General features: G+C 51.0%; 2 protein-coding genes across 12 annotated transcripts; one reads left to right on the top strand and one right to left on the bottom strand.

Annotated features, from left to right (window-relative positions):
* The first annotated feature begins 58,800 nt into the window (after window positions 1-58,800).
* Window positions 58,801-110,810, top strand: JADE2 (jade family PHD finger 2). Of its 7 annotated transcripts, none has more exons than XM_046665820.1 (12): window positions 58,801-58,923; window positions 69,321-69,378; window positions 71,471-71,559; window positions 81,993-82,150; window positions 86,502-86,662; window positions 87,356-87,567; window positions 88,761-88,928; window positions 90,475-90,591; window positions 91,872-92,336; window positions 101,584-101,701; window positions 104,347-104,475; window positions 106,085-110,810. In XM_046665820.1, the coding sequence occupies exons 2-12, from the start codon at window positions 69,321-69,323 to the stop codon at window positions 106,891-106,893; spliced, it is 2,484 nt and encodes an 827-aa protein (XP_046521776.1). In that variant the 5' UTR covers window positions 58,801-58,923; the 3' UTR covers window positions 106,894-110,810. The 7 variants fall into 7 exon arrangements, with proteins under 7 accessions (XP_046521776.1, XP_046521777.1, XP_046521779.1 ...); XM_046665821.1 differs by lacking the exon at window positions 58,801-58,923 and adding an exon at window positions 58,973-59,605; XM_046665817.1 differs by lacking the exon at window positions 58,801-58,923 and adding an exon at window positions 60,033-60,495.
* Window positions 60,774-62,567, bottom strand: LOC124241756 (uncharacterized). Of its 5 annotated transcripts, none has more exons than XR_006889315.1 (3): window positions 62,023-62,266; window positions 61,433-61,569; window positions 60,774-61,195 (listed from the first exon to the last, which is right to left on the bottom strand). XR_006889315.1 is itself a non-coding variant. In XM_046665826.1 (3 exons), exons 1-3 carry the CDS (start codon window positions 62,501-62,503, stop codon window positions 60,795-60,797), a joined length of 687 nt encoding a protein of 228 aa, XP_046521782.1. In that variant the 5' UTR covers window positions 62,504-62,567; the 3' UTR covers window positions 60,774-60,794. The 5 variants fall into 5 exon arrangements, 3 of the variants coding, with proteins under 3 accessions (XP_046521782.1, XP_046521781.1, XP_046521783.1); XR_006889316.1 differs by having other exon boundaries at window positions 61,433-61,512; window positions 62,023-62,139; XM_046665826.1 differs by lacking the exon at window positions 62,023-62,266 and adding an exon at window positions 62,298-62,567 and having other exon boundaries at window positions 61,433-61,512.
* Window positions 110,811-117,900: the final 7,090 nt, after the last annotated feature.

Here is a 117,900-nt window from a genome sequence, read left to right as displayed (position 1 = left end):
TGGGATGACTTCATGCATTTGGACTCTGTGAGAGTCCTCCTTTATGCTCATGTCACCTTGGCTGGGTGTCTGTCCCAATAATTCCCTACCTAAGAGAATAGCTGATATGCAAGATGTATTATGACCTAAAAGGCTGGGGTAGAGTCTCAGCCCTCTGATCTGAGGCAGTTTCCCACAGAGCCCAGGGTCTGTGTTGGCACCATAAGGCGTGTGTCAGCCCCGGAGAGCAGAGGGCAGAGTGATCTGTGACACAGTGGAGAAGAACAAATGCCTGACTTGCTCTACACCCTTTGACAATCACCACATCTCCTATGAACAGGTTTTCTTATCTTAAAAATGGGGGACAATGCTCCTTTCTGAGGCTCCTACGGTCACTGTGGGGGTCCAGTGAGAGGCATGGGCATGAGTTTACTGCCAAGCCCAGTCAGTCATGTGGTGGGAACTGAGCCCACAGCTCTGGCAGGGCAGGAGAGCCTCGGCCCCTCTGTGCAAAGTGCTTTGGGAGGAGAGGTTTTGTGCAAACGGCCAGTCATGATTAATTGATAGGGAGGTTCTCAGGCAAAGGATCAGATTTCACAGATAAACATATACATATACTTCAGCTCTCCTGAGAAGGAAATATTCATTCAGTGAAAGGCAAGTGTATCTAAATCAAGATTTTCCATACCTTCAACAGATACCTACTCACTGTCTTCATTCATTCACTGAGCATGTCTTGAGCACGTAGTGTGTGATAAGCACTGTCCCAGACACTGAGATACTGAGATAAAGAGAGTTATCTCCTACCCTTGTGGTGTTGGGAGGCAGACATACAAAAAGAGCTTTACCAAGGAGTATGATAAGCACAGACAGAGGGAAACAAAGAGTATGCTAGCAGCACCAAGGAGGGGCACCCACCCATGACCCCAGTGTGGCATCAAGGATCCTCAGGGCATGTACAGAGGAAAGTCTGGTGTTGCTGGAGTGTCAGAGAAGGTGAGGGGCTGGCTGAAGGGGGCAGTGGAGCCAGACACGTGGGGTCTTGAGGACCTCAGAGGGAAGTCCATACTTCACCTAAGATAGTGAGTGCTGTGGTCAAATTTGTACTGTAAAACAGTCACACCAGCTGCCCTTGGAGAACAGGTTGGAGGGGAACAGACTAGAGGCATAAAGACCCATTAGGAAGTGGCTACAGGCATCCAAGCAAGAAGTGATGACCTGAACTGAGGACAGGAGTGGAGGCAACTGATTCAAGAAATGTTTTGGCCAGGATTTAACCTGAGAAACGAGAGAGCAGTGACCCTCAGATTTTCAGTGAGGTTTTCAGTGTGGTTAGGATGTCGCCATCATAGGAGAAAGAAACCACAGGAGGAGATGCAGGTTTGGGGGAGGGGGCTGGTTTGGACAGTGATGAGGTCAGTTTCCGACCTGGTGAGTATGAAAGACCTATGCACATTCAGGTGGCAGCATGGGGTGGGGAGGTAGGTGGATACACAAGTCTGAAACCTAGGGAGCGGTTTGGGCTGTGAAGCCAGAGTGAATGTGGACACGGACAAGTTTGTATGAATATGGCTGGGGAGAAGAGAGCAGGGGAAGAAGTGGAGGGGCATCAGGCCCTTTGGCCCTAAAATTCTCATTTGCTGAGAATGAGGGGGAGTGGAGGGGCTAAGGGCAAGGAAAGGATGTTTGGAACCCTTGTTATGGGAAATAGGAGAGAATCTGATCCAGGCCTAGCAATACAGGGGCCCTGCTGGCTTTAGGGGCCATTAATCTGCATTGGCACTGATCTGTCCCCTCGAGGTCTTCTCCAGGACATAGAAGCCAGGAAGGCAGGTTGGCCTATAGTGCCTGGTCTTGCTAGGAGGTTGTGGCAGAAGGAAGTGAAGGGTATGTAGCAGAGAGAGCTAACTGTTCACACAAAAAAAATTGTCATCCCCTGCCCTTCCATAGAATAGAGCTGAGGCTAGGAAGGGGCTTCCCAGCAGAGACTACATTTCCCAGGACACACTGCTCCCCTCACATCTGTTACGTGTGAGAGGTGTCAGTGACTATTCATGGCAATGGAATGTTGATCAGGGATGACGTGTCATTTCCAGCCCAAGATAGTTAAGAAGCAGATGTCCCTTCTCCACCCATCCTTTCTCCTTCTTCCAGTCCAAGGCCCCCTTGGAAACCACATGCTGGAGATGGTGGAGCCACAAGGTGGAAGGATCCTGCACCCTGAATCGTCACTTGGAGGAGAGACACCACTGATCAGGAGCACCCATTTGGGCTTTTTGTGAGCAAATCAACTACATTGTCTGAGCCAATATACATTTTGGGATTTGTTTATTATGGCATCTAGCATTACCCTAATATAGGGTTTAAGAAAATTGTTTGTTGTTCAGATGATTCTGATGGGGCCAGGCTGGGGAAACAGTTGAGGCCTCTAGGGACAGAAGGTCTTTGTTAAAGTCCAAGAGCTGGATTGGAGAGAGGCCTGGAAAAATCTAGAAAGCAGGAGGTCAAGGCTTCTGGTAGAATTCAGGAGAGTAAGATTTCAGAGACAAGCTATCCCGCAGTCTGACAGGAGCCAAGTGGGAACATTAAGCAGGTTCAGGAATTGTGATGCTGGGGGTCAGGAGTTGTGTTGGCTGGTTAGTCCACTCAGATGTTGTGGTCTGTGATGAAGCAGGACATGGGGTGGAGAGGAAGCCTCAGAGGGCTGGCCATTGTTTGGCAGCCAGGGCACCGGGAGGAGAGCTTTAGTAAAAAGAATAGACTAATAACAGGACTGCCATCATTCAGTCCTGTCAGCTGCCTTGGTGGAGTGGATCTGCAGGGCATCTCATTACTGCTAAGGATTTGCTCAGTCGGCCACATGAGATGCACACCAGAAAGTCCATGAAAGGAATACCTGTAAATGCCAAGGTAGGCTAACTCCATCCAGAAACAGCCAGACCCACAGCAAGGGTGCTATCTTCAGTTGGTAGAGCAACTTGGCACGCTCCAAAGCGCTTATTTACAGATCTGCTTGAGTCTCATGGACGTCCCAAGGGGACCCACCTGAAGATGGTGTCTCTCTGTGCCAGGTAAGGTCACCAAAGTGTTAAGTGAGATCCCTCAGGAGGGGGTGGAGCCAGGGTCTCCTGATCCTTGGCCTGTGGTTCTCATTATAAAATTCCTTTTACAGACATTCTTAGACATTAACTGCCCATCATCTTGGGAAGATTTAGGCCATAAGATGCTGTTGGCAGCAGGAATGACTGAGATGGCCTCCGAGGGGACTTCGAGCTAGTGATTCTTAGAAGAGTTTCTGAATGAATGGTGCCAAAACAGAAATAGGTCTAGGTGTGACAGAAAACTCAAAATAATAGTTGTGAAAATAAGAGAAGTTTATTTCTCTTTAAAAAAATAATCTGAGGTAGATGTCAAAGGTTGCTTCACAATTTCAGAGGGCCAAGGCTCCTTCTATTTTATCGCTCTCCTCAATTGTATAAGAAATTACTTCAAAACTTAGTGGCTTAGGGGCCAGCCCCGTGGCGGAGTGGTTACGTTCGCGTGCTCCGCTTCAGTGGCCCAGGGTTTCGCTGGTTCGGATCCTGGGCGCGGACATGGCACCCCTGGGGGGACTTGGGGAGAAAAAGCAGAAAAAAATAGGTTGGTAACAGTTGTTAGCTCAGGTGCCAATCTTTAAAAAAAAAATTACTTCAAAACTTAGTGGCTTAAAACAACAATAATCATTTATTAGCTCACACTTTCTGTGTGTCAGGAATTTGGGAGTAACTTAGCTGGGTGGTTCTGGCTTGAGCTCTCTCATAAGCTTGCAGTCAGGATGTCACACAGAGCTATGGCCACTTGAAGGCTTGACTGGAACTGCAACGCCGCTGGCAAGTTGGTTCTGGCTGTCGGCAGGAAGCCTCAGTTCCTCACCACCTAGAATCCTCCGTCGAGTTGCTCAATTGTGCTTATAACATGGCAGCTGGCTTCCACCAGCCTAGAGCAAGCGATCCAAAAGAGAGTAAGGCAGAAGCTGCAATGTCTCTGGTGATGTAGCCTCAGAAGTCACACTATCATTTCTGCAATATCCCATCGATTACACAGGTCAGCCCTATTTGATATGGCAGAGAACTAAACAAGGACATGAATCCCACAAGTTGAGAATCACTGGAGGCCATCTCAGAAGTTGGCTGCCACATCTGCCATCCTTAAAGTGTGGCTTCATCCTCATGTTCCAAGATGACTGCTCTAACTCCAGCTATTACATCACAGGTGCTTTCTAGCTAGCATGAAGAAGCAAGAAAGGAAGACGGGCATGCCTTTTCCCTTTAAGGATACTTTCCAGAAATTGGATACATCATCCTACTTACATCTCATTGATCAAAATTTAGTCACGTAGCTGGAAAGGATGCTGGGAAATTTAGTATTTATGGCCAAAGGATGGCCATGCACACACCTAGACCAGATGTTGGGAGGCAGTTGACAGTCTTTGCCACATCAGCAATGTTCCCATGTATATTTCAAAGAATGAGGGTGGGGGAGGGGACCATAGAGAATATCATTACCTTGGGTTACTGACTTGGCTACGGACTTATTACCCATCTCATGTGGGAAATAATTGTGTGTGTGTATGTGTGTGTGTTGCAGGGACGGAGGAGGAGTGCAGATTAGTGCTTCACCCTGTAATTAGTGAATCTCAGTGTAAAGAGAAAATAGTCCTTAGAAGAGCTCAGGACACAAATGAGCATTAAAAACAGACCTAGTCCTAGAAGCCCTGCCAAGCGTGGTCCCAAGAATTAAGATGATTAAGAAAGTGAGAAAATCATCACAGGAGATATCGTGAGGGCAGCCTCATTCTGTACCCAGACCTGCAGGTTTAAATAAATTCTAGGCAGCCTGATTTACTGATCCAAATGCAGAAGCACAGATGGGCAACTCTACCAGCTGTGTTTTTAAAAGATCATATGATTCCTGATCAATGAACCGAAGAGACCAAATGCAGAAGTGTTTAGAGCTGAGCTGCAGATTTGCCCAAAGACCTTTTAGAGACCAGAGCCAGGGCTTGAGCAGCCAGCTGGGTGCTGACTCAAGCTGGCGGTGAGGGGTAGTGAGGGTAGTGTCTGGCATTGAAGCCTGGCTGAGCAGAAGATGAGCCATCAGCCAGCTAGTGAATTCTAAGATTTGAGAAGTCCACAGAAAACCTGCCCTGGCAAAAAGAGGGCAAAGCTCTGGCTTGGCCCACTGGCCAGTGACAGGGTTACCACTGTCAAGTGGCACTGTCATCCTAGAGGAATGCAAAGTCTGGAGCAAGCTCCTGGGGCTAGGGCACCCAAGGGGACAGCTGGTACTGCCAAGGCCCTTGTGGCAAGGGCTGGCTTTCTCCTCACTGCCGCAGCCTGCCTGCACGGCAGATCTTTATCTTGAGGGTGGAAGAGGTGGACTAAGGACTCAGGGGTACTTGCTTCATGGGCGTGCTGGGGATCTCCTACCTGTCTGGCTAGTCTCACATGCCCTGCCCCTGGCTCAAGCTGGATGATGTCCTGGGTCCTGAGTTCCCACCTGGCCATCTCAAGATGGGGTTGTCAGGACACCCTAGACTGGCAGCATGTTCACTCACTTGGGCCACAGCCCGTGCTCCTTATTGCATGTGAGTTGTCAATTGTCACCACGTTGCTGCTGCACAAGGGTCAATTTCCAGAGCAGTGCGGGGATCGCCAAAGCTCCCAGCCTTCTCCACTCTGCCTTGGCCTGTCTCAATTTCACCAAAAACTTGGGGGACCTCTACAGATTCCTAGTTTGCAGACCTTTTCAAGAGACACACCTCCATGTGTGGCTGAAATTGGGCTTCAACCTTGGGCAGAGGGGGAGGTCCCTGGAGGCTAAGGGTGGGCTGGTAAGGAGCAGTTAAGGGGGTGGTGAGGAGCAGTTAAGCATCCCAAAGTGGCCTGGAATCTGGGACTGTACTTCATGTCTCTGTTGCACCAATGCTTAGTGAGCACATGTCAATGGGACAGACACTAGGCTACCCCCTGGGGACACAGAGCAGAGGAAGGCTCATATGACATCACCCCAGACACAGAAATAAAGTAAACCAGCAGAGAGTGTAATATGCAGTGATGGGTTAAGTACGAGATACAGAAACAGTGGAGGAGGGGAGTATGCTAGTAGAGCTGTAAAGGAAAACGTCACAGAAGAGGTGATACCTGCAAGAAAGGAGAGGACTTCCTCAGCTGGCAGTGGGGCCAGGTGAGGAAGGGCATCCAGGCAGTGGGAACAGCAGGCCCCAGGGCTCTGAGCTGTGAGGCTGCCTGCAGTGGAGGAAGAGAATTTCCTTCTTGATGTGTTTACTATACTCTGAAGTTTCTGAGCCCTTTCAGGGCACAGTGTGGGCTTGTCTTTTTCCACTAAGCAACTCAGAGGAGTCAGAGAGGGGAGAAAATGTTTTCTCTCTGCAGGGTTCGTTGGGTTTTCTTTCATCTTTGAGTCCTCGGTACCTGGTCATGATAATTAGGAAGGGAAGAGGGGTTCTCTGATCTCGGAAAACCTGCCCAAGGCCCACTCCTTTTCTATGTAGGTCCTCAAGTGACCTTGGATGGCTCCTTAGGCATGACTGCCTCTGATGGAGCAGGAGGCAGGGCTGGGAGGTGCACTTGTTGGGGCACACTAGCCTGCCCTCCTTGCTGTCAGACCCAGTCCCTTGAGGTGTCTGGGTCTCTCTGAAACCTTGGGAACACCCAGCATTGCCAAAGCACCCATCCTGCCTCTTGCAGGTGGCCCTACAATCTGGATCATGCTTGCACATCCTAGTCACTTTTTTTATGGTATACAAGCTTGCTTTTCCTCCAGGACCCAGGAAAATGTGATATGCAAATGAACCACCAGGTGACCCCAAACCAAACAACTGCTCTGAAGTTGTTCTATGAAAGCAGAAGGAACTGGAGGCCTCAAAATGCCAGTGGGCACCCTCTCCTGTCTGAGTCAAGGTGGGCAAGTGAGAATGAACCAGAGCCATGCAGGGATATCACCCTGTCTCCAGCTACAGGTGGACCAGGAGCCTCAGGCATAGAGCTGCCAGTGCCCAGCGAGGCCATGGGAGGATTTGCAATGTAGGAGGAGGGTGGGCCCTGCCTTGGTGTTGAGGTGCTGACCAGCCCAGTTCATTCACCCAGGAGCCCCTTTCCCTTGATTGTTCCTCTTCTCACTGGGATGTGCAAATAGCACATCCTGGAAGTCCTGGCCTCTCTCATCTTTGCCAGCTCCAACTGCAAGGCCTAGCTCAGGTCACATCCCTCTGGCTCAGAAACCTCTTAATTACAAACTCCTCAGTCTGGCATTTGAGGCCCTACCCGCTACAGTACTAACTCACCTCTCACCACAGGTAAGACAGGTGGTCTTCCGTACACTCCTCCTCCAGCCAAGTGTGTGCTCATCCTTTTTATCCTCTGCCTGTAAAGCTCTCCCATCTTTGGGCCCTAGATCTTGCCTTTACCTGGTCCAAATGCCCCCATATCACTGCTGCCCTCCTGACTAGGCCCAGGTCCAGTGCTGTCTCACCTATCAAGTCTTCCTTGTCACCCCCTGCCCACTGAACCTATGGCCAAAGGAATGGAGCTTTTTACTAGATTTGCATCTTTAATTAGAGGAGTGATAGATGCTTGTAAAAACCTTCCCACATTACAGAAGCACACACAGTAAAATGAGTATGTCATCCCCACTCTCCTTTCCCTAGAACTCACCCAGTTAACAGTCAGGCAGGCACATTGGTACCCATTTTACTCAGCAGGAGAGAGGCCCTTGGGGACCTGCCATAATCACTTGACAGGGTGGTGGCAAGGTGGGCATGGGGACCAGCAGAGTTGGTGGAAGATGTCAGAGAATGGTTGACTTTGAAAGAAAATCTTCAAGGTCAGTCTGTGGGACTCCTTGATTTCTTTCAAAGGGAGGCATTTCTAGCTCGTTTAGGAATATTCATTCTATTCACCTACGAGCCAGAAACTCAAGTTCAAAAGGCAGCCAGGCATCTGGAGAGTCTTTTTGGCCTAGCACAACCGCCACTACAGCCCAGGCTGAGTCTTGGAACTGGAAGTCTTGCAGTCTTAATGGCGTGGTCACTCAGTCAGATGGAGAAACGCAGAGTTTGAAGCCTGGCCTTCTCCAGTTTGGGCCATTGGCTGGCCCCTGTGGGCTCAATGTCCTGGCTGGTCAGCCTGGAACCCCTCTACCCACCGTGTACCCTGCCAGCAAAGCAGTGACTCTCCTTACAGCATGGCTCAAGAGCAGAACCCACCCTAAGGACTAAATGGGCCCATCCTCCTGGAATAGGAGCTCGGGGAAGAGCTAGGGCTGTACTGGCTTTTCCTTCTCCAGGGCTTCCAGCCCATGTTTCCAGGAAGTTTGAAGGGCAGGGGTAGATGTCTTTCCCAAATCATCTGAGGGACCACATCTCACCAACACACACCAATTCAAATACATATTTAAGCAGGGAGAAGGGACTGGGGGACACCGACTTGGGACTATCTAATCCCAATTTAGGGATGACAGGGAAGGCTCCAAGGTATTGGCATCTAAACTGACACTTGAAAAGTAAGCAGGAGGTGGCCAGTGAAGGTGAGAACAACATTCCTTGCCGAGGGAACCCATGGGCAAAGGCCTGAAAGTGAGAGGGAGGATGACTTTGGAGAAACTGAAAATTCTCTGTGCCTGAGCCCAGTGTGTGAAGGGGGTGTGCAGGGGTGTGGTCGGAGAGGTCGACTGCCTGGGGGTGCAAACCCCTGGGCTTTGTCCCAGTGGCCAAGAGGAGTCAAGGAAGGATTTTAAGAAGAGGAGTAACATTTCAGACAGATGACTCTGGTGGCCACATAGACCATGACCCGGAAGTGATAAGTTTGGAGGAAGTGAATGTCTTTGGGTGAGCAATAATGGTGGCCTGGACTAGGGCAGACACAGTGGAACATGAGAATAGGTAGACTTCAACAGACCATGCAGGGGTCAGAGACAGGAAGGGGATCCTGGCTTAGGTGTTGAGGATATAGATTCCAGATCGATAGGTGAATTTAGAAAACAATTGTTAACTGGTTTGGACTCAGAGTGTGGGGACCCCCAGCTCCTCCAGCTCTCTAGAGCCTTTCATACATAAAGAATTGAAGGCCAGTGGCAAGTGATAAGCCCAAATCTGACCATCTAGCCTGCTGACATCAGTACAGACCTGATTGGGCTCTCAAATCTTGCTTCAGGCATGTCATAGACACACACAGGCTGCTGGATACCATAATCCTGAAGCAGACACCCCAGGTACACAGCTGACCACCTCCAGCCAACCCGGCGCTCACCTGACCCACAAGCCTGATACCCTCCGTCAATCAGCAACACTCTGAAACTTTGCTTTTTGAATACAGAATAGAGATAGTGCCTGACCACCCCCATTTTTCCCCCTTTCCCCACCCTGAGCCTAGACTCTCTGCTGGAAGAATGTCTCTGTTTGGCAGTAAATCTTTTCTGCTCAGCACTCAATCTTTGGTCTCTAGTCTTAACTCAAGCCAGAGGCTCCCACCAGCCACAGAAGTCTGAAAGGGCTTCAACAAAGTGGGACACACCCTATATGTTTGCACAATTCTGATATTTTGCACTCTCTGGTTTGTCTTTGAGCTCTCCTGAGCACCTGGGGGTGCAGTGAATGGCCCAACAGGAGCTGGACATGTTGTCTGAGGCCATGAGCTTGGGGACATTGGGCTGTGGGGTATGGTGGAAGAATATAGGTAGGAATCCCGAAGCCTCGGTCTGGTCTCCAGCTCCCTGGCGACCTTTCCTCTCTGGGCCTGTCCCTCTTCCAGCCCCCAGGTCTTTGCACATGCTGTTCCATCTGACTGGAATACTCTTCCCCTTCTTCTTTGTCTGTTTGGCTCATCCTTCAGGTCTCTGCTTTCTCAGGGAAGAACTAACTGACCTCTTGGTCCAGGTCAGATTCCTTAGTTAAATATTCCCATGGACCATGTTCCATTACTTCTTTCCCTTCATTAGGGGTTTTTGTGGTTTGCTGCCATCTGCCTCCCCCAGCAGACTGTGCCTTCCATGAGAGGGAGGTTCTGTCTGTCTTACTCACTGCTGCATCCTCAGCCCCTGGCAGGACCTGTCTAGGAGTAGACACTGAGTGAATGAATGAATGAACGAATGAATGAATGAACAGATGGACAGATGGATAGATTTCACTTGGTAAAACAAAAGGCTCAATTGGATGAGATCCTTTCTAGCATTGATATAATCTTCTAGGCCTCTATCTTTTCATCTCTGAAATAAGAAGAATGTTCCCTGCTTGCTGCTTTATTTCTGTATCTAAAATGACTCCCGTCAGCCTGATAAAGTTTGGGAGGCTTTAAAAACAACTTGGATAAAGACTCTGATTTGGCTGAAGGACTTTATTTTCTGACACCTGGTCACATATATGTGAACCTCAAGATAGAAATCCAGGCCCCTCTGTCAGAGCTGGAGTTACACGACAACTTCTGGGCAGGATGAATTTCCAGAAGCCCCAGCCGTGCCTCCTAGAGATAGGGCAATAAACGTTATTCTGTGCCCCCACGGCCAGGGAGGGGATGTAAGTGTCACAGCTCAGAACTGGAATCATGCCCCATGAGGGTCCCAGAGCACTCTGCTCATCTGCCCATCGTCTGTCTTCAGCAATGGACTGAGTGCAGGAGTTTTTCTGAGGCAGAGCTAGAGGTCTGGCTTAGGGCCCAATGAGTCATCTCCCAAGTCTGGGCTCCACAAGAAGGCTGCCTGTGCCCACCTTTGCTTTTGCTGCTGCAGGTAGTGTTTTAAGATGATGCTTAACGGTGGTGCTTTAAGATGCACCAGGATGAGGAGACCATCTCTATAATCTTCACCAAGGGATTCTGCCCAGCCACCTTCTCCCTGATGACCCAGAACTGTTGGTTCCCACTCGCCCCAGTCTTGGGAAGCACGTTTCTTGTGGAAGGGATAGCTGGCTGCAGTGAGACAGAGCCCCAGCCACGTCAAAAATAGTGCTAATGCTCCTAAGAGCCAGGATCGGGAGTACCAGGTCCTAATAAATCCACAAGGGACATGGAAGAGCTGAAAAACCTAAATGAGGGAAAGGAGAAGCCATTTTATTCTGGAGGAGCCTTTTCAGTGGCTTCGGAATGCAATGCCCATTATACAGATGGGTAAACTCCTGCCCATGGGGACCTGCCTCTGACGGAGGCCTGGGAAGAGCCAAAGCTTTCAGTATTCTAAAGAAGGTTAGCCCCTTGCCCCCACTCTGATGCGTGAAGTCTGTGCCTTCCCCTTCTGCTCAGACCACCATTCATCCTTACTGTACTGCTTGTTCCTGATCACCTTGGGGTACCCTAGCTGGCCCAGGCCCTCCTTAAAGTCATAGGATCAATACAATCACTGCCAAAATCCCAACAATGTTTTTTTTTCAGATATACAAAAAATCCATCCTAAAATTCATATGGAATCTCAAGGGATCCCAAAGAGCCAAAACAATCTTGAAAGAGAATAAAGTTGAAGGTCTCTTGACTCCTGATTTCAAAACTTACTTCAAAGCTATAGTAATCAAAACAGTGTGGTACTGGCATAAAGACAGACATATAGACAAATGAAATAGAACAAAGAGCCCAGAAATAAGTCCTCACATATATGGTCAAATGCTTTTTGACAAGGATCCCAAGACAATTCAATGAGGAAAGGACAGTCTTTTCAACAAATAGTACTGGGGAAACTGAATATCTACATGCAAAAGAATGAAGTTGGATCCTTACCTTATGCCACATACGAATGTTAACTCAACATGGATCAAAAATCTAAATGTAACAGCTAATCTATAAAACTCTTAGAAGAAAACATAAGTAAAAAGCTTCATGACATTGAATTTGGCAATGATTTATTGGATATGACAGCAAAAGCACAGGCAACAAAAGAAAAAATACATAAATTGGGCTTTATCAAAATTAAAAATTTTTGTGCATCAAAGGGCAATACCAACAGTGTGAAAAGGAAACCCATGGAATGGGAGAAATATTTGCAAATCATATATCTGATAAAGGGTTAATATCCGGAATATATAAAGAACTCCTACAATTCAACAACAAAAAAACAAACAGCCGGAATTAAAAATGGGCAAAGGACTTGAACAGATATTTCTCTAAAGAAGGTATACAGATGACCAATAAACACAGGAAAAAGTGCTCAATATCACAAATTATTAGGAAAATCAAAATCACTATGAGATACTGCTTCACATCCATTTAGATGACTATTATTGAAAAAAAACCCAAAACTAAACAGGAAACAACATGTATTGGCAAGGATGTGGAAAAACTGGAACCCTTGCACATTTCCAGTGAGAATTTAAAATGGTGCAGCTGCTGTAGATAACAGTATAGCAGTTCCTCAAAAAATTAAACATAGAATTACCCTATGATCCAGCAATTCCATTTCCAGGTATACACCTAAAAGAGTTGAAAGCACAGACTTAAACAGATGTTGGTACACTCATGTTCAGTGTTATTCACAGTAGCCAAAAGGTGGTAACAACTTAAATGTCGATCAGTGGATGAATGGATAAGCAAATGAGCTATATGCATATAATGGAATATTATTCAGCCCTTAAAAAGGAAGGACTCAACTAGAAGGACCTGCGACTAGAATATACAACTATGTACTAGGGCACTTTGGGGAGAAGAAGAAAAAGAAAAAGAAAAAGATTGGCAACAGATGTTAGCTCAGGTGCCAATCTTTAAAAAAAAAAAGGAAGGAAATTCTGACACATGCTACAACATGGATGAACCTTGAAGACATTATGCTAGATGAAATAAGCCAGACATAAAAGGACAAATACTGTATGATTCCACTTGCATGAGGCACCTAGAATAGTCAAATTCATAGAGACAAAGTAGAATGGTGATTGTGGGCTGAGGGGAGAGGGTAAGGGGAGTTATTGTTTAATGGGTACAGAGTCTCAGTTTGGGATGGTGAAAAAGTTCTGGAGATGAATGGTGATGATGGTTTAACAACAATTTGTATGTACTTAATGCCACTAAACTGTACAATTAAAAATAGTTAAAGTGGTAAATTTTATGTTATGTATATTTTACCACAATAAAAAAAGAAAAAGTTGCATGGGAGTGAGGCGCTTAAATCTATAAGTGTCTTCCTCTAGGAACTTACTCAGGGCCCTGGGAGAGAGTGGGAGGGGTGGGAGGCAGAGGAGAGGGGCTGACCACCAACCTCCCCTTATGTCTACCTCTCTAACTCCTGCCCATCCTACAAAGCCCAGCTCTGGTCCTCTCCTACTTTCTCTGGTCTGGGACCTCCAGGCCTCACTGCTCCCCCTCAGAGCACGTACTGAGTGTCCACACCCTCCTCCTCCAATAGTCCTGCTCTCCTTGTCCTAGGCTGTTCCCTCAGGGGCTGGAGCCTCTCTAGGGCTGGGTCTGCTTCTCCCCCCTGTCAGGCTGGGGGAGGCCCACAGTAGTTGCTCAGTGTCCTTGTCTGCAAAACAGGGCTCCCGATATCTACCTTTCAAGGTTGTTGTGAGCATCCAACAAGATAATACATATAAAGCTCTTAAGCACAGTGAAGGGTACATGGTAAGTGCTCAAAATATTTTTATTATTACTGTTTTGATTATTCTTCATACTGGCCTCGAACACTTCCCCTGGGCCCATCTACCAGTTGTTCCTCATCCCTTGAGCCCCAGCTCTACTCTTACTTCCACCACAAAGCCTTTTTGTCCACTTCAAGCTCAGTGACACCCTATGGGGCATCTTGGAATTTAATAAAAATCTGACCTCACAGGATTGTCATGAAGACTAAATGACTTAATCCATGTAAAATGCTTAGAATGGTGCCAGGCACATAAAATGTGCTCAGTAGGAGTTAGCAGTGATGACAATGATGACAGTGATGATGGGTTGCGATCATTTCACATGTCTGTTCTCTGTGTGTTGTCTTGATGGTGACTGTCACTTTTAAGTAGGTAGACTTAAGAATAAAGAAATGTGGGGCCAGCCCAGGGGCGCAGCAGTTAAGTTCCCACGTTCCACTTCAGCAGTCTGGGGTTCACCGGTTCAGATCCTGGGTGCAGACCTAGGCACTGCTAGTCAAGCCATGCTGTGGCAGGCGTCCCACACATAAAGTAGAGGAACATGGGCATGGATGTTAGCTCAGTGCCAGTCTTCCTCAGCAAAACAAAAAGAGGATGATTGGCAGCAGATGTTAGCTCAGGGCTAATCGTCAAAAAAAAAAAAAGAATAAAGAAATGTGACAGTAAGAGATAATAGATGTTGGGGAGATGGATTCAGGTTCACTGGGGATTCTCAGAACTTCAGAGGGGGTTGGCAAATTGGTAAGTCTTGCTAGTCTTACAAGATGACTAAGTGAGAGATGAGAGGCCCAGGAGATGGGAGGAGAGTCATAGTGAAGCTAGGGGCACACAGAATGAGATCGCTGTGGCTGAGTGCTGTGGTCAAGGGAGCAAGAGATGGGGCTGGAGCCAGATTGGGCAGGACCTTCACCCAAGGGGATCATAGCCCCCAGAAGGGTTTGCAGCAGGAGAGAGACTCTTTTGACTTACATTTTGAGCAGCTCACTCTGGCTGTTGGGTGGAGAATGGACAGCAGGGGGCATGGGTAGGAGCAGGCAGACAGTAAGAAGCTGCTGCAAGCATCCAGAGAGATGTGGTGGTGGCTTGGCTTGGGTGGCGGCAGTGGAGGTAGAGGGCTATGGACAGATTCTGGAGGTGTTTTGGAGGAAGAGATGCCAAGGCCTGTGGCTGAATTGGCCATGGGGCTGAGGGGCTCACTGCCCAGGGGGCTTGGGTGGATAGGTAGATGGTAATACCATTTCCTGAGATCTGACCAGTGGGAGAACAGGTTGAAGGGACAATGCTGGTTCTTGATTGTTGAGAGTTGAGGGATCAGTTCACCTTCTCCTACCTTTGCTGGTTACATATCCCAGCTCTTATACTGAGAGAGTTCCTTGAGTCTAACACTGACCTTCCAGCTGCAGTTTGAGCTCCAGCCATCCCACACTGCCCTTGGTGTGAGTCTGCTCAGTGTTGAGAGGCAGTGGGACTGAGGTATGGGCTGGGGGCCAAGGGCTTGGATGGCAGGCATGCCTCTTGCATGATCACTATCAAGCGTGCCAACCTCTGCTGCCCGTCAGACTCAGACCCAGTGAGCCTGTGCCAGGCTGCGTGGGCTGGAGGACCTAGTACAGGAGCCTCCTGCTCCAAGTGCTTCAGGTCCACACATGCCCCTTATCCTGCCTCTGGAACCCTCTCTCAGATCAGAAGCATCCCCCAGGGCCCTCGAGAATGGCTCTTCTTCATGATTCCTTCAGAGGTAGGAGGTGGAGAGCAAAACCTCTGATCTTGATGCCAGACACAAACTCCCAGAAATTACTCAGCAGGGGGCAAAGCTTCAGAAACCCCTTGCCCTGTGGTCTGATCAGAAAGGCTGGTCAGCATGGGCTGTGGCATTGGGGAGCTTTCAAGAGTGGGGCCAGGGACCTGCCCAGACAGCTCCTTCCAGTGCTGGGCTGCCCTACACCTCATCTTACCAAACTGCAGGTGGGGACTGGGGAACCATGGGCTGAGCCCACCTTGGGCCTGCCCCTCTAGCTGACCAGTTGGGACCCTCAAAGCCCCCAGACCCACCCAAGACTGACTTGTCATGTATTTGGGGTCCCATCAGCGGCTTCCTCATCCCTGATCCCCATCTTGCCCTCTGGAAAGTGTTAATCAATGTCATAGTGGCCCCCATACTGGACACCTGCTCCCTGACACCCACAGGAAAGTGTCCTAATCTTGGCCTCTCATGAGCTTCCCATCCCCAGGAGCTGGGATCAGATGACCAGGCAGCTCAGGTTTCCTTCTCCTGTCCCCCCACCCGCCGCTCAGCTCTCCTGGGCCTGCTCACAGCCATGTGTGGTGCAGTCACAGGCCTGCCAGAGGGTAAACGGACGAGCACTGGGAAGGGAGTCAGGTGACTAGTTCCAGCTGGCTGGGGAAGAGCCAGGGAGTTGTCCCAGCAGAGGTGGCATTTTTGGAGGGGCTGGGTGGATTCACCAGAGTGGTAGCTCCCCCTCTTTCCTGAGCAGAAACTTGTCTGGTGTGGCCTGGAGAGGCGGGCCTCTAGGGGAACGGCTTCAGTGCCTCCTGTCCTGTGCTTTTGCAGCTTGAGCGGTCAGGACACCTTCCTTATCAGAGCCGAGTCTCCAGGACCTTCAGCCCAAGGCCTGGTTCTGCCCTGAAGTAACACAGCAACACCTGCTCCTGATTCCCCTCCCCACAACCCTGTGAGCTCTCCCAAACCACCCCTCCTGGCTGGACTCCTGGATTTGCTCCAGAGGGCTAGATGGGGTGGGAGGGGCCTCACGGTGTCCAGGGTTCACTTCAGGCAGGGACTGGGCCTGGCCATGTGCAGAAAGCTGAGGCTTGTCAAGGCAGGTTGTGGGGGTAAGGCTTCCCAGGGACTAGCGAGTGTGCTGAGAGAGGGGGTTATGGCTACCAGGTTAGGCCATCTGGGGGAGATTCAGCCACAGTGTGCTCCCCCAACAGCCACCTCCCTTCTAGCCACAGGGAGTTCTCCAAGGGCTCCCTCGAATCCCACAGTCACCTTCATCTCTGTTCTCAGCCATTGCCAAGAGCAGTAGACTCTCAAGGGTGAGCCAGCAGGTGAGATAGCAAAGTCAGGACTGCCCCTTCCCTTCCTGTCATCCTTCTGCCCCATGTTCTGGGCATGGGGCAGAGGCGCACATCCCTGCTTGCCATCCTACTCTGTGTGGTAAACAATGCAGCCCACATTGCCAGGCCCCTCCTGCCCAGGAGATCGTGTCCTGTGGCTCTCCTGGGGGTGTAGTGCTCCCCCACTTCCATGTCCAGACAGGGACTCTGGCCAGGGTGAGCCCTCCACCCCCAGGGAGTCCCTCAGGGCTTCCCAGGGACCAGCCACTTCTCTCTCTGTCCCCGGTACTGCCGTGTGATAGGAAACCCAAATTCTCTGAGGATGGAGGGTCAGGCAGCCAGGGAGAGATGGGGAAGGACACATTACAGAGAGAAGGAGTGAGTAGAAGGGCACAGATCCTTCCCCCATGCCCCTTGTTTACCACCCGTGTTGGGCCAGGTGATCCTCCCACTTGGCACCACAGCAGGGATCTCTGGGGAGAAAGAGGCTGAAATCTCCAGGGGCTCTGGATATTTGGGCAGATGGAGTCAGGGAAGGCAGGATTGCTATAAGAAGCCCCCAGAGAACAGCTGTGACCTAGGAAGGAGACCCCATGGGCCTGTCAGCCTGCCCTAAAACTGGACGGTGGGCAGCTCCCTTTGGGGCCTGAGGGACCCCCACCCTCCAAAAGAAGCCTGATCTTTGCTGGGTCCTGCAGAGTTGGGCTAGCAAGGGCCTGGTACAGCCTCCCACACTGCTGTTAGAAGAACCTTCAGGGAGTCAAACATCTGGGTCTCAGTGTCACTTTGGGCACTTGCCAAAGCTTCATGAGCTTCTGTCCCTCTCTGAGCCTCAGTTTCTGCATCTGTAAAATGGGTGTCATCATTCCAAGGGCTCAAAAGAAGTCTATTTTATTCCCAAATATCCCCCTTCTCTGCCTGTCATTCATTACAAAAGCCCACTCTCCTTAGCAAGTTCTGGTAAAGCATCGCCATAGTCAGATACTCTTGAAAGGTGGCTGGGGGCACAATGAGCCTCCCAGCTTTCGGGGGGAATGCATTATTCTGACAGCATTATGCCCTCCAGCCCCTTTCCCCAGAGCTGGCCACACGCCCAAAATTGAGACCGATAGGCAGCATTCTTGCCTGCTGCTCCCTGTGCAATGCCCAGATGATTCCAATCTGATGGACTGGAACCTGGGCAAAGAGGTCACCACAACATTCCTTTGGTAATGGGAGCCTAAGCTGTCATGGCCCAAGCAGGACTGACGCTCAGCCACGCTACCCTCTATTTCAACCAACACCTGTTGGCTGAGCCTTCTTTTGTGCCAGGCACCTTGATAGGCTTGGAGGCAGGGAGTGGGCAGAGAGGAAGGTCAGCCATGCCACTGTCCCCATTGGTCCCCACAGACTAAGTGGCATCCTCACAGATGTAGCATTGAGGTTCCACTCTAGCAACATCCTCAAGGAGGGGACTTGCCCCTGGGAGCCAGGTGAGAAGGGCAGGGAGGGTTCAGCCAGGGCTCCAGGCCTCCTCACACCCTTAATGAGATGGCAGTGCCATCAGATGTTTGGTCCAGCAGGCTGACCAGAGAGCGCAGCCCTCTCATGCTTAAGGGAAAATAGGATGTTGGGTTTGCTATCAGGCTCAAAAGCAGGGAGCTGGCAATAAATCAAGAACTGAAAAGCGATGTCAGAGCTTCAAACTAAATTTCCAAGCCCGGGAAACAATTGTGCATTAAAATCCATCGGAGGAAAAAGATCTATTAAAACTTCAGGAGAAATGCTTTGCTATAAATTAGATTTTTCTGCCAACCAGGATAATTCAATAATTTCCCCTTGACATTCTCGAGATTGCTCTTTGGGGGGAATTATGATGCTCTGAAGTTGGGAGCAATTTGTTTCCAAGGCAAGATGAAGAGTCAACTGGGAGTGGAGGTGAGAGGGCAAGGAGGGAGCTCTTCTAGCTAAAGGCGGGGGCGGGGGGGGGGGCGGAAGTGCCACTGGACAGAGGTTCTCCACGATGGCCAGGAGGACTGCAGTGCAGGGCTTTGACCAGGGGATGCCCGAGGCCGGACCACAATTCTGACAGGAGAATGGGGGAGCACTGGGAAAGGCTTTGGGGTCCTCCAGTATCCCCCCATAATTAGGGCTGCCTCAGTCTCACAGCTTCCCTGAAGACCTGTCTAGAACCTTCCTCAACCCTCATGGAACCAGAGCAGTTCTCCGTAACAAAATGCCTACGGTCACTTCTTAGTTCCAGGTGCAAGGGGGGCGGGGGAGAGGGGGAGCTGCCTTCGTCCCAGTCTTCCTTTCTTTCTTTGCTGTGCAAGATTCAGCACCAGCCGAGACCCCTCCTCCACAGCCTATCTAGCTTGTATAATTTGGGGTTTTGATCCTAGCCCCTGTCAACCCCAGTCTCTCTGCACAAGGTCCAACACAGCCATGATGCTAGACTGTCTCTGGTTGGCCAAAGCTGCTCTGGCTGGACAGGGCAGCTGGCAGAGGGAGGGTGCCAGACAAGGGTGAGGATCTGGAGGACTGTGCACAGTCTGCCTGGCCACTGGGTACCAGCCTCCAAGACAACTTTGGGGGCAGGAGCAAGGGACCTGAGTCAGGGTTTGGACAGGACAGGGCTCCAGAGTCAGCCTGCCTGGCTGTGAATCCTGGCTCCGCCACTGGCAAGTCATATAACCTCTCTAAGCCCTGATTTTGCTATCTGTAAAATGGGGGCAATAATGCTACCTGCCTTATAGATAGAACTAAAAGTGACACTGTGTGTGAAGCACTAGCACCAGCCCTGGTACACAGAGAGGGTACTTAGTAGTATCTTTAGGACACAGGCCCTCTGACCCCAGACCATAACCCTTCCCACTGCAGGAAACCCATCCCGTGCAGCCCCTACTTGGGCCCGTTTCTCTTTCCCTCTTCTCCCACCCTAACTTGCCTGTGCTTCAGGACTCACCTCCTCAGACAGAACCAGGAAGAATGATGTCTGCCTGTAGAGCTGGGTTGCCCACTGGGCACCGTCACACGATTGTGTTTAGAAAGACTTTACCCATAGTAGTCACCAACCCTCACAGGAAGGGCGGTTGACATTAGAGTTCTCTCATTTTGCAGAGGCCCCTGGGAGGTAAAGGGACATTGCTCAAGGTCGCATATCTGGAGGAAGATGTTGGAGCTGGGACTGGGGCCCAGGTCAAACCAACTCTACTACAGACGCAGTCTCCCGTCTCAAGATTTCTCCCTCCCTTCCTCCTTCCTTCTTTCCTTCCCATGAATCAGAGCCTCCCAGAGCCCACACAATAGCTCCTGAGACAGAATGGCAAGCTGAGGCGGGGACATGTGGCAGTGATCTTCCCAATATTCTCTGAGTCTCCAGGAGGGAGATCACCGGGCCCAGCAGAAAGAGGTCAGAGGGGAAGGAAGTGGGAGAGTCTGGGAAAGTTTCCATTTAAGCAGCTGTCAGAAACAGCCATTCACTTGGACACTGCCTGACTCATAGAATAGAGGAATTTGGGCTTTTAAAGGTCATCTCATCCCACCCTCTTTTTGAATCATTCCTTCCACAGGTGTTGCCCACCCCAGATAACAGGAAGTTCACTACCTCCCAGGGCAGCCCCAGGGTGCAGGTTGCTCTGTGCTCCTCCACCTCTTCTGAGCCTCAGACTTAGCTTTCTGTGGCAGTGTCCTGGCTCTGACCCGACATGGGCAGGGGCCAGCCAGCAGCAGTGGGGTGGTGCATGCCCGCTGCTTCTCACCTGGCAAGTCCCAGGTGTTGGGGGCTCATCTGTGAGCAGGGGCTTTCTGGAGACTGCATCCCTCCAGAGGGCAGGGCTGTGTGTGGCGGGGCAGTGTTCCCTGGGGGCCCAGCACTTTGCCCAGGAGTTTCCCTGAGTAGAGCTCAAAGGGAAGGAAACTCAGGGCTGGGGAATTTGCCACCACCTGAAACCAGGCTGGGAGTTCAGCAGACACGTAATCAATACCACTAGATTTGCCTCAAAATGATAAATATTTGTATCGAGTTAGCCCCCAGGCCAGGGGATGTCCAGGTTCCTGGTTTTGCCTAGGAAGGTACCACCAGGGAACCCACTAACACCTGGAAGGGCAAGACATGGGAACTGGGAAGGGGCAAAAGGAGTCTAGGGGTTTGGAAACTGTGGCCCCTACCACTCAGTAGCTGTGTGACCTTGAGCGAGTGGCTTGGCCTCTCTGAGCTTCAGTTTCCTTGTCTCTGAATGGAAGTAATAGTGGCACCTGCTTCAGAGCCTTGTTGGAGGTTACAAAAGACACGATGCCTGAGAAGTGCCTAGCACAGAGTGAGCGCTCCGAAAGCGCCAGCCTTTGTTACTATTTGTAGCAGATGGGGAAACCCGTGGGAAATCCGGGCGCCTCTGGGAAGCTGGGGGTGGTGGGCTGGCCTTCCCGGAGCCAAGGGGCGGGGCGGGGCTGGGCGCCCCACGTCGGGCCCCGCCTCCCGGCCCTGGTCCTGGGGGGCCCGCGGAGCTTTCCTGCCCGGGAGGCCGCTGAGTCACTGCGGCTCGGCCAGCCGTTGGCCTTATCTCAAGAAGTCGCCACCCCGTAAAGCCCCCGGCCTGGCCGCAGGGCTACATCTAATTTGCGCCAAATCCCTTCTGCAGTTCTGGAAAAATTCCCAGGGGCCCATGGATTTGGGGTCCCGAGGAAGGAGGGAGCCTCCTTCCGGGCTGTCTGGAGGTATTCAGTAAGCCCCTTGCCTAGAAAAATCTCCCAGCGCCTCCTGGCACGGCGCCTATCTTTCCACCATTAACTAAACTTTCCCTGGGAGTATGCATTGTCTTCTGCAGATTTCTCTTTTAAAATGCGCATTCCCACCCAACCTTTGAAGGGGAAACCAGAAGACTGGAGAATGGGGCGGAGGGACTCCAGGAGCCGAGAAGGGGAGGGGGTCTGAGGGGCCGGCCTGGGATTTGGCTGCCTCCTCGCTCCCTCAGGCCCCGCCTGCCCCTCTCCCAGCCCCCCGGACTCTAGGGGAAGTGGTGGGTGGGGGAGGGGGGAACCGAGCTGACAGATTCTGTAAACAGAGCTGGTTTGGGCTTCAGCCAAGGACTGGGTGTCCTGGCCCAGCCTGGGTGTGAGGCCCATCCGTGGCTCTCCAGGACACCCCGCCCTGCCCGGCTGCCCCGGGGGTGCCCGGCCCACAGCCAGCTCCAGCCAGGATGTGTCTTGAGTTTTGGGAAGTAGCCAATTCCCTCCTGGGGAATGTGTCCAGGACTAGGGGGAGTGGGGGTGGGGGCTTCTAAGAACCGTCACTGATCGTTCATTCACCAAGTGCCAGGCTCAGGCATGGGGACAGCCTCTGGTCCCTGCCCATGGCAGAAGCTGGTACTGGGCTATCCCCACAACTCCATCTCCACCCCGGATCGATCCCACTCCCTGCTCTTCTGATGCCTGAGGCAGATCCCGGTTGGGTAGGGAAGCCAAGAGTCAGGGCTCAGGGTCTGAGAACCTTCAAAGCCCAGTCCTGCCCCCTTGGCGTGTTGCCAAGTGTGGTATTCCATGCCCATGACCTCACAAGGGCAACTCAGAGAGCAGCATGGAATGACCTGGAAAGGAGGATGGGAGATAACAGGGATACTAAAGGATACTCCTTGTCGGAAGCAGTAGCAAGCTATGGCTCTGAGGTGGGGAAAGGGGTCTATGGATGTTTAAAGGAACAGATGGCTCAGAGATACTGCCACCCTAGCAGGTGGAGACAGCTGTGGGCTATGCCTTGGAGGAGGAGAACATGTAAAATATGGAGAGGAGTCCTAGTGGCAGGAGAGGAGAGAGGTTGGCCAATGAGACTTAGAGGCTGGACCCCAAGTGCCAGTCACCAGTACTGGATTTTATTGTTGGGGCAGTGTGCTCCTGGAAGATAGTGGGTGGGGTGGACAAAAAAAGAGTCCCACAGACAAATATGTCTGGGAAACATATGCAAAAAAGCTAAGCATCATTTACTGCAGACTTTGTCAAAGCCTTTATTTCATATGCTAATTAATGAACATCTTTGTTCTCCAAGAGGGGGACAGCATATGCAGAAGGCCCGCTTTCACCTTAAGCCCAGCCTCATGAGAACTGTGCTCATCTGAAAACATCGGAGCCCAAAGATTAATAAGTATGTCTTACTTGCTGGCTCTGGCCCAGATGGAATGGGTGGGCACATGTAGGCACCAAGAAAAACATGGCGTTCCTAGAAACCCAGATTCAACAACCATCTCCTTAGAGGCCAGCCTGTAAAAGTCCAGGCAGGGGGCCACGGTCATAAGAGAATGCTTTATGAATGAACTTGGCAGACTCAAGGTTCTGGGTCCCAAGGTCCAGGCAATCTCCTACTCTCCAAACCAGGTCCCCAGCTCAGCATCAGTGCATCTGGGATACCTGGTCACGGTTAAGGAATCCCGTGGTCTATGGAGAGAACATACTGATTGGAGGTTATAGACTGTGGCAGGGGTCGCAGCTTGTGGCTGCGTTCAGTGAGGTTTCTCCACTAGGACATCTCCTGAGCTGAGCCTCATATGGCCTCATGTCTGACTCCAGAGAAAGTACAGTAGCAAAACTGGTCCTTAAAACATGGGCTTTCTCACTGCTTTGGTAATGCAGGGGCATCCAAGCTGTGCAGCTCAGGGACCCCTCTGACAGAGTGTAACCAACACCAGCAAGATCTGCATCCTCGCTGGGAGGCAGAAGGTGACCAGAAGAGGAAAAAGATTTCAGACCCTGCATGAGACCTTTCTGGACTGTTCCAGAGCTTTCCCTGGGGCTCCCAGAAATCCTTGGGGCACCAAGCAGGAGGCTGCAGAGGCCCTGCTCGAGCAGGTGGGAGTTAGAGTCAGGGATATATAGGCTGGAAGCATGCCTGCGTCCCTTGGTCCTCACGGGCTGGAGAAGCAGTGTGTGTGCCTGTATCCTCCCCAAACCTGGAGGCTGCTCCTGTAACCTGTAAGATACAATGTGGTGATGACATCTGGCATGTAGTGTGAAAGCAGGTGGAGAAGGGAGAGGTCACTAGGAGCTGGCACCTCCAGGGAAGGGCTCCAAGATGAGGCAGGGTGTGGTAAGCCTTTCCAGGTGGCTAAGTTTTAGTGGTATAGAGAAGAGAGGACTGGCCTGGCCGGTCTGGCCAGCATCAGGAGAGAAGGCTGGAGAGGCCCACAGAGTCGGCTTCACCAGCTTCTTTCAGGAGCTGGATCTCAGGCTGAGGAATGTAATGTGTCTGATGGAGGCCTGCAGAGTACATACCCCCAAGCCCTCCCTTCTATCAAGCCTCACGCCTGCTTCATGGCCAGATGAGCCCCAGCATGTCCCTGAAATGGCTTTGGCTGGGGGTCACCAGAGTCCTCCTGTCAGATCCATTGAATTGTTTTAAAAATAAACAGCTTGATTGAGATGTAATTCACATACCATACAATTCACTCACTTAAAGTATACCATTGAATGGTTTTCAGCATATTCACAGAGTTGTGCAACAATCACCACAATCACATTTAGAACATTTCATCACCCTCCTCCTCAAAAAACCATATCCATTAAGTCATTCCACTTTTTTCTCCATGCTCCACCTCTAGTCCTAGATAACCACTAATCTACTTTCTATCTTTATGGATTTACTTATTCTGGATATTTCATTTTAATGGAATCACACAATATGTGGTCTTTTGTTTCTAGCTTTTTTCACTTACGTAATGTTTGCAATGTTATCCCATGTTGTAGCATGTATTCAAATTTCATCCCTTTTTATAGCTGGATAATATTCCTTGTGTGGATATACTTCATTTGATTTATCCATTCATCAGTTCATGGACATTTGGATTGTTTTTACTTTTGGGTTATGATGCATAAATGCTGCTATGGACATTCATATACAAGTTTTTGTATAGACATATCTTTTTACTTCCCTTGGGTATGTCCCTAGGAGTAGAATTGCTGGGTCGTATGGTAACTCTATGTTTAACCTTTTGGGGAAACTGTCAAGATTGTTTTCCAAAGTAGCTGCACTATTTTACATTTCAACCAGCAGTGTATTAGGGTTCCAATTCTCCACATCCTTGCCAACATGTGTTATTAGTTGTCCTTTTGATTATAGCCGTCCTAGTAGCAGTATCTCATTATGGTTTGATTTGTTTTTCCCTGATGGCTAATGATGTTGAGTATTTTTTCACGTGCTTATTGGCCATTTGTATATGTTCTTTGGAGAAATCCACATTCAGATTCTTTGCCCATTTTTTTAACTGAGTATTTGTCTTTCTATTGTTGAGTTGAAAGAGTCCTTTATATATTCTAGATACAAGTCCCTTGTCAGAAATATGATTTGTAAAAATTTTCTACCATCCTCTGTTTCGTCTTTATACTTTTTTGATGATGCTCTCTGCAGCACAAAATTTTTAATCTTGTTGAGGTCCAATTTATCTATTTCTTCTTTGGTTGCTTATGCTTTCAATTTCATAGCTAAGAAACCATTGCCTGATCCAAGTAACAAATATTTACACCTTTGTTTTCTTCTAAGAGTTTTAGAGTTTTACCTCTAACATTTAGATCTTTGATTTAAGTTTTGCATATGATGTCAGGTAGGGGGGTCCAACTTAATTCTTCCTCGTGAATATTCAGTTGTCCCAGCACCACTTGTTGAAGACTATTCCTTCCCCCATTAAATTTTCTTGATACCTTCGTCAAAAATCAGTTGACTTTAAATGTAAGGGTTTATTTCTGAATTTTCAGTTCTATTCTATTGATCTATATGTCTAAGCCTTATGCCAGTATCACACAGCCTTGATTACTGTAGCAAGTTTTTATAGTACGTAAGGAGTTAGTTTTGAAAACGAGATGTGAGTCCTTCAGCTTTTTTTTTCCAGATTGTTTTGGTTGTTCTGGGTCCTTTGCATTTCCACATGAATTTTAGGATTAGCTGGTTAGTTTCTGCAAAGAAGCCCAGTGGAATTTGATAGGGATTGCGTTGAATCTGTAGATTACCATCTCAACCACATTAAGTCTTCTGATCCATGAATGTGAGATGTCTTTCCATTTATGTAGATTTTCTTTAATTTCTTTCAAAAATGCTTTGTAGTTTTCAGTGTATCAGCCTTGCACTACCTTGGCTAAATTTATTCCTAAGTATTTTATTCTTCGTCAATTTCTTCCATAATCTGTTTTTGGATTACATTGTTAGTATATAGGAATACGATTGATTTTTGTATATTGATCTTGTATTCTGCAAACTTGCTGAACTTATTTATTAATTCTAATAGTTGTTAGAATTCCTTAGGATTTTCTATATACAAGATCACGTCATCACAAATTAAGATAGTTTTACTTCTTCCTCTCTGGTCTGGATGCCTTTTATTTCTTTTTCTTGCCTAACTGCCCTGACTAAAATTTCCATTACAGTGTTAACTAGAAGTTATGAGAGTGGACATTCTTGTCTTGTTCCTGATCTTAGGGGGAAAGCATTCAGTCCCTCATCGTTAAATAGGATGTTGGGGAGTTTTGTAGATGTCCTTTATCAGGCTGAGTAAGTTCCTTTCTATTCCTGGTTTGTTGAATGTTTTTATCAAGAAGACTTGAATTTTGTCAAAGGCTATTGAGATGATCATGTGGTTTTTGTCCTTTATTCTACTGATATGGTGCATTATGTTAATTGATTTTCAGATGGTAAACCAACCTGTGTTCCTGGAATAAATCACACTTGATCATGGTGTCTAAACCTTTTTATATGTCTTTGGATTTTGTTTTCTAGTATTTTGTTGAGGATTTTTATATCTATATTCATATGATATACTGGTCTGTAATTTTCTTTTCCTGTGAGGTCTTTGTCTGGTTTTGATACCAGGGTAATACCGATCTCATAGAATTAGTTGGGAATGTTCCTTCCTGTTCATTTTTTTAAATGACTTATTTTTCATATTTAAAAATTAAAAAAATATAGAAAAGTATAACAAAAATAAAATTACTCTTAATCCCACTATGTAGAGGTAACCACTGTTAATATTTAGGTGTATAGCCTTCCTATTTTTCCTATGCTTACACATGTTAAAATACAAAATTGGCATCATGCTCTATATGGAGTTTGGTATACTGTTTTGCTTTTTTTATGTTAAAATTTCATTTGTCAGCTACAATGGACTATTCTTCAGCCATAAAAAGGAATGAAGTATTGATACATTCTACAACATGGATGAACCTGAAAAACATCATGGTAAGTGAAAAAGCCAAACATAAAAGGTTATATACTGTATGATTCCTTTTATACAAAATATCCACAATATGTAAATCCATGGAGACAGAATGCAGATTGGCAGTTGCCGGGGGCTGGATAGCGTGTGTGTTTAGGGGGTGGGAGGAGTATGGAATGGAGAGTATAGAATGCTTAAGGGGTACAGGATTTCTTTTTTGGGGTGATGATAATGTTTGGAACTAGAGAGAGACGGTAGTTTTATAACATCGTGAATATACTAAATGCTGCTGAATTGTTCATCTTAAAATGGTTATCTTTATGTTATGTGAATTTCACCTCAATTTAAAAAAATTACATTTGTGAGCATTACTATATGCCATATAAAGTTCTTAGAATGTGTGATTTAAAAATATTTTACTAGATTTAAAAAATTACAATATGGACATATTTGCTTGTGATGAAGTGAAATAATAATTAAGGTTTATGTGTAAATCTCAGAGTCCCATAATAATTTCTCATTAGCTACAAAATATTTCATTAGAGATATGCCTTATTTTTATTGTAGATCTAACTCATCTAAAAATTTTTATTATTATATATTATGCCATAATGAATATCCTTAGGATTGTTTCTTAGAAGTAAGTTATTATTTCCCGAGAATCATTTCCTTAGGATTGATTCCTAAAAGTGAGTGAGTGGGTCAAAAGGGAGGGATCAACATTTGCAAGATTCTTCAAGTGCACTGCCAACTTTTTTCCACAGCTTCAGCAACATTATGAATTACTATATTTTAAATAAATCTTTGCAGGAAAAGGCAAAAATATAAAGCTTTATAAGACACTATAGAGACAAAATAGAGGAAGATTGGCACAGATGTTAGCTCAGGGCCAATCTTCCTCACCAAAAACAAAAAACAGAACAGAACCACATGTATATAGACACTTGCTTTATGACAAAGAGGTACAACAGAAGAGTGAGGAAAGGATAAAGCTTTCAATAAATGGTGCTGGGTCAGTTGTATATCCAATAGGAAAAAGTAAAACTTGACTCTGACCATACACTAAAATAAATTTTATGTGCATTGCAGATCTATATGAGAAAAACAAAACAATAAAACTTAATAAATAAATAAGACACTATACAGGCATGTCTTCATCATTTCAGCATAGAGAAAAGTGTATTAAGCTAGACATACTCAAAAAACCATAAAATGAGTGCATAAATTGAACTATACTCAAATTAAAATTTTCTCTTCATCGAAATATCATTACAAGAGTGAAATGGCAAGATACAGAGTAAGAGAAAATATTTATAAAACGTATAATTAGTAAATGGTTTGCATGCAGGATATATAAAGAACTCCTATAAATTTACAAGAAAAAGAACTGAATAATAGTGAAAATATTATATATAAAATTTGTGAGTGTAACTAAGGTAATATTTAGAGGAAAATCTATACTATTAAATGTATACACTTAAAAAGAAGAATTGTTGAAAATATGAGGCAAAGATGCATTTTATGAGGTTATAGTCAAAGAAAGTAGAAGACTGAAATAATAAATGGAAGAGAAGAAATAATGAAATAAGAATCAAACATACAGTGCAGAGAATTTTTTTAATACTAAATTTTGTTCTTCAAAAGGAAGAATGAAACTGATAAAACTCTGGTGAGACTAAAAAAGAAAAAAGAGAAAATGAACAAATAATAGTAAGAATGAAGAAGGGACACGTTATTAGAGATCCACATACATCTAAAAGATACTAAAAAGATATTATGAACAACTTAATGCCAATAAATGTAAAAAGTTTAGATGAAATGGAAAAATTCTTAGAAATAATAATTTACCAAAAGTGACTCATGAAGAAATGGAAATCTGAATAGTCCCATGACTATTAAAGAGATTGAGTCAGTAATTCAAAATCTGCCCACAAAGAAAATTCCAAATCCAGATAGCTTTACCTGTGAATTACATTGAACATTCAAGGAAAATAAAATTCCATTTATATACAAACTCTTTTAGAAGTTTAGAAGTTTCTTCTCCAAAAGAACCAAAGTTATACTCCTCAGCTCATTTCATGGAACTAATATGACCCTGACTCCCAAATCTGACAGGGTCAATATAGGAAAATTAAAGGTCAATCTCACTTATGAACATAGATACGTAAAAACTCTAAACAAAGTATTATTATACAAAATTTAGCATCATATAAAAAGGATAGTGCATATGACCAAGTTATAATTAATCCCAGGAATGCCAGGTTTGTTTAACATTCAAAAACCAGTTAATGTAATTTATCTCATTAACAGATTAAAGGAGAAAAATCTTATGGTTATCTCCATGATTGCAGAAAAAGCATTTGATAAAATTCAACATTGAATTAAACGGATGAATTATTTTTAAAAAAAACTTTTGCCAAAGTGGAACTGGAAAGAAATTCCTTGATTTTATAAAGGCTGTCTTTTAAAAAATAACTAACGCAAGCCTCATACTTAGTGGTGAAACATTGAAAGTTTTCCCTCTGAAAACTGAAACAAAACAAAGATATCCATTTCTACCACTTTTATTCGACATTATACTGGAGGTCCTGGCCAGCATAGTGAAGAAAAATAGGAATAAGGATTGGAAAAGGAAGAAAGAAAACTGCCAGTATTTATAGATGATATGATAGTGAACAGAGGAAATTTAAAAATGATCTACAGGTAATTAGAATTATTAAGAGAGTTCAGTAAGTTTCCTGGACTTAAAAAAAAATCAGTATGCAAATATCAGTGTATTTAACAATGACAAAGAGAAAACTGTATTTTAAAAGAATAGCATTTATAGTATCATTTAAAAATACCAAATAAATAATAACAAATCTAGTAAACTCAGAATTAGAATACTTTAATCAGAATAAATCTAATAAAAGTTGAGTAAGTCTCCAAAGCAGAAAAATCGAAAGCATTGTTGACAGAAATTAAAGATCTTAATAAATGAAGACACAGTGTTCATGGGTTGAAAGACTCAATATTACAAAGATTGTGAGTTCTTCCCAAAGTGATCTATAGATTCAATTGTATTTCTAATAAAAACTCATCAGGATTTTTTGTGGACCTTGACAAGATGATTCTTCAATTTGTGTGGACATGAAAAAGGCCAAGAATAGCTCACTCGCTCTGGAGGAAGAACGAGTTTAGAGGGATTGCCGAATCAGATTACTGCAAAGCCATAGTAATTAGGAGAGTGTGCCATTGATTTGGAGATAGTCCAATGGAATAGAGAGAAGATTATGGAAATAGACCTGCACAAATCTAGAAGCTTGATTTGGGACAGAGATGGCACGGCATAGCAATGGCAAAAAGACAGACTCTCAATAAACTTGGCCGGAATAATTGAGTATCCATATGGGAAAAGAATGAAATTGGACCTCTACCGCACACCATACACCAAAATCAATTGCGGGGGCATATGGATCTAAATATAAAAGACAAAATTGTAAAATTTTAAAATAATGTAGAAGAATATCTTCATAATCTTGGGTAAGGAAAATTTTCTTAAACAAAGCACAAAAAGCAATACCACAAAGGAAAGAAGGATAAAATAAAGAATTTCTTATTCATCAAAAGACAACATCAGGGGCTGGCCCCGTGGCGGAGTGGTTAAGTTCTTGCGCTCCGCTGGGGCTGCCCAGGGTTTGGATCCTGGGCGCGGACATGGCACCGCTCGTCAGGCTACGTTGAGGCGGCGTCCCACATCCCACAACTAGCAGGACCTGCAACTAAGATATACAACTGTGTACAGGAGTAGTTTGGGGAGATAAAGCAGAAAAAAAAAAAAAAAAGACAACATCAGGGGCTGGCCCCGTGGCCGAGTGGTTAAGTTCGCACGCTCTGCTGCAGGCGGCCCAGTGTTTCGTTGGTTCGAATCCTCAACGTGGACATGGCACTGCTCATCAAACCACGCTGAGGCAGCGTCCCACATGCCACAACTAGAAGGACCCACAACAAAGAATATACAACTATGTACCGGGGGGCTTTGGGGAAAAAAAGGAAAAAAAAATAAAATCTTTAAAATAAAAATAGAGACAACATCAAGCCAGTGAAAATGCAAGCTACAGAGTAGCAGAAGATAATTGTAATAGATAAAAGTAACTAAAGACTCTTTATCCAGAATATGTACAAAACTCGTAAGAAGTAATAATAAAAGACAACCCAATAGAAAAATGGGCAATCCAAACTCATCAAGTTGTATATACATTAAATATGTACAGTTTCGTTTTGTGTGTGTGAGGAAGATTGGCCCTGAGCTGACATCTGTTGCCAATCTTCCTCTTTTTGCTTGAGGAAGATTGTTGCTGAGCTAACATCTATGTACAGCTTTTTGTATGTTAATCATACCTCAATAAAGTGGTTTTCAAATAAATAAATAATACAAAAAATAAAATAACCTGGCGAAAAGAAAAAGAAAAGTGGGCAAAAGCTAGGCACCTCAAAAAAGAAGAAAGCCATAGGCCAAAAGTATCAAACAGTGCTCAACTTTTTTGGAATTAAGGAAATGTAAATTAAAATCACAATGAGATACCACGGGACACTTACCAAATTGACTAAAATTTAAAAATCACAATACCAAGTATTAGCAAAAATATTCATCCATATAAATTTACACGAACTCGTATAACCATTTTGGAAAACAGGTCGGCATTTTTCAATTAAACTGAAAATAACATATTCTATGACACAGCAATTCCATTCCTAGGCAAACATCCTACAGAAAAGAGTGCTTATAGGACAGGAAACATGGACAAGAATGGTCATAGAAGCTTTGCTTTTTTTTTTGGCATCTTTTTTTTTTTCTTTTATTGAGTTCATATTAGTTTGCATGGATGTGAGATTTCAGTTGTACATTATTTCTTGTCTGTCACCACATAAGTTCTCCCCTTCACCCCCTGTGCCCACTCCCACCCCCCTCTTCCCCTGGTAACCACTGAACTGTTTTCATTGTCCATGTGTTTGTTTATATTCCACATATGAGCAAAATCATCTGGTGTTTGTCTTTCTCAGTCTGGCTTATTTCGCTTAGCATAATTCCCTCCAGGTCCTTCCATGTTATTGCAAATGAGAATGAATTTGTCTTTTTTTATGGCTGGGTAGTATTCCATTGTGTATATATATACCACATCTTCTTCATCCAATCATCAGTCGATGGGCACTTGGATAGCTTCCATGTCTTGGCTATTGTGAATAATACTGCAATGAACGTAGGGGTACATATGTTGCTTTGGATTGTTGATTTCAAGTTGTTTGGATAGATACCCAGTAGTGGGAGAGCTGGGTCATATGGTAGTTCTATTTTTAGTTTTTGAGGAATCTCCATACTGTTTTCCAGAGTGGCTGTACCAGTTTGCATTCCTACTAGCAGTGTATAAAGGTTCCCTTCTATCCACACTCTCTCCAACATTTGTTATTTTTAGTCTTAGTGATTATAGCCATTTTAACAGGTGTAAGGTGGTATCTTCGTGTAGTTTTGATTTGCATTTCCCCGATGATTAGTGATGTTGAACATCTTTTCGTGTTTTTATTGGCCATCTGTATATCTTCTTTGGAAAAATATCTGTTCATATCCTCTGCCCATTTTTTGATCAGGTTGTTTGTTTGTTTTTTTATTGTTCAGTTGTGTGAGTTCCTTATATATCATGGAGATTAACCCCTTGTCAGATATAGGATTTGCAAGTATTTTCTACCAATTGGTGGGTTGTCTCTTTGTTTTGATTCTAGTTTCTTTTGCCTTGCAGAAGCTCTTTAGTCTGATGAAGTTCCACTTGTTTATTTTTTCTTTTGTTTCCCTGGTCTGAGAAGACATGGTATTCGAAAAGATCCTTTTGAGTTCGACAGGTAGTGTACCACCTATATTATCTTCCAGGAGTTTTGAAGTTTCAGGACTTATTAGAAGCTTTGCTTTGAATAGCCCTGTCATATGCCAGGTTCCCAGAAAACAGATGCTGACATGGAGTTTGGGGTGCAAGACATTTATTAGAGATCAATATCTATGGAAAGAAGGGAGAGGAAGCAGGATTGAGCAGAAGTGAAACTGTGATGCAGGCAATGAAGTCTAGGCCAAAATTGGCAGGGAGCTCTGGAGCAAATATTGTGCATCTGAATTGTCCTGTATCGTATGAAAATGGTCCAGCCTCTATATCCTTGCTTTGTTTAGTCACCGGATGCATGCTGCTCTGGGAAGCAGCAAGGCAGCTCTCTGCAGCTTGGCGGACCCTGAAGAAGCCATCAGCTGCAGGTGTCTGCTGATCACACTCCCTGAGACTGGACAGAAAATCTTTCCTCGAGGAGGGATCTGGGTGTCACATGTTTAGCTTTGCATCTGCCACAGGCCCAAACTGGCAATAACCCAAATGTCTATCAGTCAAAGAAAGGTTAAACTGCTTGTTCACACAACATACCTGTAATTCCCCAACGTTTCCTCATGCACCTTTGTGATCCATCCATCCCAGGGCAACCACTGATCCCATCCTTGCCAATACTTGATTTGGTCAGTCTTTTTAAATTCTAGTCCTTCCAGTGTGTGTGTAGTTTTAATTTGTATTTCCCTAATGACAAATGATGCTGAGCATCTCCTCATGTGCTTGTTACCTGAATATCTTTTTTGGTGAAGTCGTCGTCTTCAATTCTTTTGCCCATTTTTAAATTGGGTTATATATCATTTTTGTATAATATTTGTACTTCTAATTTTGTATAAGGGTCATACATATAGGCCTATAATCCATATCAAGTTAATTTTTGTATATGGTATACGGTGTGAGTAAGGGTCAAGCTTCATTATGTTGCATATGGCTATCGAATAGTTCCAGCACCGTTTGTTGGAAAGATTATTTGTTCCCCATTGAATTGCCTTGGTACTGTTGTTGAAAATCAATTGACCAGGGCTGGCCCCATGGCCAAGTGGTTAAGTTTGTGCGCTCCACTTCAGCAGCCCAGGGTTTCATCAGTTCAGATCCTAGGCATGGACATGGGACTGCTCATTAGTCCATGCTGAGGCGGCGTCCCACATAGCACAACCAGAGGGATCTACAACTAGAATATACAACTGTGTACTGGGGGGATTTGGGGAGAAAAATCAGGGGAAAAAAAAAGAAAAAATCAATTAATCATGTATCTATGAGTCTATTTCTATCTTTACACTATCATGTTTTTTACATTGGCCTTTTTTTTTTTTTAAAGATTTTATTTTTCTTTTTTCTCCCCAAAGCCCCCGGGTACATAGTTGTGTATTTTTAGTTATGGGTCCTTATAGTTGTGGCATGAGGGATGCCACCTCAGCATGGCTTGATGAGCAGTGCCGCGTCCGCGCTCAGGAGCTGAACCAGCAAAACCCTGGGCCGCCCGAGCGGAGCACGCGCACTTAACCACTGAGCCACGGGGCCAGCCCCAACATTAGCTTTTTTATTCACGTGACTTCATTCAGTATTAGATCTAAGGGAAAGATCTAGATTTACTTTTTTTTCAAATAGTTAACCAATTTTCCCTGAAAAAAAAACATCATGCTTTCTATCTCTATTATTTGAGGGCCACGTTTTTTCTATATAGATTTCTTATGCCATATATAAGGGTTTCTTTCTGGGAAATTCTCTCTCATTGACATGTCTGTGGTTTTAGTATCAGTTCTATGCAGTGTGTTTTGATCACTATGCCTACCTGGGAGCAAAGAGGGAGCACCGGGGCTCCACCTGCTCCGGGAAGACTGCCCCTCCTCAGCCCTCCAGACCACCATCAGCAGGAGTGAAGAGGGCTTCTGACAAGTACCCTCTCCTGTCACCTCCCAACAAACCCAGCCTGGCCACGTTGGGCCCCTCAGGGCTGCTCCCCTAAGTCCCTTTATCCCTTTCATATCAGTCTTCTGAGAGGCCCAGAATTCTCCTGGCATCCCTCACCCCAGGACGCTAAGCCCCATGTGGCTCTTTAATTTCCTTTTCTGACCTCGCTGCCTACTCTACCCCATGTCCAGAAACCTTTTCACTAGGCTCCTTGAAACTCATTGGCATCAGTAAACTCCCTCATATCCTCGACTTCATTTCAGAATCTCCCCTTTGCTTTCTTGCTCTAAAGGAAAACTGCCTTTCCTGTAAGAACTCGGCTTCCCCTGCAGCCCCTCAAGTGGTGGCTGTTTTCCCTCTGGTGGTCCCTGTGTCCCTGGGTCTAGGGGTGGAGGTGCCCATTTTGCTCCTCAGTGCCAGTCCTAGATAGTTTGCCCTCCTCCTTCAAGACACCCGCGTGTGAATGCCATGCCATCAGACAAGACCACCCATTTTTTCCCCCGTTTTTGCAGTCATTTACAGACTTCCCCGTCGCTCTCCCTCACTGCTTGAAGATTTTAGCTCCTGGCCCACGGTCACCCTCTCCAAGGCCATTCCTGCCTTAGTTTCTTATTTCGGCATTCATGTAGATGAACCAGCCTCTCAGCCCCGTGGCCTCCTCTTCACAATCTTGGCTTCTGCCATACCTCAGCCTCTCGCTCTCATAGCCAGACTTCGAACTGGTCGTTATCCGGGAATGCAGTCCCTTCATCATTGCAATGTCATGCGTCTCACTCTCGGATAAACACTGCCTCTCTCTACAGCTCACTCTCAATAGTGCCCCCACTCCAAGAATTCTTCCTGGAACCTACTGATCCAAGCAAAGGTCACTGTCCCTTGCCCCCTCGTGCCCACTGCCCTCCTTTCCCAGCTCCGAGTCTATAAGCCAGTATTATACTCTCTCCCTTCCTCTCCCTGCAGTATAGTCACCTGGCAAAACCACAACCCTGGTTAAACTCAACCCTCTACCCATTCTACACCTGCATCCGCAGGCTGTCCAGGACTGAAGAAAACCCGTGATGGGCTGACCAGTCTGACGTTAGGTTAATGATCACAACCCTCCCTAAGCAAGAACTAAAAGCTGCCCAGCAATCATACTATATCCCCAAGTCTACTGTAGCCCTCTCCCCCAGGCAACTGCTTCACACCCCCCCCTCCTCCCCCCTCCTTCCCCTCCTCCCCTCTTCCTCCTCTCAGCTACAACCTCTTCCTAGTTTGCTAAGAAAATAGAAGTCTTCAGAAGAGAAGTCCAGTGGCTCCACCACTTTTTCCCCCTCCCACCTGCATCTGTGCTCCCTAACCCTGCCCTCCATTTCGCTGATCTGGGGGAAACGTCCATGCTCCTATTTGAGGACAGCTCACTTTTTGTGCACCAGATGCCATACCCACCTATCTACTCAAGTGCTTCATGCCAACGTTTATCCCCTTTCTCACCTACATCATCAAAATTCCCCCTTCTTCAGGATTATTCCCATCAGCACACAAAAATACTATGTTTCCATCTTAACAAAAACTGCCTCTTAGCCTTACATCCCCCTCAAACTCTCACCCAATTTCCCTGCTCCTCTTTATGGCACAACTCCTGGAAAGAATTGACTCTTCTTACCACCTTCCAGTCCTCTCCTCCCTTCTTTTCTTCCATCCACTCCCATCTGGCTTTACCCCCGACCACTACAGCACAACTGCTTTTGTCAGGGACTCTTCGTGGTGTTAAATCTCAGGCCTCACCCCCCTCAGTGCCAGATCATGGCCTCCTCTCCTGGTTTTCCTCTGGCCTCTCTGGTTGCTCCTTCTCTCTCCTTTGCTGGTACCTCCTCATCTCCAAGGCTCAGTCCTTGGACTCCGTTTTGTCTCTTATCTATACTCATTCCCTTGATCTCCTCCACTGTCCTGGATTTTAATACCATTCAGTTGCTGATGACTTTTCCAAATTTATATCCCTGGCCCCAGCCTTTTTCTGAATTCCAACTCATATTGTCTCTAGGCAGTCTCCTGAAGCTGAATCATGGCTGCGCCCTCCAACCAGGCCCAAGCTTACCAATTCTCTCCAGTTCCCAGCTGGCTCACTTCCCTGTAGACATTTGAGGTTTTTGTTTGTTTGTTTGTTTGTTGCCTGAGGAAGAATGGCCCTGAGCTAACATCTGTGCCAGTCTTCCTTCGCTTTATATGTAGGTCGCTGCTGCAGCATGGCTGACGAGTGGTTTAGGTCCCAGGATCTAAACCCATGAACCTGGGCTGCCAAAGCAGAGCGCACCAAACTTAACCACTACACCACAGGACTGGTCTCTAGATCTTTGAGTTTTGAACCCCAACCTAGAGGATGAAAATTAAGACTTTCCCTCTGCACAGGCTGTGGAGTGAGGGCAGTTCATTTGGGGGCCAGTGGCTCCTCGAACATTGCAGGCTGGTCGATTCACTCTGCATTTTGGGCTGGCTGAACAGCTCTGTGTGAAGTGCTCCTGGTGGGGTCGGGGTGGCCACTGTGGCTGCATCTCACAGGCATACAGGTGGCTGCCCCTCAAAACCTGTACACTCTGTCTGCTCTGTGTCTCTCTCCTGCCTTCCTCCCTAGGCGTAGGGCCCAGGAACCTTTCAAGAGGACACTACTAAAGTCTCGGTCCTAAGGACACTGCCCATCCATCTTGTGGCCTCCATGCCAAGCTGGGATTGTCTCTGGACTTGATAGCTCTCCGGGACCGCATGGGGATCAGGCCAGTGGGGAGGTCTATAAGGCCCCCCAGCTCCTCTCCCACCTTCTCTGGGGTCACTCCTTTGGAACCATACCTGATCTGGGCAACCATATAGGCTTTCAAGGTGGGTTACGTCCCCCCAGCCCAGCCCCCACAAATGGGAGGCCAAGAATGCTGTTTGCTACAGCAGGAGGTGTCTGTCCTCCAAGAAGCCTCCTGAGTGGGCTTCTCAGCAGCAGATGGGACATAGGGCCGTCTTCCCCTCCCCACAGCATTCAAGTCTGCAATTTTGCAAACCAAGAATTAAAGGCTAGAATACTCAACGCCCTGCGGTCTCCCGAAGGGGGAGGATCCTAGAGGAGAATCAGCTTCCCTTGGAAGCCAGGCCCACTGGCAGGAGGTTCCCGGGTACACAAGCAATCTTGGGGCAGTGCTAACCTGCTTTTTCTTCTTCTTCAGAGTGTCTGGCTGAGTCTAAATTGAATTATTAATCTAGTCTTGTGTGCCCGTGTCACTTTTCCAGACAACCAGTTTATTCATGACTCGCCCACTATCAATTTCAACATGCAATTTGCAATGAAATTTGACTGATCAGCAATACCATAATTAGTTGCAAATGTCTGTGCTTGTATTTGTTTGGTGTAGGGGCTTTTTCATTAAAGTGATGCAGGCCAATAAATGTCATGACTTTGCTCTGGGACACAGGGCTGGCAGCGGTCAGGTCTCAGCCAGGGACAGGCTGGCTGGAAAAGAGATTGTGGGGTCTTGAAGTTGCAGCACCAGGAGTCGTGTTTTCACCTTTACACTTTTGTGTTCACATACAGTAGTTTGAGTTGAGCAGATGACAACATGTATAATCCATGAGGATGAAGGGAACTGGAGTTACCTTGCTTGGCCTCCCCCTTAAATCTCCCCAGATCTGCTTGCACACCTCCAGGAACAGGGGGCTTCCTATCTGGTGAGGCAGCTCTACTTGGGAGAAAGTTCTTGCTCACCTGCTCTTCCACCTGCCAGTCGTAGGTCTGACCCATCTAGGCCAGGGTTCTGGTCTCAACTCAGAAACTGTCACATTGGATGAGCTTGAGCCAGTCTCTAAGCCTCAATTTATCCATCTGAAAAAAGAGGATTATTCAGTTGTCCTGACTCGAGGATTATAACAGAGTTTCTAGCTGCAAGCAACAGAAATTGACTCTTAACTTAGCAGACTGACTTAATTGACTGAAGCTAAATTGATTTAAGCAGAAAAATAATGAGATGGAACAGCTCAGAGAATCTCTGGGCAGAGCAGAGAAGCAGCCCCAGAGGCTACACAGCCACAGGCGAGGCCCCAGATCATACCGTGGAACTGGCTCAGTCAGGACCTGGCTGCCGCCACTGTCACTGCCACCACCATACACTAAGTTCTGCAGGCTGGGCTGTAGCATCCTGCTCATGCCCTCAGGTGCCACCGTCTCCACCACCCTAGAAACGCTGGCCTGCTGCACCCACGATAACCACTGAGGAGAACTCTCTGTGGTCCTTGCTGCTTTGGGCCACGAGCTCTGGGGTCACAGTCTGAAGCCCACGTGTCTGATTGTCAGAGCCTAGGTCACGGTCCCTTGCTCAGCCAAAGGGAGGCTAGTAAAACGTGCACGTGTCACTTTCGGCCTCTATGGTGGGAAGTGGGCTCTGCCTCAGAATGAGGGGAATTCCCCATCACAGGAAGAGGGTTCAGATCCTGGGTAGCCAAAAAGAAGAACAAAGAATCAAATAAGATAATAGATGTTAAAGAGGTTTGAAGAGGTTTGAAGAGGTATCAGGCTCTACACACCTGCCAAAGATTATTATTCATTCCATAACTATTTCTGCAGAAATAGATACAGAGGGGAGGAAGTTGTGGTCCCTGCCCTTAAAACAGCACAGTACAGTCAGGGAATAAGGAGGCGTGGGACAGATGACCCCTGTTCCAGGGAAGGGCTGGTGACCCTTGCGGATTTCAGGATGCCCAGATTATATGTTGATTGAGCATGAAGTACCAAGTCCCAGAGGGGTGGGCAGTAACTGGGGGCTTTCCCCTCAGAGTTTTCTTGGAGGTAGGTGGTATCTTGCATTCTCCCTTCATCCTGGGACTGTGCATCAGTCCACTGATGTCTTATCTAGACCCAGGCCTGAGGAATTCTGCACATACACGCCTCTTCCCTCTGGAGAACTGTTGTAGTTTCCCTAGTTAGTATCCATCTCTCCTCCTCTGGTAATAGCACCCCAATTTTCATCTGAGGAACTACTCCCCTTGTCATTTTCAGCTCATATACTTCAAGTGGAGCTAATTCTCTTGCTTGAGAGTCACATGTGAATCAGAGTTGCATAGTGCATTATGCACAGTGGTTGCTTTCGGAATGGGCGTGAGATTCAAGCCAAGTCATGAGGTCCAATCAGAGCCAATACTTGGTATCTGAGTGGCCCAGAAGAAAATGTCCTTTCACCTGGACTTGGAGATCTGATGATGTCAGCCTAGAGTTGCTGGCAGCTGTCTTGCCACCACAGAGTCTAAGAACAGGACCAATCCTGAAGAAAGCAGAAATGAAGAATGGCCTGGTCCTAGTGACATTTTTGTACCCCTGGATCAAGCTGTGCCTGAAGCCCCTGAACTTTTCCATGATATAAACCAAACAAACAGATAAATAGATCCCTTTTGTTTAAGCTATGTTTGGGTGAGTTTTATATTATATTTACAGCTAAAAGAGTTCTAATTGATTTTCTCATAAACCCCTTGCCAAAGCACCAGCCTGGAGTCAACTCCTTGGGAATGTCAAGGAGTTCAGACAAAATCAACAGAGGACCTTCTCTCTGGTATAGTAGTTCTTCAGAGCCCCATGATAAGGCAAGTCTCCCCAAATCATCCCATTTTACAGATGGGAATACAGAGGGACAACTGACCAACAGCCTGGACTATTCTGCATCAACCTAGAGGCCAGGTCTCTGGATGAGGGGACTCTGAAACCATCCTCCAACCTCCCCAAATCTCAGCAATAAGATCACAGAAGCCAATCTGGGGATGTATGACCTGGAAACAACCTGATTATGTGGCTGAGGCAATGGTTGGTGGGATATTCCATACACTGTCTATGTAGAGTTCAAGAAACGAACGTAGGTCTATCATAAAATTCTTCCTGGCATCAAGGTAATAATCAAACTGAGGACCACTCTCTCACAATGATGGTCCAGAACCCAGTGATGATCCGTGAGTACTAGTTGACTGTCATTGCTTCCAGCAGTGAGCAGTAAACTAACCCTGGTGTTTGCTCTTAATGACCAGCCCTTCACAGTGACAGAAAGGACAAGTCAAACCTTAAGGAAGCCTCCCTCTTTCCCAAAGAAGACAGCAAGGCAGTTTCTTTCAGAGATGCAGTCATCTCTGTCCATTCTAGGGATTTAAGACCTGCGCCAGGGAGCGTGACATGAGGGCAGGACCCTGCGTGAAGGCATTGACAGTGGCGAGGAAATCAGGGTCCCATGAATTAGAAGCTGCTCAAAAAGGGACCAGGTAAGGACCTTCTCCACCAGGCTCTGGGAACAGCCCACCAGCTGCCCCAGGAGTCCTGAGCTGCTAAGTCAATTTCACAGGTGAAATGGCCCTGGCACAAGTGGAGAGACCTTTCAGGCACACGGGGCCCCTGTTGTATTTATGGCACCATGTGACAGTGCTGGGATACCTGATGCTACACGGAGCTCACTGTTCTTATCCACTGTCAGAAAAATGGTCCCAGCCTCAAATATGCTGTCCAGTTGTCAGAGCCCATGTTCGGATTTGGAGTTCTGAAATTGTAGGCCCCAGTGATGCCTGAACAGGCCTCTGTTGCCTCTAGGGCAACAGACATAGGATACACACGTGTGCTAAAAGACATGCAGTGTTTGTAATGGCCAAGGCTGAGAACAACCCAGATCTCCACTAACAATGGACTCAACCAATCAGTGGTGGTATATTCATAAAAAGGAGTATAGCAATGAGGCTGAGCAAAGCATTTTATACTCAGTAACATGGATGAAGCCCACTGAGCAAGAGAAGCCAGACATGAAAATAGTACGTCCTATATGATTCCATTCATGTAAAGTTCAAAAATAGGCAAAACTAATCTAGAGTGATAGAGGCCACCATAGTGGTTACCCGTGGGGGCAGTGACTTGCAGAGGGCACAAGGGGGCTTTGGGGGCTGGTGATGCTCTGTTTCAGGTGCCACAGGTGATAGTTACACAGGTGTCTTCACAGGAGCTGTACACTAACGATTTGTGCATTTTCTTCTTTGTATATTACACTTCAATAAAAAAAAAATCAACTTATAAAAGATAAATAACCCCTCTGACCCAAACTACCCCAAGTAGGAATTCCAGAGAGAGCCTGGAAATTGAGCATCTCCTTCTGTGGTATCTTCCGCTGATCCTTAGTTATTTGGGTTCTCAGAAGTCCTAAAACATGAGGTCAGCAAGCAAAGCTGTGGGGACACAGGAGAAGAGGGAGGCAGCCTTGTGGGGCGACTGTGCCCAGGAAGGAGCTGAGAGTGTCGGAGGGCTCACAGGAGGCCCCCAAAGGGCTCGCACTAGCCTGTGTGAGCAGACAAGACAGACCGCTGCAGGTGCTGAGCTGGGGCTCAGGAAGGTCCACACTGAGGCCAGCGCCCCACAAGCCTTCCAAGAACCTTGTGCTGCTCAGATAAACCCTTCCCAGACCTCTGGAAGAAAAGGGGGAGAGCATCTTGTTGTGGGGCTAGGGCAGGGGAGGGGTAGAGGGCTGAGTTGGGGCCCATTTTCGAACTGGTGCTGAGTCTCAATTTCACTAGAGTCTTTCTGCATTGCTTAAACTCCTCCAGATTGTCAGCTGCCTGCTGCCGGCAAAGCTCAACAACACTTCGGACATGGCCTGGCACCTCAGAGGTTTCTGTGACGTTCACCTAAGGAGTAGGGGCCATGGAGCTAATGCCTCCACTGCACCTTCTCTAAGAGGAGAGCTCCCCACCTCAAGTGCCTGGATGAAAGGGAAAGAGGGGCTCATTGGACCATTCCAACATTAAGAGTCCCTAAGAGTGCCATGCACACAGTAGGTGCTTCCTGACCCTTGCTAAAAGGCTGGATAGAATGGAGTTTCCAGTCCTGGGAGCAGGATCTGGGTCTGCCTTAAAGCCAGATAAGAGTGGCTTTAAGATAAAGCCACAGAGTGGGCTGGAGAAGCCTCAGAGTTGGGCCCAGAGGGAGCAGGACCCGCCTTAAGCCACACGAAAGTCCCTGGAGTGGCTGAGTTATTGGAGAGGACAGTGTCGGCATGGAAGACTAGGAACTAAAGTCAGAGAGAAGCAGAGCCTGCCTACCTTCACTCCACTGTACAGATGGGAAAACTGAGTCTTAGAGAAGATCGAGGCCTTGTCCCCACCTCACAGCTAATCTGCTAAAGCCGGGATTAGTGCTGTGGTGTCACGCCCACTCCTATAACCTCTCTCCTTCTCCAGCTTCGAGTTCCCTCACAAAGCCATCGCTGTCGACCCACCCACACCCACACCCAGCCCGGGTCAGGAGCCCTCACCTTTTCCTGCCTCTAGAACAGGGGTCGGCAAACTCTGTGCAAAAGTTCAGACAGTATTTTAGGCTTTGTTGTCCACAGCAGTCTCTGTTGCAGCTACTCAGCTCTGCCTTGTAATGTGAAAACAGCCAGAAACGATATGTAAACGATGGGCATGGCTGTGTTCCTTTGCTTATGAACACTGAAATTTGAATTTCATGTAATTTCCACGTGTCATGAAATATTATTATTCTGTAATTTTGTTTTCAACCACTCAAAAATATAAAAGCTATTCTTAGCTCATGGGCTGTACCAAAATAGGCAGAGGACCAGATCAGGCCCTCAGGCCCATAGTTTGCCAATTCTCTCTTCTAGAATGTGCTGTCCTGGGACCTGGACTCCTAGAGCCACTGAGGCAGTAAGTCATGTCTGACTGAAATATGGGTGGTAATAGAGCGACCAACTGTTCCGGTTTGCCCAGGACTGAGGGGTTTCCCAGAATGTGGGATTTTTGGTGCTGAAACCACAACATCCCAGGCAAACCAGGACAATTGGTCACCCTGTGGTAACCATTAACCAAAGAGGAGACAGGCTTCAGGAGGCAGCCGCTCAGGGTTCGAGTGTGGCCCCAGGGCCTGCCCCATGCACCGCCTTGTCCTAGCGGTTTGTGGTGGGCCCTTGTCCCGCTCTGCCCAGCCCTCAGCAAGGAGATGCCCCCTCCTCCAAGCGAGAAAACCTCTGTGGTCTGGGCGCTCTCAAAAGGCAGGAAGTTGAATCATCAACTCCGGTAATGTCTCCGTCAGCCTGTGGGTCTGCCTGGGGAGCTCAGGGCTCCAGGCCCAGGGAGCTGGCTCTGCACGTTGTTTGCTGCTTTCTCTGAACAAAAGAGCTCCAGAGGGAGGCTTCTAGTCAGGCTTCTGAAGAAATGAGAGCTGTTCAGTCAAGTGGGGAGAAGAGCTGGATGGCAGGTCCCCCTGGGGCTCTCTCCCAGCTCTGGCCTCAGCTCACTGTGTGGTATTCAATGACTCCCTCACCCTCTCTGTCTCTTGGTTTTGGCTACTACTACAGAAATACTGATTGTTGAAATCCCCTTGAATTAAGAGTGTGGATGGTGACCAAAGTGAGAGCCTCCTGGGGCCCTGGAAGACTCATTCTAGCTTTGCAACCAGGGATGCAGAATGCCCAGACACACATCTCTGTCTCCCACTCACCTGGGAGCAGGACCTGACCAGCCACCTCGGTTCAGACTGCAGAGGCTTTAGGAAGATGACAAGTCTGGATTTAGGGGGCTGGAGGAGACGGGCAGAAGAGGAGAAGCGGATTACAGAGGGAGACTCATAGTTAATAATGATAATCACACCACTGCTGCTGATTAAGTGCTCACTATGTCCCAGCCCCTGGATGACCTCATCCAGTCCTCACAGTGACCTTAAGATAAGGACTATCATTATTTCCATTTTATGAGTGAGGCCAATGAAGCCCAGAGAGGTTAAGTACCCTGATCATGGTCAAACAGCTACCAAGTGGTGGAGTAAGCATTAACCGCTGTGCTAGGCTGTAGCTTTGAGGTTCGGGGGCTGTAGGTTATGGCTCAGGAAGCCCACAGGGAGCAGGGGGAGCGAGGAGCTTCCCAGGGGAGTCAAGGGTAGGGCGGGGGAGAAAGGGTTCTTCCTCCCTGGTGCTGCACAAGGGCTTCCAGAGAACACTTGGAGGGTGAGTTTGCTGGGCTTGGTGATCCCGCTCCTGGATGAAGCAGATCACGCCTCACAGATTCTCCAGATGGTCTCCGAGGGCCTGGGAGGAAACGACACAAGGCAGGATTTTCCTGCAGCATGGGAGCTGAGCATTTACTTTCTGAGCAAAGGTAGCTGGCCCTGATCCAAAGACGTCCCCTGGGTGTCTCTGTATGTCCCTCCCTGCCCCAGCATGAGTGCCATCCTCAGGGTTCAGACCATGGGCCACAAGGCCCATCCTTCTTGGTCTCCCTGATCCTCTATGTGGCAGGGGCCAACGAGAGCTCAGCAGGCCTAACCACGCTTAGCAAAGGACCAAGCCCAAGAGGGACCAGTAGGGCCCTGCTAGGGCGTGCTTCCCTGGGTTGCAGCAGCCTCCCACTTAGTTGTCCTCAATAACCCAGCAGGTAGACAATCCTGGGGAAAGAGGCCAACTCAGCTGCCCCGGCCACTGACTGGACCCCCAACATAGGTGCAGGCCAGGCCTGGACATGCCTTCTCTGCTATGGGCAGCAGGTTCAAAGCCAGGCTTAGCCAAAGCCCTGACCATTCCTCCCCTCTCTGGGGCTCCATGAAATTCTCCACGAAGCCCTTTATCTAAAAAGGTTGTGTTCACGTCTGCTATGTGGGCACTGATTCGATTGGTAAGAGTGGGGATTTTAGAGGCTTCATTAGCCAGGGGACCTACTGGGGCCAGGCCTGGACTGATACCTTGGGGTGGAGGTAGGGGGCCTGGAATCTGGGTGCAGCAGCTGAGGGTACCTTCGTGACCGCGACGTGGACCTGCGCTGGACCCCTCAGGCCTCAGGAGCCAAGTTTTCCTTGCAGACAGACATTTGACTGTTGTTACCTGGCTATTTTAGGCAGCACCACCGAGTTACATTTGATTACCGCAAAACTGAAATAGTTCCTTAGTAGACATGGCAGACTCAGCCTTCCAAATGAGCCTTTTTGGGACCCTTGGGGTTCTGCAGTAAGCACAGCCCCATCTTACCCTCCAGTCCCTCTGGCAGGAAAGAAGGAACAGCCCAGGCAGCCCAGCCTCATCCAGGGCTGGTGCACGGAAGATGAGCTCCATGGGCACACATGGGGCTGAGGGCCAGCAGCAGCACAATGCCTCCGGCCAGGCCTGGGCTCTGCCTTCTTCCCTGTCCCCAGCTCTTCCCCACAGGAGAAAGGGCAGAACAGGACTGGCCAGTTGAGGACACTGTGGGACTGTGCCCAGGGAGTGACAGTTCTGGGCCTCTCCCTACTCTCTGTGAATGCCAGCCTGGGTATAGGGCCTGGGAGGCCCCAGTCCTTCCCCAGTCCAAAGGCCGCTAACAGCCCAGTGGCTGGAAGTATGTGGAGGGGGCTGTTCTTCAGCCAGGGAAGTGCAGGACAAAGGAAGGTGGGCAGGAGAGAAGGAGGAGGCTGAGCTCAGCGCAAGTCCAGGGGCCTGAGTCCATAGGGGCTGCCCTCAGCTTCCCCCACCCCACAGCTTGCTGCCTCTGGACAAAGCTGCAGACTAGCCTATCTTCTTCGGCCCCTCCTGCTCCTGGGTGGCAAGTCTCCTGTAGGACTTGAGGGAGCTGCCTGCCAGGCTCTGGAGGCAAGTCCCTGCCCAGCTGCTGCTGGCAGAGTGTCTCCCCTCCTGGGCATTTGCCCTTATCGGGGGTGGATGCTGTCAGACTTGCTAATGGTGGGCAGGTGGGCGAGGGAGATCATTTGGGTCACGTAGCCCTTTGCAAGCCTCTCAAACTGCCTCAGGTGGTCAGTGCTCCACTGCAGGCCTGGTCACTGGTGGGGCTGTGTGGGCTCCATGGGACCCCAAATGGTCTGAGCGGGAGACCTCAAAACTCCCAGGGAGTTCCTAGGAGATGCCAGAGTGTGGCCAGAGCAAGGGAGACCACCCAGCAGTCAGGGCTGTTGGGGTGGGATGGCTCTGCCTCCCCCATCATGGGGACATCCAAGCACAGTGAGAAACCTGGGCAGGGGTGGTACAGAGGGAATATGGAAATGGCTGAGGGGCTGGACTCAAGGCCTCTGGCTCCCTGATCTGGGGCTTGACATGGGGCGGGGAGGAGGCTGAAGGTGACAGGTAGAAAGATGCCCACCTGGGCACTGTGTTGTAGACTAAATGAGCCCCCGACTGTGAGAGTCTCAGAAATCAGAGGGAGACCTGGCACCTCCAGGTCAGTGTCTGAGCGCTTCCTGAGTAGGTGGGCCTGCCGATTGAGAAAGAAAACCTGTCGAGACCAGGGGACTGTGGAAGCAAGCGTCTGGAGGCGGGAACACACCAGGCTGGCATAAGGACCAGCGAGCTGCCCAGGGGAAACGTATACAAAGGTGGTAGGCGATGAGGCGGCAAAAGGTGGACAGCTCTGGCCCTGAGCTCCATGCCCTTCCAAGCCTTTGCCCTGTTATAGGTCGAATCGTGTCCCCGCTAAAAGATATATTGAAGTCCGAGTTCCCAGTACCTGCGAAGGTGACCTTATTTTGAAATAGGGTCTTTGCAGATCTAATCAAGATGGAGTCCTTAGGATGGACCCTAATCCAATGTGACTAATGTCTTTGTAAGAAGAGAGAAATCTGGACACAAGCACAGGCACACATGAAGAACACCACGTGAAGACACACGGACACGGAGAGAAGACAGCCAGATGAAGATGAAGGCAGAGATTGGCGTTGTGCTGCCACAAACCAAGGAACCTCAGGAGCCATCGGAAGCTGGAAGAAGCAAGAACAAGTCTTCCCCTAGAGGCCTCAGAGGGCCCTGCCCTCACCTTGACTTTGAACTTCTCACCTCCAGAGCTGTGAGGGAATACATTCCTGTTGTTTTAAGCCACTCAGTCTATGTACTTTGTTATGGCAGTCCTAGGCACTAACACACCAGGCTGCTTCTGCTGCCTGGAACGCCCTTCCACCCTGTCCCTTCAAGTCCCCTCACCTGCTCCACATGGGTCCAGTTGAGTGTGGCTTCTCTGTGGGCCCCGATGCTGAGCCTGTGTCCAGTAGATCTGTAAGGCTGGCTGGCCAACTTGTCTCCCCAACTAGGCTGTAGGCTCCTTCAGGGCAGGCCTGACCTGTGGTAGGGCAGCATGGTGTGAGGAGAATGAAGGAGCAGTCAAAGGCTGACAAGCCCCTCTCAGACTGGGATGTGCCATCTGTTCTTCCACAGCCTGGCCTAGCTCAGGTGGGCACAAGGCAGTCCACAGAGAGGTTACAGCATCATTCACCCGGGCCACTCTCAGCTCCTCCACTCTCCACTCCCCTCCTGGCCCTGTGTGAGTCTGAATAACTTGGGGAAATTCCTAACCTTCCCTTTCAACTGGGCCATTGGGCCCTAGGAGTTTGCCACAACATAACTGCTCAGGTCCCTCCAACAAGGACTGTCTGTGGCTGGATGACTCATGCATACTGCTCCATCCCGCAGCCTTGGGTGGGACCCAGGGCTGGGGATAGTGCCAGCCAGGGCAGGCTAGGAGCTTGGACATCCCATTGCCCCAGTCCAGTCCCCAGGAACGGAGTGTACTCAAGGCTTCAGGACAAAAATCTAGAAGCAGGGAAGCAACTCTCATTTGAATTGAGATCTGAGTGATGAAAAAGAGCAGAGGAAACAGTAAGTTCAAAGGCCCTGAGGTAGAAATGAGCTTGGCATGATCAAGAACTGAAAAGAAGGCAGAGGAGGCTGGAGCATGGTGAAAGAGAGGTAGGACATGTGGCTAGATTGGGCCCACCTGGATAATCCAGGATAATCTCTCCATTTCAAGGTCCTTAATTTAATCACATCTGCAAAGTTCCTATTACCATGCAAGGTAACATATTCCAGCTTCTGGGGAGCACAACATAGACATCTTTTCGGGGGGGGGGGGGACGGATTTTTCTGCCTACTACCGTATCTCTCTCATTTTCTGCTCTGTTTCTTTCACTCTATTGCTACATTTCTGTTTCCCTGTCTTTCTACCTACAATATTTGAATCTGACCATGGATCTACTGACCTGTCACCTAGTCACAATTTCTCTTCCTACTCCTTTATCAACTATCAACAAGTTATTTGTCAATCTATCATTCCTCCATGACTTTAATCTTTGAATGTGATAATTGCATCACCCCTCAGCCGTTTATCTAATAAAGTGACTTTTAAATTCCATCTATCATTTAGTTGTCCTCTGTCCATGATGAATTATCAGTCATCTAGCTCCATATTTGCACATGTGTAACATATGTGAACATTCTTTCTCAATGTCTGCAAATAAATCCATAAATATTCACTGAGTTCTTGCCATGTGCCCAATTCTATGTCATGTATGAGTGAGATAAAGGGCTGATAACACCCCCAGTAGCCATATTGGGTCCTTTTTCATCACCATCATCAACATCAATGTCATCATTGCAAACCCATGCACACTGTCCAATTTTGTTATCTACATAGGAACCATTTTTATATGGACTTTCAAGACAAATATAAGCTGTTCTAATCCGCCTTTTGCTCACTAGCCAGGCTGTGTGTGCATAAATAATGCAGACTCATTTTAACTTGATGTTAGATAAAGTGTGGGTAGAAAAGTATATCTGCTGGGCAAGCATCTTATGCATCAAATAACAAATCCTAAAGTTAAAGGGAAATTATTTTTAGGTTGTCTGGGCAAATAGCACAGAAGACGGGGACACCAAAAATGTGGCATCAGGCATGTGTGGGCACATGCAGACACACAACACACACACACGTGGGTACACACAAATGCACACGTGCGCACTCAAGCACATATGCACCTTCTCTCTTCCTCTGCCCCCACATAGTGGCTCCTTCCTGCTCCCTCCTCCCTCCACGCACGTACAGGGCCAAAGCAGACACTTCAGCACTGACTCACATCCTCCCTCATCTTGTTTCCAGTCTAGGAATCTCACCTCTCCTCCTGGGCTGAGGTATTTCGGGGCAAGGATGGTGCCTGATCTTTCTTGGGCCTGCCCTTCCAGCCTGGCCGGCCAGACGACTTGACACCTAAGAGCTGCTTCTCTTTTCTTGAACTCTGAGGGCAACTGGGGATCAGGGAGGTAAGGGGCTAGATGCCTAGGGGCAGAGGTTCTCCAGAGAAGCCCCTACTGCCCAACACGGTTCCCTCTGGGCAGAGGAATCTGCCTCTGGTGCCCCAGCTGGAAGCCAGGGTAATGCAGGGTTTCTTTCTCCTGTAGAACTCTCCTAAAGGAGCTGTGTGAGGTGGATAATCTGCCTGGAGCTGGCCTAGCTAGGGATCAGCTCAACAAGAATTCCCTCCTTTCCAAGCATCTCCGTTGCACAAGCATCCAGCGCTAATTCCTGTCCAAGCCTCTCCTTGGCTAGAGATCCAGCACATTCGAATGCAGCTTGCCCCCTGCCAGAGCTGCAGGTCCCCGATGTCAGGCACTTATAACACCCAAGAACACCCCAGGCTCACAAGTCACTTTGTCCACAGCCCTAAGGGAGGAATGGCTTGCTCACTAGTGCCTGTAGGAGGCTCGCAAGGCAGCCACCTCGCACCCTGGAGCACTTCCCAGCAGTGGGAGGCTAGTCCAGGCCAGGACACCATTAATGAAGCCTTGACTGGGGTGAGGCATCTCAGGGCCAGCTGGCCTTGCTGCTTCTGGTTCCACACTGAGCCTTGATCCTATCCACATACTTGACTCCATCCAAATCCAAAGTATGCCCCTCCCCCATCTTCTGGTATCCTCAGGGCAGAGAACTCCTCTAACACATCTCTGTAGCCTGAAGCCAGCCCAGAGCAACCATAGGAATTATATGCAGAGCAGATCTGCACCTGTGCACAGCCCCACCACCCCCAGCATCTCACAGCCCAGAGCCCAAGCCCTGGCCTCAAGCAATCTCCACTTCTTTGCCTAACCTGGAGCCCTCACTTGGTGGGTTCCATTAACTGCTTAGGGCCCACCAGGTAATGAATTATCCCTACATTTGCTTCCTAAGGATCCAGGCTGGCCAGGTATGCTCAAGCCAAACATGTTGGGGAAGAAATGGCCCTCCATCTGTTGGAGAAGGGATCTCCTCCTGGAGGCCATGTTGCTCAGAAAGTTATCTCTTCCCACACTGGTTCCCAGTCCCAGCCTGGCCTATGCCCAAGTCCCAGCAGACCAAAGGCCAAGCGGGGCTTTTCCATGACTTTGTTGGAGCTCAACCTCCATGGGAAGGGTCTGGAATGGACTTAGAATCTCAGACTGGACCATCTGGAGAAGCCCAGAGAGCCCCTGACATTGGGACCCAAAGAGGGTCAAACAGGCCCCAGGCCACCCAAGAGTCAGCCCTGAAACTAGACCAGAGGGCAGGCTTCTTGCCCCTGCCCTCCAGGACAGGAGAATTCCGTGGGGCACCTGTGGGGCAACCAGCACCACCCAAATGCAAAGGGCTTCTTGAGGCTCCCCCAACAACCACAGGGTCAACTCTTCCTCTCCATCTCCACAGCCCCCTACCCCAGGCCTCACCCCTTCCCAACCTCACTCCCTATGCTCCAACATAGGCAACTGGTCATCAGTTTGATGAGTATCTTTCCAGATGCTTTATTTTTTTCTACAAAATTACATATATCTGTGTGTCTGTGTTCAGATAAAAATGTAGACTTTTGCAGGTATTTTTTAATGTGAATGGGATCATATTGTAAATTACCCTGAAACTTGTTTGTCATTTAGCACTTTTATTGGGGCTCTTTCTATATCAGACACATAAAATCACATAATACTTTCTAGTTTGTTGCCTTCTTTTTGCACTGTGGTTTATTTAGCCAGTCCTTTAGTGGTGGACATTCAAGCTATTTCCAGTTTTTCACTGTTACAAACAACACCGTATTGATGTTCTTAAACAGATCTCCTTGTGCCCACATCAGAGCGTCTCTCTGGGGGAGATTCCTGGAAGTAAACTGTATGCTTTCATCTCCTCCTTCCAACCTGGGGCAACTTCAAGGTCTCACCTTTCACCCTCAAGCAGCTTTCTAGTATATTTTCCTGTACAAAAGGCAATTCCCTCTTCAGGAAGAACCTTGAGGCCAGCTATTAGCATCATGTTCTATACACCACTGCACTGTTGTGGACCAGACAGACACCACCTATCCCTTTGGAACATCCTCCATCCTCTCATCTCATCTGAAGTACCATCTATATGTAAGTCCATCTCCAGGCCCTTCTTATCTCTTGACCATTGCACCCCACAGGCTCCCAAGAGGGCTTGTTTCACCTTGACCATCCTGCACATGCTTAAGGACTTGTTTTCCTAAATGGGCCTAAATTCCTTGAAGATAGGATCTAGACCTGGAACTCACTGCCCTAAGATAAAGCCTTGTGTGTGTAAGTAATTGTCAAATGCATGCAATTTCTAACAAAACCAAGTTACCTCCAGCATGGCTATGAACTCATCAGTAAACTCATGGGAAAGGTCTTTGTAAGACTGCCAGATGGGGGGAGATTTGCTTCAATTTATCAGAAACCCTAGGAAAAGATGAAAGGGTTTTTCTTACACTGTTCAGCTTGACTTGGAGCCAGTGCCTTTGATTCTTGGTGGTTCTTGCATTGGGCCAGGCCCCTCAGCTCCGAGTGGGGCGTCTCACACTTTGACTGTGGTCAAGCTGGCCCCTGACTTGGCTGGAGTTACTGCCTGCTGCCAGGGGAGGCATTTGGAGGCCCCAGGGATCTTAATTGCTTTCTGCCATCTGTGGCCACTGGGCTGGGTCTGAGAGTCTGAGAAGGGACAGGTGGCCTGGCTGGCACATCATCCAGACATCTCCTCGGGCTGGTCAGTACCATCTCTAAACCAGCTGGCAAAGGCTCCAGAGGGGTGCCTCTCCCAGGCACGCATTTGTAGTGCACTACAGAAAGAGCCAAGGCTGAGCTTGCCAGGGCAGTGTCTTCAGCCACAGACACAGCCCTGGGCAGCTTTTCTCTCTGTCCCAAACCCCAGCAGCAGCCCTGCCTGGAGCCTAGAAGGCAGAAGCTGCTGTTTGTCCTCTCCTGAATCCCAAATTATGCGCCTTGCAGAGGGCTGGGCACATAGTAGGAAGCTAGGAAATATTTACTGAACAACCAACAGAATGAATGTTCACCCTACCTTAGAGGAGGCCACCTAATGCCACTGACTATATGTGGGAGGGTAAGGCTTGGATTCCAGAAACAAAAGAGACGGAAGAAAGTGTGAGCAAACCTCACCTGCATCTGTGCAACTTCCCAGATTCCATTCTTTCCCGTCAGGATTCCAAGGAATTCTCCAGGAACTCTAAAGTTAGGGCAAGTGTTGTCATCCAATTTTCCTAACTCTCTAAACCTGTGCTACTTCAAGTGCGATCCGTGGACCAGCAGCGTCAGCATCATCAGAGAACTTGTTAGAAATGCAGACTCTCAGGTTCCATCCCAGACCTAATGAATCAGAATCTGCTCTTGAACAAGATCCCAGGTGATCTGTGTGCATGTGATAGTTGGACACTACTGCCTTAAGCAGCTAGTGAGTGAACACATGCCCGGAACCTGCGTGAGGACTTCTCACCTGGCACAGAATGGGCTGTTGGAAAGTGTGGCTAACTATACCTGGGGCTTCTGCCTAGCTTTATGACTCAGACCAATTATTGAGTTAGGTATTTTCTGTCTCTCCAGCCCTTGAATACTGTCTAGAATATAGTAGGCACTCAATAAATATTCGATGAATAAATGTTGAATGATTCTCATGCTTTTTTCTCAATTTAGGATGCTTAGAGGATGGTGGACCTCTGCTTATAGATATAAATTGCAAGTTATTTGAAAGGATGTTTGTTCCTAATAAGGAACCCTGGAAAAACAGCTATTCTCTAAAGAACAGTTACTGGGTGTCAGGCCAAGGCTTGGTACCAGGTGGACAAGCTCTCAGTGTTTTACAAAGTGTGGTTCAAGGCCAAGGGCATCAAGAGTGACCAGGTACTTGTTAAAAATGTGGTTCCCTGGGCCCTGTCCTGGACGTGCCCATTGAGGACCTTTGAGGATGAAGCCAAGAAATTTGCATTTTTAACAAGCATCCCAGGCACACTAAAGTTTGGGAATTATTGCATCCCTAGTTTACAGAAGAGGAAACTGAGGCAGAGAGAACTGACTTGTGTGAAGTCACAGAGCCAGTGAATGATGGAGACAGGACTCAAACCCAAGACTGCCTAAATCTGGAACCCACAATTCTAACCATATTGTCTGTTACACTGGAAAACTGATGCCCAGTCTGGCTGTCTGTATTTAGCCATATATATCACTTTGCGTGTGTTTCAAGTGTTCACAAAATTTGCTAGATTGTGAACTCTTGGAAGGCAGTGATGTGTTTTATTTCTCTCTGTGTCTGTAGTATCCATTACCATGCCTAACACCTGGAAGATCCTCAAAAAAAGTTGTTTGAATTGAATTTTTACAGATACATGATTATCCATCTCTATAAACATACATTCACAGAGAACAACTCATTTTCAGGTAGCATCTTGGAACAAGCTGTAACAACTATATACTTTCCCGCTCTCTCTTGAACCCACTCAATCAAACTTTTGCTCAAGCCACTCCATTGCCCTGGCTCTTGTCAAGATCACCAGTGACCTCAACATGGCTGAACCTAAAGATCAACTGTCGGTCCTTATCTTACCTGACCCCCTCCCCTGAACCCCTGCCCCTGTGGCTTGGGACATAGAACTTTCCCCCTCCTGAAACTATCTTTGCTTGGCTTCCAGGATATTCCTCCTATCTCTCTGGATGCTGCTGCTTCTTTTTTATTTTTTTCCAACTTTTTCATTGTGGTAAAATACACATTAACATAAAATTTACCATCCACCATTTTTAAATGTACAGTTCAGTGATATTAAGCACATTCACGTTGTTGTGCACCCATCACCACCATCCATCTCCAGAACTCTTTCATCTTGCAAAACTGAAACTCTGTACCCATTAAACAATATCTCCTCATTCCTCCTTCCCCAAACCCCTGGCAACCACCATTCTACTTTGTCTCTATGAATTTCACCACTCTAGACATCTCACAGAAGTGGAATCATACAGTATTTGTCTTTTTGTGACTGGCTTATTTCACTTAGCATAAGGACCTCAAAGTTCACCTATGTTGTAGCATAGTGCAGAATTTTCTTCCTTTTTTAAGGATGAGTAATATTCCATTCTATGTATATACCACATTTGGCTTATCCATTCATCCATCAACAGACTCTTGGGTTGCTTCCATATTTCACCTATTATGAATAATGCTGTTGTGAACATGAGTGCACAAATACCTCTTTAAGACCCTCTTTTCAATTTTTTTGAGTATATACCCAGAAATGGAATTGCTGGATCATAGGGTAACTCTATTTTTAATTTTTTGAGCAATGGCCATACTGTTTCCACAGTGGCTGTACTATTTTACATTCCCACCAACAGTGCACAAGGATTCTAATTTCTCCACATCCTTGCCAACACTTCTAACTTTCTGGTTTTTTTTTTTTAATGGTAGCCATCCTAATGGATGTGAGGTGGGATCCCATTGTAGTTTTGACTTGCATTTCCCTAATAATTAGTGATGTTGAGCATCTTTTCATGTGCTTATTGGCCATTTGTATTTCTTCTGTGGAGAAATGTCCAGATGCTTCCTTTTTAACAAAGTCTTGCTGATTCCTCTTCATCTTCCAGACCTCTTAACCTTGCAGTGCCCAAGGACACCATCCTTGGACCTCTTCTCTTTCTATACTCACTCCCTTAGTGATCTCAAACAGCCCTACAACTTTAAATATCACCCACCTGCTGACCACTCTCAAATGATATCTTCAGCCCAGCCCTTCCCCAGGTGCTGGGGTTGCCACGTCTAGCTGCCTACAGGATGGCTGCACATGGTTGTCTAATAGGCATTTCAGGCTTAACATGTCCACTGCAGAGCTCCTTTTCCTCCCCTAGAAGCCAGTCCTTCCACAGTTTGCCCCATCTCACATGGCAACTCCATCTTTCCATTGGCTCAAGGCAAAACTCTTGACTTCTTGTTTTCTCACACTCCATCAACAAATCCTGTTAGAGCTATCTTCAAAATATATTCAGAATTTGACCACTTCCACTGCTGCTGTTCTAGTCCAGGTTAACATCATCTCTCACCTGGTTTATTACAGTGACCTCATAACTGGTCTTCCTGCTTCAGCCTTCCCCCTTCAGTCTGTCCTCCATCTGGCAGTAGAGTAACCTGTAAAATCCAGTGCCACATCATGTCACTTTTCTGTTCAAAACCATCTGTATTACTTCTAGCAAAAGCTAAATTCCTAATAATGCCCTGTAAATAATCTCTTCCTTGTACTTGGCCATGTTAAACACATTCCTGCCTCAGGGCTTTGCACTTGCTGGTGTCTCTGCAGAGATAGCGATTCTTAACTTTTTATTTTGTGCCATGGACCCCCCTTTGTCAGTCAATGATGGCTGTGGACTCCTTCTAAGTATAATATCTTTAAATCCATAAAATAATTTCCATAAATTATAAAGAAAGCCATTTATATTGAAATACAACTCTCAAAATATTTTTAAAATGTGTAATATAGTAATATATGTGTTTCTTATCAATTCATTAATTTACAAGAGTTAGCAGCATAATTTTGAAGTAGTAATGAGTATAATGATATCTTGAGATATTTTTAACAACTATAATGCAATATGAAAATACCTGTGATTTCTACTAGCAACAACGTCACAGGTGCTGCTAATATCACTGTGATTTGCTGTCTGCATTCATAATTGAAGAGCATGCTAAATTTTAGTTAGTGAAAATAGAGACAATTTTTTTCTTGCCATATAAGGTCAAGACCCCATGAATGCTATCCATAGACCTCTAGAGGGGGTGTCTGTAGACTCCAGGTTAATAACCCCTGGCTTAGAATGTTCTTCCCCCTTCCACCCTCACTGCTCACTCCTTCCTCTCCTTCCCCTCAAAGCCACCTTCTCAGTGAGCTCTCCCCTGAGGACTCTATTTAAATTGCATCCCCACATTCCTTATCCCTCTTTCCTACTTAATATTTCTCCATAGCACTTACTCACCTTCAAATATAATATTTTTTAACTTATTTTTTAATTGTGTATTTCCTTCCACTAGAAAATGGGTTCTATGAGAGTAGGCATTTCTGTCTGTCATGTTTGTGCCATGTCCCCAGCACCTAGAACGGTGCCTGGCATACAGGAGGAACTCAATAAATATTTGCCGGAGAAAAACAAAGATTTCATCTCTGAGAATCCCATGTTTCTTCTCATTTTTTTTCTGTAAAAAGTTAATGAATGATTTGTGAGACTTTTAATAAAGATTCAGGAATTATCATCAGTTTTATTGCTATCATTCTGTTAACATTTCTAAGGGTAACCTTAAACAGTAGCAGAGAGCTGTGGAAACCCAAGGATTCTGAGGGAGCTTCCAGTGCTAAACAAGAAGTACCTTCCAAAGACTCTTTAGGGACCTGGGTCTCACCCAAACTCAGGGAAACACCTCAGAGGCAAAGTGCTGCCAATATAGCAGTCAGGCCCCCATCTCCAAGCAAACCAATGATACTGATACTTTATCTCCGGCAGTGTGGTAAAATGGAAAATACATAGGTCTCGGGGTCAGCTGGACTGGTGGTGCCAATTCTGCCACCACTTGCTAGCTGTGTGACTGTTAGTAAGTTACTAAACCTTTCTGGATAGGTAAGATGGGGTCTTTGTGAGAATGAAATGGGATGGCTTGCACAGCGCACAGCACAGAGCAGGTGCTCTATAAGTGGTCATCCCCTCCCTCTTCCATCTCTCTAGGTCATTTTATAACTACTTGCCAAGGTTCATGGGATCCTGATGGCTCAGAGGAGGAGCCCGTCCAGTCCTCTCCTGCATGCACCCCCTCTGCAACTAGACCCAACCCCAGCAGTCCCTTGGACTGTACCACTGGAAATTGGTGCCTCCACTCTCACCTCAGATGTGTGGCTGAGACTGCCATGTGGACCTTGACCATGAAGCCCACCATCTATCACAGTGTTTTCTCCTGGCCTTCCCTTTTGCCCACACTGGAAGACTTTGTAGATATACTCAGAGCATAACACAGAAATCACTGTCCCCCAGTTTTTCAGTGTAAAGAGCTTTCAGGGAGCGCAATCACCCTTCTCAAACGTAGGCACCAGGGAAATGCTAATATACATGTACACTATGAGCCAGGCCCTGCTTCACACATATAGCATGTATATGTACATATACACAAAGAGGTATATGTGCACACGTGTATGTATATATATACACGAGGCCTCAGGAACTCTCCAACCCTCCCATTCTACAGAAGAAGAAAAAGAGACCTAGAGACATGAATTCATCATCTTGCCCACATCAAGCAGCTTCTGAACTGCAGAGCCAGGATTAGAACCCAGCTATTTAACCATTTTGTTACATGCTCACAGCCTGCAACATGTATTTCCAGGCACTGAGCTTGGACTTGGGAAAACCAGCTGACCATTAAGAGCTAGAGCCAGGTCTTACTGGGAGGTGATACCCAGCCCCTCAGTCTTGCCAGACAAGCCTCTCCAGACTTTGTGAATGAAGGCCAAGGAAAAGAAATGTTGCAGTGACTCCCTTTGAGCTCATATTTCTTTCTTGTTGCAAAAAGTGCTTATTTCAGCATCCATCATCTCCCTCTTTGTTGTGCAGACAATCTGCCCTGTCGAAGGATTTGTGCTGTTATTACGCGTTTGTTTATTATTAGATTTATTTCTCCTATAAGCAAATGTGTTCACAACATTCCATCGGGGAATCTTCTTAATTGTCACATAAATGTCATCTTATGTAAATTGATATTTATCTTTCCATGGAAGGGGGAAGAGAGGAAAGAAAGAATAAACAATCTTCAGTCTTGGAGAGAGAAGGCGGTTCCTGTCCCAGTTCACAACTCACCGACCTGCCTTCAAAGCCAAAGGTGAGCTAAAAAAAATTATTGGATCATTTTTGAGGGGCAGCCAAACGGGAGGGGGAAGAAAAGTTGGCAACGCTGTTTTGGGGATGTTGGGCCAGGCTCTCAAGTCTCCCCCCAAAACCCTGCCTGAAAGTAGACCACCCCCTCCCCAACTGGCAGCATCCGGAGAAGGCTACAGTTTGCCTCCCACTCCTCCCTATCCAGGAGGCCAGCCCTACTCCTTCCTCGAGAGGTGAGCGCGGCGGGCGCAGCGGGTTGGGTGGGTGTGGCCCGCGGCTCCGGGAACCGACCCAAGGCCCCGCCACCGCCCGCGAGCCGCCCGACGCCCGCCTGCACGGCGAGCGCAAGCTCTTCTTCCAGAAACTGCGAGGATCCGAGCGCACTGTTTGTGCACCACAAGGTCAAGTCGGGAAGTGGAGCCGGAGGAGGAGGGGCCAGGAGGCGAAGGGTGGGGAGAGGGGCGCCCCGCTTCCTCGCCAAGTACCAGCCCTTGGAAGTTGCCCCTTGGTTTTTAACCCTTTAGGGGGAGTGGGAAGAACGAGCAAGGGGGAAGACGATACCCTGGGGCAAACTCCTACTGGGGCCAGGACGTGCAGCCACCCACCCACCCATCACTGCGTTCCACACCCCCCGGAAATGCGGGGCAGAGCTCGGCGCCAGGAGGCACCCGGACGGGGGGAGGGGGCGACGAACCCGAGAGGGACCCTCTCTATGGACCGCCCCTCCTTTCTTGAGGTCGCCCACAATTTCAAGTTTCCCCCGTCTGGGATGTTAGTTTCCATCTGCTGTGGGTGGGGGAGGAGGGCCGCGCCCCCTCCCCCAGACTAGCGCGCGCCCCTCCCCTCCGCTCCTGCCAGCACTTTCTGCTCACTTCTGGCGCTGCAAAACGCCACGCGATTTATTCAAGTCGCATTTTTAAACCAGCGAGTCAGGAGCAGAGCCTAGGGCGAGGGTCTTCCAGCACTGGAGCCCCGGGAGGCGGAGTGCTCGGTGCAAACCTCATTCCCTCCGCGAGTGTCGCCTTCAGGCTGTTATTTGCAAAGAAACGTCTTTTTGACGCAGGGAGAAATGGCAAATTTTAAGTACGTCATTAATATGGCGCCAAAAGATTTTTTTAAGTATAAGCTTGCCTTTTCTTTTTTTTAAGGTTGCGGGGGGCGCCGCCCGGGTCTGGGGCGCGAAGGGGGCGGAGTGTGAGCAGAAAGTGTGAGTGAGAGAGTAGAGGGGCGGGGTATGTGTGTGAGTGTGTGAAGTGTGAGCAGACCTGATGGGACTTGCACGGGCGCAGCCGCCGCTCGGGCCCGGCCCTGGGGACAGGACGGGCTCGGGGCGCCCCAGAGCCCGTGGGGAGTCCGGGCCCAAGGTGCAGGCGGGCCAGCGGCCCAGCAGGGCACCCTCCTCGCGAGGCCTGCAACGCTACCTGGACCCGCTGCTGGAGCTAAACAACTGGGCGTGGGGGGGGGAGGACGGGGGGGGTGTCAGGAGTGGAGATCTGAGTGAATAAGAAAAAAGTGGCTACTCCCCCTCCCTCGCTCCTCCCGCCCGCCCCCACCCCACCCCACCCCACCCCCACCCCAACACATTTTTTTTTTCTAAAGAGATCACAAGGAAGTCTTGGTTTAAAAAGAAACAGAAACATACACAGGGGGGTTGGTGAATGGTGCCGACCGCGGCCATCGCAGTTGGAGGCTATTTTGGGGGGGCGTGAGTAGCTTCCATGGAGTTACTTTGCGCCCACTCCTAGCGGCAAGGGCTTGGGTCCGGCGGGCCGACCGTCCCCGGCAGGGGTGCGGGGCCGAGGACGTCGCGGTCCCGGCCGCCTCCCTCGCTGCGACCCCGGATGGATGCGCGCCCCCCGCCCGCCCGGACCGGCCCCAGGAGCTCTGGGTTTCGGGAGCATCCTTCCCGCGCTGGCCCCCGCCGGGGCGCATAGCCGAGGGCAGCGCCCCTCGGAAGGGCACCGCGGAACAAGGTAAGATCCAGCCCCGGGCAGTGGGCCCTGCGCATCTCCACGGCGTTATTTTGTGTTTTTGCAACCGATTTGCAGCGCTCCTCGCTCCCTCTCTCTCTCTCTCTCTTGCTCGCTCCCTCTCTCTCCTGCTGGCTGCCTGTTCTAGGAAGCCAGCGCGGGGGGGGGGGGGGGATGCACAGCACAGGGGAGAGAGATTGCGCATGTTGGTCAGTCGTGTTTTAAAGAGTACATTGCGGGGAGGCTGAGAGGGGCGCATGCAACAACAACTTTTGGAAGGGTGAGCTTGGCGACCTTCTTTATTAATGACTGCGGCAAAGCGCCCCCGGGCCGGCGAGGGGGCGCGGGCGGGCGGGGGCGCGCCGGGGCTGCAACTTGCTCGGCGGGCTCCGGCCGGGCGGAGGGGCTGCGGTGGGAGACCGGTGCAGAGGGGAGGTCGCGCGGTTGGGGATTGTGGTTCGGAGAACCGGAGCTATCTGCCCTCCTGTCGCCTCGAGTTTCATTTTGTTGATACGCAGCACGTCCGGGCGCCGAACCGGGCTGAGCCGGTGCACATGACCCCACGCTAGGCTCACGTGCAGCGGGTCCGGTCCCAGACACCTTCCGGAGGCCACCGCCTCCGCCCTGTCGCCCCCTCTCCGAGCTGGGTGCACGCGGGCGCTGCACGCGGGGGCAGCATGCTCAGCTCTCGGGCGCGGAGGCTCTGCACAAATTAAACACAGTTTTTTGGAGGGCGGGGGACACCCTTTCCAGGTGAGTATGGAGGGTGCGCAGCCCCGACGCCGGGCACGCGGATTGGGGTCGGGGGCAGCCCTTCCTCCAGGGCTGCGCGGGAGTCCGGCGGGGGAGAAGCGCTGGGAGAGTGGAAATATACCGGCGGCGGCCGGAGCGGCGGGTGCGCGCCCGCGGGGCGACGGCAGGGGGCGTGGCCCTTGTTTACCTTCTCCCAACTCTGCCGGTTCGCGTCCCGCTCCGGGGACGGTTCCGCAGTCCCCTGCCCTCTGCCTCCGCCCCTGAACCCTGGGTGGTACCGGGAAGATGTAGGCAAGTGGTGGCCCCAGGCTGGAACGTACACACCTGACCCCCAAATGAGTGACATTGTAGCCCCCGCCCCCACCAAGCACCGCTGCAGTCCCTCTCTCGGATCCCCAGCCCCGCCCCGCCCCGCCCCCGGCAGTGGCATCTTCCCGGCCTCACCTCCTTCCTCCCTCCCTCTCTCCCTCCCTCTTTCCCACCCACTCGCCTGCGTCTGCGGAGCGGCTCCCGCCCGCCTCCCACCCGCCTGGGTGCAGACTTGTGGCTCCCTCCGGTCCCTTCCCGCCTATCCCTGGGCCCTCAGACACCCTTTTCTCCAGGCCAAAGGATGAAGGCGTCAGCTTAGCGATTCGTGGCTATTTTGTCGGAAAATAAGGATGTATGCGAGACAAGCAGGAAGGCTTCACTCTAGCTGCCAGAGGCCCAGGACCTCCCCCAACCCTGCCCCCCACTGCACACAGCTGCCCACCCCCCAAGGGGCTCGGCTGCCCTCACCTGCTTCACCTAAACCCGTCCTCCTGCCCCGAACATCAAGTCCACCTCCCGGTGCCGCCCCGGGCCCGAACCACCTCTTGCCCTTCCTTTGCCTGGGCCGGAGCCCCCCGCAGCCACCTCTGGCTCCTCCTCCCGGCTCCCGCGGTCGGAATCACGCCGGCGCGCCTCCAGCCTGCGGTCCCGAGGACTGCCTCCAGGGGCAGGCTGGAGACTCGCGCCACCCCCATCCCAATCCCCTTAGCTTCAGCCGCGGGCCAGGACGGTGTTTTTACCACCTTAGACGCAGGTCTCGTGCCGCGGGCTGGTAGGAGCGGAAAGGGCAGTGTTTTCCTTTGCCTGGTGCCAAGGGTTCGCTGCAGCCGGCCACTGTGGTCTCCGCAGATTTCCAAACCTTGCCCCCGCGCTTAGCACCCCCAGCTCGTCTACTGCGGGATTCCGAGACACAAAGTTTTCCCCAGGGGCTGAGTTTGCAGGGGGTCATCAGGAGGCATCGTGCTTGCACTCAGAGCAGTGTCAAAGGGGACGAGGAGGAGCTAAGTGGGCATGACTGACCTGGCGCCTTGCCTTTGTTGGAAGGGGGAGGAGCCCTGATCTTTGAGCCCAGACAAGCTGTTAGGACGTCCCTTTAACGTTTTTGTTGGCAAAGGAGTTCCGGGCCGGGGCCGGGGCCGGGGCCGGGGCCGGGGCCGGGGCGGGGCGGGGCGGGGCCGGGGTGGGGGAGGGCCCCTTGGTCCCTTGGTCCCTTGGTCCCTTGGTCCCTTGGTCCCTTGGTCCCTCCGTCCCTCCTCTCCGGGTGGTATTAACTCCCTCTCTTCAGTGGTAAAATTCCCAGTAGGACATTTGGCAAAAGGGCCGGGCAGGGAGCTGCCAATGGGGCCTGGGCTTGTTTCCTGGGTTCCCAGGGTGCTAGCGTCTCCCCTACCCTACTTTCTCTCGCACCTTAGAGCCCCGAGTGAACGCACCGTCCCTGCTATCCCGTCTTCCTCAGGCGGGTTGGGACTCGCAGAGCAATCTCGCAAGCAGAGGAGGAAAATAACAACAGAATAACTGTAAGGGGAAGGAATGAGTAATAAAGCCGACCCAGGCAGGGAGGAGGGCTTTCATGTTTAAGAGATGCTATTTGCTTTTTAGGTCACGGGCTGCAAAAACAGGCTTTGATCCGAAGTGGGCGAATAATTTATTGAGAAAGTTTGTATGGTAGGGGAAAAAAAGGGATGTTTGTTTGATCTGGAGCCCTCTCAGTTGTCCCGAGTGCTGTTGGCTGTTGTTTAGAGTGGAAAAGCATTTGGTTCCACAGCAAATGCCTCGCAGAGGGAAGTCCTCACCCCAGGCGGCAGGGCTTGCGCTGAGTGTTGGTTTTGCAACTGTTTTGCCAAGGGTCTCCCCAGCGCTTTTGGAGATGAAGTGTTTAAGGATAGAGTTGTTTGGGCTCAGGATGCAGCAAATGTTTCCAGAACATTTCCCATCCAACATGCTTTTCCTTTCCCTAAATTGCCTGGCTAAATGGCCAGTAACACTGATCCAAGAGGCTGTCAGAAATCGTCACTTCGTTTTCAATGACAGGTGAAGGACTGCTAGTGCACAGCCCCCACGTGCACCCCAGAGGCTTGAGGTTAGGCCTTTGATGCTGACTTCCACATCACATCCTTGAGGTTGGGGGCAGGGTGTTCTGGTTAACTGGTGTTCCGATTAACAGGGAGGTATTTGTTTTATACTTAGGACCCAGGTTAGAGGCTTCCAGTCCAGAGTCTTTACAGCTCATCCAGCAGGCTCCCTGGGGGCCTCACAGTTTTCCCTTTACATTCTCCAAGGGGAGGCCAGGTCCGGGTTGTGAGAAGGAGTACCCCTGGCTTGGCCTGTCCTCCACATAGCGCCGTTACCATGTGGCTCAAAGCTTAGGAACCCAGGAAGGTTCCCAGACAACCCACAGGAATCTGGAGTGCCCCAGCCCACTCTGGAGCTGTAGGCTTATGCACTGTAGCCCAGCGGGGAGGGGTACTCCATCTGGAGTCATGCAGCCTACGTTTGAATGCTGGCTATGCGGTCACCAGCTGTGATGACTGCCCTGTGCCTCAGTTTCTTCATCTGCAAATGGAGTTAATAACAGTACCTACCTCGTGGTGGGTGTATGCATTAAGCAGTCTGTTGCATAAAGAAGACTAAGCCCAAAGCCAGCCATGTGGCCAGCACTGGGTTAGTATTAGCCATTCTTACTGTTACTACTAATGACCTGGAGAAGGCCCAAATGCAGCTCTGACCTTTGCTCTCCCCCTTTAGGCTAGGCCCCAGCTCCCTTTGCTGAAGGAGGGATCCGAAGGGCCCTGCGGTTGCCAATGGGCAGCCAGCTCTGGGAGTGAGTGGACTGCGCTTTTCCCCCCTCTGAGGTGGAGAGTAGGGGGAAAAGTACTGAAGGACACAGTAGACAGAGCCCCTCGCATCCTCCAGGACCCCCTTGGTACGGAGCATGGGGTCTGGAGGGAGGGTGTTGGCAGCATGTTCTGGGGGAGCTGGCGCCCCCTGGGACACTCGGGGTTGCAGGTGGGCAGTGATGGGTGTCAGAGGGCTCGGGCTTCCCCGAGCTTAGAGAAGCAGGTCTGTGTGTACAGCATCATTTTCCTACCAGCAACTCCTGTCCCTGAGAAGGCATTAAAGTTAATGAGAGATAGGAAAGAGTGGGGCTCTGACCCCTGTTTAAAGCGATTTAAGAGCGTGCGGCTCTTGTTTTCTGAATGTCTGGCCTTCCCGACGCAAGGAGGCTCTGAGGACAGGTTTTCCAGCCGAAATATCATTAAATTGTATTAGCATCTTATTACACACACGCCTTAGCGGTCTGCCTCAGACAGGGAGAGTTTTTGTTTCTCTTTGAAAGATTGTGTCTGGAATGGTAAATTGCCTGCTTGAAAGCCTTTTTCCCCCCCTTTTAAAGGAGGAAGATGAAATCCTGCTGTGTGCGGTGGCGGGCAGGGCAGGCCTGGTGGCCCCTGGAGAGGAGAGGCCGGAGGCCAGGTTGGGGTGTTTTAACTGCCCAGGGAGCGGCTGCAGTAGCAGGCCTGAAAGGCCCACTGTTCCCAGGGTCAGCTGGAGGGGTGTTAATGGAGGCCCAGGGTGTTTATTTGAGTTTATTTGCGGAGAGGTCTTTAAAGGGAGCTGGCATTGGGCATTGATGTTTCAAGTCCAGACCTGAGGCCCCCACTAAGACCAGTGGCTAGTGCTGCCAAGAAAACATCTGCCACCAAATTGCTGCCCTATTATTGAGTTGACATTGATCATTAGCCAGGAGCCCAACCAAATAAAGCCTCCTGGAGAATGTGTGAGGTTAAGATGGGGAAGGAGGGCTGTGAAAACAGGACGAAATCTTGGGCTAGGGTATTTGTTCCTGCAAGCTGCAGGCAGGCCAGCTGGGTTGTGTGGTCTGCACACTTCTAGAGAGAGGGACAAGAGCACACTGAGCACCCAGTATGTACCGAGCCCTGTTTTGTGCTGAGTACACCACGAGGGGGGCACTGGGGCTCCAGCAGGGATCCAGACAGACGTGCTCCTTACTCATGGAACGTATGTTCTTGAGGAGGACATTCAACAAGTAGATCAACAAACACGAATTGTGATGGACGCTCTAAAGACACTGGATAACGGGGTGGTGGACTCTCTTTAGATAAGTTACCTGGTGTAGACCTGTGACATTGAAGCTGAAATCTGAAGGATGAAAAGTCAGACATGTGTGGACTGCATAGAACATTACAGGCAGGGAGCACAGCCTGTGCACCGGTCTAGAAGCATGGACCATCTGGCTTGTTTCAGGAACTGAAAGGAGGCCAAGGTGGCTGGAAAGTGGTGGGGAAGGGGACAGTAGTTGATATGAACTTATTGAGGTAAGCGGGGGCCAGATCATATAGGCTCTTGTGGTCAGGAGCTTGAGTTTTGTCCTTTGATCAGCAGGAAGCCTTTGAAAGATTTTAAGTAGAGGCATGACATGATCTGATTTATGCTTTTTTTTAAGATCATTCTGGCTGTTGTGTGGATCCCGGATTATGGGAAAGCAATTGTGGAAGCTGGGAGATGAATGAGGAGTCCAGGCAAGAGATGAGACTGGCTTGGACCAGTGTGGTAGCAGTAGAGACGGGGAAAGAGGTGGATGGATTCACCATGTGTTCTGGAGAGAGAGCCCACGACACTTGCCAAGGGTTGGCTGTAGGGTGGAGGATGCACAGAGAGGCTGTGGGCTGCTGGTCCATTGAGGGGACACTCCTGAAGGAGAGCTTTCTGTGTCTACATGCTGGGGATGGTGTGGGAGGTACAAATGGGCTGGTGCAAATGGAAGGAAAAGAGGACCCTTGCTTTCCTAGAATCTCCTTTGTAGTAGGGTTTTAGGAGCACTTTCTGTCCCCAAAAGCAAGTGCCTTGTGACACTGAGGTGTTCTCCCAGAGCAGACTGCTTTGGGAGAGATTGGAGGAGGGATCAGGAGAGAGGGAAAACCAGAGGCCAAGATCAAGTCTCAGCATGCCCAGCCTCCACCTGCATTTGCAGCCCTGGGTTTCAGCCTTGGTAAAGGAGTCCTCCTCCCTGTCCCGCCAACTGGGTGGAGAGGGGCTTGATGGGGCAAAGGGCTGTCCCACAGGGGAGCCCCAGCCTCATTTGGAGCTTCATTAGCCACTGGCAGTGGGCAGGCGGGGAGGACTTTGGAACAGACTTGGTTCAAAGGAAAGAAGCTTCACTCACAAAACAGTGGCTTCCCTCTGAAGCCTAGTTATTATTCCAATTAAGCCACTACAAAATCTACTCCCTTAATAACACCCTGCCCAGGAGACCTCTGGGGTGTTTTGTGGAGGGCAGGTTGGACGGGGAACTGGCTGAGGATGGGGTGCAGGTCTGCATGCTGACAGGTCACCTGTTGGTCTCTGGGCAGCAAGAAACAGCATTATGAAAAGAGTGTTGGCAGTCAAGGGATGCTATTACAGGGGGCCTTCCTTACTGTACAGGGTCACTGCCCCTTCTGAGGAGCCCCTCAGGTGGGTGCTGGTAGGAGGACTCTCCACCTGGCCCAAGGCTGCCATGGTATTCATAACCAGCACCTATATGGAGAGCCAGCCATGGTGCTAAGGGCTTTACGCTGCTCTCATTTATTCTCACCAGCTGATTCTGGCCCACAGATGTGTTTAGTTTGGCCCTCTCAAAGTGTTTTAAAAATTCTGAATCAGTTGCCAACATTTTAAGTTCAGGAGATTTATGTAAAAATCCAGATCCAGTTTGTGTCCTCTGGGAGGTATGTCTTTCCCAAGGTCCCTGGTCTAGTGAGGGGTGGAGCTAGGATGGGAATGCAGCCCCTCTGAATCTGGAGCTCCTGCTTTTCTGCTGTGGGAGACCCTGGCTTGAAAGTGCCCTCTTTGCTAGAAATGAAGAGAAATGCAATTCATGTACAGGATTGTGGGAGAAAACAGGTGGGTGCATTTATAGCACCTCTCCCCTTCCTCCTACCCTATCCGTGACAGGGCCGGGTTGGCAAGATGTAGGCTAGAGTCAGGGTTCTGTTAAAGTCACCTTTGTCACTCAGACCTCAGAGGACAGCGAGGATGGGCAGCTGTGGGTGGTAGAGCTTTGCTGCCCCGTTCAGCTCATGACCTGGGCCACTGGGCTTCTTGCACTCTGCTGCACAGAGGCGCGGGGAAGTCTAAAGGTCAGGAGCGTGGTCTCCTGAGTCAGATTTCTTACAAACGCTGTGATCTTGGGCAAGTCCGAGCTTAGTTTTCCTCATCTGCAAAAGGGAAGCTGTCATGCCCACTGGCACCGGGGCTGTTCCTAGGGTTTTGTGAGGTCCCTGGGGGTACCAGGGCGTCCCCTTCCCCTGCCACAATGAGTGCTTAGCAGTTTTAGCTTTTGTTCCTGCCTCCTTGGCATTTGTCCTACACACACCACCAGGCATCCCTCTGTACCTCCACGCCCTCTGGAGAACACTCTACCTGCACCTTTGGAGCTGGGCAACGAGCAGCCCCAGTGAACCTTCCTGTTATCCTGGTCCTGCTGTTGGGGGACACTGGGGTGGAGAGAAGCTCCTGGCTGAGGGCAAGTCCAAGCAGGAGGGTCCTTCTGGTCAGCTCAGAGCTCTGGGTAGTCATGCGCTGCCTTAGACAGCTCATGCCCCCTGGTCCCTGCAGAGCTGCAGTAATGTAAGGGGAACCCCTGAGCTCAGCATGAGTAGACTTGGGGTGGCAGCAGGTGGCAGATGGGATCCCAAGTGGGAGTGGGGAGGCTGGTTGGCCTGCAGCTGGGCTAGCTGGGCAGTAAGTAGGGCTTTCTCCCTACAGACACTGGCTCCTTGTGCTTTGCTGTGGGTAGTGAGGCAGCCCGGTTCCAGACTAACAGGAACGTGGTGGAAACCACTCTGGGCCCCAAGCCCTAGATCACTTCTCGCATTAGGACTCAGCCACTGACTAGCTGTGAAACAGGTTAACAAGCCGCTCAGTGTGCTCCCCTCCAAGAGGGGACAACAGCAGGCTCTGCCATCCAGGACTCTGCAGGATTAGAGGAAATAGTAGGTGGGAAAGCACTTGCAACAGGCAGGAGCTGACAAGGGCACAAAGGCAGCTCAGTGTGGGCTCAGGGATCAGATCACGTGGATTCAAATCCCAGGTCAGCCAGTTACTAGCAGGACAAGGCACTGAGCCTCCCCAGTAAATGAAGCTAATAGCTCACAGCTTACCAGGTTGTTGGGAGCATGAGATAGCGGACATAGCGAGGTGAAGGAATGAGCTCAGTTTGGGAGAGTGGCCCTTCTTACCTTGAAGTTAAATGCTGCAGTCAAGATAAAGTTGGTTTGTACTTTTATCAGGAGAAGGGCTTTTGGGGAGGGAGGGCAGTCCATCCCGGGACTAGTCGCCCTGAGCCCCGTGTCTCAGCTTGGAGCCTCCCTGCCCCTACCCCATTTCCACACCCCTCTGGCTGCCACTCTCAGGATGTGCCCTCAGTGCTGTCTGGGCTGGCTTGTCCTAAACTCAGATAGCATGGTCCTCCTGGAAGAATCAGGCTTCTTTTCCTCTGCCCTCCCTCTACATCTCCTTTAGCCAGACTCCTGCTCCTCTGAGGCTCTGGGCTCAGGAGGTGGGAGATGCAGCCCACTCTCGGGGCCCCCGTGGGTGGGTGGGGAGAGGCTGAAGCTGGCTGAGGAGAGGTCTAGGGCAGGGTCTTGTTCTCATTCTTCCACTGCAGTGGGGTAAGTGTGGGGAGTTACGTTATCAGGCAATTTTCTGAGATTGAGGATTTCCCAGCCGCCTGTGAGTATAATGGGGCCTGCCTTTTGTTGCAGATGGAAGAGAAGAGGCGAAAATACTCCATCAGCAGCGACAACTCTGACACCACTGACAGTAAGGCCTTCCATTTGGGGTTCCCACAGGGAAAGCCTTTGGCTAATTATCAGGCCCACGGGCCCAGGTCGGGGGAGGCTGCCCTGTGGTCTCAATGGTGATGAAGTTTGAGTCAGGCAGGGTCCCTCTGCTCTAAGAAAGTCCCCACACCACCATGGCCTCCAGGGCTTGTATCCTCTTCGTTCTACTCCCCTTTACCTCAGGTCTCAGTGTTTTGCTCTGGTTGGAATAGGTCAACTCCCCTCTGGCCCTTTGCATATGCTACTCCTGTCTGCTAGGGACACATCCCTCTCTCTCTGGCCCTCCTGTTGAATCAGGGCCCTATGGGAGGTCTCTACAACAGATAGAGAACCTATCACTCTTTATTATGATTTCCTGGTAAGTATCTTTCCTGACCAATGGTGAGCTCCTTGATAAGAGGGGTCACGTCTTGCTCACTGCTATACCCCCAGCTAAATCAGCACATAGTAGGTACTCAGGAAATGTTTGCCAAAGAAATTAATGAAGGAGTCTGACCTTCATGGGATCTTGGCAATAGAATCTTGGAGGTAGACTTTTGTGTGGGTTAGGTGTGTGAATTGGATGTCTGGGAGGTGGGAGGCATTTTCGAGGAGAAAATGGGGCCTGGGGAGCCTCGTCTGAAATTTGGGGGAGAGAAGGGAGGTTTGTGTAAGGTAAGAGCTTTCCTCTGGTACCAGAAGGCAGCTCTGCTCAGATGCTCCAGGAACCTGGGCCTGCAGGAGCCAGTTGGAGTAAGAAGTTCCATTCTGCCTTGTGTAGGAGAGATACGCCGCCAGGAGGCTCCCACCTAGCGGTGCATCCTGGTGGAAGCCCAGGCTGAGGAAGAGGCTGCACTGCCAGGGAGGATGGACCTGGAGCCCTGCAACTCTAGACCTCAGTTTGTTCACATATGTGGTGAGCAACTGGGACTAGAGAGGTCTCCAAGGCCCTGAGAGCTCCTGGAGTTCCACCGCCCCACAAGAGCCTGAGGACTGGTGCACTAGGACAGCCTGTCAGGGCCCAGCTCCTTCCTACCTCCAGGTCTCGTTCACTGACCTTTGAGGTCTGTTTGTTCAGCTTGGCTCTGGTGTCTCACCTGGCCAGCCCTTCCTCCCTGCGGCAGGAGATCACAGCATCTGGCCCTCTGTGGCTGCAACCACGCTGCCTGTGGCCTGTCTCAGTAGAGCCAAGAAGAACCGCATCCTCTGCTTCTAACTTTATTGCAGGCAAAGGAACCCTGAGGGCCAGGCTCCTGCAAGAGTGAGCGTCTGGGCCACTGAGACCTGTAGCTGCATCAGAGTTGGGCCAGGCTGAGGCCTAGAGCCTTCCCACCTGCCCCCACCACTGTACCCACCCATGGCTGTTGCTCTTTTGATCCGTAGGGGTGGAGGCCACAGCCTGCAGTCCAGCAAAGGCCTTGGACTCTTACAATAATAGCTAATGTTTATTGAGGTAGCGCTGTGTGCTGGACACTGTGCTAAGACTTTACTGGCATCATATTTAATTCTTATAAAAACCCTTTGAAGACAGTTATTCTCTTGCTCTCATTTTATAGAAGAGCAAACTGAGGCTCAGAGAGATGAAGTCATTTGCATACGGTGACAGGCTAGTAAGAGCTGAGCCAGGGCTCAAGCCTGGTCTGTGAGTCTCCTTTAGAGCAGCACTCTTCCCACTGCCCTCTTCTGCCTCTGTATTCCCACTGGGCGTCATCCCAGAGGGTGTAACCTGGGGTGGGGTTGGAGAGGCTACGGAAGGCTTATTGTAGCCCTCCTTCACCAAGGAGGAAACAGAGGACCAGAGAGGGCAAGGGACTTGCCATGGGTGACAGAATAAGCTAATACTGAGTCCTGGTCACTACCTTTTATTTAAGCCCTTTCTGGTTGGTTGAGTGAAAGAGGCTTCAGGTCCCCCCCCCCCCCGGTTCATCATTGGAGAGGCCCAGAGCAGGGACAGTCCTCCAGGTGCTCAAAGAGGTCTCCACCTCCTGGACATTCAAGCCAGAGGTCTCCTCATAGGTTTCCTGTCATTGGACGCAGATAGGTGGTGTTCCTGGCCTTCCAGGGGTGCCTCATGGGCTGTGCTGTCTTTGTAGGTCACGCTACATCTGCATCAAGATGCTCCAAACTGCCCAGCAGCACCAAGTCGGGCTGGCCCCGACAGAACGAAAAGAAGCCCTCAGAGGTGAGTAGTGACAAGTGTCCTGGAGAAGGATGGAGCAGAGGTGGGGAAGCGACAGGAGCAGAGACCTGTGGTGAGGGAGGGCGTGAGCTCTGCAGATGTGTGGGGGAAGAGCGTTCCTGGCAGAGGGCACAGTCGTTGCAAACCGAGGCCCGTGTGGCTGAGTGAGGGAATGGGAGAAGGCCGGTGGGGATGCCGTTTCTCATAGCCTTGTAGGTTGTTGTAAGATGTTCCTATTGATCTGAGCCAGAGGAGGAGCCTTTCAGGGATTGTAACCAATGACATGGTCGGTTGTTTTAATGAAAAGTCCCACTGGCTGCTGTGAGGAGAAGGGAATGGGGGGGCAAGTGTGGAAACAGGTAGGGTTCTTTCGCAGTTGTCCAGGAGAGAAATGGTGACTTAGCGCCCAGTAGTGGCAGTGGAGTGAGGAGCAGTAGGACTTGGGACATTTTGGAGGCTCAGCCAAGGGTGACAGCATTTGCTGATATAGGGGTGAAGGAAGGCGTCCTCAGTCATCTGGTTGAGTCACCCACTCCTTATGCCAGGTTCACACACATCTGCATTTTAAGGCTTCCTCACTTTGCCCTGGCCTGTTTCTTGTGGCAGGTAGAGGTGTTTATGCCCCCGGTGCCTTGGAGAAGAGCATTAGCGGGTGGGTGGGCGAATGGGCAGCAGGATCCTGCTTCCTGAAGCCCTGGAAGACTCACAGCCCCTGGCCGCCCTGCTCCCTCTTAGGTCTTCAGCTCACTGCACAGGGCTCAGAAGAGGCCCTTGGCACAGATGAGGTTGCAAAAGCATTGAGTGCCTGAGAAGGAGGCGGTTTTGAATCTGGCCCTTAAGAGAGACATTATTCTGCAGCCTGCAGAGCAGCCAGGCATGGAGCTGGATGGTTTACTTTTTTAATCCTTAAAACTAGCTCAGAGTTCTCAGTCCTTCTGTATAATAAGGAAACTGAAGATCTCAAAAGTTATATAGCCAAGACCTAAAGTTCTTAGGGCCAACAGTGCCAAGGGTGGGAAGGCCCAGAGTTGTGGGGCATAGCCCTTGGTGTGGGGTGGGGGAGGGTATCTTTGTTCTGAGCCTGGTGCCCTCCTCTCCCTGCCTGCACCACAGGGGCAATCCTGGCCTAGCTGTTGTTAGCTGGCCCTAGGGGGGTCTTCTGCAGAAGCTTGCATTTGAAAAAGGACTCCCTGCCTCTTCCACCTCCTCTGTAAGCTAGCCTATCCTAGGACTCTCCCTTTGTTGGGGGGGTTCCTTTGAGACCTGATGCCTCCCATCCCCATCCCCCAACCTAGTGTCCTCCTTTGGCCCCCATGGGGGAGGAGTGGAAGTGGAAGGAGATATCTCCTGGAATGCAGTAAGGACTGAAACTCGGGGTGGGGTGGGCATGAGAGGATGCTGTTCTTGAGGCTCTTAGTGCCCTCCTGGACTAGCCCTGCTCTGTGGGTGGATGGGATGTGCTCAAGTGCACTGAGAAGTAGGAGGCAGTGTGCTAGGGCCCTGGGAGCCCCTGGGACCACCCCTCCACTCCTTCAGCCCCCACTCCTCTCCTATCCCTTAACCCTCAACCCCCACCCTCATCAAGAGACCCACAGGGGCTCCACCACTGCTATGATTTAATTAGTAAAACAATAGTCACCTTTATGTGTCTTCCTGGTTCTGGGAGGCAGGAATTGTCATGCCCTTTTTCTCAGAATCCCACCTGCCCACTGCTTTCAACAGCTATTCAGGTTGGAGAAGGGTGGGGAAGTTCTGGGGAGCTCCTGGGCCTGGCTCAGTCCCCTAACTCCCCCCCTTCCTTGCTCCCTCCAAGCACCAGTGGTAAGAGGGGCCCCCACTCACTACAAAGATCCTAGGGGCAGGGCTGCCATGTACACCCAGGATAGGCTGCTGGCAGGGAGGAAACAGGTGTCATCGAAGGCCTAGGGGAGAGAGTGATTTGCATGGGGCTGAAAATTCCCCTGCCTCGCGGGTTTTCCAGCGCACAGAGCCTTTGAACCTTTCTCCACCTAAAAATAGAGTCAAACCATTGTAAGGGTGTTGGTGCCCAGCCCTACTGGGGACTGGCTGTGCATGGCCCTGGGTTTGGGCCCAGGAGCCTCAGAAGCGGGCTCTGAGGCCTGACTGGAGACACCCGGCCTCGAGTCCTGGGCACCTGGGCTCCAGGAGGGCTGAGGAAGTCTTCCCTGCCTTGAACTGTCTCCAAGGACAAGCTTTTCCTCCCACAGCAGGCTGGAGAGTAGCCTGCAAGGTTTCCCTCGTCCCCTACGTGAGGAGGCTGGGCCATAGCTAGCATAAATTCCAAGTTACCGTGGGGCAGAGAGAGGAAACCATCAGTGAAACCTTCCAAATTATTTGGTTCATGGGAACGTGGTGAAAGCAGGGATTTGGTGGCAGATAATGTTTGCACTAAATCTCTTCACTGGGTTGTTCCCTTCTCTTTCTGTGAACAGGTTGGAGAGGAGGGCCTTTATAGTCAGCTGGGCCTGGGGGCCAAGGGCCTTGGGCACCCCACTGAAAGGGGGTCTGGGAACCCTATCTGCCCAGTCCCCTGGAGTAAGAAGCCTATGGGGTGGTTATCAGGCTGGTCACACAGTCTGCTCCCAGTCTAGCCTGAGTTCCTAGCCAGAATGCTTGCAGATTGATGTGCGTGGTACAGGAGCCTCCTCCCTAGTGGCTGCAGAGCCATGGAACCCATGGTTCACTTAGTCCCCTCATCTCTGAATGTGGACAGTGATGGGGTGGGGGGTTTAAGGACTAGGAGTACTTAGCATAACAGCAGCACTGCACATCAGGAAGCCAACAGCTATGGAAAGGGCTAGGGTTGGGTTTAGGTGAGACTGGCAGGGCTGCCTCTGTGATGACCTGCCAGCGGCTGCCCTTCCCAGTGCACCCTGAGGGGCCAAATCAAGGGGCACCTCTACATCAGAATAAAGTGCTCCAGGGTAGGAAAAAGTGCTCTGACCCAGAGTCAGGACCCTGGACAGGGCCGAGGCCTTGAGGCCCAGCTTCCCTTCTGGCCCTTAACCAGTGGGTGGCCTCCCTCAGCCAGGGTGAAGGAGAATACAGCCCTCAGTACCGGCGCCTGAAGAGACAGGCTCTGGGATTCCTGGGAGGCTGGCTTAGGACTTTTGACAGACGTGTACCAGGTCTGACATTGGCCCTGGGATCCCCTTTGGCAGTGGAGGAAAAGGTGGGGCTGACCCCAAGGACACAGGCTGCTGCCTTTCTCTGCTCTGCCTGTCTGCAGGATCCCAACAAAGCTGAGATCTGTCCCTTGGGGCTTAAGTCGGCCAGGCCAGTCCTGAAGGAGGGGAAGGGATTAGCTTGGCCTGGGGAGGTGGTATGAGTGTATAAACCATGATGAGGCCTTGGGTTTCTGGCCTGGCCTGTCTCACCAAAAACCATAACCATTATTGGTGCTTAACACTTTGTGGGGCATATCTCTGAGAATCTGATGGAGATCACAGACCAGAGATTGTTTTTTAAATACCAACACCAGACCCCCATCCCACCTCAGCCCCAGGAATTCTGACTTAAATGGACTAGAGTGGGGTCCCAGGTACCTGTTCTTTATAAAAGCCCTCCTGCTGGAAGGCAGGGTTAAGAACTACTGCTGTAGACCTTTCTCTTTAATTTGCTAAGACTGGAGTTCCTGGCTTGGTCCTCCCTAGAAGACCCTGAGGTCGAAGGAGGAAGGGGAGGCTTTCCAGCCAGGTTCAGTGACCTAAGCAAAGGCAGGGAGTGTGGGTGGGGGCAGTCCCCCAGGTCGCCCCCTTCCCCCATAGAAGCTAGAGGACTGAGGTTTCTGCCAAGCCCTCAGCCTGGCAGGGGTGTGAAGGGCAGTTCAGGAAGAGACCTGGAGGCCAGCCCTGTGGTTTTGAGGCTGTGTCTTTCTCGGGCCTGGGGCAGAGAGGCAGATGGAAAGGCAGGCCAAGTGGTGGGGGTTTCCCCCAGGCAAGCTGTCTTGAGATAGAAAGCTGTATTTTCAGGGAGTCAGAGTCCCCAGAAGTCATCCAGTGGGCAGGGACAGGAGTCTTTAGGGCCCAGGAATTACTGATACTGATTAAACTCAGCAAGCACTGGAGAGCACCTAATAGGCCCAGCCCATTGCTAGGGGTACAGAAAATGCAGGCTCTGTCCCTAGGGAGCTTGTCCTCTGACTGTCAGCAGGATGCAGGTGCTACACAGGAAAGTGTCCGTTATGAGAGATGCAGCCAGCTTTGCCACTGAGGAGCTCTGTGACCTTGGGCAAGTGACTGTTTCTCTCTGAGGCTTAGGGTCATCTTCTGTAGAGCCCCGCCCCACACCTTGCCATGGAATTTCTGTTCTGTGGATGTGACTGTCCTCTCCTGACGCCTGTGGAGCCTGGAAGTGGGGGAAATCCCAGAAATGAGTGGTGGTGAGGCTGGCCTCCCTGGGATGGAAGCCTGGATGGTCCCAGAGCAGGGTGGCTGGGAGTTGGGATCCAACTGGTGGCTGCTTTGTAGGCCCTGGTGACAAATCAGTCTATCTCTAATGAGAGAATGGGGCCTCTGCAGGTTCCACAGGGGCCCTTCACCAATGTGCTCACCCTCTCGCCCCTGAAGAGAGGGCCTGGGAGAAAGAGGTGATCCTTGTGAACAACCTCTGCCACCAGTGGAGTGTCCCCCAGACCCAGTGTCTGTGAAAGTTCCTATATAAGGATGGCCTGCCCTCCCGGAAAAGGCAGAGAGTGAGGAGTGAGGATGCAGCTTATTGGTTTGACCCACTGCTTTTAGAAATGGGACCCTCCTACTCTGGGTGAAGGCAGGGGTGGCCAGATTGTGTAGGGGTGCAAAACCACAGGATAAATAAGGTACCTTTCTGGAGGAGCAGAGGTGTTATCCAGATGTTTGAAATAACATATTTTGTAATAAAGCAATGATGGCGTATGTTGTAATAAAATGGAAAATGCCCACAAACTTGAGAGATGAAACAGGAGAATCCAAAATAAGGTCATATGCTTGGCCCTGTGGTTTCGAGCTACGTTTCTAGCCAACAGTTCCTCTGCCCCCCTGTGAGGGGGCTGGGCAGTGAGGGGAGCCCTTCCGCTGGGCTAAGCGCCTGCTTTTTGAGACTCCCTCCCGCTGCCTTCCTCTGGGGTGGGGGGCAGAATCCACTTCTAGTATAGTCGGAAACATTGCTGATCCCGCCAGCTGGAAAGGCCGCCTGGCCTCTGGGACTTGTCTCGCAAAAGAAATGTGTGTAATAAATTCTCTTTAAGAGCAGGAAGTGCTGTTATCCTTGTGAAAGAGAAAAAGATGCTGTGTGTGTGTGAGTGTGTTTTAAGTATCTGACCAAATTAGCCTAGTGGTAGCTTGAATGGAACTGGGCAGAGGGTGCTCTTCTCAGAGCCTTACTCTGGTGTTTTATGCCTAATTTTAACTATCTAAGTTTACTCTTGGCTGATACTCTTTATCAGGTTCCAGCCCAGGAGAGATTTTTTAAAAGAAGAAATACCTTGTTGGTTTGCAGGCAGCATTGCAGTGGTTAAAGGACAATGCAGACCTCGAACAAGTGGCTTGATCTCCCTAAGTCTCAGTCTCCACATCTGTAAAATGGGGGTAATATGAATTAGGTGAGACTATATATATAAAGCATTCAGCACAGTATCTGCTCTAACGGGGCAATTACTTTTCGCCGTTAGCTATTTCTGATGAGACGAGATGCTCAGGAAAAAAATTGTGATTTAAAATGAAGTATCTGGTAGTAATTTCACTTGTCTCTTTCAAGACAGACCCTCAAATATCCTGTGGGGAACTCGGGGGAGGGTGCCACTCCCAGCTTTGCACTGGGACTCCTGATGTGGACAGAGGTCAAGGAGAGGCAGCCTTGGCCAAAGCCATTTTCATCGACCAAGATCAGTTCCTGAAGTCCGCCTGGAAGAGTCTTTTGGGCCAACCCCCTGCCTCCATCCTCCCTGCTAGGCAGGACAGCAAGTGTCAGAGTTCAGTCATACCTCAGACAAATCCTGGGGTTCATTCATTCACTCACTCATTCCACAAGCATTTTTTGAGCACCTGCTGCGTGCCAGGCACTGTGCCACAAACTATCACAATAGTAAACAGGACACATGAAGTCTCTGCTGCTCTCAGCTTGATTATTAGAGGAGATGGACGTTAAACAAATAATCATATTTTGTAATTGTGCTAAGTGCTGGAGCCTGTCCTTAAGTAACTGAACTTCCTCTTGGTCTGAAACACACTATGATACAATAATTTGCCCTTGAGAAGAGGAAGCAGAGACCAAGGTCCCAGGATGGAGTGTTCACATAACATCCACAAAGCTTGTGACCATATATGAGAGCTCTTAGCACAGCATGATGAAAGTTGCTTGTTGTTATTGTCTTTTTGCTTTTGATGATCACATCAGACTCCACTGATACCTTCTGGCAGAAGGTATCAACCCAAAACCTGTTTTGGGTTCTAACTGAGGAAATAGGTGCTAAAAGCTAAGTAGACTTTTCAGTTGTTGTGGTCTTCAGTCTTGGGGAAAGGAACCAGAGGTCAAGGCCATGGACTCCTACTCCTGGGCCCAGCAGGGTCTTCAGCTCCCACCAGAGCTGCATTGGCATCCCTGGTGCTCAGATTGGTTCTTAAATTAGAGTTTTAGACTTTTAAACATCCTTCACACTGTTTGAAGAAGCTGCAATCAACATCTCCCAAGCAGCTCAGCAGAACTTGGTTGCCAGGCAGCAGACCTTTAAAGACAATTTGTCAATCTCTGCCAAAAGAGAAAAATAGTAAACATTCACATTCTTTGAAAATTGCTTGTTTTCCAGCTTCTAACTTTCTTGCCATGGCAAGGCCTCCAGTCCATCAGTGTCCATTTTATTCTTTATTTAGTTTTCATAAATAATTCAAAGGCATTTTAGGAGAATAATTGAGTCTTTTTTCAAGCCCAACCTCTGGCAATTCAAAACAAAAAGATGTTTGGGTTTTACAGTCAAGTTGCCATATTTGTGGACAAGTTTTACATAAATGTGCAGAGGCTCCTTTGGAAGGTGCAGAGTTCCCAGCTGCCCAGCTATAGCCTTGGGCAGCAACCCAGGAAGGTGGTGGCAGATCCTTGGAAGGCACTTGAGTCATTCAGCCTTCTAAGCAGCTCACATGTGCCAGGCCCTGTGTGGCCCAGCCAGACCTCGCTGAGCTCACCTTCTAGTGGGGAAGACCTGGAAAGAAACCAGGAGATTCCAACACAGGGGCTGTGGGAGTTCAGAGGAAGCCCAGAACCCAGCCTGGGATCGGAGAAAAGACTTCCCAGAGCAGGTGTGGGCCAGACTTAAGGATGAAACAGGCTACCCCCCTTTGGCAAAGGAGAAGTGTCCCAGCAGAGTCCTCCCATATGCAGAGGTTGAAAAGTGCTAGGGGACTACAAGTGCATCCCCTGGTAGGCCCTGCAGCTCAGCCTGAGGGCAGTGGGAAGACAGAGAAAAGCACCCGAGGGCTTAGAACTGCAAAGGCCACCATCTGATTTGCATATTTGAGCCTTTGGGGAAGCCACCTGATTTGACTTTGGGTTAACCCAAGGGCAGTGGCAATGAGCACGTGGCCAGCAGGGGCAGGAGGCTGTAGGGGAGTATTGGATGGCTCCAGAGTTGTCTTGGCCTGGGTTCCTTTGCCACTTCAATATGTAGGACCTTGCGTACGTTATTTAACCAACTTGAGTCCCAGGTTTCTCAACCTTAAAGTGGGGATGATGGTAGCATCTGCCTCACAGAGTTCGTGTAGGGACTACTAATCAGTTAATTCAAGAGTAGCCCTTAGACTGATACTTGGTACTCAGCGCTCCTTAAGTGTTGGCCAGGACTATTCCAGTAGTGCTGCCCCCCTGTGCTTCCATCAGTCCTCTGCCTGAAAGGGCCTCTGGTGTCCACTCTGCCACCTGCTCCCTGAGTGACCCAGGACGAAACTTGGAACTCTTGGGACCAGACTCTCCTCTCTCCTGACTCTCCCTGCCCGAGTAAAGCCTGGGATCCCTTCCTGCTCTGAGTGCTTAGTGCCAAGCCTATTCTTAGGTCAGGGCTTCCTCTCCTGCGCCGGCATGGTGTGGCATAGCACTCTGCTGTCTCCGACTCCAGCTTGGGCAGTGCGCTGGTCCCTAGGCCTCGAGCCCTGCAGACCAGAGGCTGCCTGTTACTCTCTTCCTGTCCATGTGCTTGGGGATTTCAGCTCTGGGTATATCCACGAGGTGTTTCACCCTGTTAATGGGGCTTCAAAAAGCACTGCCGAGGAGCCAGCTGGGGACAACAGACTCATCAGATAATTCCCCAGAGAGGCCCTTTTATTCATTCATTCATTCTTTCATTCATTCATTCATTCTCTCAATTACTGTTTACTGAGCACCTGCTGTGTGCCAGTCAGCATGCCAGGCATGAGAATGTGTGGCGGGGGAGATGACAAGAAAGGAGCAACATGAGTGCACCAGTTAATTTTCAAGAGGGTAAGTGCCGGGAAGTGAGGCAGGATGCTGACATGGAAAGTGGCTCTGTCGGGCAGTCAGCACTCCCTGAGTCAGCGTCATCAGGGTTGGAATCCCCAAGGAGGTGGCCTTTAAACTAAAGCCCCAGATGAGGGTTTCACCCTCACCTGTGCCTCTTTGGAGGGGCATGCAGTGATACCAGAGGCGTGAAGGGTTGATTTCCTGGGCAAGATGATGGACTGTCCCAGGTGGGTGGTTCCCCATGGCATCAGAGCAACAGGGCTCTGCTTGTCACACCACTTGGCCTGCATGAGTCAGGAGAACTTTGAGGGAGTCCTGAGTCCACTGTGAATTCAGTTCACCCCTTCCAGGTCCTGTCCTGTGGCCCGGAGGGAAATAACCCAGCCCCGGCCCTGCTGGGCTTGGCAGAGGCCTCACTGGAAAGGGCCTCAGCTGGCAAGGGGGGTCTGCTGAAGGACACCGCAAAAGCACCCAGTGTCTGAGTTTGTGTTCTTGTATCAGCCGTCTTATTGCTTACTAATAAGATATGCAAATTATCAGGGCTGTGAAATCTTCACCACATTCCATCTTCTGTTTAATTAGCATTTAATCATAATCTCATTTTAATTTTTTCACACTGGCACCCTAATTAAATGTTAGGGTGTTAGTCTTAACAATAAATTATATTGGCAAATAGAGTCTTCAAGAAACTTGACCTTTTCCAAGCCAGGGCCCTCTCTAGCTAGATGCACACATTAATTAGATTTCTGCAAGATGCTGCCTGGAGCCCCCTCAGTGTCCCCATTTCAGTTGTTTCCTTGTGGTTATGGCCTGAGATTTGAATGAGACATACACAGCCAGTGAGCTGGGCCCCCAGCAGGCAGAGGTTACCACTGCATGGGTTGTCACGAGCCTCTGGAGAGCCAGTGGCTGCTGATTTTTCGGGGAGGGGTGGGTTTGAAGTTTGGTCTGAGGCCTGGAGAACTCCTTGAAGTGGTTTCTCCTGTCTCAGTGATGTGAACTCTTTAACTTATGACTCTCATGTGATGATCATTGGGAGAGTTTGTACCTAAGTAAGTCACATAGTGTCTGGACCTGCCACCAGATCCCACAGCAGCCCTTTGTGGGAGCCACTGTGAGGTCAGGCAGCTGGGACAAGAGAGGTGTTGCCGGTGCTGCCGGGGCTGGACCTGGAGGTTGTTCTGGGGTGGGGTGGGGCAGCAGACAGAACGTTGGGATGAGAGTTTCCCCAAGGAGCAGGTGCTCAGAAGAAAACCAGAGCATGAGGCGGCAGCCACTCCTTGTCTGGCTCTGAGGAGATTTGGATGGGCTTGATTGAGAAGGAATTCAACCCCATCTTCCCTCTTCCCCATCACACACAGAGGATGGTCCTGTGGAGCCCTTGCCAAGTAGGAGACATTGCGTCCTTGTTCTTGAGGAACCTTAGAGACCCTGATCCATGGGATGCTGTTCTCTAGGCTGCCCCAAACCCCAGCCTCTCTCTCAGTTATTTGCGTAAGGTCCTGGCATTTTGTTTGCCTGGGGTTGGTGTCCTCCATTTGTGCCTGTGGTTGCCACTACAAACATAATTTTAAGCCTTCAACGGAAATTCCCCGAACAGTCACTTAATGGGAGTATTGTCTTCACAGAAGCTTTTCTGCCATCTGATTTTTCCTCATCTTTTTTTTGCCTTTCTCGACAAGTCTTTCCTCTTCCGTCTGAGGTGCACTCCCATCCATCACTCAAACTGTGTCCTTGAATAGGTCAGAACACATGTGAACTCAATTCAATGCATTTATTCGAACATCCACTGTGTGCAAAGCACTGTGCTGGGTTCAGAGAAGATGCGTTGTTGTGCTTACTGCTTTTGTGTCTTCTTACTTTAAAGCAAGTGGGCAGAAAGACCCCCGGAGTTTGCCTTTTCCTCCCTGGTCTTTCGAGCAGACCACCCTGAGGCAGGCTGAAGCCACTCTTTGCACCCTTGCTTCCAACAGGTTTTCCGGACAGACTTGATCACAGCTATGAAGATCCCAGACTCTTACCAGCTCAGCCCGGATGACTACTACATCCTGGCGGATCCCTGGCGACAGGAATGGGAGAAGGGCGTGCAGGTGCCCGCCGGAGCAGAGGCCATTCCAGAGCCTGTGGTGAGGTGAGCTGGGCACTCCAGGCTAGGGGGCCAGAGGCAGAGGAGGAAGGGAAGGCTAGGACCAGGCAAGGGCGCTACCAGACCTGGGATTCCTTTCTAGCCCATCTCTATTCTCTTTTAGATTCTTTTGTCCCATAAACCATTGAAATGTTTCAGAAATACTGACGTTTACTGAGACTAAGTGCTTGGGCTCAGCTCTGAAGCCAGATGGCCTGGGTCCAAATTGCCAGTCCCATTCAGTGTGACCTTGGACCAGAAATGTAATCTCCTTGGGCCTCAGTTTCCTTGTCTGTGAAATGGGAATAACAATAACACCTACTTCATGCAGTGGTCGAGGTGATGTAGGGAAATGATGCTTGCAAGGCACTTCGCACAGGACCTGGCACACATGGTAAAAACTGGCGAGGGATTAGCTTGATGTCATCCAAGCTGAATCCTACAAGCAGATCTTATCATGGAAGTCTCCAGGCTTTTAACCAGTCCTTAAGACAGGGATAAGCCATGCTCTTGACTTCTTAAACCTTTTTAAGGAGTTCCTAGTGGGAGGGAGTCAAATGCCTGGCACGCAGCAGATGCTCAGGAAGCAGTTGCTGTGGCCAGCCTCCAAAGAGGCCCCCCTGCCAGGCTGGGTCAGTGTTGTGTCAGGGCTGAGTCCTCTCTGGGCCTTGTAGCCTTCTGGTCTTGTGGGACAGACTCTCCTGTGTCAGGAGGTAGCCTCAGGGCCATGGGCCTTGCCTTTAACAACAGAGTTCAGCCAAGTGCTTTTTTCCGTACCCTGGGAAACCCTCCAAGTCATGTCCCAGGGCAGAGGGGCCTGCTGTCCTGGCCTCCCCCACCCACCAGTTCGCCTGGGCAGGGCAGCTTGTGTTATTGGCAGTCCACTGCTGGCCTTGGCAGCCCTCTGGCTCTCACTTAGGCCTATTTTGACCAGGCCTGAGGCAAAGATCACAGCCGTTACCTCCCTTGACATTGGCACTGTTACTTCTTGGCAGCTGCACCTATGACTGGCTCATAGACACCCAGTGCCCACTTGGTGCCAGGCCTGTGCTGGGCCTGGGATTAGAGACGAAGCAGACGCTAAACCCCGCTCGGGTGCTCAGAGAGGGTTGGGTGTTGGGCTGGGCCCATCCTGTGGCTCCTGAGGGCCAAGTGCCTCCCAACACTTGGCTGGGGCCTTCTGAGAATCAGGGGAGCTCCAGGCCTCTCTAGACAGAAGTATATGTGGGATTTGGAGAAGGAATTTATTTGAATTTCCTTCCCAGGGCCAAAAAACATGGGGCAGGCTCCTAGCCAGTTTCATACCTCACCTCTGCAGACTGAAGAACTGTCATTGACCTCTTTGAGCCTGTTTCTTCCTCTGTAAAATGGGGCTGATAACAGTATGTGCCCAATGATGTGGTAGTGAGGATTAACTGAGAATACACATGCCAAGGGCACAGGTTGACAAGGGGGAGGGCAGGCCACCAGCTGGACAGAGAGAGCTGAGTCCTGATTAGGCTTGGCCCAGCAGTCTGTCCTCTCTCCTTGATGTCAATGTCAGGTGGTTCCAGAAACATCCGCTGGCCTGGGTAATTCATTGCAGATGCTTCCACACCAGTAGCTTGGCTTCAGTCTGCCTGCACGGTGCTTTATCTGTTGACATCAAGAGGAGAGCACGTGTTCAGACAGCACTCCGCTATACTAGGTGCATTCCCGCATATGCAAAGCTGCTCTGAGCTGACAGGAGCCAGGCACTCCTGGCCTGTCCGTGATTCTTTGGAGAGGACAGACTGGAGGTGGGGAGGGGCGCTGTCTTGGAAATATCTCCATGCCCGTTCCCCTATCTCCCTCCAGCCTGGTCCCTCCGTCTTCCTGGGTGCCTCCCACTGCACAGCCCTCATCTGGAAGCCAGCACGGCAGCCACCATGGTCAGAATTGCTATAGGAACTCTGTTCCTGAGAACTTGCTGTACTGAGCCTGTTATGTTTATCATCTCATTTAATTATCATATTAGCTCTATAAAGTGCATATTACTGTCCCCATTTCATAGATGAGGAAGTCGGGAAATTCTGGGGAATTCCCTGCATGACTGCCAAGGCCTAGTGGGCTGGGCCAGGAAATCACAGGCCCCAGGCACAAACCCTGAGCTGCCCCTATGTGGCTCAGAGAGAGAGTCTTGTGCCCTGATCCCCCTGGCATGCTGCTCTGGCGCCCTCCCCTGGCTGCTACCCCGGCCCCCTCCTTGCCAAGTCCTCCCTGGCCCTTGGGCAGGTCTGCCCACTTCATGGTCTGAAATTTCTCTGGGTAATGAGAATACATGTTGCCCCCAGATAGTGAATTGAGTGAGAGCCTCTGCTGCTCCCTCAGTGTGGCTAAAAGACTCAGCCGAGGGCAAAATCAGCCTTTGGTGTCTGTCTGATCTTCTGGAGTAGAGACCCCTCCCCTCGCCCAGATCCCAACCCAGCTGTCCGCCTCCTCCTAGCTGACCTCAGTCCTGCTGGCTACAGCTGAGACTGTCAGTGCATGCCTGGTAGGAGAACTTCCTCCATAGCCAGAGCCGGAAGAGGCCAAACAGATGAAGATGAGAGCCACAGGAAGCACAGGAAATGCCTTTTCTGGTGTGAGCCCCTTAACCCCAGCATCCCAGAGAAAGGAACATGATCTTGCTCCTAAGAGGTCTGGCCAGGTGGCAGCTGGCTGAGCACACAGATGTGGGTAGTTATGCCAGTAGGTGGTTGGCATTTGGATGAGGTTTATCTAAAACATTAAGCATATGCTAGGGCATAATCAGGATCACGACATAATTACAGTCTGTGTTTAAAAAAATGTATGAATTCAAATAAGAGCTTCATAAGGAAAGGCAGAATTTTGTAGGACTGAGAGTATTAATATTGCTTCTATTTGGAATGACCTGTATGGGGCGAGGGGAGTGTCACGCCATTATCATTACCTAAGGCCTTCCTTAATCTGGGCCTCTTGTGTGGGAAAAGGTGGCACCAAGCCCTTTCCCTTTCTCCTTGCCCCCAACCTCCTCTAGGCCTCCTTCCTGGTCTGGAGGCCATTCTGCCTCCCTGTCTCCTTCATCCTTCCTGCCCCTCTTCCTGACACCGAGGCATTTCCTGGAGCCCAGGAGCCCTCCCCATAGCTCAGCCATGTCTTTGTGCCATCCGGGGCCCTGCCCTCCCCTCCCCAGTCTGCACTGAGTCACAGCCCCTGGCAGCCCTGTCTCCGACCCCAGGAGGCCTCTCAGGCAAGTGAGGGGCCTCCCAGCCCTGGCTGGCCTGGCCACACAGAGGCCAGGCTCCACAGCAATTACCATGGCAACCAGTGGGGGGTGGGAAGAGCTGGCATTTTGAACTGGCATCAGGAACTGAGGGGCAGTACACATCTGAGCCAAGAGGGGAAATTGCTCTCCCAAAGCAAAAGGCCCTGGTATTCCATTTCAGAAGGAACAAAGTGAGATCCAGAGATCTTAAAATACATATACCTAGAGTGCTTACTGTATGCAGGGCACTGTTCTAAGAGCTTTGCCTGTATTCATCCACTTAATCCTCACACCAGCCATGCAAGGTAGGTACTGTTATGATCAGCCCAGTTTTTGAATGAGCTCACTGGGGCACAGAGAAGTTAAGTGGCTTGCCCAGAGTCACACATTAAGTGGTGGAGCGGGGCTTGGAGTCCATGCTCTGCAGCCAGGGCCCTTCCAAGCTGCCTCAGAGGCAGAGAGATGGCCCGAGGGAGGGCTGACCTGGAATGTGACCTGGGACTGTCATAGATACACCTTTGTAAGCCAGGGGAGGAGGCCTCCATCTTGAGGGGTGGGCTGGACACTACAGGGAGAAGACTCACTGCTCAGGTAATGTCGTATCAGGGGAAGGACAAGGTGTGTGGGCAACACTGTGTCCTCTGTGGCCCTAGACCTTTTATCTGGAAAGGGCCACCCGGGGCTGTAACAGCATAGCTGGGTAGGGCTCCTCCCCACCCCAGAGGAGACCTGGCCTCAGTTCCCCTGAGGCTGTTGATGAAGGAGGGGCTAGGGATTATAGGGCATGGGGACAACCCTGGCCTCAAGGGGTATGCTGAAGGACCTGGAGCCCAGCTGGCTCGGCCCACCTGTCCCAAAGTGGCTGGTACCCAGCATTGCCCAGGACAGCACTTGGAATGCTTCCTCCAGTCTCTGCAGGGTGGGCAGGTGGGAGGAGAAAGTGTAAGGAAGGAATGGAAGGAGGTGGGCTCTGCGTGGCATCCAGGTCTCACACCTTACTTGCCCACCAGCTCCTCAGCTGGGCTGGCCAGCTCCCTGGAGGCCTCCAGACCCATGAGGGTGGCAGACTGAGGGCCCTTCCCCTCATGACACCCCCTCTTGGTTTCCTAGGATCCTCCCACAGTTGGAAGGCCCCCCTCCCCAGGTGTCCCCTAGCAGCTCCGAACTTGGCGAGGGCTCCCAGCCTGATTGGCCAGGGGGCAGCCGCTATGACCTGGACGAGATTGACGCCTACTGGCTGGAACTCATCAACTTGGAGCTCAAGGAGATGGGTAGGTGACCTACCAGGCTGAGAATGGGGCGGGGTTGGGCCAGGGAGGGTTTTCTTCTGGACCCCAGCATCTTCACCTCAGAAGGGCAGTGGCCATCACAGATGTGGGGGAAAGTCCCTGCTACACTGCTGAGTGGAGAAGTGATTTGGTGTCTCTGTACAGCTCAGTTTCTCTAGCTGTCAGGTGAGGGCAGTAATAGCACATACTCTTCCTGTAACAGTCACACTTAGTACAATACTCCCAAGAACTCTGAAAATTAAGTGAGCACACAAGTGGTCGTGGATGACAAATGGGGCCACAGTCAGCTGGTATGGGCCTCCTGGCTGGAGCCCACTCACATGTCCCGAAAGAAGGGCCAGCTCTGCCATATTCAGCCACCTTCAGGGGCCCCTCTACATATGCAGCTGAAGCAGTGGATTCCCCGTGGAGCCAGCCTCATCCCAGAGACACTTTCATGCTATCTGCATGTATACATGTGTGTGGGGTCGCAAGCATGCTGTCTAAAGTCAAACACAGCAGGCTCTAGGGGCCTTTGAGATTGGATGGTCCAGCTCATTCCATTTTCAGATGATGGAGCTGAGGCCCAAGACAGTAGATGCATTTTCCCAGGTCGCACAGCGATGAGTGGAAACCTTCCCATACATCTGCCCTGAAAGGCTGGGCTCCTAACACCACCCCCTGCCATCCTCACAGAGAGGCCAGAGCTGGACGAGCTGACGCTAGAGCGTGTGCTGGAGGAGCTGGAGACACTGTGCCACCAGAATATGGCACGCGCCATCGAGACGCAGGAGGGGCTGGGCATTGAGTATGATGAGGACGTTGTCTGTGACGTGTGCCGCTCTCCCGAGGGCGAAGATGGCAACGAGATGGTCTTTTGTGACAAATGCAACGTCTGCGTGCACCAGGTGGGCAGCCCTGATTGCCCTCACCCACACTGTACTCACACACTGCCCAGGCGGGCGCCTGCCTTGGGCTGGTCATCCTGGCTGTAGGAGTGTAGCAACTCTGTGGGCACAGGCCTGTAGAAGGAGGGCAGGGCAGGAAGAAGTGATAGCGAGTGCCCGTGGTGCCCCTGTCAGCCAGACTTGAGTAAATGCCCATTGGATGGTCTTTCTGTTCTCTCAGACCCTCCCCACCCAATGCCCTGCCCACCTGCCCCTCCTCCTCTGCTCTCACCATCCTGAACTTAGAAAGAGACCTGCACAGTGTGGTGATTGAGAGCAAAGAGCCGAGTTGCCTTGTTTCAAATCATGGCTCTGCCCTTTATAAGCTATGTGACTTTGGGCAAGTTTCTTAACCTCTCTTGACCTCTATTTCCTCAACTATAAATAAAAGTAAGTTGTAAGGATTAAGTTACTTAACTATGAATTATTTGCTTAGAACAGTATAGTGAGGGCTATAGGTTTTTCTTCCCGTTACTGGTATTATAAACCAGATACAGCCTGAGCAGAGCCCCCTCCTGATCTTGGGCCCCAAGGCTCTAGGTCTTGGGCATCTCTGGGCCTTGTTTGCAGAAGACCTGACTGGAACCTGGTGGACCCACTCTGGCCCTGACCTTGAGGTCTCCCCCTTACCCGTTGCTGCTGGAATGGCTCCTGGGGAGCACAGAGGGGCTTCACCTGGCTGACAGGTGGGTGAGCAGTACACCCCCCAACTCATCACATCCCTTATACCCAGCAGCTCTTAGGTCTATAAGCCGCCTTCACTGATCCCCTGGATAGAGATGAAAGCTGGGCCTTGTCTTCAGGCTGTATACAGACCCAAATTTGTATTCAACTTGAGGGAGTTCACGGACACTTCTGAAGTCCATCACTGATTAGGAATCTCTGGCTAAAGTGACTGTCCTCCCAGCAGAGGGCAAACCTGAGCCTGTTCACAGAGGACTATGAAACGGTGACATTTTAGGCACACGCAGGCAAAGAGCTTCCGAGGAGCCCTTGCATTATAATCCATCCCGAGTTCTTCTTGCCAGAGCCTGGTAGCAGGTAGCTCTGCAGCTCTTAGCTCGGGCTGCGGCTGGGACCATTTGCAGCTGACTGCTGACCAGATGCAGATTGGCCAGTGCCTCTGACTCGTGACCACCCTGCTCTCTCCCCAGGCTTGCTACGGGATCCTCAAGGTGCCCACGGGCAGCTGGCTGTGCCGGACGTGTGCCCTGGGTGTCCAGCCAAAGTGCCTGCTCTGCCCCAAGCGAGGAGGAGCCCTGAAGCCCACCAGAAGTGGGACCAAGTGGGTGCACGTCAGCTGCGCTCTCTGGATTCCTGAGGTGGGCAGACGGGTGGGGCGGCCCTGGGGAACAGCTGTGGGGAAGTGGGTCTGCATGGGACTCAGAACGAGGTAGCAGAGCCCTGGGAAAAGGAGGTGAAGGGCCCACGTAAGATGAGGGTGTCTCAGCTGTCAAGCTGGAAGAACCTGGGACAGCAGCCCACAGGAACTTTGCCTATGGACTTGAGCAGAACTCACGTCGTGGTTTCCATGGGAAAATGGGATCGGGGGCCCCTGGAGGATCTGGGTGGTAGTCTGAGAGCTGGACAAAATTCAGGCAGCTGGCTACAGGGGAAAGCAGGTTGTGGGGCCATCTAAATCTAGGCAGTGGTTCCAACCAAAGTCAAGCTACCTTTTCCAAACAAAAAGCCAAATGACCTAAAAGGAAATCAGGCAGTGAGCCTAATTAAAATTGGATAGTGGGCCTGCTGCTGTGGCTGTGGCTGGGATGGAGCGGTGGGCCTGGGTATAAGTCTAGGTGGGAAGGGACCATGGGCAACGGGCTGAGCCCACAGTGTATTAGAGGCCCTGGGCTCCCAGAAGGCCATCCTGTTGTATCTGATATGTGAGATGCTGACGTTGGCCAGAGTTTCAGCCCTGGTCCTTCTGCATGCCCTCACCCAGAATGAGGTCCCACTCCACCGCTGCCTGTGCCCGGAAGCAAGATAGGCGGCCCTGTCAGCAGGTGGCCCTCCCTTCATGGGCTCCCAGTCTGAAAGTCCTTGCTGGGATCCACATGGCAGGCTCCTGTGATGATAGTGATCATGTTAGCAAAGTCACTTGCTCCCTGATCAGCATCCGGAAGTCTGGACTAACTCTGAGTACACCCTGGGCTGGGCACAGCAGGCACAGAGAGAACCAACAGAGACCCTGCCACAGGAGCCCTTGGGTTCAGGACCCCTGGACAGAGGCCCTTCTTCCATCCTCAGGCAGGGACAGTGGGGAGGCAAGTGTAGCCTGCCTCTGGGCTGAGGGGTGGGCTGTGCCAGGAGACATGGGCATGGTGGTTGTTGGCCGGTCCCCATAGGAGGGTTAAACAGGCACATCCCCATCAGCCAGGAAAGCCCTGGAGGCTCTTCAAGAGGAGGTGCTGCTTTGGGCCATTTCTTAGAGCCCCAAAAGATAAGTAAAATAAATACAAGTTATAATAAGAACTCCAAAGATGCTGTTAACAAAGGTCTGAGGTCCAGAAGAGAGGGGGACCTTGCATGTACTCACTGCACATGCATGTACACACACACACAGAAGCACCTCTGTCTTGAGGGCCACACAGTCATATTTACACACACTCACTCAGTCATTTACAGGCACTGATGTGCACTGTCTCACACAGTCACAAACAATTTAGGTCTCGTCAGAGGTGAGTACACACTAACACACTCACCTACTGGTCACCTTAGGACAATCAGGAAGGACTTGGGATTCAGGGGCTCTCCCACTGCCCTATCTACTGCCGCCTGGTTTCAGCAGACAGCCCCCCATTTGGGGAATCCCTGGAGGCAGGCTGAGGACGAGAGACCTGATGCAGCTCCCTGTGTCCCGCCCAGGTCAGCATCGGGTGCCCCGAGAAGATGGAGCCCATCACCAAGATCTCGCATATCCCAGCCAACCGCTGGGCTCTGTCCTGCAGCCTCTGCAAGGAGTGCACGGGCACCTGCATCCAGGTACATGGCCACTTCACCCCACTGTTGCCCGGGAGCCCATGCAGGGGCCAGCTGCATAGAGGGGCACGTCTGGGACACCCTGAAAAACAGGCAGCTGCTACCACCCTGCAGCTGTCCCTATGGTGCTGCAGACAGAGCCACCGATGGGCCACGGAGGCCTGGGACTGGGACCAGGGTCAGAACCCCACCTCAGGGGCGTTCCTCCATCCCCACTTCCTCTAAGCACAGGGTGGGGCCTGGGGAGCCAAGACTCACCATGCCGTTGCAGCGCTGAGGATGCTGGCCTTCCCCAAGAGCAGGTGTCTTCAGGCTTAATTAATACAGGAACCTCACTTCTAACATTAAACTTGACACATGGGAAGGAGAGAATCAAACTTTTCCTTCACCTGAGCTAACAGGCCCTCCCAAAACAGGGCAGGCCTGCACTGGTATCTCAATAGCAGTGGTTCCCGCATTCTTGTGTGCATGAGTATTACCGGAGGGCTTGTCCACAGAGTGCTGGGCCTGCCCCCAGAAGCCCCGATTCAGTCGGTCTGGGGTGGGGCTGAGAATTTGTGTTTCTTGCACGTTCCCAGGTGATGCTGATGCTGCTGGTCTATAGGTGGGGAGGCGGGGGGGGGTCATCTTTTCTCCCCCTCCTCTCTTCAGGAACAGTTGTCATCGCAAACACCTGATGTGCCTCCATCTGTTTATAACACTTAGAAAATGGCTTGTGAGTGCAGCTTAAATGGTCACTAACAGTTGGGTGGGTTATTGCAGAAACAGTTAATCAGCTGCCCACACCACCATCTGAGGTTGGGAGGAGGGGTAGGCCCTGAGTTGGCCGTGGCTGCCTGGGCAAGAGAAGAAGGAAGGGGTCCAGCTCCCGTCCCCCCTTCCCAGAGGACAAAGGAGAAGACAACTCCCATCTTAGATGACATTGTAGAGGAGGAAGTGATCCATCACCAGTCTCTTTCTGTTGATGCCTCTGATTCCAAAGTCATTTTGCCCACACAGAAGTACAGCTTGTCCCCAGAGGGGTTGCCCAGTCAGGATTGTTGCCTTCCCCAGGGTATGTGGTGCTGATCCTCCTTTCCTTTCTGGCTCCCTCAGAGCTCCCCCTTCCCACCTGCCGTGGCTCCCTCCATACCCCCTGCAGGATGTTGGGAGCTCGTTCCTTTTTATTTAGGGTCCCAGCAGCATCCTGCGTTCTCAGTTGAACCCCAGAGGAAGCCCCACATCCTTCCCCCCTCCCACCAGGGCTCCCTTCCTGCCTGACGCTCCCCTTCCTCTCCCTCCAGTGTTCCATGCCTGCTTGCGTCACAGCGTTCCACGTCACATGCGCCTTTGACCATGGCCTAGAAATGCGGACTATATTAGCCGACAACGACGAGGTCAAGTTCAAGTCATTCTGCCAGGAGCACAGTGATGGGGGCCCGCGGGGTGACCCCACGTCTGAGCCTGTGGAGCCCAGCCCTGCCGGCGAGGACCTGGAGAAGGTGACCCTACGCAAGCAGCGGCTGCAGCAGCTGGAGGAGGACTTCTACGAACTGGTGGAGCCAGCCGAGGTGGCTGAGCGCCTGGACCTGGCTGAGGCGCTGGTCGACTTCATCTATCAGTACTGGAAGCTGAAGAGGAAAGCCAATGCCAACCAGCCACTGCTGACCCCCAAGACCGACGAGGTGGACAACCTGGCCCAGCAGGAGCAGGACGTGCTCTACCGCCGCCTGAAGCTCTTCACACACCTGCGGCAGGACTTGGAGAGGGTGAGTTCCCCTGCCGCCCACCCGCCTGCCTGCCCAGTGGGCATCCCAAGAGGTCTTTCCATCCCGCACACACTGCCCTGGAGCTGCCGCGGCTCACCAGGACTCACACTAAGCTCTGGCCAAGAGGCTGGGGACCTCCAGGTCTTGAAAAGGATGGGGTAACTGATATTTTGTAGAACAGGGGAGGGTCCAGCTCTTGGGTCTCGGAGTCCCTCTCGTCCCAGCCCTTTTCCCAGACCTGGTGAAGGATGGGGGCCCTGCCGGGGTCATGAAGCTGTAGGGCACCAGAGCTGGGGCAAGAACCCAGGCTTCCAGCTTCTAGTGGCCTCTCGCCCTATTTATGGCCTCTGCCTGGTCCCAACACATTAGTTTCTGCTTTGAATTAGAGGCAGGGGAGGAACTGGGAATCGCAAGCAAGATGAATCAGCCCAACAAGCATGTACTGAGCCAGGGCAGAGAAGACAGGTATGAACATGGCTCCCGGGAGTGCTGATGAGAGGGAACACTATGAGCAGAGGCACGGGGGCGTGAGGGTGGGCTGGAGACACAGCGCCTGTGGAGTGGAAGGACGGATGGGGCTAGGTGGGTGGACCAAAGTGTGGAAGCTGCAGAAGCATTTTAAGCAGGGTCTGTCCCGCTGTGGCTGCAACTTCCAAATACCCCGGAGGAGGAATCACAGGACCCAGATGGGTGGGTTGACTGGAACGCTCTAGCTCTGTGCTCGGAGACAGGTGATCTTGGCTTGGTCTGGCGTGTAGCTTTGGAGGCTGAGTGAGATGAGGAGGGGGCATAGACCCCAAGGTTTGGGGCTGGGCTGTGGAGGTTGGGGGACAGTGAGAGTCCCCCAAAGCCTCCAATCCCTCCTACTCTCCCCAGAAAGGTGAGGGAGTCTCACCTTCTGTGGGGTGTGCCCTTAAACTTGACTTTTCTGCCTCCCCTCCCCCAACCTCCATCTGATAAAGTACCATCCCCAAGTTGGAGTCCATCCAAGGATGAAGCAGGATGTTCTGGGTCCTTGATCCAGTACCCTGAACCCCTGTGTGGTTCTGGCCTCTCCTCTGGCACATTCAGTTCTGGGGTTCCAGAGCACTTGGGATCATGTCACAGTGTCTTCCGTCCGTGGGTACAGACACACATGCTGTGTTAGGAACCGGCCCTGGGTGGAAGCATCAAAGGGGCTTTGTGTGACCTGAGGCAGCTGCTTTTCTTACATGCATCTCAGTTGGCAAATCTTTAACATGGGTAGAACAATTTGATAGGTGTTGTACTGTGGTGGGGGCGGGGACGTGAGGTCGAGGCTCAGCCTGGCCCCAGCTTCACCAGTCTCCTTCACCCCACTCATCTGCTCTGAGGCCTCAGCAAGGGGAAATGATCCTGTTGGCCTGGGAGGGAGCTTACTGCCTGCCTGACAGCCAGCCTGCCACCAGGTCAGAAGGGAGAGGTGGGGCTGGGGGCAGCAGACGTCCCTGGCTGGAGCCAGGGCAGAGGGCAAAGCCACCTACATTGCAACCACCACTTCCTGGGCAGCCCAGCCTCCTGTCTTCACGTCGTAGGAGCATGAGGTACAAACCCTTCTGAGACCATCGCTGCATCCGGAGTTGTCCTCAGGCTGTCCCTGAGTTTCCAGCCCGGGGGTCTCCAGGACCAATACCCTGTTTTACTCCTGCTGTTTCCCAAACAACCCATAATATCTGACCTCCCTAGTCTGTGCTGGTCACCCCACTCTCTGGCCCTGGGTAGGCTGTGTGGGGAGGACCAGGGGCGGGCTCACTTACTTCATCATCATCCTGGAAAAAGAGACAAGAAGTAGATACTCGCAGCCCTAATGAGCAGAGGAGGAAATGGGCTCAGAGGGATGAAGTGACAGGAGCCTCAGAGGAATGTGTTTTCCAGGATTTCAGTTGAATTTGGACCTGAATGGTCGAAGGGGGTTCTCAGAAAGAGTTTTTGGCTATTCTCTATGTTGTACATTTCCTCGGCAAGAGCATCCCCTTATCAGTCCTCCAACCTCTCAACCCCATGGTCAGCTGGTACAGTGGGGCCAGGGGCCACAGCAGTCAAGGGCAAGGACGCCACTGGGCCTGCCTAGGCAGGCTCTGGGGTTCCTGGCAGCCAGAGCTGCCGCGCAAACCTCCTGGTCAGGGGACAGAGCCTTGCAAAGTCAGGTGTGAGCCAGCCCACTCTTCCTCCAGGGAGATGAGGCAGGGTGGCTTTGAAGTCTGTGCAGCTTCTTAGGGCTCAGGAGAGCCCTGTCAAAATGCTGCTTCTCCAACAGCCACCGAGCTGGGCTGGCGGGTGCCAGCTGAGAGCAAGGCGAGGGAGTGCAGAGCTCTGGCAGGCTGAGAGGGGAGAGTCAGAGACAGCCATGTGCCGGGTTGACCCCCTCTGGGCCCAGCCTCCGGGCCTTCCACAGCCGCGCATTAGTGACTTGAGTGAGCGGACAGGGCTGAGAACTGTGCCACGGGGAGGCTTTCTGCAAAGACCCATGACTATGGGTGGTGTGGCCAGTGGTCCCCAACTCCGACCATGGCCCAGTGCCAACGGCCAAGAGTGTCCAGACCCTGACTGGGCACCAGGCCAGCTTGGGCTGGATCCACTGGGGAGGCAGGGTCAGGGTTGAGTTTGAGGCCTTGGGTAACCTGGGTTTGCATCCAGTTCCAGCACTTCCCAGCTCTGTGCCTTCTGAGTTTCAGTTTCTGCTTCTCTGAGTTTCAGTTTCCCTGTCTGTAAAATGGGAATAAGGACTGAAACGACCTTGGGGTCACAGAGAAGGTGGGAGCACAGTGCCCTCTGTGGTTAGTGGCAGTTCTTGTTGCTGCTCTGGCTCTTAGAAGGGTGGGCTGCTCAGACGATGGGCTCCATGGATGACTGAAAGGGCAGGCCCAGTACGAGGGCCCAGGAATCACAGCGCATCCTCCCTGATTGATTTGTCCCCCAAGGCCAGGCAGGAGTTTTACTGAGACAAGCCGGAGCTGGGGTCATGCTGCCACCACCAGCATGGAATCTCATTTTATGGTCAGCTCAGAAGATGTGCTTTCCTAGAATTTCGGCCATGGGCCTTGGCCCAAGCAGGCAGCTCGGGAAGGCATGGCCGCTGCAGCCTCCTTGAGTTATTCACAGCTGACAAAAAAATTGCAGCACCGATGATGATGCCCGGCACACGCCGCTGGTGTCCCCTAGCAACCGAGCTGGCAGTTTGGGCTGTACAGGGCCTCGCTGCCTGTGGCTCTGGACCTGGTTACCGGGAGTTTATTTGAGAGACTGACCTGGCCTTAGAGGGGCTGAGAGGGTGGGGGCAGCTCTCAGACACACCAGCCCCCAGGGATAGACATGGAGGAGAGCTCTCCGAGGCCTCATTTTCGCAGCTCTCCCAAGGAGAGGAAAGTCCTGTCTCTCCTACACTTGCCACCTGCTACTTTGTCGGTAGGTCACACTTCATTTCCTCTGTCCTCAGTGCCTGGGTCGTGGTCTCCTTGGCCTCCATCCAAAGCCCACCTTGTCCAGGGCAGCCTCGGCCTCCAGAACTTTGGCTCCTCAACCCCTACGTCTCCCATCTCTGGGACCCTTAGTCCCAACCCGTTACTGTCCACGCCCCATGCCCAGTCACCCCTCCAACTGCTCCCTGGTCCCCAAGTCCCCAAATCCTTCTTAACCACAGCCTCCTGCTTTCCCTGTTCAGTCCCCTCCCAGGGTCACCACCCTTCTGTCCCCTGTTTTCTTCATTCCCACCCCATTTGGCTTTAGCTCCCTGCCTGTGCCCTTGCCCCTGGGTGGAGGCCACACCCCTGGCAGTGTCTTACCCTGTAGGAGCTACTCTGCCCACCAGGAGCCATCCCGTAGCAGTGAGCAGTGAGCCCCGTGAAGGTGCCCGGCAGCCAGACATGGCAGGACACCAGCCAGCAACATTCTGGGCTCCCCAACCCCGACCTGTCTCCACCCTGCTCCACCTTCTTCAGGGCTCCCCGTTCTCTTAGGAGACAACCTCACCTGCTGCTCCTCAGACCAGAACCCTGCAACTTTGTGCCAGCAGAGCTGTCTGCATCCATTCTCTGCCCTTTTCTTCCATCTCCTCCCTGCCCCCCAGCCCACACCCTGCAGCTCCAGAGGCTATGTCTTTTCTTCATCTCCTCTCCGTCTCCAGGACTCCACCAGCATTGAATCTTTCACCTTCTCCCATCTTTGGAAGCAAATCCTCCCTCCCCATCTCCCACTAGTGTGGGTTTCTCCACCTCTATCCCCATCTCTCCTTTCCTGTCATTCCCTCACTGCTCTTACTTCCCACTCTGGCCAGGCTCCTGCCACCACCATACTCCAGAACCCTCCACCAGGGCCACCAGCAGCCTCCATCTCCCTACGTCCATCCAGTGGCCACTTCTCCATCCTCATCCCCTAGCTTTCTCAGCAGTGTTTGCCATAGTCAAACATCCCCTTGGTCTCTCTCTCTCTCTTTTTTTTTTGATGAGGAAGATTCGCCCCGAGCTAACATCTGTGCCAATCTTCCTCTATTTTGTATGTGGGATGCCTCCACAACATGGCTGATGAGTGGAGTAGCTCAGCGCCTAGGATCCGAACCTGCAAACCCAGGCCACTGAAGCAGAGTGTGTGGAACTTTAACCACTCAGCCATGGCCGGCCGCACTCTTGGTCTTGAAATACTTTTTCTGTGGATGCTCTGACCAGATCCCCCCTTAATAACCTGGTTGTCCTGCTCCCTCTCTGAGTGCCTTGGTCCCAGTGATCATTCACCACACCTGCCTGACCTCTCAGTGCTGCATCTGCTCCATGGCTCTGCTCCTCATCAGGAAGCTGGCTTCAGCCCACGCCTCCCTTCTGAGTTCCAGAGTCTCATGCCCAACACGCCCACAGATCCAAGCCTGCTTCTCCCACAACCTCCCCATTTCCCGTGCATGCCCCAGTAGTGGTCCATTCTAGCTCAAGATAACTGGCTGGGAGTCCTCCCTATCCCTCCCCCCTCCTCATCCCACATCCAGGTTCTCTCTGCAAAACTTGCTGATATCAAAACAACTTCATCAAAATGTAAAACCTGCTTTTCTTTTTTTTTTTTTTGAGGAAGACTAGCCCTGAGCTAACATCTGCCACCATTCCTCCTCTTTTTGCTGAGGAAGACTGGCCCTGGGCTGACATCTGTGCCCATCTTCCTCTGCTTTATATATGGGACGCCTACCACAGCATGGCCTTCTGAACGGTCCCATGTCCACACCCAGGATCTGAACTGGTGAACCCCAGGCCACCGAATTAGAACGTGCGCACTTAACCGCTGCACCACCGGGCCAGCCCCTAAAACCTGCTTTTATTACCAACTCTTGCCTGAGTTTTTGGGGACTTTTCTACTTGATTCATTTTTGTACTGATTTTTTTTTTTTTTTAAAGAATTTTATCTCTATAGTCAGAAAAAACAATAATGACACTGTAAGGAGCCTGATGACCTTGGTGATCTTCTAAGGTGGTATCAATACTTTGTCCCCAAGAGCTATCACGGAAGAGGAATTCTACAGCATTTGGTAATGTAGCTATGTTAACAAGAGTCTTGGGAGAAATTAGAGAAGCAGTTGATGATTCCAGGGTGAGATGGGAATAAGGGGTCACCGTGTGACCAATGTACCAGCCAAAGAATGTTGGCATCACTGGGATTCTCACAGAAGGAAGCATTTCTATATGCTATATCAGGAATCTCTGGATAGTACTGATTGTGTAGTGTACCCTTATTAGGAAAAAAGCCTGAGCATTTACTTGCAGTATATTGTATTTTTGATATCTCGTTCATATCTAACACCATATGATGTGAAACAAACATGATCAGAATTTCTAATGTGATCAAAAAGTATACCAGTGGAAGTTCTAATATTTCTTCCTATACCATGATAAACTCTGACTCGGTAGCCTGTCTTTAGCTCAGTAGCTCTCTTTAGAGGCCCCTGGCTGAGGACAGCGGTTCTCAGATGCCACAATGCTATATAAAATGTATATTTAAGAGCCCCACCCCCAGAGAGTTTCATATTCTCCCAAGTCTGGGAATCTGTGTTTTTCACCAGCCACCTGAGGGATCTTGATGCCAGTAATTCCTTTGGGCTTGCCTTGAGAAACCTTGCTCTAGAGTTTCAGATGGAAGACAAAAATAACTACATCTATATTTTAATAGGAAGTAGTTAAGAATGACTCTTGGTTCTTTAGAGGAGATCTCTGCAACTCTGAACCCCACCTCATCTTTACAGGTTGCCTTTAAGGGTGGAGTAAACTCCAGAATAGCATGTTTGAGAAAATTTTTAAAAGCTTGACCTTGACTGATCTGTTTTCAGGTTGCATATATTGACTGATTTGTTCTGAGGCCTCCAAAGAGCGGTGGAATTCCCCACTGTCCCCATGTGTGCTAGGCCATGTGACTGCCAGTAAGGAAACAGACCAGGATGCAGGGAGAAAATGCTGGGCTGCTTAGATGCAGTGGACAAGGAAGGCCTTTGGAGGTGACATTTGAGCCAGGACTTAAAGGACGAGGTCCAGCCTTGGGAAGAGAGGGTTGAAGAGCATTCTGGGCTAAGAGTTGAGTATATACCAAGGCCCCAAGGCCAAAAGAAGGAGACTGGAGGGCAGTGCAGCTGAGCCTGGAGGACTGTGAGACCCAGGCTGTGAGGTGACAGTGGGAGGTCAGGTTGGGCAAGGCTTTGGGCTGTGACTCTGATTTTTTAGGTGTGACAGGAAGGAAGCTGTATTGGTTTCCTAGGGCTGCTGTGACAAAGTACTACAAACTCGGTGCCTTTAAACAACAGCAATTTGTTTTCTCACGGTTCTAGAGGCCAGAAGTGCGAGATCAAGGTGTCAGCAAGGTTGATTCCCTCTAGAGGCTCTGAAGGAGAGTCTTCTGTGCCTCTCTCCTGGCTTCTGGTGGTTGCCAGCAACCCTTGGCCTTCCTTGACTTGTAGACCCATGACTCCAGTCTCTGCCTCTGGCATTCTCTCTGTATATCTTCACATGGCCTTTTATAAGGGCACTAGTCACTGGGTTTAGGTTCATTCATATTTGGTGTGACCTCATCTTAACTAATTACATCTGAGGTTCCAGGTAGACATAAATTTTGGCAGGGGGAATGATTGAACCCAGTACAGAAGCCATTGGAGGTTTTAAGGGGAGGAGAATTTACATTTTAAGAAGATTTCCATTTCCATTTCAAGGAGATTGCTCTGGGGTAGCAGAATGGCTAGTTGTCCAGGCGAAGATGATGGGGATGACTTGGAAGTAGAGGGAGCTGATGGGGAGGAGTCACGTCACCAGGAGGGACTGATGGGGATACTGAGGGTTCAGCCCTGGGGGCAGATGAGGAGCTGGCTCCTTATGGATGACTCCGGGGTCTCAGCACTTACAGACACTTCACCCCAACCCACCCCCACTAAATCCTTCTTCAACTCCCCTTGGCCTGGCTCAGGCCTCAAAGCCTGACACTCTAGCCACAAAGCCTCACCTTGCCTCTCCCCTGCCTGGCCTTACTCTGGGTCCTTGTCCCCAGCCTATGTCCCTCGGCAAGTAACTCCCACTTGGCCTAGCTTCCCCTTTCTCCAGGAAGCCTTCTCACCACCCCCAAGTCTGGGTCCTGTCAGTGCTTGGTCAGCATCTGTCTCCTTGCTAGGCAGCAAGCCCTCAGAAGAAAGGGACCCCGATGGCAATGCTCACCGCTGAGCCTAGGGCACAACACAACATGAGTTCACAGAGCCGCAGCCTGTGTTTAGGGATGCGTGGAACGAGCTTGGTTAGAAGGAGATCCTGGTCCTGAGGAAGCCCAAGGTTTGAGAGGAAGTCAGACAGTGCCCATATGCCAGGGCAAGGGCTCCCTTCCCCAGGCGGCTGCCCCTTGGGGAGGTGCTGGCCTCGAGGATGGCCTGGTGTTCACAGTCCAGGCTGAGGTGCCCCGACCTGCCTGGAGTACTGCAGAGAGCCCATGTAGAGCCCTTCCTGTGGAAGCCTGAGACTGGAGCAGACCTGGGATCTCCTTCACAGCTAGGCTCAGGAAGGGGACAAGGACACTTGTGCCAGCAAAGAGGTCTGTTCTTGGCTACCTGCAGGCCACAAGACATGGTGGTCATGATAACAGGAGGGGGCTCTGGAACCCACAGGTCAGCCCCAGGCAGCTTAAGGACATGAAGACTGAACTCAGCCTTGAAGATGAAACCCAGCTGGAGGCAGAGGTATTAGCTCCAGCTGGAAAGACCCTCATGGGACCCAGAATTCCAGTTCAGCAGCTCCTGGCCAGCTGTCCCTGCTCTGGAGGCTCCAAACTGAGCTGAAGATGATGCCAGAACAAGGAAATGTCTCAAAGGAGAGGGCCTGGTCTTGGCCCCAGAAGTGTGATGTACCCTGAGAGCAGCTGTTGAGGGACGGCACGCTGGGGAAAGCTGCCAGGTGGACAGGGAGCAACACAGCCCATCCTTTAGGTGCTTCCAGACCAGCTGCAGGGTGGGTCCACGTCCCGTGGGCTAAGCAGACTGGTCTCCTAGGCGCTAAGAGGCTCTTCTTCCTAGCTGGCCTACGGGAGTTGGAGAGGCCCCTGCCCTTCTCCCTGATGGCTTCTGTCTCTGGCTAAACGAACATGGCCATGTGGAGTGGGGGCCTAGGCCAAAGCAGGGGTGGGCCTGGCTCAGGTCCCAGTGTAGCAGGTGGACATGGGTCAGCCACAGGCTGGGCCCAGGTGGGTCAGGGATTGCCTCTCTGCTCGAAGCTGTTCTCCTGGAGTTGTCTCTGCTCCATGTGCCATGACCATTCATGTCGCAGGATTGGAGGTGGTTTTTGCTGTGGTGCTTGTGGCTGACGAGTGTCTTTCATGGGAAAGAGGCCTTGCACAGGAGGAAGACGGGTGGACTTGGTGACCTTATGAGGCCCCCAGTCAGCCTTGGGGCACTGCATATATAGGGGAGAGCAGCCAGTTGGAAGGGCCTTAGGGGGGCAGTGTGGCTGACTCGGCCAGGAAGTTAAGGCCGAGAGGAGCAAGGGAGAGTCACCAGTCTGAACTAACTAGGTGCTCTCCCTGCCCACTCTGGCTCAGCCAGTGGCCACAGGGCCAAGGCTGTGCTCAGCCTGTGTCTTGGATCAGGGAACTGTAGCTCAGGGTTGAGGATGCACTCAGGGTCTGGGAACTGATTCCCAGATGTCCTGGGCAGGTCAGGCAGCAGTGGCCCCAGAGCTGGGAGGTCAGGGGTAGTTGCCCGTGAGTAAGGTGGAAAATCTTTCTTATGTTTCCTCAGGTTAGAAATCTGTGCTACATGGTGACAAGGCGCGAAAGAACGAAACACGCCATCTGCAAGCTCCAGGAGCAGATATTCCACCTGCAGATGAAACTTATTGAACAAGATCTGTGTCGAGGTAGGCACCTTCCCTACCCACCGCCAGCCCCCCCTCAGTGTGCACACTCTCAAGGGGCTAGGGCCCAAGGAGGGTATGTGTCTTCGGGGCCTGGTGGGGGCATGTGTGTGGGGCCAGGGGCCACTGGCCCCCCACCCCAACCCTCCATGTCCAGTTAGTAAGCCAAGATGGGGACCTCCCAGGGCCCTAGTTGTATGTTGGTAGGCAAGGAGCTGGAGATTGGAATGTTGGAATGTGGGCATCAGGCCAGCTCTCACGGAGCTTTCTGGTTCACTGGGGACGCCCAGGTAGTGCCAGGGCCGTAGTGGTTCAGGAGTAAATTGCATATGGATGGGTGCAAACCCAGAGTCCTAGTGGCCCTAGACGTACTGGGCAGGAAGGGCCCAAAGCTGGCGGGCTTCCCTAAAGTGCTGTGTGTGTGCCTGTCAATCCTGAAGAAGGCAGCTGCCCCAGAGATGGAAAAGGACCTGGGCATTCTTTGTCTCTGACCTCATCCGATGGCATTCAGGCCCTGCACCAGCATTTTTTTTCTCGGTTTTCTTCTTGTTCTCTTGCCGTCACATGCATTTCACAGATCTGGAAATCAAAGGCCGAAGAAGCTCTGACATGGGTCTCATCTGTTAGTTGTGTGCATATTGCCAGACACAAGGCCCTTCCCGGACGTGTTAAGGAGGGCAAAGCTTAACTCAAAAAATGGTGCCCTCATGTTGAATTCTTGCAGCAGAAATAGCTGGATGGAGAGAGATCTTGAGCCAGGAGCCGCCACTGCCAGCACAGCTCTGCCCGAGAGCCGAGCTGCCTCATTTGCACCCTGGGATCACTGCCCACTCTGGCCCGAGAATCCAGCACTGCCAAGTACAGCTGCTGGGTCAGGCCAGGTCATGGCCATGTAGGGGTCAGAGTTCACCATGCCCTCCCAAGAGTATGGCACCTTCCTGGCTGCCAGAATTTTCTGGGTTCCCTCTTGTCTGTTAATTTTTCAATGAGCACTAACTGAGCATCAGCAGAGTGCCGGGTCCTGTGCTAGACACTGCAGGGCATGCTGCCACGGACTGAACGGACCAGGTTCCTGCCCTTTTAGAGCTCACCATCTGGAAAGATAAAGGAAAGTGGTGCCCAAGGGGCTGCAGTTGGTGCCAGTGCAATGACAGCCATATCAGGGATGGCTTCACGGCAACGGTGATTCTGGAACAACATCTCAGGCGTCCTAGGATCTTGCTGTGGCCACACATCCAGCTACAGAAGGAGAGGCAGCAGAGAGTGGCAAGACGTGCAGTGCCCTCAGGCACAGGATTCCAGAAACACGATCAAGAGCTTGGTGGGTCTGTATCTCCACATTGAGTCCAGGGACATTTGCAGCTCCCAGACCTGAGTGGCAGCAACAGGCAGCCCTTTGTTCCAGGCAGGGCATTTGGAGAGAAGGCTAGTTTGCCTCTGCCCAAAGCTGATGCCTTCAGTGTTGTGACGCTTGACCCCTGAGGTGGAACATGGGCTACAGGCATATTGCTGAGGCCCACCTGGCCAGAGGGCTGGAGACAGCTTCCCAGTGGTAGTGATATTTAGGCTGTGAGCTGAACCAGGTGAAGGACAGGATAAGGAAACAGCATATTTGGAAACCTAGAGGCCAGAGCTTGTCTTGTTAGAGAAGCTGGAAGGAGGCTGGCGTAGCTGCCACCAGGATAGAAGGAAGACTTCTGAAGTGAGGCTGAGGGGTTGCCAGGGTCAGATGTGCAAGGTATTGCGGCTCTTGGAAGGAGACTATCCTGAGGGCAGTGGGGGACCTCAGAAAGCTCCCTCCAAACTTTCCAGACGCTGGTCCCATGTTATAGATAAGGAGGCTGAGGCCTGGCCTGAAGTTGCACAAGGAGTTAACAGCAGAGCTAGAAGATTCCTGGAGATGAGGTCACACCCTCAACCTCTTTTAACCCCTTATTCGGGAAGCCCTCCAGCCTCTGGCTGAGAAGCTGGGAGAAGGTTCCTGGTAGCTAGGCCTCCCCTTTCCAGATGTCCCTCCTGTACTCCAGTGTTCTCTCTGGCTCCCTAGATCTAAGTGGTCATGGACTGAAAGAATATGAGGGCCAGGTGTGCACCCCCGAATCTCCCATCTACTCTCTGACCTCGAAAGCAGCCCAGGAGACCAAGGCAGGAGACTTATTCAAGGGGCCTGACTACTGTGTCAGGACTGGAACCCAAGCCTCTGGACTCCTCTGATAGTGTTCTATCTTCATGTCTGACTCCTCAGCCTGGCATTCAAGGCCCTGCCCTGTCCACTCAGCTCCAACCAACCTTCCCACCCCCCAGGACTCTCCCAAGATCTGTAGGCCATGTAGATCAGATTGCAGTCCAGGTCCTACACGGTGGTCCTCCACCTTCTTCGTGGCCCTGTGCCCTCCCTAAGTGCCTCAAGAGCAGCAGTGGGCAGTTAGCCCTCTCTCCCATACCGGCCGCCCCCTGACTCACTGGAGCCTCAGTTATCCCAGGCCCCCCACAGCTCTGAGCCTGGAGCACAGAGGCATGGTGAGGTGACCTGGAAGGTGGGGCCCCAGGTGAGGGAAGACTCCTGGGAGAACATGCAGTGATCTTTATTCTCGGTGAGGCTACTCGGAGTAAATACCTCCCTCCCGCTGTCTCTTTCCCTGATGCAGAGCGGTCTGGGAGGAGAGCAAAGGGCAAGAAGAGCGACTCGAAAAGGAAAGGGCGCGAGGGCCCAAAAGGCAGCCCTGAGAAGAAAGAAAAAGTGAAAGTGGGGCCGGACTCAGTCCTGGGGCAGCTGGGTGAGTGAGTGGCCACGCTGGCCTGGCAGACACAGCCAAGCTCACACCATCACTCCACTTGCAGCCCTCCATGTAAGGTCAGCAGGGACCACCAGCACCCCCACTGCACAGAGTGGGAGGCCCAAGAGGGTAACCAGGCCCTTCCTTGCCCAGGCGCTCATACTTTCCAGCCATAAAGGAGACTAGGGTGTAAGAGCCTGGTCTGGCATCCTGAGAAATTCCCCTTTTGTAGACCTCGAGGCTGGGTCCAGGAGCTCAGGAACTGCCCCTCATTTCCCTGGTTAGGGTCCTGAATGCTAGATTTTCCCGGAGGTGTTTACGGGACCTCTAGGCCATCTGGGCCCTTCTAGGAACCCAGCCCCATGCGGGGAGTTGAGGATCTGCCAGAATTCTCCATCCTTGTCCCACTGCCAGCGTCTTCTTAAATGGGCCCTCTCTTCAGTACCAGCAAACCATCCTGAAGCCACCTAGAGAGACCCAAAGAAGTGGACACCGGCACTGGCCCAGCCCATCGTCGCTTTCACTAGCCTCCTTACTGTTGTCCCATTAGGCAGAGCAGTTCTTTTTTTTTTTTTAAAGATTTTATTTTTTTCCTTTTTCTCCCCAAAGCCCCCCGGTACATAGTTGTATGTTCTTCATTGTGGGTCCTTCTAGTTGTGGCATGTGGGACGCTGCCTCAGTGTGGTTTGATGAGCAGTGCCATGTCCGTGCCCAGGATTTGAACCAACGAAACACTGGGCCGCCTGCAGCGGAGCGCGCGAACTTAACCACTCGGCCACGGGGCCAGCCCCAGAGCAGTTCTTGAGAGGCCCCCAGCTTTGGGCTCTATCTCCCAGGATGTCACGTGCTTCCTCTAGAACACTTCTCAGGGATTTGTGGTGGAGACCTCTTTTAGACCTCCCCTCCAGCACCAAAGTCCCCGGTCATCTTTTAGTTCCCTCAGTCTCAGGAAGGGGACAACTTGGGTGTCTAATGGGAGACCCAGTCTCACGAGCTGCCCCTCCCAAGACCTCAGTAAAAGAGGGAGGGCCTGTAGCTAGAGCTGGCCCTGATGTCCTAGAGGGACCTTCTACCCAGATATACCTACTGCACTATTCATGCTTGACACCCTTATCCCAGTTTCCTGCTTTGGAAGCTCTGAGGCAACCCAGCGCCCCCTAGTGGCCGGAGGGCATTTTTCTCCATTCTTCCATCCTCTGCGCCCCCAGGATGTGGTGTTGGGCAGGGTCAGCTTCATGGGTGTGCACTGCACCTCTGCAGTCTCAAAGGGCCCTCACTTGGTTTAATGCTCTACTGTTGCCACCTTGAAATTCTAAATAATTTTTGAACAGGAAGCCTGCATTTTCACTTTGCACTCAGCTCCACAAATTATGAACCCAGTTCTGAGAGTAGGATATCCTAGGGAGACAGGTAAATGGCGTGGACCGTACACTTTGGTGGTGTTGGTGGGAGGAATGGATGAAACAAGATGGCTCAAGTGGGCCCGGCACAGAGGGAAAGAGGGAGAAAGGCGCACAGTGGCCTGCTGGCGAGGGCCAAGGAGGGCTTTCTGCAAGAGGGTGGGACGCACACGTGCTGGCCTCTCACCTGCTTCTCTCTCCTCGGCCAGGCCTGTCCACCTCCTTCCCCATCGATGGCACCTTCTTTAACAGCTGGCTGGCACAGTCCGTGCAGATCACAGCAGAGAACATGGCCATGAGTGAGTGGTCGCTAAACAATGGGCACCGTGAAGATCCCGCTCCGGGGCTGCTGTCGGAGGAGCTGCTGCAAGACGAGGAGACACTGCTGAGCTTCATGCGGGACCCCTCGCTGCGACCCAGCGACCCTGCCAGGAAGGCCCGCGGCCGCACCCGCCTGCCTGCCAAGAAGAAACCACCACAGGACGGGCCTGGTTCACGGACGACTCCAGACAAACCCCAGAAGAAACCCTGGGGACAGGATGCAGGCAGCGGCAAAGGGGGTCAAGGGACACCTGCCAGGAAACCACCACGGCGAACACCTTCTCACCTGCCATCCAGTCCTACAGCTGGGGACTGTCCTGTCCCAGCAGCCCCTGACAGCCCCCCACCGCTGGCCCCCGAGACCCCGGACGAGGCGGCCCCAATGGCCGCTGACTTGAATGTCCAAGTGCCTGGCCCTACAGCGAGCCCCAAGCCCTCAAGCCGGCTCCGGCTGCCCCGTGAGAGCAAGGGAACCCGGAGATCACCAGGCGCCAGGCCTGATGCTGGGACAGGACCGCCTTCAGCTGTGGCCGAGAGGCCAAAGGTCAGCCTACACTTTGACACTGAGACTGATGGCTACTTCTCTGATGGGGAGATGAGCGACTCAGATGTGGAGGCTGAGGACAGCGGGGTGCAGCGGGGTCCCCGGGAAGCAGGGACTGAGGAGGTGGTCCGCATGGGGGTACTGGCTTCCTAAGTTACCCCTGCTCCTGTCCTGGGCCCTGCCCTGGTCCCCCCACGAGGCCTCAGCCTAGTCACAACTGCCATTTCCAATCTCTGCTGAGTGTCTCAGACCCTCGAGGCTGCCACTCTGTTGTGGTTTTATTTTTAATATAGAGAGAGTTTCGAATTCCACACTGTTGTCTTTCCTCTGTGCTGGCCTAGGACATTAGGATTCCTTCCACGGCTCTAGCCACGAGGACCATACTAGGCCCTGTGCACCGCCCCTGCTGCGGCAGCATCCCCGCCCTGGCCCACGTGGCACTGCTGGGCTCCTGGCTAGATGTAGGCAAGGTGAGGAAGAGCTCGGGACTCCAGCCTGCTGCCCCTGGGTGACACAGACTGTCGTTTGGGCATTATTTCATGGCAGATGGGCCAGCCCAGGGCCTGCCCCTCCTTGCCCCCAAATCCCACTGGGGTCTATTTGGGGGGTCCTGCTGCACTCCACTGATCCCCAAGGAAGTATAATAAGTGATACCCAGCCAGAGTCTACTCACTGTCACAAGCACAACGAGCTTATACGAGAAAGCACTGAGGGGGCGCAGAGGGCCCGCCGGTTCCAGGGGAACCACAGCCGTTCCTGATCAACCCACATCATCTGAGGCCTGCCCGCCCACCCCGCGACCCTCCACTCCCTTGCTGCTCTGCCCCTGCCAGTGCCCAGCCCAGCGGCTCTGGGAAGGGGTTCCCAGAATCCTTCCTGAGCTGTGCCATTTACTCAGGGGACTCCCAAACAGCCAGCCGCCAGTGCCGGCGGAGGGCTGCAAGGGAGGGCCAGTGGCCAGACAGGGGCGTGGGGCTCAGACTCGCACGCCGCAGAGAATCGCTCTGGGGCTCCAACTTCCTTCCTTCCTTTGGGGCCAGTCTTGGCCGAAGTCTGGTCACTCCCAGCCAGCTGACCAGGCCAGACCGTTTGCCTTTTCAAGTTTCCCAGCCCTGCTACGAGATGAGCTTCTTCCTTGTTTTCCTTTTGGAAACTCCTCCCTCCAACGAGCAGTGGGATCCCGGGGCCCAGGGCGGCCGGTGGTGGCCTGCCGGGGCTGTTTTAAGTCTTGCTGGATGTTCCTGGTTCCTCTGTCCCTCTGAGCCTTAACCCTTTCCCAGCTGTGCCCGTCCTCCCCTCCGCCACATCTCCCCTTCCCCGCTCCCCCCCCAGGTCCCAGGTAGTTGGTCTGAAGAGTTTCAGTGGAGTGGCCCCAGGGTGATAGCTCAGGGAACAAATGAAAAAGGAATTCAGTGAAAACATGTTTTTTTCTTTTATGAATTACTCCTGGGTCACTTCTGCCACTGGTAAAGCCAGAACTTCTCCATCAAGAACCTTGCAAAAGTCCAGTGAATCAATCGAATCATTCTATGGATGCCAAAGAATATTTTGACCATAATACAGCACAGCCTGGACCTGACAACTTGTCACTTGGACTTTTTTTTTTAATGGAGTTCTTTAGCAACAAAGTATAGAAACATGTTTATTGCACACACCCAAGGAGAGGAGCCCAGGCTCTTGGAAGAGGATGCTGTTCTGCTGCTGAACTGTTGGAACTGGGAACCCGGTGTTGGATTTCAGATCCTGGGCTGGGCCCCCTGTGAGCTCTCCTAAACTCAGACTCACAGTGGGGAAGAATACTGACAGCGAAACCAGCCTGGCAAAAGTCTTTACCCTGTGGTTCCCCCCACGCAGATACACAAGCGCAAATCAGCGGGGTGGGTAACAGCTTGACCACCCACCCCCGACTCCAAAACTATCAAGGTACGACAGTGGCATTGTCATCGACACTCAGTTTCATGTGAATTTTAGCAAAACAGGAAAGAAAGATATGATTGAGTTCAGAGAATCGGACAAATCTGTCCAGTCGGAGTGGACTCAGAGAGGGCTTCAAGGATTCTGGGCGTTGGGACAGCATGAGCTGCCATGTAGAGTTTAGTCTGCCTGCCCGCCTTGGTAGTAGTGGCCAGTGCAGTGTCAGCATCAGCGTCCCAACCCCATTCTCTGTTTACTGCCTTTGAACAGAACTTCCTCCTTCCCCGTGCTTTGGGTCACCTCGGGTCACAACCACGTCTGTGCTGGATTGCCCAGTCTGACCTCGCAGGAAGCAAAGGGACAAGCTTAAAGAACAACCAAACTCTGCCGGTGGTAGAACTGGGGGTGCTAGGAATGGCTCAGGTCCAGGAGACCCAGCACTTGTCCCTTATCCCTTCACCCATGCTGAGGCAGAGTCTGGCTTCCTAGAGGCAGGAGCAGGGAGGGAACCAGGGAGAGAGTGTCGTGGGTCTAGCCAGGGTCTGGACCAGAGGGGCCAGGTGGGGCCGCCAGCACTCTTCAGGGGGCCTCTGCTCAAGTTGGCCTCTGGATTCCGACCCTCTTCTCAGTTGGCTCTTGCTTTGGGCTGGACTTTCTCTGGAGCCCATGTCCTGCACAGAACCCAGGTGTCTGGCTGGCTGGTGGGGGCTGCTTCACTCCCTGGCCAAACCCTAGAGCTGTCCTACCAGGCAGCTGTGCACCTCTAGAATGTCCGCCAGGCTGCAAGGAGGACAAGGATGCCGGTCCCCACCGCTATCCTTTCTGCCTTTAGCCACAGCACCTTCACTCTCTGTCCAGCCTACTGTCTACAGGGTAGACAGACAGCCTTGCCACCCCTGAGGGTAAAGCGGGAAGCAGGGAAGAAGGCAGAAGCCCTTTTCCAGGCCAGAGGCTGAGGCACACCTTTCTCTCGACCACATCTGTCCACACTCACTGGCCCTCCTCAGGGAGGGAGAAGCTGCTCTGTAACTCATTCTGGCTGTTGGCCCCATTCTCCCCATCCTGGCTGCCCTCCACCTCCTTCCCCATCATCAAGTGAGAAAGGATAATGTGCAAGGAAAGTATTTTTATGGATCGTAAATGTATTTTAAAACAAATAAGGAAAAGAAAGGGAGAAGGGTTTATTTTGTTAAATGAGCTCTGACTTTGTGACAGTGTGTGAGCGTTTGCAGTGTAAGGATCTTGGTTTCCTTGGAGAAGCCACCCCGGTTTCCAGATATGGGTGTGGGACTGTCGGGTGGGGGGTGTGCCAGGGCACGTCTCGTGTGTCTACGTGCATGTATGTCTGCGTGTGCAGGGTATGGGCACGCTGTGGGACTTGCTGGGGCAATTCCTGCGGAATCAACTGCCCAATTCTAACAGACACTAGCAGCAGCTGGACTTGGCATTTCCTTGCTCACTGCCAGATGTGGCCAACCTCTGCCCATGCCTGCACCTCTGCAGAATGGTCTCGATGCCTGTAGCAAGGCTCATGGGAAGGCCACTTCCCATGCCCCTGGCCTACCTGGCCACATTGGCCAAAGAGCCAGGGCTGGAGTCTGGGACCTTTGGTTGTTCTTTAAGGCACTTCCTGCCACCTTGTCCCTCAGATGCACAGCACTCTGTGCTCCACATCAGCTCGGGGTGAGGGGATGATATGAATGTCACAGGAGGAGACACCTTCTGTCTTTGTTTCAAAGAAAGTGATGTGCCATTTGTTAATATACAAGAGAAATACTGAAAATATATTGAAAAGAGCAATTTTAAATTATTTTTGGCTTATGTTGCAATATTTATTTTCTTGTATTAGAAAAGATTCCTTTGTAGAGAAAAAATGTATTTTTCATTAACGCAAAGACCTATTTCTCCTTTTTGTACATTGTCCATGTTCGCTACCCTTAATGAGCAATAGAATGTATGGCCGCCATGGGGTGGCCAGTGCCCGCCGTGCCCTGCATGATTCTGTGTTGCCCTGCTGCGTAGCTCCCACTCCCATCCTGTCCTGCTCACTCATGGGGGTTTCCAGACCCTGGCCCCTGCCTGGGCCTGTGTCTCAAGGAGCCCTTTGCTCTCCTCGTGTGTTGGCAAACGCAGTTAATAAAGCAATGTTTTCTGTGCTGGCTGGTGTGAGGCTCTGTTGCACTGAGTCGGGTAGGGAGTCCTATATACATACCCAGCAGTGGGCTCAGTGAAATAGCAGGTGTTCCCTGGGTGCCCCAAGGGACCTGCTGCTACCTCCTAAGGAGTCTAAGAGTGATGGTCATAGTGGGCACTCAGTATGCACCAGGGGCCGTGCTTAGGGGCAGGATTTCATTTGCTCCTCTCCATTGTTGGCGTCCCCTGGAATTCAGAGTGGGTGAGGGAGATACCCACAGCCACACCCGGTAAGAGGTGAAGTTCAGCATCAAAGGCAGGACTGCTGGACTTTCCCACCTCCTTGAGCTGCCTACCTGGGACAGTGGGAAGGTTTGGGAGGCACCTCGGGCATCTGTTGCTAGATCAGGGAAGATTTTTGCCCACATTTGTTTCTTATTCATTCTTTCCAGAGCACCTGCTCTGTGCCAGGCTCTGGAAGATATGGGGAATGTAGCCGCCCCCCCTGCCCTGGGGCAGCTCACAGTCTAGCAGGGGCAAAGACGCTGAGGGAGCTGCGAGTTAGGGAGGCCTGGGCTCATCTGTGGACGGGGGGCATTCAGGAAGGGTTTCTCTGAGGAAGTAACACCATTCATTCATTGTTCATTCAACAGTGACTCTATTGACCACGCACCTTGCTCTGCCAATGTTCTGGGTTGTGTACCGTGTGTGTCACCAGGACCCTGCCCTCCTTGAGCTTCCAGGCAGTGGAAACCTGAAGAATAAACAGTTGCTTGTCCAAGCGGACTGGATGGAAGGAAGGGACACCGACCATTCTTGGTGGTTGGCTTGGCACATGCCAAGATGGATCAAGCTATGCATGGAGGGTCTTGATCCTCTGAGAGTCCAGGAGGAGGCTGTGTGGAAAGGGGTAGAGTTGGGACTCAAGGAATCTAGCTCCTGGGGCCCTGACAGTTTACCGCAGAGAATTGCCCATTTTCTCAGCGGTGTGATAGGCGGTAGGTCCCCAAGGACGCTTCCAGATCCAGGGTTCTGTGACTCCACAATGCAGAAGGTGTCAGAAATAGACCTGGGGGCTCCTGGGTGGCCAGCCCACCTACCTGTGGCTTGGGGCTGTCGGCTCTGGGCCAGCTGCCCTGGGCTCAGCACCCCAGCCTCCTCCTCCCGCTGCCAGCCCAACACCAGGCCCACTTAGCCCCAGCGGTCCAGAAGAGTGTTGCAGGGTCCCGCGCTGCAAGGCCCACCCCCAAAAGCTGACCCAGCTGATAAATGTGGGACTGGAGAGGTCAAAGCACCTGTGGGTCTGAAGCAGCAGCATTCAATAGAGATACAACACAAGCCACACATGCAATTCTAGGAACCACACTTAAAAAAGTAAAAAGAAACAAGTAAAATGAATTTTAATAATTTTATGTAACCAATTGTATCCAAAATATGATCAAACATGTAATTAATATAAAATAACTATTAACGAAACTTTTTGTTCTTTTTTTGTATTAAGTCTTTGCAATCCAGTGTATGTTTTACACTTACAGCGTATCTCAATTCGGAACAGCCTCATTTCAAGCTCAATAGCCCTGTGGTTAGTAGCTACTCAATTGGGCAGTGCAGCCCTAGAGACTGTCAGCTGTCCTCTGAGTTGCCTTGGATTGACCTATGCTTGTGTGGAGTGAGGGACAGACAGCCATGAGGAACCCCTCCCTGACCTCCTTCCCAGGAGAAGGCAGGGGGCTGAGGAGCAGGCCTGGCCCCTCATTCAGCCCAAGTTTCTCTGGGCTCCCTCTCTGCACCGGTTTGGTGTAAGTCCACCTGGCTGCTCTAGGGCAGGGGTCTCCCATCTGATCAGTGCTCCTAGGCCTTCGCGCCCCTGTCCCGCCTCTGCTGTCCCCGCCCCTGAGAACAGGAGGAGTGTGGGCTGACCTGGTCGCAGCTCCCTCATTGGAGGGCCAGTTCTCTCCCAGTGTCTCCATTCCCAGTGGAGGGAATGTCCACTCATCCACCCTTCAGTCACGCCTGCATTGATTCATCTCTCACCGAGCACCTGCTGCTGGGCCCTGGGCACGCTATGATGACCACATGGCCCTATGGAGAGACCAGGCCAGTATGGGAAACAAACTTTAATCAGAAATTCCAAAGCAATGTGCAATTACGCACTGAGACTGTGCTGCAAGTGGGTGTAAGGCTCGTGGGGGTGGGGAGAGGAAAGAGCTCCTTGGCCTGCCCTGAACGTCCATTGTTCTCACTAAATTCCTGCAAGGTAGGGTCTGGGGCGCCATCTGCTGCCTGCTGGGCCCCAGCCCAGATGCCTCCAGCTCCAAGGCCCGAGGCCCACAGGGCCAAGGCCAACCCTGCACTCCCCAGTCTCAGAACTCCAGTCTACACACCAGTGCCTCCCTCTCCACGGCCCTTTGCCAGCTAGCGTAGAGAAGGATCTTCTCTATCAGCCTTCAGGAACAGGGAGCCAGTTCAGTTAAGGGGCAAGAGGGCTCCTGGGAGAAAAAGGCATTGGCTGAGGCCTGCTGTGTGCCCACCTTGGGTGGGGTGAGTAGGCCAAGGAGACCCAGGCCCTGCCTTCTGCCAAAGAAAGAAAGGAAGTCAACAGTGGTTTGGAGAGGGAGCACTCCACGCTCCCAGAGCTGGCCTCGGTGGTCCCTCTTATCGCACCTCTGTCTGTGCGCAGAGCTGCCAGAGGAGGCAGCAAAGGCCCATTTTCTTGGAAATGAAGATTTCTGGACATAGAGGTACCATAGACCCAGCTCAAAGTGGCACAGCTACCCTCCCCTTCACAGGAGACTCCCATGCTTCAGCCTCACCTGGCCAAACCCATCCACGAGGGCCAACTCCTTCTCACCATGAAGGCCAGGTCCCCAGCTGCCCCTGCGTGTGTCTGCCCCAGCAGCCCACTCTTCATCCCCTGGTAAGAGACTGAGGCAGAAGGATATGAGGCTTCAGGATCACCATTTAGGGGTTGCCTGATAAAAGAAGAGATCATAAAATATGGATTTTAGGGCAGCTCTTGGGCTTCAGGCAGACTCACTGCCAAGAGTCAAAGGGAGAGAGGAAAGGATGGGGGCTCAGTCAACTGAGTGGCTTAAGGGGCAAGCTGAAGGCAAGGTGGTGCTTGACACCCAGGGCTCCAGGCCAGGCCTGGAGGTCAGAAGCATCCTCACTAACCATCCTGAGGGAACCTGGGTTGGGATGCAGAGGCCCTGGTGCTGGCTCATGCAGAACACCTTCAGTGTGTTAGGAGATAGGGTTACCAGACTTAGCAAATAAAAATACAGGACACACAGTGAAATTAGAATTTCAGACAAACAACAAATAATTCTCTAGTGTAAGTGTGTTCCAAATATCACATCCTGTGTTTTACCTGGCAACCCTCGTGGGAGTCCTCATGTCCTCCACCATGCAGCGCTGTGTCCCAGGCAAAGGGTTGGTGCTGACAAGTGATTTACTATTGTGTATAAACTGGAGCAGATCCAAGACTGTCCCCACAACCCCAAAATGCTCACCTTTGCAGTGTGAGAGCAATGGAAAGGGGGCTCCAGCCAGTGACCAGGATATTAGACCCCAGCCTTGCACCTGTCTTCCTTTGCAGCAGCCCCTTTCCAACCATGCGAGTTGCATCCCGTGTTCCAATCCAAGGCTGAACAAAACTCCAAATGTCGTGGGGCTCTTTGAGGCTCAAAGAGCATTCATTTGCTGATTCAGGTGAGCATCTAAAGAATTAGCATTGGTTGCAGCACTAGTCACTCTAGCTAAGAGGTGAAAGTGACCCAGATGTCCATCAATAGATGAATGGATAAAGAAAATGTGATAAATGCATACAATGGAATATTACTTAGTCTTGAAAAGGAAGGAAATTCTGACATATGCTACAACGTGGGTGAGCCTTTGACACATTATGCTGAGTGAAATGAGCAGTCACAGAAAGATATATGTTGCACGATTCTGCTTAGATGAGGTATCTAAAGAAGTCAAACTCATAGAAACAGGAAGTGGAGGGGTGGTTGCCAGGGGCTGGGGGCTGAGGAGGTGGGAGCTGTTCAGTGGGTACAGAGGCAGCATGGGGGTTCTGGGGATCTGGTGCACAGCAGTGTGCACATGGATGACAATATCATACTGTACACTTGGAAACTGTTGGGAGGGTGAATTTTACGTTATGTGTTTTTTTGCTACAATTAAAAAAAAAAAGAATACAGGAGGAACCCCTGCTACATTCAAAAATGTACAACTGCTTTGTTGCAACAACAAACATAATGTTAAGCAAAAAGAAGCCATTCTAAGACATAAAAAGATAAAAGGATTCACATTGGCCCTCTGCCTTTCCTGGGGCACCCATGACTCCCCTAGGTCTCCCAAATCAAACTCAAACTCAAGGCTTCTTTTTATTATTGTTAATGGCACCCCCTAAGGTTTTTGCACCATGTTGTAGGGAAATATGGCTGACCCAGGAGCGAGGAGACCAAGGTCCTAGTCTTCTCTTTGCCACTGACTTGATGTACCTCAGTTTTCCCATCTGTACAACAGGAGAAGAGGCTGGAGATACTGTGATCTCGAAAATCCAGGTCCTGGGGAGGGTCCATGGTCAGAGGATGTGGTCAGTGAGGGTCAAGTGAGAGCCTGCCAGGGCCCTTTAATTCAAGGCCTGCTGGGTGAGGCGGGGCCGGCTGGCAGATGGGGCTAGGTAAACCTCCAGACTGGACTTGGGCAGAGTGAGAGAAGGACAAAGCTTTACCCACTCAGTGTGGGGCCTTCACATAATCAGAATGCCGCCGTAGCTGCCAATTCACCTGTCAACAGGTGAGGGGGGCAGTGGGAGCATAGCATTAGCCGTGGGTCTGATCATGGGGTGAGACACCAAGTCTGGTTGGGACAGCAACAGGGTTAAACATGGAGCAGAGCCTGGAGGCACTGAAGGAAGGCGAGGCACCCGTCCTCCAGGCTTGGGAGTGGAGCCTAGGCCTTGCTGGCAGGGCTGGGGGCTTCTGTGTTCTGGGTACCGGCAATTCTAGGGTGGGTTTGCCCCGGGTGTAGGGGTTTGTGTTCAGTGGGTGATCCCCCTTATTCTCCCTCCGTCCTCAGATAACATTAGCTACACGTGGCCACTCGGGTCCAGAGAATTCATCCATGAATGCACCATGAAGGAGAAAGTGACGAGAAATGGAATCTTGTGGTCCTTTAGGTAACGGAGAATTATGGAATTATATTCTGTCCCTTTCTGGGCCTCAGGTTCCTCATTTGTTATATGAGGACGAGAGTTCCTGCCGGGCCCGCCAGGTGGGGTGGCTGAGAGGTGCAAAGTGGGCATGGATGTGAAGTGGGCAAAATGAGGAGACACTGAAGGTGTTAGAGGAGCGGGGGAGGTGGAGGTTTAGGCAAAGAATGCTCTAACGCTTGCAGACCAGAGGCAGGAGCCAGAGCTGTTTGTTTCCTAACTCACTTTCTGGAATCTGAGCCGGTAAAGCCCCGTTGTTTACAAGTTCTCATGGACCTCGCCATGCCCAGCCAGGACAACGGTACTCTGGGGTCAGGGTGAGGACTGGCTACGTGCAGCTCCCCCTGGTAGGGCTGGGGTAGGGATGGGTTGTAAACAGCTGGTTGTCATTGCAGCTCATGCAATGCCTGTGACAGTCAGCTGCCTGGGCCTGAGAAACATCCACCTTCCCAGCATTCCGGGTTTCTTTAGTGGCCATCCTGTACACCTGAAACCTTGTACCCCAAGAGCCTGGAGGGAGATAAATAGGCCGTTGCTCCTGTCTCCTTACCCCCACCCCTTTTTGCAAAGAAGAAAGGTTCCATTGCTAGAGACTGAATGTTGTAATCAATGTGAAACTCAGAAGAGCAGCCAGGGTTTGCAGGAGAAGCCAAGGGAGAAAAGTGACTCAGCAAAATAAACCTGCACCTGTGGAGATTCTGAACCGCTATTTTGGGGCTCTGGTGACTGCCTCATTCTGGTGACAGGCGCTTGGTATACGAAGCCTTGCTGCCCACATGCCAACTGTAATATTCCTGCCCGTTAGCTTACTGAGGGAAGCCTGGGAGGCCTGCGAAGAAGGGCCCGTGGGCGGGTCTGATAGCTGCCTCATTCACTGAGAGACTCACAAATGGGCCAATGTCAAAGGGGGAGCAGTGTGCCCTGTAGAGGCATCAGGAATCAGAGGGGATACTCAAAACTTAGGGAGCCCTCTCCCCTCCAGGAGCACTTTCTTCTGGTCAAGAAAGAGGACGGGACTGGCACCAACCTGCACCATCAATCCTGCTTCCTGCTCAGCCCTCATCTGAGGAGCCGCATAGGACCTCAGGGTGATAGGACCTCAGGGTTCGGGGATGGGGGGGCGTGAAAACTCATCTTGCCCAACCTTCTCTAGGAGAGCCTCTGAATTCTAGTGACAGAGAGCCTGTCATTTAAAAGACAACCTAGGGCCAGCTCTGGTGGCCAGTGTTTAAGTTTGGCACACTCCGCTTTGGCAGCCCGGGTTCAGTTTCCAGGTGGTGACCTACACCATTCTTCTGTTAGTGGCCATGATGTGGTGGCAGCTCACATACAAAAAAAAAAAAGAGGAAGATCGGCAGCAGATGTTAGCTTAGAGCAAATCTGCCTCAGCAAAAACATAAAATAAAAAATTAAAAATTAAAAGCAACCCAGTGCTAAGCCATCTGGGTTAAAAAGGTCTTCCTCAAATTCAATTGCACAAGGGTCAGCCTGGTGGCACAGTGGTTAAGTTTGCACATGTTCTGCTTTGGCAGTCCAGGGTTTGCCAGTTCAGATCCTGGGTACAGACCTACACACCACTTATCAGACCATGCTGTGGCAGGCATCCCACATATAAAGTAGAGGAAGGTGGGCACAGATGTTACTTCAGGGCCAGTCTTCCTCAGCAAAAAGAGGTGGACTGGCAGCAGATGTTAGCTCAGGGCTAATCTTCCTCAAGAAAAAAAAAATTCAACTGCATGTAATTGCCTCCTTGAAACTTGACATTCCTATTCCCAGGTCCTCCTGAGCCAGGGAGCCACAGAGATCAAGTCCAATCCAGTGTACACTGAGCAGCCCTTGGGCTATTTGGTGAGCGAAAATCCCCCGCCCACCTGACTTTTCAAGTTCAGAGCTTC

Source organism: Equus quagga, chromosome 7 (genome assembly GCF_021613505.1).
Source record: "Equus quagga isolate Etosha38 chromosome 7, UCLA_HA_Equagga_1.0, whole genome shotgun sequence".
In the NCBI taxonomy this organism is placed as follows: domain Eukaryota; kingdom Metazoa; phylum Chordata; class Mammalia; order Perissodactyla; family Equidae; genus Equus; species Equus quagga.
Note: the sequence above shows the minus strand (reverse complement) of the source record. Positions and strands in the feature narration are given on the sequence as shown.

Bases quoted from the DNA above. Each gene is read 5' to 3' on its own strand.
- LOC124241756 (XM_046665825.1), bottom strand. From the start codon at position 62,503: ATGACCCCCTGCAAACTCAGCCCCTGGGGAAAACTTTGTGTCTCGGAA. The intron at 61,570-62,297 runs GTGGTAAAAACA...TTTGGGGGTCAG, and splicing joins GCACGAGACCTGCGTCTAAG to GTGTGTACGTTCCAGCCTGG. The intron at 61,196-61,432 runs GTAAACAAGGGC...TAATTTGTGCAG, and splicing joins ACCGGCAGAGTTGGGAGAAG to AGCCTCCGCGCCCGAGAGCT.
- JADE2 (XM_046665820.1), top strand. From the start codon at position 69,321: ATGGAAGAGAAGAGGCGAAAATACTCCATCAGCAGCGACAACTCTGAC. The intron at 86,663-87,355 runs GTAGGTGACCTA...CCATCCTCACAG, and splicing joins CTTGGAGCTCAAGGAGATGG to AGAGGCCAGAGCTGGACGAG. The intron at 90,592-91,871 runs GTACATGGCCAC...CTCTCCCTCCAG, and splicing joins GCACGGGCACCTGCATCCAG to TGTTCCATGCCTGCTTGCGT.